The sequence below is a fragment of the Elaeis guineensis genome, chromosome 11 (assembly GCF_000442705.2).
Source record: "Elaeis guineensis isolate ETL-2024a chromosome 11, EG11, whole genome shotgun sequence".
NCBI classification, from domain to species: Eukaryota; Viridiplantae; Streptophyta; class Magnoliopsida; order Arecales; family Arecaceae; genus Elaeis; species Elaeis guineensis.
This window is the reverse complement of record NC_026003.2, coordinates 110,407,083-110,551,261: the sequence shown is the minus strand read 5'-3', so window position 1 is coordinate 110,551,261 and position 144,179 is coordinate 110,407,083. Positions and strand designations below refer to the sequence as shown.

The following is a 144,179-nucleotide window of genomic DNA, read 5'->3' as shown; positions in this document are numbered from 1 at the left end:
ATTGAAAGAAGAGTATCCTATAAGCCAATTACAAGTATGTTGCGATGAATTTTTTTTTTATAATTTTTTAACTCGTGAAATGATATTTATTATTTAAGATATTGATTCATCATATTAGCTGCATCTTATTATGTCTAAGATTATGATGAACCCCAAAGATTAGGATAAGACATAAATGGGTCATGTTAGTAAGACCTAAAATCATAAAATCCTAATCTTAAACATTCATGATCGTAGGAGTATTGAGTCGAAGATCAATATTTCGGATAGACTGACACATCCTATGTATGCTCGATGGAGAGGGTGGCAGATCTCACTAGCCACTTGTGTGGGGCACTAATACAAGGATGTGGGTGCTCATTTGAGAAATGAGTCCATTGAATTGATCCGATGAAAGAGAACATCTTATGGAAGCCTTACTTGCATATCAAAGATGATTCTCTAAGTGAAAATTATGCAAGTGATCCTTAGATCTGAGACCACCATGAAATCTTGTATACATGAACCCATATTTTGGTTCATACTCAGGCATGGTATTAAAATATGTACGGGATTTTTTGAATTTGGTGGAGTGTGTATGGAGGTTATAAGTAGGTCAACATAGAATCGATCACTCTTAGTAAGAGGAGATCGCATCCTGTGTATTCTCAATCCTAGATGACTTAAGAAAAGTCTTTTGGCCAAAAACAGGAAGGAGATTAGAAAGAATTTTTAATACTTCTTCATTGCAGTCGTCATTGGTTAATTGAGAATCGATATGAATATGTGTTTGAGTTTGACATGATTTCATACTCATGAACATGTTCAGGATGCATGGATGATCGAAGGATTGAATTGTATGGTAACTTACCACTAAAGGGTATATTTGATATTTTTATCAAAATTCTACATCTTCTGGGTAGTCATGATACATTGTTAGATGTCAATCTTAACTTGTAGATTTTTGATCGAATTAAAGAGTTTAATTCGATTGCCACATAGATTTTTGAGGATTTTTTTTGATTTGAGAAGGGACGCGAAAACATCCCTTCTCTGGTCGTGCACGCAAAGCAGGGTGCTGATTGACGTATGATTGATAAGAGTCCTTCTATTTCAAGAAACTCTTATCTCTGATAATCAGATCAGATAGACCTCTTGGATGAGGTGCATCCCTCTCTATTGGCGTCCCTCTAGTGGATATAAATTGGCCAGAACACTGGGTATCCGAGGTAATTCAGAAAGAGTTTCCAATTTGATCTCCGTTGCTCTCCTTTCTTTCTTACAACCTATCTTAGTTTTAGGATAAGGCTTTGAGATTTAAAACAAAGCTTTATCTGGTCTTAACAAGGGTTGTGAGGGTTCTAAAGAAGGAGGATCAGAAGTTCAGAAGAGATTCTGAGAGGATGGAGTTAGTTTCTTGGAGAAATCTGACCAGTATGAGGCTAGTCGAGTTCTAGTGGCTAGAACTCTTGAAGCAATGTAAAGAAGGAGCGCTGTTCTTGGTTCTGTTTTCATGTGGATCACCATTGAAGGGCGGACACTTGGACACCTTGTGAAAATTGGGATTAGCACTATAAATATTCTTCTTATCGTAATTTATATTTATTGTACTTTTATTATTATAATCAAAGATTTTTGGGCATTGGGGTTTCTAGTGCATCGGATATTTTGAATAAAAATTTTGAACACATAATCCTTCCGCTGCACCATTGGAACCCAATAGTAGGTCAGGTCGGGATGGGGCAGGTCAGGTCAGATCTTCATGAGGATGAAATATGATGCTGAAATTATTATAAATGTTACATATTATTTTTTAGTGTTACTGCTGAAATTAATTAATTATTTGACTAATTATTTTTTCACTAACACAATACACATTGCTGTTACTTGTTACAATTAAATTATTTTATGTACTATTTTGTATGCTACTGAAATTATAAATAAAAAAGATATTTCTATTTTAGAGGAAACTCTATTAAAATTTTTGATCAAAAAATTTCAATACGAAGTTATTCCTTTTTGATAAATTAGAAATCCATCTTCGAATGTACGTTCAAAGATGGTACTTAAATTATATTGAGCCGTAGATTTCTATTCAAGTTTCGATCTTCATCGAGATCGAAATTTGGATGTCTCATATTCGGACATTTTAGAAAAGTAAAAATATTATAAAAACTTATCTAGATGGAGCACCAAAGGATATCTGGCATGTCCAATATGCAATAGAGATGCATCCTCTTTACATTTAAAGTACGGACGGAAAATATATTTCACGAGTTATCGACGATTTTTTCCTACTAATCATTCTTAGAGGATCCGTTATAATCAATTCTTTGATGGTAAGTCCGATCGAAGTCCACCACCCAAGGAGTTAAGTAGAGCAGAAATTTTAGAACAACTTGAAGTCATTGAAAATCTTCGATTTTAAAAAACATCGGATACTCGCAAGCGGAAGCGTACTGAAGCTAAGCTGAATTAGATGAAGTGAAGCATCTTTTTCGAATTACCATTTTGGAAGCAGCTACTACTTCGTCATAATCTAGATGTAATGCATATTGAAAAGAATATTTGTGATAATATCATCGGTACTATATTGAATATTCTCGAAAAAATAAAAGATGGTGCAAAAGCTCATCTTGATTTACAGGAATGAAAATCTGATCGGAGTTGCATTTAGTTCATCGAGGTGAGAGATTTTTTATGCCATCCGCATGTTATTCGTTGTTTGGAGAGGAAAAGAAGAATTTCTGTAGATGGTTCAAAACCATAAAATTTTCTGATGCATACGCTTCAAACATCTTGCGGTGTGTTGGGAACAACGACAGTAATATCTTTGACATGAAAAGTCATGACTCCCATGTGATGATGCAACGTTTGCTTCCTGTGGTCATGCGTGGTTATTTGGGTGGTAATGTTCAAACTGTATTGATGGAGTTGTGAGTGTTCTTTCGAGAACTATATTATCAAAAATTGAAGATTAACTTATTTGAAAAATTAGAGAAGGATATTGTACTCATTTTTTATAAGTTAGAAAAAAAATTTTCACCATCATTTTTTGATGTTATGGTGCATCTGGCTGTCCATCTTCTAAAAGAAGCTCTTTTGGCCGGACTGATACATTATCGATGAATGTATCCTATTGAAAGGTAAAAAAATTATACGTATTTTGTCATATCAATTATAAGATATAAATATATTTTTAAAATTTAAATTTATTTTTGTTTGTAGATTTTTGTGCACCTTAAAAAAGTATGTGCGCAATAAAGCAAGGCCTGAAGGATTTATAGCGGAAGCATATGTAACTACCAAGTGTCTCACATTCTGCTCGATATATTTTGATGATATCGAAATAAGATTCAATCGTGCAGATCGTAATGCAGATCGTAAATGGAGTGATAATGAGTCAACGTTGTCTATATTTAAACAAACGGTTCTACCTATTGGTGAAAGAAAATATAAATTTATGGACGTAAACGAGCTATCTAAGGCACACTTTTACATTCTAAATAATTATGAAGAAATTAAAAATTTTATTGAATCAGTATCATCTTACGATACTATTTAATAATCAAAAAAAAATTTTATGTCGGTGTAAAATTAAAAATTATAACTTTTTGCAGCGAGTACAAGAGTATACTTTGTAGAGAGAATAATACAGATGTCGATGATCGACATAGGAAGAAATTTGCAAAATAATTTGGTGATCTTGTAAGTTGCATTAGTGATACATTATTTATTTACTTATAAATATTATTATTTCAACCAACATAATTTTTTATCTTATGATGCAGATGAAACATAAGTATTTCAATAAAGAAGCGACTGCAACCAATGAGCTGCACGATTTAGCATGTGGTTCCGATCGAAGGGTTAATTACTACACATCCTGTATCATTGGAGGAATAAAATTTCACACAAGAGAGCTTGAGATGCAATGATGGATCCAGAATAGTAGAATTGCTACAACAGGATATGAAGGAGAAGAAGAGATTGATTATTATGGTGTACTGGTAGATATCATAGAACTGAAGTATGGGTCCAATAATTCTGTATTTTTGTTTCAGTGTAAATGGTAGAATATTAGTAATAAAAAGATCGGGATTCATATCGATTCACAATTTATCAGTATAAATTTTACACGAACATAGTACCAAAATGAACCGTATATATTAACAACTCAAGCGAAACAAGTAATATATTTGAAGGATCAAAAGTATCGAGGTAATTGGCATGTCGTATAAAAAATAACACCTAGAGGCATATATAACATATCAACTCAATTAGAGATGGATGAAATTTTGGATTTACATGAAGAGGAAGCTTTTCAGCAAGAAGAACAAACATTAGTCGAGTTTTTGGTTGATGAAGAACTTGTAACGGTACCTTTGAATAGGATTGATCTCCCATCCAACGAAGTTGAAGCTGATTTTGTATTTAATCTGGATGAGTCGGAGGGCGACGATCAGTTCATAAATGACGATGAGATAGAAGATGATACATATATCGATTACTGTGATTCGGATGAGGATCTACACATCGAGGAAGATACGAATATTGATGAGTGGATCTTTATTCTTCGTTCAATTTTGTGTTGCAATAATGGTATGCGATATAATTGTATTCATTAGAATATTATTTGATTTCTAGTATTATTATTTAACATTATATTTATTTACATCTCAATTTCTACAGATATGGCACCAAGAGACAAACGACGACGGTCGCGTTCATAGTTACCTGCAGATAGCTCGGAGGTTAAGGCACCTTTATCGATCTCCGTTGCCTCACCGGCTCCAGTGTTAGAGGATCCTGCACTAACAGATCTCAGTGAGATGGGTCCCAGTGGTATTAATTATTATATTTTATATATAATAAAATTTGATTCTTTTGTTTGGATCATACTAACGATTTATTTATTATTGTTTCAGATTAGTCTACATCGGTGGTCAGGCGAGGACGAAGTCCATCGAAGAACCTCGCTTTAGAGCGCTGAAGACGCGAGCACCCGGGACAGCGGCTCTGAATCGAGATACCGACCGGCTACACTGGATCCATTAGAGGATGGTGTGAGCCATGGCAGACCGAGCTGGGCATCATATACCGCAGTTATGCCCTCGTGACGCTCTTCGATTGGCGTCACGTTATCCCGACTCAGAGAGAGATTTTCTACATCCACTTATAGGTAAAATAAATTATATTGTGAATATTTAATTTACATAGTATTTTTTTAATATTTGTTATTCACAGGGTGTATTTGACATCGTCGATTTTAAGGATGATCATGTGAGGCGAGCAGTCGACACTCATCTATCTTTGTGTTTCAGGGATTATCGCCATCACATGCATCAGCATTGGTATAGGATGGTGCAGGCTCATAGGCAGGAGGCAGTGCGGCTGCAGCCCTATGACAGCATCACCATCGACGATTGGACTACCATATGCCGGCGTTACGAGGATCCAGCATATGAGGTTGTACATCTAAATTTTTTTTTAGACTTTAATGACTTAATCATTTATTCTTAAATTAAATTTTTTATCTATTAATTTTACTCCTAATTTTACAGAGACGATGTGTGCAGAATGCGACAAACCGGGCGAGACAGACCATGCCGCATTGTGGGGGTTCGAGATCGTTTGCTCGCCACATGGAGCACATGGTAGGTATTTTTTTAATTTCTAATTAAAATATATTTTTCTAATTATTTAAAATTTTTTTAATTAATTCTCAAATTGCAGAGAGATGCTGAGAGTGGCAAGCTTCCTGGTAGGATCGATATCTACCAGCGAACCCACCAGTGACGGTCGGAGGAGTGGACGACGGGGAGCCAGGAGCTCTTTGTAAGTTTTTTTAATTATTTTTTTATTCATAATTTAATTTTTATTAAAAAATTAAAATAACTCTAATTTTTATTTTCAAGATCATATGACCGACATGAGATCCAACCTACTTCTGAGGGCTCGACCGTACCCACAGATGATGAGATCTATGATTGGATGCTCGGTACGAGGCCCTGTTATGTTAGGGGTCTAGGACATGGGATCACTGCTCCCTCATCCGCACGATCATCTAGGACTGAGATCCATTCTGCATGCCAGACTCGGTTGACGGAGGTGCAGAGGCAGGCTGTCGAAGATCGACAGCGACCTCAAGAGTTGGCTGCATGCATCGACGACTATCAGTGCTTTCAGATCCAGATGATGCAGATGGAGCAGACGATACAGTTGATGAGGTAGTAGCAGGCCGATCCGAGCTCCATCGTCGGTCCGAGCTCCGTCGAGCGCTCTCCATCCCCAGCTCGTTCTCTAGATGCCGATATTTGACGGCTTATTGATGTACTTTTTTTTTATTTTGAACATCTTGTAATTTTAATTTAATATAATAAAATAATAAAATTTATTTATTAATTTATTATGTAAATTTTTTATTTTAATTTTTTTAATTTATAAAAAATAGTATACATATAAATTTAAAATATATATTCATAATTTTTTTTAAAAAATAATGACTAAATTATTAGTGACAGAATTATTTCCGACGAAATATTCATCGTCAAAAATATTTTACTAACATAATTTAATTTATCAATAAATATATAATTAACAGCAAGGAATAATTTTTCATTGTAAATAATTATTAGCGACGTAAATTTTCATCAAAAATTATCTTATTTACGATGAAAATTTTCATCGCTAATATTATTCAATTTTATTTATTTTTTATTAAATTAATAACGATGAATTATTTTCGTTGTAAAAAATATTATTTACGACGTAAATTTTCATCGCTAAAATTTTTAGAAATATTAGCTGCGAAAATAATTTCGTCACTATTAATTTTTTATTTATCACTGATGATTTTTTTATCGTAAATATTTTTTTTAGATTAAATTATTTTTTTTAACGACGAAAAGTATTCGTCGTAAATATTTTTTATTAGCAATGAAATTTTTTTTCATCATAAAATATTATCAATGACGGAATTATTTACGATGAAAAATTGATGATTAAAATTTTATCGTTAATATATATTAATGATAAAAATTAATTATTAATGGTAAAAAAAAATTTATTATTAATAATTTAATTTATTGTAATGTCTATCCAATCGCGGCTATATGTGGTTATTTTCGTTGCCCGATGATAACCATGAGCGGGCTCGGGCAGGGGTGCTGCAGTGTTTGATCTAAAGATGTCAGAAAGGTAAGTGATCTCTTGATTTGAAGAAGAGGACAGTGAAACCAGTTGCTGTGGGGGAGCTTTAACGGGCCTTTCATCATGACGAGCAGTGTTTCCATTAAAAGTTCTTGTCCAGATTGAAGTATTTGGTCCAGTGTCTACCCGAACGCAGAGAAAAACGTAGTCCTCTACGTGGTCCTTTGAGTGCAGGCACCACAGGGGGGCGGGGGGGCCGGGGCGAGAGAGAGAGAGAGATGAAAACGATGCTGGGCCTTGGAAACTGGACTAGGCCAGCTCATTTTTGTCAACAATATCAGGCCAGCAAATGGTCCGGTCCGTGACCGACAAATCCTAACCTGATGAGGTCCGGTTCGACCTAGTTATCTAGACCTGCAGTCAGGGTTTTGGTCTGCAAAATGGTCCATCCGCGAAATGGATTTGGTTGTATCTTTTTGCACAAAAGAATGATGGATCTTCTTCGACGATATCAATCATGGAATTACATCTGGCATGTACTTCAAAGCATTCCAATCTTTTTCTCCCATCCACTTGCTGGGATCTTAGAATAGTCGTTGCGTGATCTAATGGTTGACATGCGAAAGAAGATTGATAATTCTTTAGTGCGAAAGATACAATAAAAAACCTCAAGAAATATGGCTGTATCCTATTCATATTTTCTTTTTAACTTGCCCCAACATGATATGTAGACTAACTGAGCCTAAAATGGATCATTATTTCACGATCCAATCTAATTCAGCTTACTCAATACCACTCAATCTCAAAATTGATGACTTCAAAATTATCAGCCTCCCCATGACCCACCATTTTCTATGCTTGATTCATAGGTTGATGATAATAAAAATAATATTATTATTAATACTATTGTTATTGCTATTGTTATAATTAATGTTATTTTATTATTATTATTATTATGGTAGAAGGCTCAAATAAGTTTGGTACTGTCCTTATAAATAATATTTGTAAACTGGGCCGATCGGTCAGTTTTTCATGTAAGGCAAAATTCTTTATGCACCGGGGGCAGTGTAAAAAATCCGATATAAAATGCACCGTCTCATCCGATTGGTCTACGTAGTCATCACTTTGCAATGCACATTTAATGTCTGCAGATCGATTTTTTCATTTGAAAATTTTGTATGATGAAAATATCCGTCTTTTGAAAAATTTATGACATTCTATATCATATTATGACATCGTGTGTCCATATTATGCACAGAATGTCATAATTTTTTTTAAAAAATATGAGCATTTTCATCATTCAAAAATTTCAAATGAAAAAATCGATCTGCAGGCATTAAATATGCATTGAAAAATGGTTGGACAAAAAATCCTTCTTATGTTATGATATCTTAGACCATATTATGATATTCTGGGCTATATTACATCACAGGATGTCATAATTTTTTTCAAAGTGCGGAGATATTTTCATCATATAAAATTTTTAAATAAAAAAATCAAACTGCAGGCATTAAATATACGTTGAAAAGTGATGACTATGTGGGTCAATCGGATAAGAAGATGCACTCCACATCCAATTTTCTATACCGCCCGCGGTGCACTAAGAATTTCTCTTCATGTAGGTAAGGCCATGCCTTACTAGATTGGAGGTTAAGTTTTAATTTGGGCTCAAGCTTGACCAATGACTCCTAGTTTTAAGAATGGGTAGGAATAAGTTAGATCAGATGTTGGAACAAGTTTACTTGATCCTCTTCCACCCATAGGTTAAGTGATGAAAATTCATAAAACCCATCATCATCCTTATTTTTATTTTTTGCATTGAACAATTTTATCAAAATGCTGAATAAGATATAATATATTTGTTTAATTTTGGAGATTCACTTTCAGGAGTAACCCACCATTTATTGTAGTTATCTTAATTACAGCCAACAGAACTTTGGATTTGTTGGATGGCATGTTATCCTTAGTTCATGTGCTGGAGAGAGATTCTATATTCAAACCATCAAAATAAAATCCGAATCATATCTCGAGATCTTTAAACAATCATTGGTGATTGCTGTCAGAATATCCTGTAGAAGAAAAAATCAACCATAGAATAGATCTTTTTCTCCATCTCCATTTTAATTATGTCTTTCTTTTCAATGGAATAAGCTTGAAGCCTAAAGATTTATGTTTGAGATATATCAATTATAATAGTTTTATAGTTTCAATTAATTTAGTTTTAAAATTATTAATAATATTTTATTTTTTTTCAATACAGGTTATTGAGGCATCTGGCTCTAATGTACCTGCTGCTGCAGAGGACATACGGGAGTAGAAGGAGGAGGACGGCAATCTCCATTGATTTTTTATTTAATTTTGATATAATGTATTTGAAATTTAAGCTGTCTTATTTGTACAATTTAATTTTGATATAATATATAATATTAATTTTTATTTATAATGATGATAATTAATTGTTAGTTGGTATAATATCCATAAATATATATTGTATGTTATTTTAATTATAATAAATTTTAATAAATATAATTATTTATTAATTAAATTATAATAGATTTTAATAAATATAATTACTAAAAATATTTTTAAAAAAATATATATATAATTATTAGTGATGGCTTGAACGACTGAAGCGTCGTCGCTAAAGATATTAGCGACAGCTTATTAGAGACAGAATGCCATCACTATTATTATTTTTTAAATTTTTTAATTTTAAATTCAAAAAATATTATAAGTGACAGAATACTGTCGCTAAATGTCGTCTCTAATGCCATTATTAGCGACGGCTACTCTGCCGTCGCTAATATGCTGCTTTAGTGTCGAGCTTTTTTACGATGGCACTGCATCGCTGATAGCATTAGAGACGGCATTCCTTTTATTAGCGACGGCAATGGGCCATCGCTAATAATAAATTTTTTTGTAGTGAACCTGCTGTCGACCATTTATCATGTATAAACCGTTTAAAATCAAAGTGAACAGTTTGTAGCAAGTTCAAATAGGTAGTGTTGGTTTGAGCTTCAATGTTAACCCAATATTGATTTTAAGTCTAATATTAGTCTATTTAAATTTATTTATTTTTTTTATTAATTTAATATAAAAAAGATCTAAATCTTATAAATTATAAATTTTAGATTTATTTTTGAATCTGTACAAAATAAAATGAAAAAAAAAAATTTACTCATCTGAAAGCAACTACATCTGAAAGCTTTCACTTTAGAATTATCTCAAATTGATATGCTTTCATCAACAATTGAACATTAATATTTTTATGAATCCAAATAGATGATGCGGTATTTTGTAGAATGAAATATTAAAATCTAAATGATACTTTCTCAGTTTGTGAAATACTATTTTGATTGGGTTCGATTTCATACAGTTTAAAGATGTAGAAATCAGATTTGATCATAAATAATTATTTTTTTATAAATTTTAATTTAATTTTATTCGATTTATGTCATCCAAGCTATCGAATCTGTTGCTCATTATATCGGATTGGATGGATTTTTTCGTATATGGGTTATTTGCTCAGCCGTATCTGTTAGAACAGAAGTGGAACACTAATTATGGTACAACCGTCTTGGGTGACAGTGATCAACGAGGAGCATTATGGATTTCTCTCCAAATTATTCTGTACGGCTGGAACCCTTCTTGCAAGGCAGTCAAAGCAACGGAGGTCCACATGTTCCAATCAACGAAAACATTTAGAGACAGCCATGACCACCTCCAGCGATGTGTGCTGAAGTCCTGTGGCCCCGCGATGCTGCTGTCTCTCTCCCTCAATTTCTATCACCATAACATGCAACATTTAATGCTTGAAGGATTCACGCGACAAGAATTTATACTGATGTGGAAGGGCACGTTGTCTGGGCAAATCTACAACCGACCATCACGTGAGCTAATGTGGACCTAAACCAAGCCCAATATCCAAACCCAGGGGTTGGGTAGTAGTTCCGGATCCAGATTCTTGACCGATACTAAAGCTGGGCCAGGCTTGGATTTAGTTGAATCGGACTGAACCCACCCGGCCTTGTTGGGCAAGATTAGACCTAAAAGTATTATTTAACTTTTCTACGTTCATAGGTTTGCTAATTCTTTGTGCACCGCCCGTGGAGCACACTACTTCATCTTATTAGACCACATAGCTACCACTTTTCAATATGCATCTAATGTCTGCAGTTCTACTATTTCGTTTGAAATTTTAAATGATGAAAATATCCTTTTAAAAAATTATGACGTCCGTTCTTAAAAATTATGATATCTCTTTACAAGAATTATGACACCCTATAAAAAATACTAAATTGAATTTTTCTTAAGGGGTGTCATAATTTTTATGAAAAGATATCATAATTTTTATGAAAATGTATCATAATCATGTGAACGGATATTTATAACACTCCTTCACAAAAACTATGATATCCTTGCAGAAAAGTTCAGTTTAGTATTTTTTGCAAGACTGTCATAATTTTTAAGAAGGAATGTCATAATTTTTAAGAAAAATATTTTCGTAATTCAAAATTTCAAATGAAAAAGTAGAACTACAGAGATTAAATGTATATTAGAAAGTAGTGACTATGTGATCCAATAGAGTGAAATAGTGCGCTCCACGTCAAATTTTTCTACATCGTGGGTGGTGCATAAATAATTTCTCTTCATAAGTTATTTAGGCCAAGCAAGTTGCAAGAACAGGCGGTCCACATGGCCCATTGTCTTGGCTTCACATGGCCTCGGCAAAAGCCCAACTTCCATAATGGGTTGACCGCATATCCAAAGAAGCCTTGGTCTGAGCTTAAGTTTGGTTTTGCTTTAAAAAGAGCTGAATATTAAAACCCATATGATGTACGAAATAATAAAAAAAAAAGAATATATAAAAAATATATATTTTTTGTTAGAGCTAAATAAAATAATAATTAAAACTAATTAATTGATCTAATATTAAAAATGATTAATAAATAATTTTTTTTAATAATTAATATAATTTTTTTATTAAATTATAACAAATAATGTTAAACACTCAAAATGTTACTTGTCAAACACTCAAAATATCACTTATCAAAAGGTCACCAACCAGATCCTTCCTATTAAATTGTAATAAATTATGCTAAACACTAAGAATGTCATTTGTCAATTACATTCAGAATATCACTTGTTAAAAAATTATTAATTTAATTTTTTTTATATCTTATATTAGATTATAATTTTTAAAGTAAAATAATATTTTTTAAAAAAATTAAATGTTTGATATATACGAGAAATGCTTAAACAAAAAAAAAAAAAATTGGAGACATCTAGCTTCTCCTTCCCCCTTTTATAAAGGAGAAGCAACATCAACTATGCTTTGGAAAAGTTTTTACGGGCGACAAATTAGGCTATGGCCTGGTCCCTCCCTACTCTTTGGACGAGGTTCCAGATTCAAACCTCATGCGGTATATAATTTGCCGCACAATCTCTTTGAAATGATTGGTGGAATGATGGGATTCCCCTATTTTTCTCAACAAATGGAGAAGGAAGCTACGATAGATTTACCATTCCAATTGTCTAGAGGCCATGCCGCTGGTGGGAGAAAATTTTTTCATATAACAATGCAGCCATGTATGCCATCAATCATAGTTACTCATTTCCAAAATGATCCATCAAGATGCATGCTTGATGAATGAAGTCCAAAGAAATGAGCAGCTAAAATTTATAGGGTGCATGGCTACATCATGCATATAGTATAGGAAATAATTTCTCGCTGAAAGGTTGGTATGTCCATTGAAAATGGTAAAATATCCTAAACTGGAATATCACTTTATTTTGACCCAGAGAGAGTGCAGAATCTATGGCCAAAACATTCTTTTAACATAATTTTAGCTCTAGGCTGAATTGGTGAAATTATTAGGTGGATCTGATCTATGGTGGATTTCAGATGAAATCATTTCATTTTTTTTCTCCTCTTTCTGCTTTACTAGAATAATAGCAATGCGATGATTTTATCATAGGTCTATAGTGGACTTGATCCACATAGTAATTTTTCGCTAAATTGACAGTGGTCCTTCAATTCGTATTTTGATGTGGAAATTTCTTTGGGGCAGGCTACCCACGCGCCAATACGAATAGTCCAATACCCTTCATCTCGATGGTATGTACCTTTATGCCAACTCTCGAAGGAATCAATTGCTCATTTATTTCTTGGATGAAAGCATGTGAGACAAATGTGGGAGGCGATGAATGGTAGATGGGAGGTAACAATTCCCATTTGCAGTTGAGTGGCATCATGGAGAACGAACGGATCACAGCTATGGTTCAGGATAAGCGAAAAGTTCTATCCATACTCATAGATTTGCAATGGCAACCATGGATTGCAGGGAAAATTCCAAGAATGACTTGGAACAATCAGTTGCGTGAAGGCGAATATGAAATTATGAATGGTTGATACCATCCCAAATCAGACCACGCAGGTGCGGACTTGTAGCTTTATTTTTTTATTTATTGATGTAGTGGGGTGTAAGCCCGTTCTTTTTTTTTTTTTGGTTTTTTGTGTAAGGTAATACTTCGTATTGCCGTACATATGTGCTGGTTTCTCTCGACGAGGGAATCGGTGTTCAAAAAATTTTCCACATTCTCTTCTTTAATGGAAAGTAAAAGAACATGGCAGCTTAAATTTGTCTTAATCTATTTAATTAGAAAAGGAATGTGATTGGATATATCTTGGAACAGGTGTGGTAGAACCGATCAATCAGAGCTTGCCACAAAATCTTTATCTCAACTAAACAACTCTCGTCGCATGACAAATTTAGAGACATGCGGAGATGTCTAAATCTTTTTTTTGTAACCACGGGATATGCGAGACTTGAGATACGGAGGAATTGTCTGTGCAATATCTTTTGGATGTACAAGCTGCCATAGCAACAACATATATCGACGCTGTTTATAAATACTTGTCGGGAAACTCCTCAATTAAGTTTTACGTCCTAAGTTCAAAGCTCTATACCTTAATTGCTCTAGAGTTTCCATCTATCTACTATTCACACAGTGCCTCTACCATTTCATTAAAAGTTATCTAACTTCAACATCGGATGATCCAATAAGAAGGCTTTGTTGATTATGATGTTTTAAGACAAAGCTCAACGTTGGAAAGAAGATCCGATCGCGATCTCCTTCTCTTAGCTATTGATCAGGTGCAATCAATCCAACTACAACCATATCCAAATCCATACAACCATTATCCGCCAACTAGAGAGATTCGCCAAGATTTCCAACCAACTTTTCCGATCTGTGCAGCACCTCATTGAGCTCTGTGGCACGTCAGTTAGCTCGACGGTTTAGTCAAAACAGCTCCCAACAGCACTAAAATTCATAAAGCTTTGAATAGAATCAGCAAAGACAGTATTTATTAAAATAGTCCTTTAGGATTTAATAACTAAGTTAGTTGGCACCTTTCATGATTTGATCACATCAGCATATCTTGAAAATCCACCCACTTCTTTGATCATATTTTTATCATTACTGTAACTATTCTACCATATACTTGTTGTAAATAGTGTTAATATAATAATAGCAGGTGAGTCCTCCCATTTTCCATCACAAAAAAAATCTACCCACTTCTTTTACTTTTCATGTCAAAACTTCGTGCCCTCGGTGGCCAAAACATGAGGCTTTGGTGGGATTGGGAGATCTTGCAACCCCGCCCCATGAAGTTTCCATGCAATGAAGTTAAATTCCATAGAGACACCACGAATTATTATAAATATTATCACATTGTGATGCTAGTCTGGATACCACCTCTGATCTTGAAATTACCACGTTACCAACACATTCCTTTGTAGCCTTGGTAATCAGAATTCCTGAACGTTATTTTAACCTCAGACCTCAGGTTATCTTACCCTCTTTCTCCTTTTCTTTTCTTTTCTTTTCTTTTTTCTAGGGTCGGGGGCGAGTCTCTGGTTTCAAACTTTCAATAGTTTATTCCCCTCATTCTTAACGATGTGATTCTAGTGCCAAATCCGCCAGTCGTATCGGTTATTCTAAGAGGTTGGTACACGTTGGAAGCGGCACGCGTCACGTTCCCTGCGAATCTTCTAGTGGAACGGTTGCGTGTTCAAATTTTTGAAAGATTTTTTTAAGTGTTTGACACGGATTGTTATTTTCAATCAACTTCGCAGAAAATTTGTTTTTATTTCGCTCCCACCATTCTTTGACAAAAAAAAAATAAATAAATAAATAGAGCAAAGCAGTATGTTGCCGCTAGAAAAGGACTCCGAATCTCTCCCTCTTTCTTCACGCGTGTTTTGTGAAGGGAAGAGAGAAGGTGGTAGATGACTGGAAATGATAGCTCCTAAATACAAAATTTATAATTTTATAAGCTAAAACTTGTCCTTTTCATCAAATATAATGCAGGTGATTCTTCCCTTCTTTTCTTTCAAATTTGGTTTCAGTCTTCTAGGCCAAATCCCTGTTTGTTCCATTAGCCATGATGCTACACATCAATAACCATGTTTGCTTCCCATTATACTATCATATATGGATTGATTAGATTCTGATGGTAAGCCATATTTAAAAACATTGTCATGGAGTGCCCGACAATTTATTATCATGGTGGTCAGAAAATGACCATAACAGCACATTTTCCTTCTAATAAATGTACATATCCACAAGATACAAGCTGCCCTTTGTAGACGTATTCACAAATTCTAATTTATAATGACCTGAGTTATTGCTTGCTACGTATATATCTAATCTAGTTAGAAGTTTAGGATCTGTTAACCTTTAAAGCACAGTGAAAGCATGATGGTCAAGGCCCATTTTGTGGCACGGTGAATGTTTTTTAGAATAGGAAAATAAGATCTCCACCAGCCATGGAAAAGGAGAGGTGCTAATAAGCTTGCGTTTGGACCTTAGAAAACTAGAGGCATCAACTGACTTCCCAAGGCAAATCTTCTTTGGACTATTTGATGAAGGCGACCTCTTCCATGTTGGAGGGCTTTGGACTTTTGTGCTTTGGGTTTCAATCATCTTGACTCACTCGACTAGAAGCTTGGCTAAAGATAATGGTGTTGTTGGGACACAGCGAAGAATGTTTCGTCACCAATGCCATCATCATCGTCACTATTATCATCATTACTTCGAGTTTATAATCTTTTCTTGTTGGATGGTTAAGTTGTTGTACATTAAAGCAAAGAACTTGTATCGCAATTCAATCGATCTGCCGACCAGAGAGTAGGGTTACACTTACGTCAGGGGCTGCAGATTATGGCCACAAAGTCTTGTTTAATATGCACTAGCACACAAACTTAGGTTAGAGGGCATTTTGTTTTGTTTAAGCTGGCTGATGGATGATTCTTCTTTCACATTGGGGTGGTATTAAGCAGTAAATGGGACTGTGCCACTACTTTGCCACTCCCTGTTCTTCCATTCCATTGTAAGCTCATATCAATTTTGAGTTATGTCTAATGCTTAGGAGTTGGTGCTTTCACTGATAGATTGACACAAACATTTTCTAAATGAGTGAGATTTCCAATTGCAAGCACTATTTGGTAGAATTTTTAAATATATATGGTGGTTATTTGGCACCAATCAAGTTCTAAGTCCACTTCCATGAAAAGATAGTTGCCGGCCAACTAAACTAACAACTTTTAACACCATTTGATCAACTTAGTGGAGTACTCACTTTATCAGAAAGTACTGAAGTATCTTTGATAATTTAGTACTTTGATAGTTTAATTTTAATAAAATGCATAGAATGGGGTGCCCTTAATCTAAACTTCGTAGGAGCAATCACTTTTCATCCTGCTTATTTAAACGTGGTAGAACTTGTTAAAATTAAAATTTTTCAAGAAGTATCATTTAGTTTTTTCATGTTGACTTTTGATTTCCAATATTTCTCTTTTTCCATATACTTTTTAATGTGTATTTTCATTTTCTATATAGCTTATTAATATTTATCTTGTTCATTGTGCAAGACTTCTTTTACCAGTCTTTTGCTATATATTTAAATTCTAAGATGCTTAATGAAGATAGTATGAATTAGCCACAAATTGTTTATTCTTCTTCTTCATCTAGTCAACCTATCAAACCTATTCAAATCTATCAATTGATGCCAGAGCTTATTTCTTAAGGGATCTGTGAAGGGTTCCAAGGCAAATCTAAAAGGTTTTAAGATATCTTCCAGTAATTTTCTTGGTACAAGTCTTTCAATATTTTCGGAGAAAAATTATCACATATGTTCCATTAAAATAAAGTCCTATCTCGAAGTTTTGAATCTATGGCAGGCTGTTGAAATAGGAGCTGATCCTGCACCTCTTGGGGCTGAACCTATTCTTGCTCAAATCAAGACTCACGGAGAGAATAAGACAAAGAAACCAAGGGCTCTGATTTGTCTCTATTCAACTGTGTTTGATGTAATTTTTATAAAGATTATGACTTGTGAGTCACCTAAGGAGGTTTAGGATAAGTTAAAGGAGGAATTTGAAGGAAGTGATGAAGTTAAGGCTGTTAAGTTATTAATTTTGAAAAGAAAGTTTGAAATGTTGAAGATGAATGAAGGGGAAAGAGTAAAAGATTATTCTTCTAAGCTTCTTGATTTAGTCAATAAAATCAAGTTGCTTGAAGAGAATTTTTCTGATGAGAAAGTGATTGAAAATATTATGATTAGTCTTTCCGTGAAGTTTGAGTCCAAGATTTCTGCAATAGAAGAGTCTTGTGATATTAAAACTATGACTATTATCGAACTCATTAGCAAGCCTCAAATTCAAGAGCAAAGATCAATCATAAGGGAAGGAAAAGTTGTAGAAGGGGCTTTGCAAGTAAGACAAAAAGGGAAGCAAGTCAAGAAGGAAAGAAGGGAGGTAATGACAATGGAAAAACTGTAGCAACGGCATTGGATTTTGATAAAAAAAAATTTTCTCCTTGCAAATTCTACAACACAACCAATCATCAAGAAAAGAATTGTTGGTTCAAAGGCAAACCTCTAATCCAATGTAGATTTGGCAAGAAACTTGAGCACATTAAGAAGAATTGCAAAATGAAACAGAATCAAGCACAAAAAAATTTTACTAAACAAGCAAATTACACAGAGAGAAAGATGAAGAGGAGTTTGCCGAAAGTTTATTCATGATAGCTCAAACCTCTATGATAGTTGAAAAGTATATATGGTATATTGACAGTAGATGTACAAGCCATATGACAAGGGATGAAGGCATATTCAGCAAACTAGACAAGTCTTGTCGAACAAAAGTGAGATTGAGAAATGGTGTACCAGTGGAAGCTCAAGGGAAGGGCACTATAGCTGTTCAAACTAAGCAAGATACAAAATTTATCCATAATATACTCTTTATTCCAAGCTTAGTACAGAACTTACTTAGCATAGCACAAATGATTATAAATGGCTATTCTTTATTTTTCAAAGATAATTATTGTTGTATCTATGATAGCAAGAATGTGTTAATAGCTGAGTTACCTATGATTGATAAATTTTTTTTATTAAAATGGAATTGTGTCACGGAGTCCTTGAATCTTGTTAAGATAGATGAATCTGAATTATGGCACAAAAGATTTGGGCATTGTAGTTATGACTCACTCTCTTTGATGCATAAAGAAAATCTAACAAGGGGTTTGCCTAATGTTAAGCAACCGAAAGGTGTATGTTCCTTTTATCAAATGGGAAAGTAATATAGAATGCCTTTTCCAAATGCATCAATATGAAGGATCAAGGAAAAGTTAGAACTTGTGCATACTGATGTTTATGGCCCTATGAACGATGAATTCTTGAGCAAAAATAGATATTTTGTATTATTTATTAATGATCTAATCAAAATGACTTGGATTTATTTCATGAGTCATTAGTTACAGGTTTTCAATTTATTCAACAAGTTCAAAATGATGGCTGAAGTTAAATCAGAATGTAAATTGAAGACTCTAAGATCGGACAATGGTTTAAAGTACAATTCTGCAGAATTCAAAAAGTTCTATGAAGATGAAGGGATGTCTCATCAACTAACTGTTGCTTACACTCCGGAACAAAATGGAGTGGCTAAGCGCAAAAATAGGAGCATTGTGGAGATGGTGAGATGCATGATAATAGAAAAAGGGCTGCCAAATCATTTTTGGATGGAGGCTGCTCACATTGTAGTTTATTTGCCAAATAGACTTCCAACTACAGTTCTTAAAGGTACAACTCCTATTAAAATATGAAGTGGAGTTAAACTTTCGATTTCACACATGAAGGTCTTTGGCTCTTGTTGTTATGTTCATATTCTAGCCATTAAAAGGAGTAAATTGGATCTAAAGTCTGAAGTTGGGATCTTTTTGGGCTATGCCTCTCAATTAAAGGGTTACAGAACTTACAACATTAAAGAGCAAAAGGTTGTTATCAATAGAAATATGGTTATTGATAAAAATTTTTTTTGGAATTGGTGCAAATAACGGTTGAAAAATATTTTGAAATTAAAGAATCTGAAACTATTGATGTTGGAGCAGTTACTAGCTCTCCTAGCTCAAGCAATCTTGAATCAGATGTTGATGATGAACCATTGAAGAAGAAGATGAAGTCTCTTTCTGAAATCTATGAGAAGTGCAATTTTACAATTGCTGAGCCCACAAGTTATGAAGAAGCAACAAAAGAGGAGGGATGGATTAATGCTATGAATGAAGACTTAAAAATGATTGAAAAGAATGAAACTTGAAAGTTAGTTCCAAGACCTAATAGAAAAAATATAATTGGCCTAAAATGGATTTATCGAGCTAAGTTAAATCCTGATAGCCCCTTAAACAAGCTAAAGACGAGATTAGTTGTAAAGGATTATGCTCAACAACCTGATTTGGATTATAGTGATACATTTGCACTAGTTGCGAGGCATGACACAATCTGATTTCTTGTGACCTTAGCAGCTCAAAGCAAATGAAGAATTTACCATCTAGATATAAAGTCTACTTTTCTGAATGGCAAATTGTATGAAGAAATCTTTGTTGAACAGCCTCCTAGCTACATAATCAAAGGTAAAGAAGGCATGGTGTACAAGCTTCACAAAGCTTTATATGGGCTGAAACAAGTTCCTAGAGCTTAGTACAGCAAAGTGAATTCATATCTAGCAGATTGTAGATTTAGGAGGAGTCAAAATAAAGCTATACTTTACACTAGAGATGGAGATGGAGGCAAAAAGCTAATTATATCTCTCTATGTTGATGATTTATTGATAACATGTGATGATGACCAACTTGAGATGACCGACTTGAAAGAAATGAAGTATTTTTTGGGTATGAAAATTCACCAAAGTTTCAAAGGCATTTTCATATCTTAGAAGAAATATGCTATAGATCTTCTTAAATTTAAAGATTCAAAATGGAAGGGTGCAAGGCCATGTCAACTCCTTTGATGGTTAATGAGAAATTATCCAAAGAAGATGAAGGTGCAAAGGTTGATTCTTCAACATATAGGAGTTTGATTGGAAACCTATTGTATTTAACCATCATAAAGCCTGACTTGATATTTTCAACAAGTCTCCTTTCAAGGTTCATACAAAATTCAGGGGAAACACACATGGCAGCAGCAAAAAAGGTTCTTCATTTCATAAAGAAAATCATTAATCATGACATATAGTTTGAAGCTGGAATTCCTGTCAAGTTGAAAGATTTTTAAGATAGTGACTCGGCTAGAAGTGTCAATGACTCTAAAAGCACTTTTAGCTATATTTTTTCTCTTGGCTCGGGTGTTTTTTCTTGGAGTTCAAAGAAGCAAGAGGTGGTGGCACAATCTTTTACTGAGGCAGAATATATAGCTACTGCAAGAGCAACAAATCAAGCTATTTGACTTCGAAAGGTAATAAAAGATTTAAAGATGAGTCAAGTTGAAGCTACAACAATATGGGTGGACAATAAGTCTGCAATTTCAATGGCAAAAAATCCAGTACTTCATGGTAGAACAAAGTACATAAAGATGAAGTATCATGCTTTAAGAGATGTTAAAGTAAATAAAGAAGTGAAGCTCAATTATTACAAATCTGAAGTACAAATTACTGATATTTTAACCAAAATTTTGTCAAAGAGAAAATTTAAAGTGCTAAAGAAACAATTAGGAGTTTTGAAGAAAAATCTTGAGGAGTGTTAAAATTAAGATTTTTCAAGAAGTATCATTTAGTTTTTAGTTTTTTCATGTTGACTTTTGATTTCTAATATTTTTTTTCTATATATTTTTTAATGTGTATTTTCATTTTCTATATAGCTCATTAATATTTGCCTTGTTCATTGTACAAGACATCCTCTACAAATCTTTTGTTATGTATTTAAATTCTAAGATGCTTAATGAAGATAGTATGAATTAGCCACAAATTATCTCTTCATCTTCTTCATCTAATCAATTTATCAAACCTATTCAAATCTATTAGAACCAATACTCAAAACAACAGAAAACTTCCACAAACAACCCCAAAGAAACAAGATTAGCGTTAATTAATCATGATTTAGGGTAGCTACATCTTTGGGTTCATCTGCAAGGGTTGTACATTATATTACCAATTTTTATGTTGTATAGAGTGGACATGGCTTTAAGCCTTCTTTGGCATGCAGCAGAGTTTAGCAAATTTCACTTATAACAAATTTTACAAGTTTGGCCGATAAAGTAGTCAAAAAGTTGGCAATGTGAGAATCATTTAAGCATCTTCTATAGTTTTTTTTTTTTTTTTCTTTTTTTTTTTGGTAAAAAGTATCTCCTATAGTTTAAGCTGCAAAAGCTTACACTAATTTGGCAGTACAACTTAAGCAATAAAAAAGAATTTTTTTAGTTAAATTATTAAGAATAAAAATCAATATTTTTTTTAATCATGATGGGTAACTAAAAAAAAGATTGACCGGGTGTCACGACATCCATCTTGGAGATGACCACTCTCTTTTATTATCATAATATATCGTATATTATATTAATAATATTTTATCATATTTTAGAAATAAATGAGGACCATACTTCTTCAAGATGAATGATATGTTGACTATCCACATAATGGTATACTATTTTATAGTGTAAAAGTTGCACCACGAAGGATCCACTCTTAATGTTAGCACTCTAAAGAGCTTTCATAGCCACCGCTAGATGCACAATTGTTTGAAGTATGATAACAAAATAATTATATTATTGGAACATCTAATAGTCCTAACCACTGCAAATTTTTCTAGCTTTTTACTTGACTGTTAAGATATTCAGCATTCGAAATAAATACTTCGACGACAAGCCATGGTAATTGTTAGCGGCACAAGTACCACGTATAGCAAAAGATATAGAGCATTAGTAGGTAAATTTGGCATCATCCTCTAGTTATCAATGCTTAACCATCCTCCATGTTGCGTTAAAATAATGATATTTTCTTCTCTAAGACAAATACAAGAAATATTTATTTATCTGCCGTGGAGTTTAAGATTCATCTAATTGGACGCACGGAAATGCTGCATGCTCTTATATATATATATATATATATATATATATATATATATATATATATATATATATATATTCTTGTCTTACATCAAGTGATGAGAATCTTGTAGGCGGCATTCATTGCCTGTATTTCTTTCTCAAGGGCCCCTCCTGTAGCACGTCAAACTATGGGCTGAAGGCTTTACACTATTATAAGAGACGTCAACTGTGATCTCGCAATCCAATGGAATGATGGGTAAAAATAATATCCTACATACCCTTTGATGCCATTGCTATCGTAATTGTGCATATAATTAACGCTCCCAGTACATTGCTTACTTCTCACAGCAAGAATACAGAACCTTAAAGACTAAACAAATCATTTTGCCGGCATGGTTGTGGAATTCTTGCAATAATTTATTATGGTCGGTCCGGAGGCTTTGACATGAAACGGCTCAAATCAATTTTCCTAACATTGAAATTGAAATGTAGTTAAAAAATTTTCCTTTTTTTTTTTGTTTGGTATTATAGCAATAAAAGATCATATCTGTTTTCGGTCCCAAAAGGCATCATTATGTTGCTCCAAAAGCTTCAAATTGCCGAAGACTTATACCGGCAGTCTTTATGCGTAAAGCAAGAGCCGGTCCAAAATGTTGTAATGAACGTTTTTTGGAAGAAATAATTGGGAGTACCAAACACATATAAACCAATCATATAGAAGCAATGCATGTAACTTTCAAACAGCATCCAAGAAGTTGATTCACACGAATATACTTTTGCTAGATTGGTTTAATAAATTTGATTTTATCAGGAAAAAAAAAAAAAAAAAAGACGTCCAAGAAGTCCATTCGCTTTAAACACTCACCATAGCCTTATATTTATTTTAATGAAAGATGTGAATCCAAAAGTGAGAATATATATCGCATAGAATTAGAAATCAAAATTTCCTAAAGCCGTTTCTTATAGACATATAATATATAGTCACAAACAAGATAGGATGTCAAAAATTTACTGGAGATATTCTACATAATTCCTAGAAATCAAAAGCTCAAAACAACTCACAAAACTTATTCATCCACCACTAAACATACCTTTTAACCGAAGATCTCGAAGCAACCCCCACCATCTGCACAGAGTCACCTATCTAATCCTACAGCCTTCACTCAGGCTGGTTGGAAGGCTTAAACTTTTTCTTCTCAACACTAATATATGACCTTCTCTGTTTCCATGCAATTACTCACGAGATTACACAAGCATTTGGATTTTCTTCTGCACTCTGGACATAGTAATGTGTGGTCAGGTGAGGATTGTAAGCTTTGTAGGCATTCACAAGATCGATGATCATCTGCTCGTGAGGGTTTATCTTCTTTTCGCCCTCTTCCTTCTTGGACTCTTCCTTCTTGGCTCCCTCTTTCTTGGACTCCTCCTTCTTGGGTTCCTCCTTCTTTGTATCGTCCTTCTTCTCCTTCTCAGGCTCCTTCGCTGGACCGACCGAGAATATCTTGGTCGGCCAGAATTTTCTTAGTTTGCTCACAACATCGACGGGGTCGACATCTCCGACCACTGTCAGTTTCTTCTCCTTCATGTCCATTGCCAAGGAATCAATTCCTGTGAAATCAAAAGTAGGTTAACATGTAGTCTAGCATTTTTTTTTTAAAAAAATTTTCTTTCTATATGTGTGTGATAGGAATTCATGATACCATTAAAGTAATTGTGAGTCAAAAGATATGAGCACCATAACAACAATTATATTAAGAGAAGAGGAGGATATGGTACTATTAAAGTAATTGTGAGTCAAAAGATATGAGCACCATAACAACAATTATATTAAGAAAAGAGGGGGATATGATACCAAGAAGGGTGGAGACAGCCTTGAGTGCCTTCTGTTTGTCCTTGTCATCATGCAAATCCAGTTTCACTACAATTTTCTGCAATGAAAACTTATAAATCAGAAGAGATTCTGGGATAGTTTTCAATAGTCAATAATCATAGCAAAACTTGATCCCCAGTGGAGGTGAGTAAAACAGAGGTCCCCTGGTTTCTACTTACTGATCAGTAAGAACAGAGATAGGATATATAGCCCAGAAAGAGAAAAAGATCTGGCAACAAACATAGCTTGGTAGTGATTAAGCTTCTGGTAAGTAATACAGTCAGGGAGAGAAGAAAAGGAAATAACAAACACGAGTAACAGCCCACAAAAAATATAATCTTGCTTTCGGAAGCATAAGGCTTTAAAAATATAAAATCATACCCAAACATGAATCATATTTAAAAAAAGAAAATCTTTGATTAAAAAAGAAGACTAAAGCATTTGAAAATTAAGAATCCTTCTTCAGACCATGGTAAAACCTTGAAAAGGCATGAAGATGAAAAGAGATTCCATAAAGAAGCCATGCCTTTAGAATAGCATCTCATGTGATAAAAAGAAGGAATCAAAGATAACAAAGACCTAACCTTCATCTCTCCAAACTCCCAGACACCACACAAACCAAAGGGCAGTAAGAGAGAAAGATAAATGGACAGAGACAGAGAGAGAGAGAACAAGGTTGGGAGAAAGGCAGATATAGAGATGAACGAAGAAGTATTGGTAGGAAAAGGAGAGGGGAGTCAGAAAGAAAGGTGGAGAAGGGTAGGAGGTTACTGAAGGGGATCTGAGTGGGCGGGTCTTCTACGGACAAAGGAGGGAGAATGTGAGGAGGGGAGAGGGAAGAGAGAGAGAGAGAGAGATGGGTGGCAGGTGGTGTACTCTTTTTAGGGGCAAAAAAAAGGGAATGGCCTCGATCTCTTCTTATGCACCAGAGGAGGTGAGGTGGTGAGGGTCGGATTCCCTTTTTTTTTTTTTTTTCGTTTGTCCCTTGTCGTTAGCTTCGTGGCCCCCTCCGTCGCGTCCGCAACCGTCCAAAGTATCGTCGCTATTTTTGCACTGCGCATTTCATGTTAACCCTTGAGGTTCTCCTGTTTTTTTTCTTATTTCTCTTCTCCTTTTATTGAGTGGAGCACCTGCAAGAAGGTTACATTTACACCATAGTATTATTATGTGATCATCCAGGTTCCATTAAATAGTAATAAAAAAAGACATGGGAAACCATTCAATCTCAAAAAAAAAAAAAAAAAAAGGGTGATCATCTAGGTCATGTTGTGATACACATAAAAATATCTCATACAGCATCATAATTTTGCTATTGGTGTTTGATCACATAGCTTATGGGGTGCTGGTTCATGGCAGGGTATGAATAATACCAATCTTGTTAAGTAATGGACCCCTTGTATTATCGTTATTACAGTTATAACAAAAATATAACAAACATTATTCCAACAAATTAATGATTCTACCAATTGATAGAGCTTTAATGTAAAGTTATTATTTTATTTTGATGAGTAGTTATACAATATATAATTCGCATACGTAATGCGACAAGATGTCTCTTGAATTAAAATCATTATAATATTATGACAGGTTAAAGTTTGACGACCAATTTGTTCAAGTCTCTTTGCTTAGGCAATAATTTTTAAGGTTGAATTGTGGAAAGCCTTCACTGTCCTGAATAGTGATATCAAAACATCATATGAGAAGGGTACCATGCACTTTCAACTATAGCGACATTGCAACTTAAATGTCCTAACTTTCCCTGATGAAGCCCATCACGCTAGCTAGCATCAAGGGCTGTCTCCAATCCAAGGGATCACAACTCACTCCAAAAGCAGCAACGACTTCTTTTATGCAAGTTTCTGTGCCACTTTAAGCATGCACAATCCCTGTTGTACCAAGAGGACCCAACCATCTGTTCCAGGTCCTAGGAATGCCTATCAGGAGCTCCTAAGCTGGTTGCTGTCAAACTTATAATGGATGAGCAATGAGGTTCTCTGGAGCGCTCTGTTCCCAGGGTTCTAACATTTGGGCCACTGCCACACAGCAGGAGCTCCAAGAATTCTCCACTCCCAATGATATCTCAGAGGAAAAGGACGACGCAAACCCACTGGCAGCTTTCCCTGTAGCGGAATCTCTTTTCATTCTCGAAAGCTTGATCTAAGGTGCCGATTATCATAAATACGCATTTCACACAAAGTTGGCAGAATCAGTCAAGGATTACAGGAGCAAATAGTTTTGTTTTGCGAGTGTGCATGGATCGTTTAAGGTCAATCATTCACTAATGTATAACGAACATGACACGATAGAGTGAGCCTAGAGTGGTACATAAAATATTAAAATATTTATTGAAAAAGAGGAAAACAAGAGAGAAAACTAAAGACATAGAAAAGAAGATTTTATTATTTTTATTTTAATTTTATTCAATGCATCTCAAAAATTATTTATATTAATGTATAAATTTTATATTAATTTTTATATTAATTTATTATTTTTATATTAATTTCATTCAATATATCTTAGAGATTATTTATTTTAGTATATAGACTCTATAAAAAAAAAAAATACCAACTAAAACATAAGCATGCTAATAAAAAAAAATGATACAGAATCATACTTAATAAAAAAAATACTATAGAATTAAATTAACAAAAAAATTATTATAAATTGATATGTAATTCTTAAAATCATACTAATAAAAGATAATATTTTATATAAAATTTGTGCAATATCAGTTATCTTATGCACAATGATTCCAATTCTTGTTTTATTTATGTATATAGTGTTCCATAAGGGTTTAATTTGGATCCTCTCTAGTTTGAGATTGAATCGGAGAGAGTATAAATTATATCGCATATATACGCACACACGCACATATGTTGTGCATGGCCAAAATTGTAGAAATATTTATCATTCCTTTCTAAAATTGGTATAAATAACATATAGTTGCTAATCTTCAATGTGTTATAATCTACTATTAGGTTTTATTTATTTTAATTTTAAATTCAAATGCTTGAATGCCACTCGAGGAGGCTCCATATCATACAATTGCTTGTGGCGATGCTAACTTAACTATTGGCATATATCTTTCCTTTTATTTTTTTATTGTGGTAACTAAATTGTAAAATTACAAAATGGTTGCTTTCACCATGAAGATTATGACCTTGAACACCATGAAACAAAAAACCAAAATATACATTAGTTTGCAATAATTGCTTCCCTCAAATTCCATTCCTTTTTTTTTAAGGAAGATTCGTATCTACCTCATTAAACTCGTAACTTGTAACTATCACTTCCTTCTAAAATTGAGAATGTATTTTTTTCAATCACATAAATAATAAAAAAAATCGCAAGATCACAGCTATTCATAGAAATTGAAAATATAGCACTTATAGGGCCATCATCAATTTTGAAGAATGAGAATACATGAATGTTTTTGAGAAAAGAAATAACAAAGCTCCGCCTACTTTATTGCGATAATAAAATGAAAATAGTATTTGAAAAAATGTTTGCCTGATGTTTTGATTCTTTCAAAAATCTATGCTCTGCTTTTGTGTGTGACATAGCTTTTTTTTTTTTTAATTGAATATAACCATCTTATATCATCTCTTTCGTGTAAATTTATCATTCTTAAGAAAATATTCTAGCTTATCAATATTTTTGAAAAAATGTTATAGTTTATTAACGTCAAAAACTTTATATCTAACAAAAAAACAAAGTTATATATCCACACTTGTAGCCTTTCGTGACATTCATGCATGCATAGCATGTGTTGGGATCTTATTTTCTTTTCCCTCTTTATGCAGAGAAAATAATATCTACTATTCCTAGAGATTATTGTGGATTATCTTTTTTCTTTTTTATAATATATATTTTTATTAGACGCATGACGTTCACTGGCCATATTATAATCATAATAATAATGCAAGTTGATTAAGATTATGTACAAAAACTCATCAAGCATTAACATCAAGTTGATAAGGTCTATGACGGAGTATTACGTAAAGAATTATTGAAGACGTAATCGACATATGAGAACCAGAAAGGTGGACAGGAGATAGTTTAGAAGCAATTCTTCATAATCAATTCTTTACACGATTATTAGCTTTAAAATGAAGTGGTTCAAGCCACGATGTCTCTCTCACACACATACAATTTCTAGCCTACTTTTGGTAACTACATGAAAGTCATTTTGGAGAAGCCCCATAAACTCTCCAATATCGTTTCACTTTTTTTTTATTAATAATAAATATTATATATATATATATATATATATATATATATATATATATATATATATATATATATATATATATATATATATATATATATATGATATAAATAGATGATCACATAATTCTGATGTGAGCGCATCCCATCAAGTTAGAAAATAAAACATCCTCATCAAATCCAATTTCTGATATTCTCAGCAACATAAGAAGCGGCTCAGTCCGTTGTATTATTCATCTTGTGAAAAATATGATGGACCGAAATCTTTCGGAGGAAAGTTCAGATATCATGGAGAAGCGGATGGAGCTCCAACTGTCTCGTATCATTTCAGATCCAGCTGATAACGATCACCAAATCCCTCTCAATATAAATCCTCTCTGTCTATTGTATCTGTCTGGCGTAGATAAGGTCCGTCCAGACAATCCAAAACTTCGCACCTAGAACAAAGGGCTTAAATAGGTGCGATCCCCCACCGCTAACATCCGCATTTGATTAGTACCACCTCTGTCATCCTTAATATTGTCATCAAAATTGATCTTGACAAATCTCAAAGACGAAGCTCCCAGAAAATAAAAATAATCCTCCCAAGAGCATTATGAGAATCTCAGGATCAGAGGGTGACAGAGAAAAAGTCAGCAGTATTAAACAGCAATATTTTTTGACCAAAGTCATAGTTTTATCCAGCATATGTGCAGACACCATCTCAACATTAAAAATTAAATTATTTTTAAAAAATTAGATTTGATAAACAACATACATCATTGATGTATCCTTTTTCTCTAACACGATGATTAATGCAGAGAGATTTTTATTTTATACTCACTCGATTACTTTTTCTTCTTACGTAATCATTCAAGATTTCGATAAATTGTTCCACCGTGGGTTATTTTTTATTTGATTTTTTTAAATTTTTTATAAATATTTCTAATTAAAAATATTAAATTTTTACAAGGACAAAATGAAACTGCCTTTGGATTGAGACCTGGACGATCAGGTATACCGTACACCAGCATCTCTTCTGTTTGCCACGAAAAAATATGGGTGGTTGAGAGAGAGACATGAAGCAACATTTTCTAGCAGCTAAGAGTGTGTCACGCTGCAGTGAGACGTGGTGCGGAGCGTGTGCCGTTGCGCCAGTGAAACATTTTGAGGAGTCTCTATCGGACTTGGAGCCTTAAATCGAGCCCCACCAACCCATTTCACCAGAGCCAGGAGAGACGTGACTCATGGAAACACATCTTGGACCAGTGGATTCTGGAGTCTTCGGAGCCCGGCAAAGCTTTCAAAAACAGGGATGAGTGGACGCCCATTGAATCCATACCGCTTAATATAAAAAATACACCAATTCTCACATTTGCGCCAGGGACTGCAACGCAGCGCCTAGCCACTCCATTTGAAAGAATAATTCTTACCAAAATAATAATAATAATTCTGAGCTATGTCACTCTAGAAAAATCCCAAAATTTTAAGACTAGAATTTATTATCATTATTATTAAAAAAAAAAAAACTTAAGGCCACCATTCATAAGGTGGCATCCTCTCCCACTTCATTCCACCATCTGCCACTGTTCGTATCTTGCGTGATGATCTGTGATGGACGAGAGCAATAGCTTGCACAGGATAGCACAGAAATGTAATAGCAGAGGCAGTAGTGTACAGAAAGACACATGATGCTTATGTATTGGTGTACAGAAGGTTAAAGAGCTGGAATTTCTCTTCTAATAACAGAAGTTTTTATTTGGGTTCATGAAATATGGTCTCAATGTGCCTCCACCACTATCATTGCATGGATTTGCGGTATCTTTACCTGATCATATACGCTGCCAGCGAGAGAAATTTTCGCCGAACTTGTTCAATCTGAATACCTCTTCAAAAATCATCTTTCAAAAATGATATAGTATTTAAAATGTTTAAAAAACTAGAAACCGGTGAGATGCATGCTATATATTACCTTAAAAGCAACGTAGCTTCTCTCATGTCGGTTCAGATTCTGGCTTTGTTCAAATAGACTTCAAGTGCAGCACGAGTACATGGAATTAAAGGCTGATTACTCCTTTGATTCCCTAAAATAAACTTATAAAAATGATGGAAATTAGAAAAAGAAACCTAAATTCTGCTTTCTCCGTCTTCCTTTTTTTCTAAAATCTTTTTGAAAGATTCAAATTGAGTCAGTTGGGAAATTTCTTCTTTCTTCCAAATTTGATCAAACACACAATCAGCAAAATCTTGATTTCTTTCGATTAAATATAAAAATCACCAAAGCTAGCCAATCCATGGATATTTAAACAAGGATACTGTTGGTGCAAAAATCTGCTTGCGCCGGAGAAGCTGGAGTTGAGGAAGCTGCGGTCGCCGTCGGGACCTGCAAAGGAAGTCTAAACCGGAGGTGGGGTTGCTCCGGCAAAACCCTCCGACGCTCAAGTCAGCTCTCTGCCTCAACAAGAATGGAGTGCTCGAGCGGAGAATTTAGCAGAGTTTTGAGATAAGAAATGAGCTTATAGAATAACGTATCTGGGTCCCCCTTTTATAGGCGGAGGAGGTAACGGATTGATGGCGACGTTTGTAACCGTCTGGTAGTGGGCCGCCCGTAGTCAGGGGGACTTTATTGCGAAGGGTAGTGGAGCGAAATCGTGGCTATCGCCGTAGCTCGCCATGTGGAATCAGTTGCGAGGAGTGGAGCAGCGTCCGTTGTCATGACTTGTCAGTGGATGGGAGAATCGCGCAGTATCCGTTGCAGGAGGTGGAGCAGGATCGTGGCCGTTTATCGTGGCTGGTCAGGTAGTAATGGAGCCGCGTGGGATCCGTCATAGGGAGTGGAGCAGTGCTGCGATCGTTACTGCGGCTTGTCAGGGAGTGGTGGAGTTGCGCGGAATCCACCGCAGGAAATGTAGCAGGATCATGGCCGTGATTGTGGCCTGGGAGTGCTGATCTGTCGGCGAAAGTTCGGCAGTGGTCGGAGTCCGGCCACCGTAGAGGTCCGGACGAAGACTGTCTGCAGCCGTTGGAATCGAGGACGGAGCCCGGCTCCCATAAGAGTCCGGGCGAAGTCTTCCTGCAATCAAGGTTAAAGGCGAAGTCCGGCTCCCGTCGGAGTCTGGACAAGGCTTACCAGCAGTTAACGTTGAGGACGGAGCCCGGCTCCCGTGGGAGTCCGGGTGGAGTCTGCTCGCTGCTGAAGTTATCGGCGGAGTCCGGCTCCCGTAGGAGTCCGTCCGGCTCCCGTAGGAGTCTGGACGCAGTCTGTCTTGCAGCCGTTGGAGTCGAAGACGAAGTTCGGCTCCCGTAGGAGTCCGGGCGAAGTTTTCCTGCAGTCAAGGTTAGAGGCGAAGTCCGGCTCCCGTAGGAGTCCAGACGGGGCTTACCAATAGTTGACGCTGAGGACGGAGCCCGGGCGGAGCTGTCCTGTAGTCGATGTCGGCGGCAGAGCCCGGCTCCCATAGGAGTCCGGGCGGAGTCTGCTCGTAGCTGTTGGAGTTGTCGGTGACGAAGCCCGGCTCCCGTAGGAGTCCGTCCGGCTCCCGTAGGAGTCCGGACGCAGTCTGTCTTGCAGCCGTTGGAGTCAAGGACGAAGTTCGGCTCCCGTAGGAGTCCGGACGAAGTTTTCCTGCAGTCAAGGTTAGAGGCGAAGTCCGGCTCCCGTAGGAGTCCGGACGGGGCTTACCAATAGTTGACACTGAGGACGGAGCCCGGCTCCCGTAGGAGCCCGGGCGGAGCTGTCCTATAGTCGATGTCGGCGGCGGAGCCCGGCTCCCCATAGGAGTCCGGGCGGAGTCTGCTCGTAGCCGTTGGAGTTGTCGGTGACGGAGCCCGGCTCCCGTAGGAGTCCGTCCGGCTCCCGTAGGAGTCCGGACGCAGTCTGTCTTGTAATCGATTCCACTGAGGACTTCGGCTGTGGGTATTTTATACCCAACACCAGTCCCCCTACTTTTGAGTTTGAATATCAAACGAAGGAAGTACAGAGAGAGAGATGGGCACAGCCGAAACCGTCCCTTCGAATCCTGCGCACTGCCGCCTCCAGATATTTTGGCATTAAATGTGCGCGTGCTGGAGTCTTTTCGAATTGGAGCGGTACGAGGGGACGCTTCGAAATTCCCGCAGGTACACTGGCCTAGGTACGGCACAATTATGATCCTGCCAACCGTCAGCCGCTTTTAGCCGTCTGTCAGGGGGAGTGGGACGCGTGTCGGATGTGGACTGGCCTGGGGGATTCGCGATCATTATGGCGCCGGATCCCAGGGTCTATTTAAACCCGTCTTCCCACCTTTAGGCGTCCTACTCCGTTCTTGAGTTCTCACTAGTGTCTGTCTTCTCTTCGAGAGTCCTGCTTCAGTGAGCGTCTTCTCGAGCCATAGGCGCCTCCCGTTTTTCGTCCCTCAGGTCCCTCAGAGTAATATAGGTTAGTGCCAACCTTCCTCTCACCGCCTAGGGGCTTCTTTTCTCGTCATTACTTTTGTGCATCCCTCTGAGTTAGCCTTCGGCCTCTCGTTCCCCTTTCGGTCCGTCTTTTTAGGGTTCTTTAGATCCCCCTTCGAAACTACTCAAAATGTCCTCTGGCTCTTCTGCTCCCAGCAGTTCCGAGAGTTCTTCTGCTTCAAACCCCCAGGTCCCTGTCTCTGTGGACGAACCCGCGTCGGGGGCTGGGCCTCGTCCGATTTTCGTGCCGGGCGTTATTCCATGTTCCTTGACTTCGAAGGAACTCCTTCTGATAAGGATTCAGTATGGAGTTCCTCCGGAGTACGACCTGGAGCTACCAGGCCTCTCTGACCGGGCCAGCACTCCCCCTCCTGGTCGTTTTTGTTTGTACTAGGAAGCGTTCCGTGCCGGACTCCGGCTTCCGCTTCCTTCCTTTGTCGCTGCCCTCTTCCGCTTCTTAGACATCTCCCTCGCTTCCGTGGCCCCGAATTCCTTTAGGTTTTTGATAGGGTTTCTCTCCCTCTGCCACGTAGTCGAGGTTCAGCCGTCTCTCTCCTTGTTTAGGCATTTTTATACCTTCAAACACCATCCTTCGGCGAAGAACTGATGGTACTTCTCCCCCCAGTTCGGTAAGAAGGGGTTGCTGAAAGGCGCCCCTTCTTCGATCCACAACTGGAAGGAGAAATACCTCTTCGTCCACTGCCCGACCCTGGAACTGGGCCTGCCCCCTTGGGGCTCTCTGAGGGATTCTGTCCGTCGAGCTCCCAGCCTGGGGGAGGACGACCTCCAGGCCGCCCAGAAGCTTCTAACTTATCCCGCTCCTTCCCTTCCTAATCTTCTGAGGGAGCAGCTTCTTTTCAACATCGGCCTGAGCCCCCAGGATCCAGCGAGTATTCATCTTATCTTCTTTTTTCTCTTGCCTTTCTCCTCTTCTTCTCTTTACCTCTTTTTCCTTCCCTTCTCTTCTTTTTCTTTCTTTTCTTTCTTCTTTTTTTTTTTTTTTGATTCTTGATTGATCGGTGTTGCTTCTTTTTCTCCCTTTTTTTTTCTTTCTTTTCTTTTTTTTTTTTTTTTTTTTTTTTAGGAATGGACGCCGAAGCAGCGCGGATGCTCGCCAGGGGCATGAGAGCACAGAAGAGAAAGGGCGCGGCGGCCTCCGGATCGACGAAGAGGGCCAGGGCGGAGGAGACGAGCTTGGCTGCGCCCGTCCAAGCGGCCCCGGCCATCGACATTCCCTCAGATGCCGAGCCAGTGGCTCCCTGGGCCTCCTCGAGGAGCCCGCCGACTGGGGCCCCCGCTCCGGGGGTTCGCTCCACGGAGGCGTCCGCCGCGGGGAGGAGGAGGAAATCGGTGGCTCGCAGGGCGAGTAGCCACCGAGCTGCTGTAGATGAGTCCGTCTGCTCCGAGGAGGAATCGGAGAATCCCTTCAACGATAGGGACTTGATCAGGCGGTTGATCGACGGCTGCATCCTGTCCGACGTCGTGGAGAGGATCGACCGCACCGATCCTGAGCAGCGGGCTTGGGACTCTTTGGGGTCCTTCCTCGAGGTAAACGGATCTTTATTTACACGGTCACTCGGTCTTTGTAGTAATTCTATCCGTCCTTGCAGATTGGGCACCAGCTCTTCGCCTATATCGAGGCGGTGAGCCGCATGAGGAGGGACATCCTCCCGGTGGAGGAACGCTGCCAAGCCGAGGTTGCCCGCCTCCAAGCGAAGTCGGCTGAAGTAGCCGCCCTCCAGGAGGCCCTGGAAAGAGAGAAGCAAGCCTGGGAGGAGGAGAGGCAGATCTTGGAGGAGTCGGCGAGGAAGGCGGAGGCCGAGGTCGCCCATTTGGTCGAGCAAACTCCGGTCCTGGTCTCGAAGGTCAGGGCCCTTGCGGTGGAGAAATTCAAGGCCTCCACGGAGATGAGGGACCTGAATGTCCGGTTCGGCCAGGAGGCGTTCACCAAGGGGTTCGAGCTCTGCCAAGAGAAGGTGGCCAGCAAATTCTCCGAGCTCGACCTCGGCTTCCTTGAGGAGTCCGAAGACGAGGCCGGGCCCTCGTCTGCCGCCACAGCGGTCGCACCCCCCGCGCCGAGTTCTCCACTTCCCGCCCCTGAGGTCTGAGACCTCTGATCTTGTGCCCTTATTTTGTTGCAATATTTCCTTTCTGTTTGTCTTCAAAATTATTCAATCAATAAAGTCGAATTTCTTGTTGTGGATGGCTTCTCCTTCCCCCTCCTCCTTCTTTCTGCCTTTCTCCTTGCAATGAGTCGTTCCCTGATTCTTTTGCCTTCCGATGTCAGTGCCCTGCAGAAGCACTCCCCTTGCCCCTGGGGGTCCCGCTGAAATCGACAATCCAGCGGTTGAAAAAGGAGGTCCTTCACCTGACGAAGAAGATGGAAGGCGAGCTCCGCAAATCGAGAGAAGGCCATTCTGAAGCCGCCGCTGAGGCCGCCCACTTTCGGAGTCTCCACGTGAAGGCGATCATGGATTACAGCCAGAGGAAGGCGAACTTCGCAAAGGAACTCGAGGAATGCAAGAAAAGCACCAGCGACAGAATTTGGGCTCAAGAAGCCAGGATCAGCGCCCTTAAGGTGGAACTGTCAGCGGCGAAGAGGAAGATCGGCCAACTGGAAGGAAATTCATCCCGACTCTTGGCCCGGGTCGATGATGAACAGAAATGGTCGCAGAAGGTCTCCGACCTTCAGAAGCAGCTTCAAGACGTCGAGATGAGCCACGACGTGCAGCGGGCTAGCTGTCGCAGGCAGGTGGAAGAGTATAAAGGGAGATTCCGGACGGCGACCGACGAAGTCGTTCGTCTCCAGAGGCAGCTGGCTAACAGGGCGCAGCTTACTTCCGCCCAAGATTCTGAAGAGCTCCAAGCCCTGAGAGGCACTGTTGAAGGAATTTCTGTCTCCCTCGGGGAGAAGACAGTCGAGCTGCAACAAGTGAAGATCCAACTGGCACTCGAGCGGCGGGCCGTCGCAGACGCGGAGGCGGAGTCTAAAGTTTTGAGGAAGAGGCGTCGAGAAGCGGAGGCTGAGAGCCAGCAACTTCGTCGGGCGCTCCAGGATGCGTTGCGGAGGAAGGAAGAGCTAGAAGGAGAAATAGAGAATCTGAGGCAGTCCTGGTTGAGGGACGGAATAGATAACTCTAGGTCGGAGGGAGCAGGGCCTCCTTAGAGCTCTTTTTGTCTTTCTGTCTTATCATGTAGTTACTTCCTTTTTGTCGTTTTGCCCTTCTTTCCTTGGCCTTCCTGGCTTTGTAGTGTGTATATCAGAAATGAAATAAAAAAGAGCATTTTGCGTTACCTCGTCCGCACGCTGCACCAATATCGCTGTCTGCCGAGCCTTTCTTGCCATCTGACTTGCCTGATGTTGACATCGTTGGGAGGGGGCTTTTTCCTTTCATCTGATCTTGTTAGCCGGCCAGGTTTCGCCACCATTAACCCTTGCTGCAGAAGTCGTGGATAGAGCTCGACTTTCGTAAGAGTCCGGCTGAAGTCTTCCTTGTAGGCGGAACCCGGCTCCCGTAGGAGTCCGGGCGAAGTCTTCCTTGCGGGCGGAACCCGGCTCCCGTAGGAGTCTGGGTGAAGTCTTCCTTGTAGGCAGAACCCGGCTCCCGTAGGAGTCCGGGCGAAGTCTTCCTTGCGGGCGGAACCTGGCTCCCGTAGGAGTCTGGGTGAAGTCTTCCTTGTAGGCGGAACCCGGCTCCCGTAGGAGTCCGGGCGAAGTCTTCCTTGCGGGTGGAACCCGGCTCCCGTAGGAGTCCGGGTGAAGTCTTCCTTGTAGGCGGAACCCGGCTCCCGTAGGAGTCCGGGCGAAGTCTTCCTTGTAGGCGGAACCCGGCTCCCGTAGGAGTCCGGACGAAGTCTTCCTTGCGGGCGGAACCCGGCTCCCGTAGGAGTCCGGGCGAAGTCTTCCTTGTAGGCGGAACCCGGCTCCCGTAGGAGTCCGGGCGAAGTCTTCCTTGTAGGCAGAACCCGGCTCCCGTAGGAGTCCGGACGAAGTCTTCCTTGCGGGCGGAACCCGGCTCCCGTAGGAGTCTGGGTGAAGTCTTCCTCGCGGGCAGAACCCGGCTCCCGTAGGAGTCCGGGCGAAGTCTTCCTTGTAGGCGGAACCCGGCTCCCGTAGGAGTCCGGGTGAAGTCTTCCTTGCGGGCGGAACCCGGCTCCCGTAGGAGTCCGAGTGAAGTCTTCCTTGTAGGCGGAACCCAGCTCCCGTAGGAGTCTGAGCGAAGTCTTCCTTGTAGGCGGAACCCGGCTCCCGTAGGAGTCCGGACGAAGTCTTCCTTGTAGGCGGAACCCGACTCCTGTAGGAGTCTGGGCGAAGTCTTCCTTGCGGGCGGAACCCAGCTCCCGTAGGAGTCCGGGCGAAGTCTTCCTTGGAGGCGGAACCCGGCTCCCGTAGGAGTCCGGGCGAAGTCTTCCTTATAGGCGGAATCCGGCTCCCGTAGGAGTCCGGGCGAAGTCTTCCTTGCGGGCGGAACCCGGCTCCCGTAGGAGTCTGGGCGAAGTCTTCCTTGCGGGCGGAACCTGGCTCCCGTAGGAGTCCGGGCGAAGTCTTCCTTGTAGGCGGAACCCGGCTCCCGTAGGAGTCCGGGTGAAGTCTTCCTTTGCGTTGTGAACGGAACCCGGCTCCCGTAGGAGTCCGGGCCTTCCATTTTGCTCGAGCCGGTGTGAGGTTCTCCCCTCGTTACCAGCCTGGCTGTGGGGGCGCGTTAGGGCACTGTAAGGCCTCTCCCCCCATCCGGTCTAAAAGAACCGGGCCTTCGACTTTGCTCATGTCAGGACGAGGTTCTCCTCCTGTTCCTGACATGGCTGTGGGGGCACGTTAGGGCGTTGTAAGGCCTCTCCCCCCATCCGGTCTAAAAGAACCGGGCCTTTGACTTTGCTCATGTCAGGACGAGGTTCTCCTCCTGTTCCTGACATGGCTGTGGGAACACGTTAGGACGTTGTAAGGCCTCTCCCTCCATCCGGTCTAAAAGAACCGGGCCTTTGACTTTGCTCATGTCAGGACGAGGTTCTCCTCCTGTTCCTGACATGGCTGTGGGGGCACATTAGGACGTTGTAAGGCCTCTCCCCCCATCCGGTCTAAAAGAATCGAGCCTTTGACTTTGCTCATGTCAGGACGAGGTTCTCCTCCTGTTCCTGACACGGCTGTGTTTTTGGAGGGATCATATCCAGTCATAATAAATCCACGCCAGGTGGGAAGGGCACGTTAGGTAGAAAGGAAAGTAGATTCAAGGCGAAATCGTAAGTGATACATTTACAGTTTTTCCGCTCCTCCTTGAGGCCCTCCAGTGATGGAGTCGATGGTCCCGATGGGAGGCCGGTCCCCGGGTTGCTCCTCCCTTCTCTGCGGTTCAGGCTGTGGAAGGGCTCTTGGCCGGTCTCCTCTACCCTCAGGCCTGCGGCGGATGAATCTGTCGAGTCAACCTCGCCGAATGAGCTCCTCGATCTCGTCCTGGAGCTGGATGCATTCCTCTGTGTCGTGGCCGTGGTCGCGGTGGTAGAGGCAGAACTTATTGGGGTTGCGCTTCCCGGGGTGTGTGCGCATCCTCTCCGATCTGGGGAGCTGCTCCCTGACCTCCATTAATACCTGGGCCTTCGAGGCGTTGAGGGGGGCGTAGTTGCGAAATCTTCCTGGTGGGGAGCCCCGCCGAACCCCGCGGTCCGGGCTTCTCTGCCTGCGTGCCCGGGGTGGAGTATGGGCGCGCTTATATCCAGGAGGGGATCGAAAATGCGGTCGGGCTTCCTTTGGCCTTTTCTCAGCTGCGGGCTTACTCGAATCTCCTGCTTGCCGCTCCCTTGCTGTCTCTTCGTCCTTCATTTTGAAGGCTTCTTCCGCTCGAGCGTATCCTTCAGCCCGAGCCAGTAAATCGGCAAAATCTCTGGGGTACTTCTTCTCCAGGGAGAACAAAAGATCGTTCTTCTGAAGGCCACCTTTCAGGGTGGCCATGGCAACTGATTGGTCCAAGTTCCGGACCTCCAACGCCGCGATGTTAAAGCGGTTGACGTAGGCCCGTATGGACTCCCCTTCCCTCTGCTTGATGTTGATGAGGGACTCCGAACCCTTCTGGGGGCGCCGGCTGCTGACAAAATGGGCCACAAATTGGTGGCTCATTTGGTCGAAGGAAAAGATGGTACCCGACTTCAAGGCCGAGTACCAGTTCCTCGCTGCTCCCTTCAAAGTAGACGGGAAAGCCCGGCATAAGATGACGTCAGGAGCACCGTGAAGCAGCATCATCGTCCGAAAGGCCTCCAGATGATCAACCGGGTCCGAAGTCCCGTCGTAGCTTTCGAACTGGGGAAGCTTAAAGTTTGGCGGGATCGGTTCCTGCAGAATCATTTGAGAGAAGGGAGGGTCAGTACAAATATCCTCACCATAAGCGGGGGGCGCGTGGCGGAGTTCTTCAATCCGCCGGTTCATCTCCTGGAGCCTCCGATCCAGGAAATCCTCTCGACTTCGAGTCTCGAGGGTCCTCTGACAGAGCGGGGGCAGGGATCTTCCAGGGGTGGAGTCGTGGTCCGATTAAGGGCTCTCTACCCTCGGATTTGTTTTCCCGAGAAGGACGGGGCGGCTGGCCCAGGTGGCCCGCCCCGCCGCCGGGTTCTGACATTCTGGAGATGTCCTTTCCGGATGCACCGACGCCTGCGGTTGCTGCTGCTGCATTGCTTGCACAGTTTCGATGAGGCCTCTGACCTGCTGTGCCAGCAAGTCAAATTGCTCCGCACCGACCGCTGCCGTTGGAGGAGGGGGAGGCTGAGAAACAGGAGGGGAGGCCGGAGCCTGAGATCTGGCTGCGGAGGCCGTGGACCGTCGTGTGGATGCCTTGCGTGGAGGCATCGAGCGTGGATCTCACGGGAGAAAATTAGGAGTGGGTGTCGGAGAGACGATCGGAGGCGTCTCCGTTGAACACTCCTTTAAGAACAAGGGTACTATGGAGGTTCGCGCCCTTCCTCTAGCGCCAATCCTGTTGGTGCAAAAATCTACTTGCGCCGGAGAAGCTGGAGTTGAGGAAGCCGCGGTCGCCGCCGGGACCTGCAAAGGAAGTCTAAACCGGAGGTGGGGTTGCTCCGGCAAGACCCTCCGACGCACAAGTCAGCTCTCTGCCTCAACAAGAATGGAGTGCTCGAGCGAAGAATTTAGCAGAGTTTTGAGATAAGAAATGAGCTTATAGAATAACGTATCTGGGTCCCCCTTTTATAGGCGGAGGAGGTAACGGATTGATGGCGACGTTTGTAACCATCTGGTAGTGGGCCGCCCGTAGTCAGGGGGACTTTATTGCGAAGGGTAGTGGAGCGAAATCGTGGCTATCGCCGTAGCTCGCCACGTGGAATCAGTTGCGAGAAGTGGAGCAGCGTCCGTTGTCGTGACTTACCAGTGGATGGGAGAATCGCGCAGTATCCATTGCAGGAGGTGGAGCAGGATCGTGGTCGTTTATCGTGGCTGGTCAGGTAGTAATGGAGCCGCGAGGGATCCGTCATAGGGAGTGGAGCAGTGCTGCGATCGTTACTGCGGCCTGTCAGGGAGTGGTGGAGTTGCGCGGAATCCACCGCAGGAAATGTAGCAGGATCGTGGCCGTGATTGTGGCCTGGGAGTGCTGATCTGTCGGCAGAAGTTCGGCAGTGGTCGGAGTCCGGCCACCATAGAGGTCCGGACGAAGACTGTCTGCAGCTGTTGGAATCGAGGACGGAGCCCGGCTCCCACAGGAGTCCGGGCGAAGTCTTCCTGCAATCAAGGTTAAAGGCGACGTCCGGCTCCCGTCAGAGTCTGGACAAGGCTTACCAGCAGTTAACGTTGAGGACGTAGCCCGGCTCCCATGGGAGTCCGGGCGGAGTCTGCTCGCTGCTGAAGTTATCGGCGGAGTCCGGCTCCCGTAGGAGTCCGTCCGGCTCCCGTAGGAGTCCGTCCGGCTCCCGTAGGAGTCCAGACGCAGTCTGTCTTGCAGCCGTTGGAGTCGAGGACGAAGTTCGGCTCCCGTAGGAGTCCGGGCGAAGTTTTCCTGCAGTCAAGGTTAGAGGCGAAGTCCGGCTCTCGTAGGAGTCCAGACGGGGCTTTCCAATAGTTGACGCTGAGGACGGAGCCCGGCTCCCGTAGGAGCCCGGGCGGAGCTGTCCTGTAGTCGATGTCGGCGGTGGAGCCCGGCTCCCATAGGAGTCCGGGCGGAGTCTGCTCGTAGCTGTTGGAGTTGTCGGTGACGGAGCCCGGCTCCCGTAGGAGTCCGTCCGGCTCCCGTAGGAGTCCGGACGCAGTCTGTCTTGCAGCCGTTGGAGTCAAGGAGGAAGTTCGGCTCCCGTAGGAGTCCGGGCGAAGTTTTCCTGCAGTCAAGGTTAGAGGTGAAGTCCGGCTCCCGTAGGAGTCCGGACGGGGCTTACCAATAGTTGACGCTGAGGACGGAGCCCGGCTCCCGTAGGAGCCCGGACGGAGCTGTCCTGTAGTCGATGTCGGCGGCGGAGCCCGGCTCCCATAGGAGTCCGGGCGGAGTCTGCTCGTAGCTGTTGGAGTTGTCGGTGACGGAGCCCGACTCCCGTAGGAGTCCGTCCGGCTCCCATAGGAGTCCGGACGCAGTCTGTCTTGTAGTCGATTCCGCTGAGGACTTCGGCTGTGGGTATTTTATACCCAACAGATACTATTGCGGCCAATCCTCCCATCATCCGATCGTCGGGGTCGTACACCTACAAAAAAAATCCTCACTGACCGGAGATGCCTCCGGCAGAACCCTCCGACGGTCAAGTCAGAGAGGAGACTAAACAACAGTGAAAAATGAGGGGCTCAGCTGAGGAGAGAGAGAGAGAGAGCTAGAGAGCTCAAGAGCTTAAAGGCACTTCAGAGTGCTTGAGAAAGCTTACCCATGTCTGTTGCCTTACCCCATTTTATAGTAGAATGCGGTATGGTCCCGTCATTAATGGTGCAGACAACTGGGGAGTTGTCAAATCACCGGGGGTTGTCAAATCGGCGTGGGTTGTCAGGTCATTAACTCATGTCCTTAGCAGGGCAATGCCCCACGACGGTCGTACGACATGTCCTTGGCAGGAGAACAGCCTATAGCGGTTGTACGGCATTTGGACGGTCTGGCAGACTGTATGTCGGTATTCGGCTGCCGGATCATCGGGTGGTGACTCGGAGACACCATCGGCTGATCTGGTGCCTTGTGAAAGTCGGACGTCGGCTGCCACCCCTGACAGTAAGTTGGTGGTAGGGGTTCGGCCGCTCGGCCGGTCGGAAACAGTATGGGTCTGTTCGACCGGCATACCTTCGGCCAGATATTGTCGGCAGCCATTGTCGACAGTCATTGGCAGAGTCGTCCGTCATTTCGGTGGGTAGAGTCGGGCATCGATCGGACCGGTCCGAGGGTAAGTCGGCGTACAGGGGTCAATCGGTATATCCCAACAGTTGCCCCCCCCACTCTTGAGTCCGATGTCGTGTTGACTTGCATGAACACATGGGCGATGATCTCGGGCGAAAGGAGTAGTTTTCCATCACGTCATGCCCCGACTCTGGCAACCATACCAATGGACGGTCCGATGTCAGACGTCTCATTGGGAATACAAACCACTGTCTCATTGGGAATGCGAACCACCGTCGGTTAATTAACTCCGAGATGCAGTTTTTCCGCCACGTGTCAGGGGGCTATTGGGTCGGAACCGCTCATGCGGATGGAGGCGACGTGGCTCAATCTGGGGCAGGTGCGTCGAACTGTCAGGTCGAGAAAGGATCCAGGTGCTGCCACGTGTTGACATCTGGAAAACCCTCGTTCGGCGTGCTTTCATCTCGACCATCGAAGGGCCTTATATATATGCTGCCACTTACATCCAAAACTTCACTTTTTGCTGCAAATCTGTTCCTGGCGCTGAGGCCCTGTCGAGTTGTCCCCCAGTTCCAGGTAGTTGTTCCCGTCCTCTTCCTTCGAAAGCTCTTCTCAAAGTTTTTCCCATTCTTGTCTCCTTGCATCCTTTCTCCTTTGGCATTTTTTTTGTTCTCCTTTTTGGGGCTAGCGTCATGGCTAGAACCTCTCCTCGAGGAAGTCAGTCGGGGAACCCGACCGACGATTCTCGGTCGACCCTGGAGGTGGAGGCTTCTTCGCTTTCGGGGCCGAATGTCGAACGGCTTAGGGAGCAGTACGGTATCCCGGAGCAGTTCGGACTTTTCGCCCCTGGGGCTGAGGGTCGGGTTAACAACCCGCCTCCAGACCAGGTGGCCTTTTATGTCGAGGACCTTCAAACAGGTCTTCGCTTTCCAATTTCGGAGTTCATCCAGAACGTCTTGGATTATTACGGACTTTGTCCGGCGCAACTAGCATCGAACTCAGTCTGTTTAATAATCAGCTTTGCTTTGTTGTGTCGGCTTTTACCGACCTTTCCCTGCATTTCTCTCTTCCGGGCATTCTTTATCCTCCGACCCCATCCAAAAGCCCGAGGGTGGTGGTTCTTCAATTCTCGGAAGGGTCTTTCGTTCATCACCGATCTTCCATCATCGATCCACAGGTGGAAGAACCAATTTTTTTTGCTTCTTCTCCGCTACCTTGGGGATTCTCTTCTCGCTGGGGTGACCCTCGGACTCAGTCGAACGAAAATAGTCGAGTGGAGGCTGGAGATCGAGAGGACTTTCATCGACTGAAGGATGTATCGGTGCCGAAGCAGAGAGAGCTCGTCATTGAGCAAGCTCTGTACGATGTCGGCCTAAGTTCGGTTCTCCGCTTAGGTACTGTTCGATCTGTCGATCGTCTTTTGGTTTTTTGATCCATCTTCGGACTTGTGCTGATCTTTTGTTGAAATTACAGGCATGCCACCAAGAGTGAGACTGACAGATGCCGACATTCGGCAGCATGCGGCGAGGAAGAAATCGACGTCCGGGGTCGGACCTTTGCGGCCCCCCAAAAGGCCTCAGACATCATCTCCGACCGACATTGCGACGGCGACGGTGCAGCCCGACCCCGAATGGGCATCGAGCTTTGAACCGATCATCGTCCTGTCGATGCCGGCGGTGCCACCCGAGGCATCATCCGAGGAAGGGGCGGTAGAGGGGGCTGCCGAAGGAGCGTCAGTGCCCCCGACTATGGAAGAGGTTCGGACTGAAGCACGTGAGCCCGAATGACCTGCGGTGGCTCCCGTCGCACCCTCGGGAGGAACTCAGTCGAGCTCGAGCTTTCCATCCCTCTCTGATCTTCGGGCCTAGGCGACCGATCGGGGGAAGGCTCTGATGGCACCGGCGGACGACACAAGGTCGAAGGACCGCATCGCGTCGTCCGACGTTCGGGTTTTCGAAGGAGCGTCGGCCCTAGCCAACTACAATTTGGCTAGGAGGTTGTGTCTGGCAACCATTCTTCCGACCGATCGGGAGCTCTTGAAGGGTCGGCTGGTGTCCGACATGCTTTCTTCCTTTTATCAGACCATGATCCAGGTGAGTTCTTCTTCTTCTTTCTTCATTATTATTTTCGTCATTTCATTTTTCTGATGACCGGCCTTCTACTTGCAGCTCATCTACAACATGTCCGAGCTGGAGGCCGGGTACCGGAGGTTCGGCGACGTCCGGGCGACCTGGAAGAATAGGGCCGAAACTGTCGAAGCTGAGAAGGCGACACTGGTGGACCAGCTGAAGTTGTCGGTCGACCGTGAGGCTAGGCTCGAGGAGGAGATCTCGCAACTCACCAATGGCCTAGCCGCCTCGGAGGCCGAACTTCAGTCGGCTCGCGAGCAGGTCCGGTGCAGGACCCGCTCCGTTCACCGACTGCGTCAGGGAGCTCGAGGCCGAGCGCGAACAGCTTCGGGTTAGCCTGGAGAACCTGGCTAAGGCCGAGGAGAACTTGTCCTCCGCCCAAGCCGACGCTGACATAACGAAGGCGGAGGCGGAGTCGGCCAAGGAGGCATTGAGCCGGGTGGTAGAAGACTTCCGTGGCTCGGACAAATATCGGGAGGAGCTTCTTGAGAGCGGCTTCGCCTCCTATCGGGTGGGGTACGAGGATGCCCAGGATGCGATTCAGAGTCTGCACCCAGAGCTCGACCTGAGCAGCGTCGTCCCTCCAGGGTCGGAAGATCGATCCGCAGAGGAGGAGGCCGACCCACAGCCAACGGGACGAGTTGCCGAAGGTGAAGCGGCTCCAACCTCTGGTCCCTCCCCGACCCGAATGAGCACGTCGGTTGCTCCCGAACTCTCCTCGGTGCAAGAAGTCGGCTCCGACGAATAGTCGGAATATCTGCTCCGTTATCTTTTATTCCTTTGTTTATGTTTTGTCTTTGATATTTGTAATCAGGCTTCATCCCAATTTTGTAACCGAACTTCGGCCCAATTTTGTAAGTCACTTCAACTCAACAAAATCAAAGACTTTTCAAATTTTTTCCCGTGTGCGGTTCAAAGTGTTCGATTTGCCGAGCCATCCCCGAGAGTATAGGTCGTAACTCTGACATACCTCGTTAGGACGTTTGGTAGGATCTAGCATAGCCGATTAAAGTAGTCAGTAGCGTGCGCCATGCTAAGGACAGCGCAAGCCCCGACCGCAGGCCGGCATCCCGACTGTCATACAGATAGCGTAGGATCCGATGGTCGAGAGCCATACCGATTGTAGGTCGAGTGTCCGCCGCCCGAATCTTGGTCGGGCATGTACGTTAGGCCGAGTGTCGGCCAATTACCGAATGTAGCTCGTTGACACGATTATTCCGTAGAGTCTGATAGTCGAGTAGTGTCCGATGTATTCGGATAGGATAACGATGATAAGTCGAATATCCGTTGTCCGGCTCTTGGTCGGGCATGCATGTCGGGACATATGATAAACGCTGGCAAGCCGAATATCCTTCGATCGATCGTGACCAGGTCGGTATGTCGCGAGTGCGACCTGCGGTCGTCTTGGTATTTTGCCCTTCTTAGTCAAAGCTAAGTCGGCAAGTTAGCCAGCCGCATTGGTCGAAGCCCTTTGCCTTCAGAGGCAGAGGCCGTCGTAGATATTCCATCCCTTCGATCTCCATCGTGGATCTGATAGTCGAGTCGTGTCCGACGTATTCGGATAGGATAACGATGATAAGTCGAATATTCGTTGTCCGATCCTTGGTCGGGCGTGCATGTCGGGACGTATGATAAACGGTGGTAAGCTGAATATCCTTCGATCGGTCGTGACCAAGTCGGTATGTCGCGAGTGCGACCGCGGTCATCTTGGCATTTTGCCCTTCTTGGTCGAAGCTAAGTCGGCAAGTTAGCCAGCCGCGTTGGTCAAGGCCCTTTGCCTTCAGAGGTGGAGGTCGTCATAGATTCGGCGATGGAGTCATAGATTCGATGTAGATTCGACGATCGAGTTGTAGATTCGACGTAGATTTGGCAATCGAGCCGTAGATTCGACGTAGATTCGACGATCGAGCTATTGGTTCGACGATCGACGATCAAGACGTAGATTCAACGATCGAGCCATAGATTCGACGTAGACTCGACGATCGAGCTGTTAGTTCGACGATCGACGATCGAGACGTAGATTCGGCATAGATTCGACGATCAAGTCATAGATTTGACGTAGATTCGGTGATCGAGCTGTTGGTTCGATGATCAACGATCGAGACGTAGATTCGGTGTAGATTCGGCGATCGAGCTGTTGGTTCGGCGATTGACGATCGAGATGTAGATTCGGCGATCGAGCCGTAGATTTGACGTAGACTCGGCGATCGGGCCACGTTGATTGAGGCCCTTTGCCTTCAGAGGCTGAGGCCGTCGTAGATATTCCGCTCCTCCGATCTCCATCAGGATCTGCACACGAGGAGCGGAGAGAGGGGTGTAGGAGTCATACCTGCGATGCATCGGACTCAAACTCCATCGTCAGGATGAGACCCGTCTATCGGTGGGGGGCCCCGCTGGGTTCAGCAGGAGCCTGATTTTTCTTTTGCTTCTCTTTCTGGCCCGTGCCCTCGGTCAAGCACCAATTGGAAGCTCCTTTGTCTGCACGCATGTATTTATCGCGCGCTCCAATAATTCGGCATACATCTGGGGGAGAGTCTTGTCCAAAGAATATGTGAATCGGGACCCCCTTAGCCCCCTCTTCATGGCCGAGATAGCCATGTCTTCGTTGAGGTCTCAGACCTCAAATGTGGCCACGTTGAATTGGGCCACAAAGTGTCAGAGTGTCTCATTTTCTCCCTGCTTAAGGGAGAAAAGACAGTCCAAGGTTCGTGGTGGCTTCCGGCTGATGCTGAAACGGGCCACGAAAGAATGCTCAAGCTGTCCGAAGGAGTGGATACCTCCTGAGCAGAGGTCGGAGTACCAGGTCCTGGCAGCTTTATGAAGCGTGGCGGAAAAGCCGATGCAGAGGAGGGCATCAGTAGTCCCTTGAATTATTATGAGAGCCTTGTAGCTCTCCAGATGGTCAATTGGGTCGGTGGAGCCATCGTAAGGCTCCAGATGAGACATCTTGAACCGACTAGGGATCGATTCATCGAGAATAAATCAGGAGAGAGGTTGGGTAGTCCGAAAGTCGACGTCGTTCGAAGACTTCTGACCATCCACCTGGAGCTGGGCAAGCTGATGGTCGATTTCTTTGAACTTACGTTCGTAGTCGTCTAACCGTCAGTGTTAAGAAATCCTGGGGGTCGAACCTCCCGATAAATTTGAAAGTGAGGCGGACAGTGTCCGCTGCCGCTTCTCCTTCCTCACTTGCTCCAGCTGGAAAGGAGAGGGACGTCGAGATTGGTGGGTGTCGCGCAGTGACCGCCTTCCCCTTTCTCGATGGGAGTGCTGAGACGGCTGCTCTTGAGAAGGAGACGGAAGTTGACGTAGGCGTCGGTGGCTGCTTCTGAATGGCATAGGGTGCGCCGCCGATTGTTCCGCCGGTAGTTGGGGCAACTGAGCCGGTTGTTGCTGGAGGTTTTTGACCGCATCAGTAAGAACGGTCATTTACCGTACGATTGCTGCGATTTGTGCCTCCGTGGTCACCACCGGATGCGGAGAGCTAGGTTCCGCCATGGAGGATAAAGGAGGGGCCTCTTCCTGGCAGAAAGAGTGCCTCGCCGATCCGATAGCTCTCGATCGCTGAGCCCTGATTTTCATCGTCTTGAGAGATTTTTCAAGCTCTATGGAGCTCGCTGTCTTCCCTCCATCGAATACCCCTACCTGGCGCACCAAATCTATTGTGGCCAATCCCCCCGTCGTCCGATCATCGGAATCGCGCACCTACAAGAAAAGTTCTCACTGACCAGAGATGCCTTCGGCAGGGATCCTTCGACGGTCAAGTCAGAGAGGAGACTAGGCAACAGTGAAAAATCAGGAGCTCAGCGGGGGAGAGAGAGAGCTAGAGAGCTCAAGAGCTTAAAGGTATTTTAGAGAGCTTGAGAAAGCTTACCCATGCCTGTTGCCTTACCCCATTTTATAGTAGAATGCGGTATGGTCCCGCCATTAATGGTGCAGACAACTGGAGAGTTGTCAAATCATCGGGGGCTGTCAAATCGACGTGGATTGTCAGGTCATTAATCCATGTCCTTAGCAGGACAACGCCCCACGACAGTCGTACGGCATGTCCTTGGCAGGAGAGCAGCCCATAGCGATTGTACGGCATTTGGACGGTCTGACCGATTGTATGTCGGTATTCGACTGTCGGGTCGTCAGGTAGTGACTCGGAGACACCGTCCGCTGATCTGGTGCCTTGTGAAAGTCGGACGTCGGCTGCCACCCTCGAGAGTGAGTCGGTGATAGGGGTTCGGCCGCTCGATCGGTCAGGAACAGTATGGGTCTGTTTGGCCGGCATACCTTCGGTCGGATATTGTCGGCAGCCATTGTCAGCAGTCATTGTCGGAGTTGTCCGTCGGTTCGGTGGGTAGAGTCGGACGTCGGTCGGATCGATCCGAGGATAAGTCGGCGTACAAGAGTCAGTCGATATATCTCAATAATAATATTTAAAATATTTTAAAAATTAGAAATCGATAAGAATAACGGATAAGTGTAGATCGGAGACATGCTACATATATTATCTTAAAAGCAATATAGCTTCTCTCATGTAGTTGATCCACGAGGATGCTCTCGATATACAGCAGACTGCTATGGCTTTCTTCAAAGTCTTCGAGTGCAACACGAGTATGTGGAATTAAAGGCTGATTACTCCTTCGAGTGCTTAAAATAAATTTATAAAAATGATGAAAATAAGAAAAGAAAACCTAAATCCTATTTTCTCCATCATTCTATTTTTTTAAATCTTTTTGAAAGATTCAAATTCAACAAGTCGGGAAATTTCTTCCTCCTTCCAGATTAGATCAAATACACAATCAACAAAAATCTTGATTTCTTTTGATTAAATTTAAAAGTAACCAAAGCCAGCCAATCCACAAAAAGATACCAGAATAACTTGCCAAATGGATAGCTTTATAGTCAACTTTTCCAGGCCAGACCAAGCGTCTCAGAGTCTTACGTTTCCGGTAACATTTCTCACTATACGACAGACAGCATCGTTTTCCAGAGGATCATGTCATCGATCCATTTCCAGGAGGCAAAGAGAAGAAAACCTTCGTCGATAGACGTTTGTCGACGGTATCCTCGCAACGATAAGGATGAGAAATACTACGGCGGCAGCGCTTAAAAGCCAATGTTTTTGGTTCTGTGTTCAGCACCAAGCTTCCATCGACATCAGATGGGGTTCGGCAATTCAACTTGTGGATACGTGCTCATCCCTCCGTTTGAAAGGTTGGAGATAAAGAGCGCCGTTGGAGATCGACACTGGGAAATGACAACCAAGAATGGAATGGACAATGTGGCAGATTCCCTTTTATCAACATGACACCAATATATGCCCCATGATGGAAATATATGAAACATTATAATGTCTAGCACATGATAGGTCTGAGAAGATTAGTTCATGTACATGGCCCAACCATTCGCCTTTCCTAAATTCAAACTTAATCATGAGAAAATGAATAAGCCATTATTTTCGATGGTTTGTTGTTTAGATCATGCCACAATATTATGACATCTAGTTTTGCTAAATGTTAGATTAGAAAATATAACTAGAAAGATGTTATGACCATGTTTGGTACTGTTTTTTTCTTTTCCTTCAAAAAAAATAAATGAATAGCAACACAAAATCCAGTGCAAAAAATATATTTCGCTAATATGTATTTATTTCTATTTTAAAAAAAAAATCATTATTTTTGTAAAAAATAATTTAAAAAAATTTTCACTTGAAATTTTTTAACAGTAGATTTTCATCTTTCTATTTTCTGTCCCTCTTCTTTTACACAATCTCATTTTTGATCCCGTCGTTTGTATCTAACCACACCTACTTCTTGGACATCTTCTGCTACCTTTCCATCTAATACCAAATTATCTCTTGTTTCTAATTGCATCTCTGTTCTCATCTTCATTTTTTTTTCCTTTGCTGCTCTCTTGACTGTATTTTTGCTCGATGTCAAACTCTTCTTTATTCTTGGCCATATCGCTGGCTCCATCCCCTCTCCTCATTGCTAGCTCTCACTGTATGTATATATATATATATATATATATATATATATATATATATATATATATAAACAAAAAAAACAAACCAAACATGCTTTCTGTTGTCAGAAATATAAATAAAAAAATTTATTTTTTTAATTTTTTGAAAAAAATAATAATGATACCAAACATATCTTAAATTTATGATTTCAATTAAGCATAAATTTTATCTTACCTATTATTCTTGAAAAACCTTTTATCTTGCCCAAAAGTTAGTTTAGGTACCTACAAGGTGTACGGTTATGCACGGGGAGAGACACTTTCTACCATGTGAAAACTTATGTTTACATTAGTTGCTTTCAATGGACGGTATAGAAGAAAAAAAAAATCCATCAAAGCGCCCATAATTTTTAAAAAAAAATTAAAAAGATGATAACAAGTTGCGAGTTATATAATGTGGGGAAAAAACCATGTTAAGTTGTTTACGTGCAAGTGGTATGGATCCATAATACGTAGGTGGGCTTCTGCCTTCCTATCTTCTTTTTTTCAAAAGAAGTTAGTAAAAAAAAAAAATAGTACATCATTTTATGAAAATATAACAAACAAGTTTCGTTCAAATCCATTTCACACGGTATGTGACAGTCGCCGACGGTCCCAAACAAGCAAAACAAGATTGAGTGGGGCGTGATGGGGAAGTGGCACCCAATTCATGGCGTCACGGGGCACTCCATTTTTCTTTTATTTTTGGAGGGATGCGAGGTATAGGTTTTTTTTTTTTTTTTTTTTTTCTGTTTAAATAAAATATGTGAGTAGCCAATCATAGAGATAAATGCAAGCAGGGCCAAGGTTGCTTGCTTGGTTCTTAAGTCTCTCCTCCATTTTTCTTTTATTTTTGGAGGGATGCGAGGTATAGGTTTTTTTTTTTTTTTTCTGTTTAAATAAAATATGTGAGTAGGGAATCATAGAGATAAATGCAAGCAGGGCCAAGGTTGCTTGCTTGGTTCTTAAGTCTCTCCGTCTCACTGGACAAGGGGCTGGTATGTGGTATCCCACCATCCAATCCTTTCCCCAGTTAGATGTAAACATTGTTCCAGGGGTTCGGTAACCTGGGATGGGAACAATTATGCCATAGAAAATGGCCCCACAAGAGAATATAATTTTGAGGTTGTTGGTGCTGTGAGATCGACTCAAGTTAATGGCCGATGGTGTGTTCATGCCTTGATAACTAAACGTTAGTTGTTCCAAGGATCGTGCGACTTGTGGAGCAGCAGATCGGACTATCCATTAGGATTCTGCTCGGAAAAATCCAGAAGAGTTGGCCTAAATTTTCCACAGAATCATTGATCACACAGCCTATTCAAATATGGCCCATATCAACCAATCTCTCTCTAGCCCAAATCCGGTGAGAGGAAAAAGATCTCCATAATATATATATATATTTTTTTTTAAATTCTACAATCCAATAGATCCATAGATCAGATTTAGGTTGAAATTAGAATAGGTTTTTAGAAGAAAATAGACAACGTAGACTAACAGGCATGACTCCTACAAATAAAATTCCAGCCCAACTCTGCTGGATTTTTCTTCAAAGCATAATGAGAGTATCGAAGAGAAGGTGCCTGCTTTATCAAGTTTAGACTCTTTAATTGTTATAATAATTATTCTAGCATTAAATTCCATTTTTGTAGGAATTTGGTAAAAAGTTAGGGATATTATATTATAAGGAAGGGTTCAAATGGTCCATCATCTTTTGGACATTTTCTATATAAAAAAAATATATCTTTTAGAAAAATATTCGATTTTTTAATGTTTTTGTTGCAGTGTTAGTGATCATGAAGTATAGAAGATTTATTTTTAATTTAGTGAAACTGTAAATTTGGCTTGGATTTGACGAGCTCTAAGGTCTAATTTTGCGGAGTGGAGCATGGCAGGTAATATTATTTTTGTATTCACAATCTGCATCCATGCAAATGGGGACATTTAAGCAGTTCTCAACTAATAATTATTATTTAGTAAAATATGACACACGTGATGTATATGAATGCTAAGATATAATTTAGAAGAGTAAGCATAATGGATTAGATTATGTAATAGTCAAATAAAATTTAATTGATCATGTATTTCATGTGCATCTGTTTCTTCTAAATAAATGGCCAAATTCAAGTACAGATATTCTAACACTAGTATAAAAATAAGTAACAAAAGGAAATAATGTTATTCTATAAAAAATTAATAAAGAGATGCTAACTATATGGACCAAGGGAGAAAAAAAAAAAAAATATATATATATATATATATAGATCTCAGAATTTGTCATAGCGTCCCTCTTCATTTGTCAGTTAATTAGTCTTCGCATTGGTTGGCTTCCTTAAATTTATTATAAGAAAAATTCAAAGTTGGCCATAGACGCAAACATCAGGGATAGAAAACAATCACTTGATTACTATTTTCTCATCACTCCCTTTCCAGCAACAAGTAAGACGTCTCATCATAGAGTACAAAGTTAGGTGCAACATCTCAAGATATCACACACGGATTTCTGAAACTAGACATCACTGTCTATATGACTTCTGATTTCGGGCCAACTACCCGCCGCCGCCAACCTTCTCCCCCCCCCCCCCCCCCGCTGCTGCTTTTCTTCTTCTTTTCTCTTTTTTTTTTTTTTCTTTTTAATACAAACGGATGCTTATATTGATCTAACATGGATACATCTTAAAAATTTTAAAAATAAAATATCCTACAGTAGATGAAAGCAAATCTGATCTTAATGCTGGACTCAATTACCGATATGCTCAGCAACATAAAAAGTAACTCAGTCAACGACGCTGTTTGCCTCATGAAAAATATGCTAAACAAAGACGGCAGTGAATTCACGAAGACAGATCTAAATACTTTGAATAAGCGGGTGACCTTCGATTGTGTTATGTAGCTCTGAATCTAATCTATCACAGTAGTAAAGTTTCTCTTGATAATGATTCTCTCCGTCCATAGCTCTTGTCGGACATGGATAATGCCAGCCAAAACAGCGCAAAGCTCTGTACCAGGGATGGACGATTTAAAGAGGTATGATCCCCTCGTTGCTAGCAATCTAGCGTCGGATCTACGGATGATAAAACCAACACCAGCTCTGTCATCTCTCAAACTGCTGTCAAAATTTATCTTGATATGTCCCCAAAGAGGAAGTCTCTAAGAAATAAAAATTATCCGTTGGATCGCTGCTGCAAGAGCAGTACAAAAGCTGCATCGGAAGCATCAAAGCATAGACTAATAGCATCAAAACGATAATACTCGTTGGCCAAGTAAAAGACCCTCTTTAACACGCGGTGAGCATCAAAGCGGTAACTACTCTTCATTTTTGTCAACAGCTGTGAGTATCGAAGTCTTTTATTCACGGCGAAGTGCAGAAAATATCTCAAGTGGGCAAATCAAGTTCAGAGAAGCCATGCCAGGTAGCCTGCAGCTGCAAAAGCTAATAAATTAGTCGCTAAACCTGAAAAGATTCAAATAGATATGCAAACTATGAGCCGGCGTCTGTTTGGACATTTGTAAATGTTGGAAAAAGAAAAGGAAAAAGAAAAAAGAAAATATTTTTTTATAGAAAAAGTAAGAGCCTAATTTTGTGATAGTTTTCTCTAGCTTAGCTAAGAATATAGGTCAGTATGTCATTGAATTTCCTTCCACTTAAATAACTGAATATATTTCATGCGTTCTTCATAGAACCAAGTGCAAAAATTGAAACAAGCTTCTTGTTTCCAATGGAAAAGGAAATTAGCAAGTTAGGTTATAATGTAATAGTCTCCTCTCTCCTTTTTATTGGGAGATGGTTACAGGTTCAAATCTTGGACGATATGTTTGTAAATATTTGACCTAACTCTTTATATAATATTTTTCGAAGCATGTCATCATAGTTTTCACCTATTTTCAGCGAATTAATAGAAGATGCTGAAGATGCTCCATTTTTTCTTATCGAAAAAAAAAAAAAAAAAAAGAGAAGATGCTCCCTTTTGTTGACCTATCTTTAAAAAGTGGATACAAAATTAAGGTCAGTGTACTCCTAATTTGATCGCCGGATGGTCTATAAAAGATTCCTTATGATATAAAGTCACAACACAATCCGCATTTCTAATTAAAGTTGCTATTTAAGATTATTATCATCATAATCAGCTAAAACTTATATCAGATTGCAAACAATCAACAGCCATAACATATGATTATTACCAATCATAAAGCCTTTAGGTAAGGCCTGTGACACACTACCAAGAAAAGCAAGAGGGGTAATATGGATTGGTCCAAGTTGGGCTACATTCATCTCAGGACTGGTCCAGTTGGTCCTTCGGTTATTGCTATAACCTGGATTTGAGGTTTTGGACAAAGTGGATCCTGCCACAAAATTATTTGCATGTATCATGGGATCCATGGATGAGGCATGGTAGGTATGGTGGAAGGCGCAGGCCTGTCACTTGGTGGAAAGGGTTAATTATAAAGGTCAAACCGTTTAGAACTTTTTATATTTATTGGAGTTTATAAATAAATCCTGCATTTATATTGGATTCATTCACCTTTTCCATACTCCACCTGGATTAATCTTGGGCCTTAAACCTTGATCCATTTCACATCACAACACAATATATGCTTCGCCAAAAATCCCTTGCTTCTTTCTTCTTCTTCTTTTGGTCTCCCAATTAATTATGAGATTTTTGCTTTATTATTCCTTTTTTTTTCCTATTATCACATAAACTTCAGCTGATCAATGTATTTTTTTTTCAATATTTTTATGATATGAGGATGATAAAATGATGAAATATGCCAGAATATATAACCTGTTTACCAGTTCTCTCTTTGCCTTACGTAAACTGCAGCAGGTACTCCTTATGGATTTTTTTTAAAAAATATTTGTATTATAGCCAAAAAAAAGAATCAAAATTGAAATATTCTAAAATTTTCCTTCACCAACATGATGGGCTCTAAGGCTTCAATATTACTTTTGGAAATTTGAGAACACCACCGTCCACTAAAAACCAACAGGTGTGGAACACGGTCAAGAGAGGAGAAAAGCAGGGGTTAGGAGGTTGAAGAATAGAGACAGGACCCAATAAAGATTGGGTTGCAACGTTGTTCATCTAGCCCAAAACAAAATGGGCCACTGCACAAAGATCAACATGCAATGGCCTAGAAGCATGGCCCCAAGGACACAAACCCAACCCGATATAAATAGGTCTAGATTTGGTATAAGATTATGTCATAAGCGAACTAACTCAACTAACATGTTAAATAATTAATCATATCAAACAGATTTGAGAATCCACAAATTTGAGATAAGTAGGTCTAGATAGAGTAGGGTATGAAATATTGGGAAGATGTGACAATCCACAAATTTTAAATAGTCAAGTGACTCATTCAAACAAGATTTATAATTAATCATGGGCCCTAATCTATTAGACTTATTTATTAAGTAGATTATGCATTTTAGATTATATTTTCTGTTTGATGAATCAATCGGGTTACATTTTGAATCTTCGAATTATCCAATAAATTAAGCCATATTTTAATTTGCTTTTTCTAGGTGCTTATGTCTACAGCCTACCCTAATCTGATCCCGACTTGATCTGATCCTATTCATTGCAACCCTCTGCTAGGCTAATAAAAATTGCTAATGCTAAAAAAGTCACTAATAACTCTTCCACTACCATCAAAGTTCTCTTGTTGCTTATATTCTAGGATGGTGGAAGATCATAGAAGACAAGTTCCACTGTCCCCATATCTCAACATTAGATATCATCATACTCTACGAGGACGATATACAAAATGATGAACCCATATTCTAAAATCTTACCAGGGAGGAAAGGAGAAGTTTTTTTTTTTTTTAATTAACTCAAATTATTAGTTATACTAGTGTGATAAGGTGGAGGGTGAGCGATAGGAAACCGGAAACCAATCGTCCATCACCCCTCCTATTGTATGCCGACCTCACCCAGGAGATTCCTGATACCATCAGTTGGCAAATTACCGACCAAATTACCTTGGTTAAAAGCATCAGGTTTAATGATTCAGCTATGGTTATGGTAGATTCTTGTCTTCTCGACTTTGCTTTTGGATTGAATTGCATATCTTTTGTGTAACACAATTGAGATAAGAGTATCTCTTACATGCTCTTCCTTAAATGGATACAAATTCTTATTTCACATATATTTATGTACCATGATGAACATGATTGGTTACATAACTTTTCTTGAACACAAATATATTGATGAATGGTCATGAAATTGGATTTGTTATGGTAAATGAAATCTCTCAACTCAAAATTTATATTTTATAAATTATGAATTAAATATTGTAATGCATGAAAATTACACGTGTACTATTTCTAATAATAATCAGAAAAATTGGTGGTTTTCAATTTATTTTGTATGGAAATTGCATATCAGATGAATGCATGGTTTAATGTAAGATTTGAACTAGTTATGTTAATATCTGTGGCTTGTCGTTAGTTAGAAATATACCCTATCCTAGACTAGAAGTATAATACTATAGTTGCCCCATCACGGATCAGAAATATAGCACTATCAATACCTCGTTACGAGCTAGAACTATGACACCATCTGTCATGGCCCGGCCCGGCCCATGTAACAAACCCAACCCACAAAGCCTAAATGAAAAAAAAAAAAGAAGAAAAATAGGGGAGAAGACTCCCGAAAGGAGTCTTCTTCCTCCTCTCGTCGGCTTCCAATCGGAGTCGGAAAGAGCCCCCCTCTGGCTCTATTTAAGGAGGAGAACCCTCCTCTCTCCCTCTCACCGAAGATCCTGAGCCCAGTCGACGGCAATCGCTGAAAAATCACCGTAGAGATCCGACCTGTGCCCATCCAATTTCTCGTCGAAAAGCCTCACCTGTGTCGAAGGTGAGCCTCCTCCTCCTTCCTCTCTTCTCCCCTTTCTTTTCCATACCGGTGTGCACGCTCGCCAGCGATCGGAGTCGCCGGATTTTATTGCGGAAGAAACATCTATTTTACCCATTTTTCTTCGATTTTCTGATGCCGGTGGTCACCGCCGACCATCAGTTTGGATACCTCCGAGCCGCCCGTCGTCGCCTTTTTATCGTCGGCCAGCCTCGTGCCGATCGATCGCCGGCTGGCCGACTAAATCGAGGGGATCGTGATGTCCCCTGTTTCGGCCCAAAGGAAGCCGTGGGAAGAAGAAGGAAAAAGAAAAAGAAAAGAAAAAAAGAAGAAGGAAAAAAAAAGAAAAGAAAAAGAAGAAGAAAAAAGAAAAAAAAAGAGAGAAAAAAAGAAGAAAAAAAATAATATAATAATAATAAATAGGATGTTCTCTCCTCTCTCTTCCGTGAAGAAAAAGAAAAAAAAAAGAGAAAAGAAAAAAAATATTAAATTAATTAATAAATAATGATATAAATAATAAAATATGAGAAAGAGAGTTTCTCTCTCTTTCCTCTCTTCCTTCAGCTTGAACTAGTATTTTCTCTCTCTAGAATTGGACTCTCTCTCTACTTCCTCTCTTTAGGTTATTTCTCTCTCCTAAGATTTTCTAGAATCTTGAGAAGAATGATGATGAATTTAAATGATCCTAGTGATGGATTTTTGATCTGTGATCATCGGATGGTAAACCGACATCTATTTTGATCAGATTAGATATTTTTAAGATTCTATTTTTCATGATTTTATTGAATTATCTATATGATAATTTCAGCATGATTTGATCTGATCGATCAGATTTGTTGAATCATATTGTCTGAAGAATCCAAGATGAGTTTTCTCTCTCTAAAATTTTCTCTCTCTTGATTGATTCTCTCTCTAAAAAGGTTAGTGAATAAAGAAATTTCTTTTAATAGTCCTGATCTGATTCTAATGAAGAACCCTGATCCATGGTTGTCGGGCAGTGTACTGATACTTATCTTAATCAGATCCGATATTTATCAATTTACTTATCCATGATCCCGATTTAATCATAATTTGATCATGTTGATTTCACCACTCGAGATATTGGACCAATCATAATGTTGGATTATGTCACCTGATCAATTCGAATTGTACCTCATGAATTCTCTCTCCTCTGATTTTCTCTCTCCACTTGATTTTATGAAATCGATGAAGAAACCTCGGTCCTATCACTTCTTATCCGATTTGATCTGATAGTCAAACTTTGGATCGTTTAGGTCCTAATTAGATTTTGATTAGATGAAATTAGATGATCGGACTCAATCTAAACCGTTGAAATATGATATTCGTATTCTTTCTAATTATTGAAATTGATTCTGTATAGGATTGTGGATGTTTGATCATGGGATATCGCAATATGATCTACGAATAGAATTTTTAGAAGAAAATTTATAGAATTATGTGGATTTATTGGAATGCGTTCGAGGTAAGTAATGTTTCATTTTTTCTAGATTTATCGATAAATTATAATGTATTTTTCTGACATGATTTGTGAAACGATGTATAAATTGGATGAATGATATTTTATTATGAAAATATCTTATTTGAAATGTTATGACGAAGCATGATTGAATATATTGATTTCATGATGCATTATATTGATTGATTTCGATACTACATGATTATATATTTTATTATCGAAATTAGAATATGAAATATGATTTATGAAGAATTCTGATATAAGAACAATATGAATTGACAATCTGACTATGTAAAAGATCCTGCCAATGGGGGCATATATGTTGGTAATTGAATTATCCTAAGGGTTTATGTCGCCAGAGAGACCAGCGATTCCAAAAGACTTTGCTGCCAGATGATTCGCAGCTCACCGCAAAAAGATACGCGATGTTATGACCCTGCCACAGGAAAAATATAGTCATAGCTCATGGTTGACGAAAAGAATTGAAGAACGAAAGAAATAGAAATCGTGAAAGAAACTTGAATTTTCGAACAAGAAATGAATTTGGCATGAATTATATTGCATAATTGAAAATTAATTTAGAATTAATGAACTCTATATGCTTATTTTCTATAAATGATTATTTACTTAAATGCCTGATGAAATCTGTTAAGAAGTGATCATTGCTTACTGGGCTGTCTAGCTCATTACCTCTTATTTTACTGTTTTTACAGATGTTGAGGAATTAAGATGATACAAGATATGAATGGAAGAGTGATCAGAAGCAGAATCTCTATACTTTTATTTTCGGTTGAAAGTCTTATTAAATTTGATGTAAGGACTATAAATCATTGTTGAATTTATTGAGATATTAAAGAAAAAATTTAGGTCGTTATATTTTGGATTTAAATTATTGACTAATTATTCTGCTGTTGTTTTAAGATAGTATGATAAGATACCTTGCATGTTTATGGGAAGAGTTTTCTATGAGTATGCGGCGGTTGCCATGACCCTCAATTCACAATCTCGGATCGGGGGCGTGACACCATCATTGTCCATTATAAATTGAAAAGATGATACCCATCAATACTCTATTATGAGCTAGAAGTATGGTTATGGTTAGTCCAGCAATGAAATTTGTTTCTTTGCCTTTTGGTGCATAATCCTTATATTAAATAACTAATTTAGAAGCCTAAAGAACTTATAGAGTAACGTTGAATTATCTTATTTAAAATAGATATTGGATTGGGTTTGAGATTTAGCTGGATAATGTATGATGATTTGTTATAATCATACTGAATTGTTGATACAAGTATTTGATTAATGATGGAATTAGCATGCTCAACTTCATGGTATTGATATTTTACTGTATTTTGATTTTATTTTTGTGCTTGTCCAGTGGTATATTTTCATTCGGTATTCTATTCAAAATATTTTGCAGCTGTGCGTGGAGGGATTCTTACTAAACTATCAAGCTCGTGACCTTTCTTATAGCGTATTTGGAGGAGGAGAATGCTTAAAGCTATCAATGTTGATGGTTGATTGTGAGATGAAGTAGGTATTCTATCTGAGTTTAGAAGAATTTTAGATTGTACTAGCTGTTTAGAGACTTGGAAACTTAGTGATTCATCTGAAAATTTTGTTTACTTGGTTTGATAATGATTTTGATTTTGGAGGTTATACTCTGAGACAGTGATCGATATGTTTAAATTTATGACTGAGAATTTTGCTGTTTTGTGGTATAGCCACAATACAATTTATTGAAATAGCTATCATGTTTCAGTATTATAAGGTAATATATTGGTTGAAGCGTTGTGTATTTAAATGCTTCATAGGCACATGGACCGGTTTGCCTGGGCTAAAGTTTGCAGCGAACTCTATTGGCATTTTAGTTGCATTTACTTTGTAGAGAAATTCTTTGTGCACCACAAGCGATGATGTAGAAAATTCAATGCGGAGCTCACCACTTTATATGATTGATCTATATAGTTATTATTTTTTAATATATATTTAATATCTTCAATTTTATTTTTTTATTTAAAATTTTTATACGACAGAAATATTTCTATCTTTTGAAAAAAAATTATAATATTCTGTGATATATTATGATTTTCTATATGCGGAATATCATAACATGGTCCAAAAAATTATGACATCATGTGTATATTATGACATCCTATATTAAATTATGACTTCTTGCATGCAGAATATCATAATATGATCTAAAATATTATAATATATCATAAGATATATATCATAACATGGAAGGAGCATTTTTGTCCAACTATTTTTCAACATGTATTTAATACTTGCAGCTTTTTTTATTTGAAAAATTTGAATGACGAAAACACTCTAGTTCTTTGAAAAAAAAATTATGACATTCTGCATTATATTATGATACCTTGTGAACAAAAATTATAATTTTTTGGATACAGGATATCATAATACGGACATAGAATATAATAATTTTTTAAAAAAATAATGATATTTTAATTATTTAAAATTTTAAATCAAAAAATAAAATTATAAATATTAAATATATATTAAAAAATAATAATTATAAAAATTAATCGAAAAAAATAATATATTTAATATTAAATTTTTTATACTATCCACGATGCACAGAAAATTTTCCTTGCTCTGTACAAGTTAATCATTTGACGAGCCAAGTTGGCCTGAAGGGTGAAGACCACCAAGTAACGAATCAAAGCCACCAGTGGGCCTCCGCCCTCCTGGATGTGTGGCAGGCGTTGAGTGTAGCAGAGGGGACACTGCCCTTTCGAAGTTTAAATATACTGATTCTTTTTTGTAAAAAAAAAAAAAACCAAAATATGGTTTAGTAATTTTTGTTTTGAGAGATATAAAGTACAAAATTTCTCAGAAAAAGGCATATTTTCTTAAATTGGATACATGACGTGTTTGGACACTTTGGGCTAAATCAAGATCATTCCGCAGTAAAAGTATTTGTATTTGAAAGCAAAGAAAACATAAAACTCGTAGAACAGTTGTAACCAATTTTTACCTTTCGAAGATGATTTTTTCAATCCTCCACGACACTTAATTTACCATGCATATTGATAAGCATCATTCCGTTCCATAATCATCCGGTCCAAGTTTTCCATTCCGGCATCAAGTTAATCTTGTTGCGGCCAATCCCCCCATCGTCCGATTGTCGGGGTCGCGCATCTGCAAGAAAAGTCCTCACTGACCAGAGATGCCTCCGACGGGAACCTTCCAACGGTCAAATCAGAGAAGAGACTAGGCAACAGTAAAAAATCAAGGGCTCAGCGAGAGAGAGAGAGAGCTAGAGAGCTCAAGAGCTTAAAGGCGCTTCAGAGAGCTTGAGAAAGCTTACCCATGCTGTTGCCTTATGCTGTTTTATAGTAGGATGTGGTATGGTCCCACCATTAATGGTGCAGACAACTGGAGAGTTGTCAAATCGCCGGGGGTTGTCAAATCAGCATGGATTGTCAGGTCATTAACCCATGTCTTTAGCAGGAGGGACAGCACCCCATGGTGGTCGTACAGCATGTCCTCGGCAGGAGAACAGCCCATAGTGGTTGTACGGCATTTGGACAGGCTGGCCGACTGTATGTCGGTATTCGACTGTCGGGTCATCGGGTGGTGACTCGGAGACACCGTTGGTTGATCTGGTGCCTTGTGGAAGTCGGACATCGGCTGCCACCCCCAACAGTGAGTCGGTGATATGGGTTCGGCCGCTCGGTCGGTCGGAAACAGTATATGGTCTGTTCGACCGGCATACCTTCGGTCGGATATTGTCGGCAGCCATTGTCGGCAGTCATTGTTGGAGTCGTTGTTGGAGTCGTCCGTCAGTCCGGTGGGTAGAGTCGGGCATCGGTCGGACCGGTCCGAAGGTAAGTCGGCGTATGGGGGTCAGTCGGTATATCCCAACAGTTGCCCCCCCACTCCTGATCCGATGTCGTGTTGGCCCGTGTGAACACGTGAGCGATGGCCTCGGACGAAAGGAGTGGTTTTCCATTACGTCATGCCCCGACTCTGATGACCGTACCAATGGACGATCCGATGTCAAACGTCTCATTGGGAACGCAAACCGCCGTCTCATTGGGAATGCAAACCGCCTTCTCATTGGGAATGCAAATCGCTGTCGGTTAATTAATTTCGAGATGCAGTTTTTTCGCCACATGTCAGGGGGCTATTGGGTCGGAACTGCTCACGCGGATGGAGGTGACATGGCTCGATCTGGGGCAAGTGCGTCGAACCGTTGGACTGAGGAAGGGCCCAGGTGCTGCCATATGTCGACATCCGAAAAATCCTCGTTCGTCGCACCTTCATCTCGACCGTCGAAGGGCCTTATATATATGCGGCCACTTACATCCAAAACTTCACTTTTTGCTGCCCTGTTTCTGACGCTGAGGCTCTGTCGAGTTGCCTCCTAGTTTCAGGTAGTCATTTTCATCCTTCTTCAAAAGCTCTTCTTGAAGTTTTTTCATTCTTGTCTTCTTGCATCGTTTCTCCTTTGGCATTTTTCTTTTTGTCCTCCTTTTTGGGGCTAGCATTATGGCTAGAACCTCTCCTCGAGGAAGTCAATCGGACAACCCGATCGATGATTCCCGATCGACCCCGGAGGTGGAGGCTTCTTCACTTTCGGGGCCGAACATCGAACGGCTCAGGGAGCAGTACGGTATCCCGGAGCAGTTCGAACTCTTCGCCCCTAGGGCTGAGGGTCGGGTTAACAACCCACCTCCGGGCCAGGTGGCCTTTTATGTCAAGGACCTTCGGGCAAGTCTTTGCTTCTCGATCCTGGAGTTTGTCCGGAACGTCTTGGATTATTACGGGCTTTGCCCGGTGCAACTGGCCCCGAACTCGGTCCGGTTGATAATCAGTTTTGCTTTGTTGTGTCGGCTTTTGCCGACCTTCCTCCACATCTCTCTCTTCCGGGCGTTCTTCATTCTCCGACCCCATCCGAAAGTCCGAGGGTGGTGGTTCTTCAATCTCCGAAAAGGTTTCTCGTTCATTATCGGTCTTCCATCGTTGATCCACGGGTTGCTCAATGACGAGCTCTCTCCACTACCTTGGGGTTCCCTTCTCGCTGGGGTGACCCTCGGACTCAGCCGAACGAAAATAGTCGGATGGAGGCTGGAGACCGAGAGGACTTTCACCGACTGAAGGATGTGTCGGTGCGAAGCAGAGAGAGCTCGTCATCGAGCAAGCTCTGTATGACACCGGCCTGAGTTCGGTTCCCCGCTTAGGTATTGTTCGGTCTGTCAGTCGTCTTTTGGTTTTGTTCATCCATCTTCGGACTTGTGCTGATCATTTGTTGAAATTACAGGTATGCCGCCGAGAGCGAGACGGACAGATACCGACATTCGACAACATGCAGCGAGGAAGAGACCGGTGCCTGGGGCCGGACCTTCGCGGCCCCCCAAGAGGCCTCAGACATCATCCCCGACCGACATTACGACGGTGGCGGCGCAGCCCAACCCCAAACAGGCGTCGGGCTTTGAATCGGTCATCGCCCTATCGGCACCGACGGTGCCACCCGAGGTGCCGTCCGAGGAAGGGGCGGCAGAGGGGGCTGCCGAAGGAGCGTCAGTGCCCCCGACTATAGAAGAGGTTTGGGCCAAAGCACGTGAGCCCGAACGACCTGCGGCGGCTCCCGTCGCACCATCGGGAGGGACTCAGTCGAGTTCAAGTTTCCCGTCCCTCTTCGATCTTCACACCATCGAGAAGGCTTCGATGGTGCCGGCGGATGACACAAGGTCGACGGACCACGTCGCATCGTCTGACATTCGGGTTTTCGAAGGAGCGTCGGCCCTGGCCAACCACAATTTGGCTAGGAGGTTGTGTCAGGCAACCATTCTCTCGACTGACCGGGAGCTCTTGAAGGGTCGGCCGGTGTCCGACATGCTCTCTTCCGTTTACCCGACCATGATCCAGGTGAGCTCTTCTTCTTCTTCTTTCCTCTTCATTGTTGTTTTTATCATTTCATTTTTCTGACGATCGGCCTTCTACTTGTAGCTGATCTATAATATATCCGAGCTGGAGGCCGGGTACCGGAGGTGCGGCGACGTCCGGGTGGCCTAGAAGAGTAGGACCGAAACTGTCAAAGCTGAGAAGATGATGCTGGTAGACCAGCTGAAGTTGTCGGTCGACCGCGAGGCTAGGCTCGAGGAGGAGATCTTCCGACTCACCAACGGCCTAGCCGCCTCGGAGGTCGAGCTTCAGTCGGCCCGCGAGTAGGTCCAGTGCAAGACCCGTTCTGTTCACCGACTGCGGCATGAGCGAGACGGCTGCATCAGAGAGCTCGAGGCCGAGCGTGAGCAACTTCGGGTTAGCCTGGAGAATCTGGCTAAGGCCGAGGAGAACCTGTCCTCCGCCCAAGCCGACGCCGACATAGCGAAAGCTGAGGCGGAGTCGGCTAAAGAGGCACTGAGCCGGGCAGTGGAGGACTTCTGTGGCTCGGACGAGTACCGGGAGGAGCTTCTCGAGAGCGGCTTTGCCTCCTATCGGGTGGGGTATGAGGATTCCCGGGATGCGATTCAGAGTCTGCACTCGGAGCTCGACTTGAGCAGCGTCGTCCCTCCGGGGTCGGAGGATCAGGCCGTAGAGGAGGAGGCTGACCCAATACCAGAGGATCTGATGGCTGCAGAGGAGGCCGACCCTGGGCTGGTGGAACGAGCGGTCGAAGGTGAGATGGCTCCAACCTTCGATCCCACTCCGACCCGAGCGGGTACACCGGTTGCTCCCGAACTATCCCCGATGCAGGAAGTCGACTCCGATGAATAGTCAGAGTGTCCGCTCCGTTATCTTTGTATTCTTTTGTTTTTGTTTTGTCTTTGATATTTGTAATCGGACTTCGGCCCAATTTTGTAAGTCACTTCAATGAAAACAAAGACTTTTCAAACTTTTTTCTGCAAGCGATTCAAAGTGTATGCCTCGCCGAGCCATCCCCAAGAGTATAGGTCGTAGCTCTGACATACCTCGTTAGGATGTTCTGTAGGATCTAGCGTGGCCGATCAAAGCAGTCAATGGCATGCGCCCTGCTAAGGATAGAACAAGCCCCGATTGAAGGCCGGCATCCCGACCGTCATACAGATAGCGTAGGATCCGATGGTCGAGAGTCGTACCAATTGTAGGTTGAGCATCCATCGCCCGGACCTTGGTCGGGCGTGCACGTCGGGTCGGGTGTCGGCCAATCCCGAACGTAGCATGTCGACACGATCATTCTGTAGAGTCTGATAGTCGAGTAGTGTCCGACGTATTCGGATAGGATAACGATGATAAGTCGAATATTCATTGTCCGGCCCTTGATCGGGCATAGCACGTCGACACAATCATTCCGTAGAATCTGATAGACGAGTAGTGTCCGTTGCCTGGACCTTGGTCGGGCGTGCATGTCGGGACGTATGATAAACAGTGGCAAGTCGAATATCCTTCAACCAATTGTGACCAAGTCGGTATGTCACGAGTGCGACTGCGGTCGTCTTGGCGTTTTGCCTTTCTTAGTCTAAGCTAAGTCGGCAAGTTAGCCAGCTGCGTTGGTCGAGGCCCTTTGCCTTCAGAGGCGAAGGCCATCGTAGATATTCTGCCCCTTCGATCTCCGTCGTAGAATCTGATAGTCGAGTCGTGTCTAACGTATTCAGATAGGATAACGATGACAAGTCAAATATCCGTTATCCGATCTTTGATCGGGCGTGCACGTCGGGACGTATGATAAACGGTGGCAAGCCGAATATCCTTCGATCGGTCATGACCAAATCGGTATGTTGCGAGTGCGACCGCGGTCGTCTTGGCATTTTGCCCTTCTTAGTTGAAGCTAAGTCGGCAAGTTAGCCAGCCACGTTGGTCGAGGCCCTTTGCCTTCAGAGGCGGAGGCCATCATAGATTCGACGATGGGGCCGTAGATTCGGCGATTGACGATCGAGACGTAGATTCGGTGATCGAGCTGTCGGTTCGACAATCGACGATCGAGATGTAGATTCGGTGATCGATGATCGAGCCATAGATTCGACGTTCGAACCATCCGTTCGATGATCGACGATTGAGATGTAGATTCGACGATCGACGATCGAGCCATAGATTCAACGTTCGAGCCGTCGGTTCGACGATCGGTGATCGAGACGTAGATTCCACGATCGACGATCGAGACGTAGATTCGACGATCGAGCCATAAATTTGGTGATCGACGATCGAGATGTAGATTCGACAATCAGCGATCGAGCCATAGATTCGGCATTCGAGCCGTCGGTTCGGCGATCGACGATCGAGACATAGATTCGGTGATCGACGATCGAGCCATAGATTCAATGTTCGAGCCATCGATTCGGTGATTGGTGATCGAGATGTAGATTCGACGATCGATGATCGAGCTGTAGATTCGATGTTCGAGCCATCGGTTCGACGATCGATGATCGAGACATAGATTCAACGATCGACGATCGAGACGTAGATTCGACGATCGAGCTGTAAATTCGGTGATCGACGATCGAGATGTAGATTCGACGATCGGCGATCGAGATGTAGATTCGACGATCGAGACGTAGATTCGACGATCGACGATCGAGATGTAGATTCGACGATCGACGATCGAGTCGTCGGTTTGGTGTTCGGCGATCGAGATGTAGATTCGACGATCGAGCCGTAGATTCGACGTTCGAGCCGTCAATTCAGCGATCGACGATCGAGACATAGATTTGACGATCGAGCCCTAAATTCGACGATCGGGCCGTGTTGGTCGAGGCCCTTTGCCTTCAGAGGTGGAGGTCGTCGTAGATATTTCGCTCCTTCGATCTCCATCGGGATCTGTGCACGAGGAGCGGAGAGAGGGGTGTAGGAGTCATACCTGTGATGTGTCGGTCTCAAATTTCGTCGTTGGGGCGAGACCCATCTATCGGTGGGGGGGCCTGCTGGGTTCAGCAGGAGCTCGATTTTTCTTTCGCTTCTCTTTCTGGTCCGTGACCTCGGTTAGGCGCCGATCGGAGGCTCCTTCGTTCGCGCGCATGTATTTATACGCGTGCTCCAGTAATTCGGCATACGTCGAGGGAGGGTCTTGTCCAAGGAATATGTGAATCGGGACCCCCTTAGCCCCCTCTTCATGGTCGAGATAGACATGTCTTCGTTGAGGTCCCGAACCTCAAGTGTGACCGCATTGAATCGGGCCACAAAGTGTCGGAGTGTCTCATTTTTTCTCTGCTTGAGGGAGAAAAGACTGTCCGAGATTCGCGGTGGCTTCCGGCTGGTGCTAAAATGGGCCACGAAAGAATGCTCAAGCTGCGCAAAGGAGTGGATACCTCCTGAGTGGAGACCGGAGTACCAGACCCTGGCAGCTTTACGAAGCGTGGCGGGGAAGCCAATGCAGAGGAGGGCATCGATTGCCCCTTGAATTGTCATGAGAGCCTTGTAGCTCTCCAGATGGTCAACTGGATCGGTGGAGCCACCGTAAGGCTCCAGATGAGGCATCTTGAACCGACTAGGGATCGGTTCGTCGAGGATAAATCGAGAGAGAGGTTGGGTAGTCCGGAAGCCGACGTCGTTCGAAGACTTTTGACTATCCGTCTGGAGCTAGGCAAGCCGACGGTTGTTTCTTCAAACTTACGCTCGTAGTCGTCTAACCGTCGGTGTTGAGAAACCCCAGGGGTCGAACCTCCCGACGAATGTGAAAGTGAGGCGGATGGTGTCCGCGGCCGCTTCTCCTTCCTCGCTTGCTCTAGCTGGGAAGGAGATGGACGTCGAGATCTGTGAGTGTCGCACCGTAGCCGCCTTCTCCTTTCTCGATGGGAGTGCTGAGACGGCTGCTCTTGAGGAGGAGACGGAAGTTGACGTGGGCGTCAGCGGCTGCTTTTGGACGGCATAAGGTGTGCTGTCAGTTGTTCCACCGACGGTCGCGGCAACTAAGCCAGTTGCCGTTGGAGATTTTTTACCGCGTCCGTCAGAACGGTCATTTGCCGCACGATCGCCGCGATCTGTGCCTCCGTGGTCACCACCGAGTGCGGAGAGTCGGGTTCCGCTATGGAGGGTAAAGGAGGGGCCTCTTCCTGACGGGAAGAGTATCTCGCCGACTCGGTAGCTCTCGATCGCTGAGTCCTGATTTTCATTTTCTCGAGAGGTTTTTCAAGCTCTATGGAGCTCGCTGTCTTACCTCCGTCGAATACCCCTTCCTGACGCGCCAAATCTGTTGCGGCCAATCCCCCCGTCGCCCAATCGCCGGGGTCGCGTACCTGCAAGAAAAGTCCTCACTGACCAGAGATGCCTCTAGCGGGGACCCTTCGACGGTCAAGTCAGAGAGGAGACTAGGCAACAGTAAAAAATCAGGGGCTCAGCGGGAGAGAGAGAGCTAGAGAGCTCAAGAGATTAAAGGCGCTTCAGAGAGCTTGAAAAAGCTTACCCATGCTGTTGCCTTATCCCGTTTTATAGTAGGATGCGGTATGGTCCCGCCATTAATGGTGCAGACAACTGGGGAGTTGTCAAATCGTCGGAGGCTGTCAAATCGGCGTGGGTTGTCAGGTCATTAACCCATGTCCTTAGCGGATAATACCCCACGACGGTCGTACAGCATGTCCTCGGTAGGAGAATAGCCCATAGCAGTTGTACGGTATTTGGACGGGCTGGCCGACTGTATGTAGGTATTCGGCTGTCGGATCGTCGGGTGGTGACTCAGAGACACCGTCGGCTGATCTGGTGCCTTGTGGAAGTCGGACGTCGGCTGCCACCCCCGACAGTGAGTCGATGATATGGGTTCGGCCGTTCGGTCGGTCGGAAACAGTATGGGTCTGTTCGGCCGGCATATCTTCGGTCGGATATTGTCGGTAGCCATTATCGGCAGTCATTGTCGGAGTCGTTGTCGGATTCATTCGTCGGTCCGATGGATAGAGTCGGACGTCGGTCAGATCAATCCGAAGATAAGTCGGTATATGGGGGTCAATTGATATATCCCAACAAATCTTGTATCTCTAAATTAGGTGCCATAGGAAATTAAATAAATGGAATCTCCCAGCCTCTATCAAAATTTTCTCACCACGTAGTCCTTATCCATTATCTTCCCAATTTTTCTATCTTAGGAAACACACAGTAAGGGATTAGGATATTACTTAGCAGGTTTGGGTTGTATCTTTGGTGCAAAAGAATGATTTATCTTCTTTATGGCAATTGTTGGATTGTGTATTTTATTATATTTATTTGGAGATCCGTAAAGATGGACGTAAAAAAAAATACTGAGTGCTTTGATAGGTTGACGTCATGCAGGGAGGTCCATCATTCCTTTACGCTAAACAGACAACGCGAATGCTTAGCTGTCATGAAGACTCAGACACCTCCACAGTATTTTCATGATCTTGATCTCCTATCACAAACTATCCTCCATGCATAAACTATGAAGCCTTCGATGCAGACCGTAACTACTAAACAAAAAGTTAACAGTTAATAATAATATGTGCTCACATGTACCCCAAACAAAAAGTGCTCGCGACCCACATCACCGTCCGTTCATCCATGATTTAATCCTCGGGAAATAAAAGAAAAATTGGTAACCAAACAAAATAAATATCACAACTGGAACGGAAACGGTCATGACCCTGACCTCCCCCTTCTCCTCTCGGTCACCCAACCCTCCTCTCCTCCAAGCTCTGCATAAATTTAACACGGCCGTCCCAGAAGAGCAAGGGGAGATAGAGAGAGAATGTCTTCTGGTATGACGAGGAGGAGAAGCAACTCTCTGTTCGTCCTCGGCTGCGGCTGCAAGGACTCGGTCTCGGTGTCGCCGTCCGACACCACCTCCAACAAATCCACCGTGACCCCTCGCAGGGCCAGGGATCCGTCCTCCGCGGACACCCTCACCCTGACCTCCTCCTCCTCCTCTTGCTGGGATGAGGAGGAGGAGGAGGAGGAGGAAGAAGAAGCCCGATAGCTCGCGGAGCACGCCCAGCTTCTCCGGGCTTCTGCGCGAGCTCGACGAGCTGGAGCGGAATGTCATGGCCTGGGGGAGGAGTCCTCCCCTCGTCATCGGAGGAGCGGCAGCGAAGGAGGACGGAGAATAGAAGAGAGCGTGGCGGTGGTGAAGGAATCCAACGACCCGTTGGGGGATTTTAGAAGGTCGATGCTGCAAATGATCGTGGAGGAGGAGATCGTCGACGGGGAGGAGCTGAGGGAGCTCCTCCGCCGTTTCCTTTCCCTCAATTCTCCCTGCCACCACCACCTCATCCTCCGCGCTTTTGCCGAGATCTGGGAGGAGGTCTTCTCCGCCTACGAGGACACCCCCGATTTCCTCCGCCGCACCTACTCCGGCTTCTCCCGACCTCCGCGCTTCCAGCAGCGCTAGTATAGCTTTTCCCGACCGCCGCATTTTTATTAATTAGTCGTACATTAATATCCACCACACTGATATCTGTTATTCTTCTTTTATCAATATTATATCTCTGGCTTTTATTTTTTTTTCTTTTATTTTCGTATGTATTCTGAAGCCCAAATTCTAATGAATATGGATGGAGAGTATTTGGGAACGTTGTAGTGTTGATAGGGGGCGAAATATTAATGAGGGGAAAGATGTTGTAGTAATTTTGATGCTAAATGTAAGAATTTTGAAGCCTTAGTCGTGAGACGAAGTGTGGTGTTCGTGGGGTTGGAGGGACAAAAAGGACTCGGGCAATTTGCAAATTGGGGCATCATTGCAGCCGCTGGGTCTGTGTGACAGAATTAAATGCTCCGTGTTCGTACTCATTAGCTGTTGTTGTTTGTTTCCATTCCATGGACTCCGTGTTCTGACGCCTGGAATGATCTGGGACGTTTCGTCCATACCGCTATCGAACCATGTGGCATCAGTCCCTAGGAAACACTAGACTGGATTTAGCTGCGGCTTAGATCCATTGGATCTTATTCTCTGATTTGAAGAATAAAAAATTTTTAACTTTAACAATGATCAAATCTGCATATTTTATTAATTACATATTTGCATGCATGTTTTTCTGACATGTTTAATCCATAAATCATCCATCTAAGGTGTATTATTCTCCTATGAATATGTCATTGAGGGATAATTCATGAGTGCCAGGCGAGTCCAGAGAAGATTCCTGAGTATGGTTACGCGCTTAAGACTTGTTTAACTTGTAAAGGCAAGTAAGGATGGCTCTGTTCAACTAAACCATATGATAAACCAACCATCTGATGTTTATTTGAGAAATAACTTCTCCGATTGCGTGCAATGGCTCTTTTCTTCGCTAGGAAGGTTAACAGTAGGGATTTTAGAAACTTTTGGGTCAGTGATTGGTGTATATTGTTATTAGACTTTTTCCATTATTTTATGGCATAAAAAAAAGGTTAAAAGTAATGCTGTAACGTGCCTGTCACATCCTTGCCAAGTTTGACATGCCGACATGAATGGATTGGTGCATTCACGAGTTGGTGGCCGAACCTGTGGCAAGCCTTAAATGTCAACATAGAAAACAACGTTACCATAACAAAACGATGGCATCAAAGCAAACTCTTTAAACGTTAAATAGCATGAGCCAGCAAGACTTCTGTTCAATTCTTGGCATTCTTATCAAGAGGGTTTGCTCGTGGGGTTTCAATCAATAAAATATATTTTTTTAAAGTTAACTACTTGACTATTCCTGCTCGGTTGCTTTTTCTTATGTCAATTATGTCGGAAAAGGGTGATTGGCACGAGAAAAGAAGTGGGGATTGTGGATTAGAACTTACATGACTGTAGTTTATCATCAACATTTTTCTTTACTTTTTCTTTTAAAATTGGAACAAACTTTTGATTGGAGGATTCAGTAAACAAACCATCACTAAATTGTTGCTGGTGCTTAAGGATGTAAGTCATTGCTTCCTGCTTTTCAGGTGCTAAATAATTACCAACAAGCCTAAATGTAACGAAAATAGAGTTTAGAATCCCTCACAAAGCTCGTTTGGTAAAGCCTGAAAAGAATTCCCAACAAAAAAGGCTCATCTTGTTGTTGGTTTTCTTTCGAACTTTCCTTGTAAGTTTCAAATATAGTTCAGTTAAAGTACTCTGGCAAGGTTGACTTAATTCATGGCGACAATTGAGATCAGAGCATCTAGATATACTTCTGCTTGCTGGAATTGAAAGGTTTCTCATAGGATGCATCAGAACTATTCAGCTACAATGATCATATGATGCAATCTTAAGAGAACGGGAGGAACCTTTAATTTTCTTATTACAACTAACTAAGATCATGCTCCTTGTTAAGCAGCCTGGTATTAGTTAGTGAGTTGCACCAACAAATCATCCAATTCAAATGTCACACCAGTACGGTCAACTACTTGATAATGCTTATACTACATTGCTGTTGGTTTTGCGATGGTGGATGTCATGGTAGACGATGTTTAGAATAAATATGATTTGATCATTTAAAAATTAAAGTGGTAAAACAAATTTAAAAAGTGCTAGTATTTTTGAAAAAGCTCCATCTTATGTTCCAGTCCAAATGTAGGGTGGCAATGATTTGGGTTCTAGGGTGGGCCAAGTTAGGAATTTAATATATACACCCATAACCCAATCCTAGATGAACAGGATGCGGTATTTAAAAAGTACCTCAAGGATGTTGGCATATATTGGGACATCCAAAAAAAAAGACGATGATGTGATATTTATCTAAACTGTTTAAATATCTTTGAATTTATCCATTTTTTTTTTTTATATTTTAACGCATGCATGGCCACTCATCTTTTAATGAACGTTTCTGAAGCATACACAGCATCCTACGGTACTTTTTAAGTACCACAGAGGATCCGTTCCTATCTTAGAATAGTATTACATCGGATTAAGATCCTTGGATCCATATGAACCCAATGAGTTTTCCTTGATGGCTTAATTTGATCCATAAGCTAGCCTAATTTATAACTTTGAATGATTGAAATCGTGCACTCTAACCTATCTAATTTGATTTTTACAACTCTTGATAATTCATTTCTAAGATAAATGAACATTTTGAATTAAAAAAAATCAGTTACTCATATCTCGATCTAAACAGAACACTCTCAGCCTATCTAAAGTATGGTTAAAACAATTAATCCATACTTGATCCAAATTAAAAAACCCCTAGTGCATATTTGATGGAGGTGAGATTGGATCAAATCAGTTTTTTGAGTTGGAGTGGATTAGACAAATATATATTTGAACGGATATAAAAGAATAAATTACAAAAATCTTCTTAAAATTTATGTTTATTACACATACCTTTGATTTGAAAATCTATATTTTCACCAATTAAATTAACAGCATCGGTGAAACTATTTACCTCATATAAAATGTCAAAATTGCTCCTGGGTGGAAAAGAGCGCATACATTTTCTTATATCTTTGGATGTATGTTGCGTCATTTGAGGTTATTTTGTTTGAATTTATGTTATATCACTTAAGATTATTTTATTCATTTTTTAAATTTTTCAGACATGATATTTAAATGTCATGTAAGGTAAATAATTTGACTAATGTTCCAGTAAGTTATAAATTGAAGTACTGGAATAAAAATAAATTTCAATGGAATAAGTAAAAGTTTTTCAAATTATTTGGTATAAATATAATTTACCTCTAATCTTAAGGGGCTTTTTGTAATTCACTCAATATAATATACATCTTTATTCCTTTTTATTTTAAATTTGATATAGAGGGCATCTTTACGAAAAGGCTTAACCATAAAAAAAATCCTAAACTATTTAAAAATTTTTAATTTCATTCTGAACTTCAATTAGATACAATCAAATCATCAAACTATCAAAAAAGTTCAATTCAAACTCTGATATGGATTCCATTTAGCTTCCATTATAGAATGGCCATGTGAGATCACGTGACTGAGTTATGTGGCAGAAGGGGCCGACATGGATAAAGTAGTTCAGGATGAAATTAAAAATTCTTAGCTTTTTCTAATATTTTCTCTCCTCCCCCTTCTCCTCCTCTCCCTCCTCTCTTCCTCAAATTACCACCATCCTCCTTCTCTCCCAAACCCTTCATCGTTATAGCCGCCACCCTCCGCTACTAGCACCGAAAGAACCCCCACCACCATCCCCTCCCTCTTTTCCTCCCCTCCAAACTCTTGACTGTCTCCCCGCTCTCCTCTGCCATCTTCTCTGCCACTACCCCCCTCCCCTCTTTCCTTTGCTTCTCCACTCCCGCTTCGCCACCCACCTCTTTTGCTCCTCCCACTCCCGCTTTGCCATCCACCTCCTCTACTCCTCTGGAAAGAATAGTACTCATTTATATGAATTCTATCAAGTAGAGAATGGGGATGCACAGCACCAATTTCAGTTCTATGTTTCCTTTTTTTCTGCTTGAAATTTTTTTCAAAGCTATGATCATTAATTAAAAGATAATTTGGAGGATTGATAGCACTTAAAATCTAGTAGCTCTTTGATAAATCAAAAGAACCCACCATCTCAGGAAAGCTCTCATTGCCAAAAGAAAAAGTTATCAGCAGTAGAACAATTCGTTTCCTATTTAGTGGTATCTAACATTATAACAAGAGATATGAGATGATTCATTAAACTCCATATTTTGATCCATCGGAACAAAAGAGTTCCAATCAGTAACTAGGTATTGTTCAGTAACATTTACAAAAGAGCAGGGAGTTGTCATTGAAGATGTTCTCATTGCCTGATCAGATTGCTGAGTTGAATACATTTGCAAAGATTGCCTGATTACCCCCACATCTCCCTCTCCCTCTCTCTCTCTCCCCCACATTTCTTTTACTAGAAATATGTGGAATTTTATCATCTTTTTAATCTTTTTGTCCTTCACAACTCCAAGCTATAAGAGTTTGCTTGTAAAGCAGTGAACCCATGGATTTGATTGCATTTCAGCATCTGTCAAAGATTGAGATCTCATGTTGGAGTTCCATGGATGACTAAGATTTGGATGATAGAGGAGCAGAGGAGATGGATGGCGGAGCCACTATAACAAAACAGGATATTAGCGATGAAAAAAAATCATCGCTAATAACGGATTTTCATTGCTAATAGTTATTAGCGATGAAATTATCGTCGCTATATTTAATCGTAAATAATGACATTGTTGATAATTTTTTATGATGAAAAATTTTTTATCATAAATAATCAATATTACCGACAAAAAATCTCTTTCTGAGCTGGTGCAACATGACGCCAATCAAAAAGCATCACAGGGGCATAGCTGTGGCATATGATGCCCAGCTTAGTCTGCCACGGCTCGCATCATCTCCTAATGGGCTTAGTGTAGCCGGGTGGTATCTCGATACGGAGACGCTGTCCAAGTACTCGCGTCTCCAACGCTCTAGAGTGAGGTTCTTCGATGGACCTCGCCCTCGCCTCACTACTGATGGAGACTGGCTTGAAACAATAATATATAAATCTTTAGTATGATAGCTATCCAAATAAAAAAATTAAATTTTATTATATAAAAAATATAATAATATCATTCGGACCCGTCTCACTGGATTTGTCAGTGCAGGACCCTCTGACGATGGAGCTGGTGCGACAGTAGAAATCGATGAAGGCGCCTCTGGGGTAGACTGTGAACGCGAACATCGTCATCTGCTCCTGGTACCATACCTATAATTCTTGATATATAAATGAATATAATATTAATAATAATAATAAAAAATAAATTACTTTCTAATAAATAGAATTATATCATATACCATTATTGTAAGAGAAGATTGAACAAAGAATATAAATCTACTCATCATTATTCGTATCATCCTTGATATGTAGATCGTCCTCCGAATCACAATAATCGAATATGTGTCATCTTCTATCTTATCATCATTTATAAACTAATCGTCACCCTCTTACTCATCAAGATTAAATATAAAATCAGCTTCAACTTCGTTGGATGGCAGATCAGCCCTATTTAAAGGAGTTATTACAAGTTCTTCATCAATAAGAAGCTCGGCTAATATTTTTCTTCCTCTTGAAAAGCTTCCTCTTTATGTAAATCAAATTTTATTTATTTCTAATTAGGTTGGTATGTCATATACGTCTCTAGATATTATTTTTTTGTACGATATGTCAATTATCTCGATACTTTAGATCCTTCAAATATATTATTTATTTCGCTTGAGTTGCTAATATATACGGCTCATTCTGGTACCATTTCATACAAAATTTATATTGATAAAATATGTATCGATATGAATATCGATTTTTTTATTACTAATATCCCATCATTCATACTGAAATAAGAATACAAATTACTGGACCCATACTTAGTTTTATGATATCTATCAGTACGCCATAATATTCAATCTCTTCTTCTCCTTCATATCCTATCATAGCAGTTTCATTATTCTGAGTCCACCGTTGCATCTTAAGCTCTCTTATGTGAAATCTCATTCCTCTAATGATACAGGATGCGTATTGGTTAATCTTTCGATTGGGACTATATGCTAAATCATACAACTCATCGATCGCACCCTCTTCTTTATTGAAATATTTATATTTCATCTACACTATAACATAAAAAATTATGTTGGTTCAAATAATTATTTTTATAATTATTAAAAATAATGATTTACTAGTGCAACTTACAAGATCATCAAATTATGTTGTAAATTTTTTACTATGTCGATCATCAGCATCCGTATTATTCTCTCTGCATAGTATACTCTTGTGCTCATTGCAATAAATCATGATTTTTAATTTTACATCGATATGAAAAAATTATTTAGAATATTAAATAGTATGCTAAGATGGTACTTACTCAATAAAATTTTTAATTTCTTCATAATTATTTAGAACGTAAAAATATACCTTGGATAGCTCATCACGTCCATAAATTCATATCTCCTTCTATCAATAGGTCAAACCATTTGTTTAAATATAGACAGCGTCGTTCAATATCATCCATTCATGGTCTGCATTATGATCTGTCGATTGAATCTTGTTTCAAATCGTCAAGATACATCAAGCAGAATGTGACACACTCAGTAGCTACATATATTCCGCTATAGACCCTTCATATCATGCTTTATTGTATACATACACAAGAATCTGTAAATAAAAATAAATTTAAATTTTAAAAATATATTTACATCTTATAACTGATATGAAAAGTGTGTACAATTTTTTTACTTTTCAATAGGATATATCCACCGATAATATGTCGGTCTGGTCAAAAGAGCTTTCTTTGAAAGATGAATAGTCAAATACACCATAACATCAAAAATAATGGTGAAAATTTTTTTCTAACTTACAAAAAATGAGTACGATATCCTTCTCAAACTTCTCAAATAAGTTAATTTTAATTTTGACAACACAGTTCTCGAAAAAATACTCCAACTCAATCAATGCAGTTTGAACATCACCACCCAAATAGCCACGCAGACCACAGGAAGCAGGCATTGCATCATCACATGGAAGTGACTTTTCATGCCAAAAATATTACCGTTGTTGTTCCAACACACTGCGATACGTTTGAAGGTACGCATCAGAAAATTTACAGTTTTGAATCATCCATAGAAACTCTTCTTTTCTCGCCAAACAGCTAATAACATGCAGGTGGCATAAAAAATATATCACTTCGACGAACTAAATGCAACTTTAGTCGGATTCTCATTTTCTGTAAATCAAGACGAGCTTTTGTACTATCTTTTATTTTTTCTTGATGTTCAATACAGTACCGATGATATTATTACAAATATTCTTCTCAATATAGATTACATCCAGATTATTATGAAGTAGTAGCTGCTTCCAGTATGGTAGTTCGAAAAAAATACTTCGCTTCGTCCAATTCAGCTCAGCTTCAGTACCTTCCACTTACGAGTATCCATATTTTTTCAAATTGGATGTTTTCAATGACTTCAAGTTTTCTAAAACTTCGATTCACTTAACTCCTTAGGTAGCGGACGTCGGTCGAACTTACCATCAAAGTATTAGTTGTAAAGGATCCTCCAAGAATGATTACTAGGTAGAAACCGTCGATGACTCATGAAGTATATTTTCTATCCATACTTTAAATGTAAGGAGAATGCATCTTGTTGTATATTGGACATGCCAGATATCCTTTGGTGTTCTATCCATATAAGTTTTCATATGCAGAAAAATCATTTATGATCCATAAAATTAAGCATACAACTTAAAATTTCTTCGACTCATAGAATTATATTTTGTCTTCGTTTTTCCATAACTCCTTCAGATCATCAATTAACGTCATAGATATACATCAATTTTATTACCTGATGCTTTTAGATCCAGAATCAATAGTGACATAAAAATAAATGGTTCTTTCATGCACTTTCAAGGTGACACATTATATACAACTAGCATCACAGGCCACATGCTATAGGAAGTACTTAAATTGCCAAAGAGATTAAATCATTTATCGCTAGACCAAGCCGATATTGCGTGGGTCACTCGTAAATTATAGATGCTTTGTATCGAAGTCTTTCCACACTATGGAATCGATCGGATGGCTAAGTATGTTCTCCTTCGGAGCTCACTGCTCATGATGCCATCTCATTTTTTCTGCTATCTTTGTGGATATATATAGCCTTTGAAGTCTTAGAATCAATGGAAATACCTCAAAATTTTTTGAGATATCTTTTTTCCTTTCTGTTATCGATTTTATACCTAGGCTCACTACATTTCGGACATTCAGTTGCCTGTTAATTATCTTTATAAAATAATATACAGTCATTTTTGCAGGCATGTATAGGAATATAGCCAAGTCTCAATTTCGCATATATATTTTTGCTTCAAAATACGATTTCGAAAATCTCTCTCCATCAGAAGAGCTGCTTTAATCAATGTCAAATTTTGATCAAATAACTTCTGACTCCATTGGTTCACAATTTTAATATGAAATAATTTTGTCAAAAATTCTAATTGAAGAACTTTGCACAATTTGGATAGAGTGGCTCTCGTGCATTTCTTACAAGCTTTGCAAACTGTTTAGAAGTCTCTTCTACCTTAAGCTAGATATTGTGTTCATGATCAGAATTGCCTTCAGATGTACTAGTACTCATGTGTACATTTGAACAAACATCATGATGTAAATCATCTAATAGTCCTCCTATACCACATGTTCGACAGGTTCAACAGCATCACTATCATCTTCAGTATCATCGCGCACAACTTCATTCGGATGCCCTCCCCATGCCATATTCAGCAAGTATACTTTTTATCCACACCATAACATAGCAGATGCTCCTCAACAAGTGTTATATGATGATATACTATATGACACATCTCTTGTATAGACACTTTATCTGACTAGCACTATCAGTCTTATGCGTGCAAAGTCAAAAAAATCTTGAACATTTTTTCAATATTCAGGCAAAAAAATATCTCTAGCATTCATTCAATTTTTGTTGATATCCATCTAACAACAAATAAGAAAATTATTAACAACAAAATTTTTTTAATGGTATTCATCTGAACCGGATCCTGATCTGAATTTGGATCGAATTCCGACCTGGATTTCGGATAAATCCCGATCTGGATCCAAACACGGATCATTTTATATAAAACAACACGCGTTAAAGAATACAGACTGAATAGTAACATAAAAATTTCCTTTCATCAATTTAATGAAGTAAAAATATGATTCTATCCATTTCAAATCATTACTAACAGGTGTGGCCCTATCCCTTTAAAAAAGTAATAATCTTATTATTGCTATTAGTCGATATTTTATTTCATTATTGTAAAAATTTCGATAGCATCTTCCATAATTTTTCAAGTATACGATTGAATATGGTGCCTACGCACCCTATCCACCATATACCCGGAGAACAGTGGACAGATAACTACTGAGTACTACTAATAAAATAAAATATCAACTATTAATAATAATAAGATTATTATTTTTTCAAAAAATTGAATACAGGAATCCAAGAGTCGATCTCGATCAAGATCGACTCTTGAACGAAAATTTATGGCTCAATACAATTTAACTACCATCTTTGAATGTACATTCAAAGATAAATTTATAAATTATCAAAAAAGAGTAACTCTGCATTAAAATTTTTTCATCAAAAATTTTAGTAGAGTTTTCTTAAAATAAAAATATTTTTTATATTTAATTATAATAAGTAAAAGATAGAAAATAGTATATAAAATAATTAAATTGTAATAAGTAAAAGCAATGTGCATTATGCTAGTGGAACAAAAAAATATTTATAAATTTCAACAGTAACACTAAAAAATTTATGTAATAAATATAAAATAAACTATAAGTACTTGAGCATGCAAAATAATATTAACACAAAATAATAACATGAAACCTAATCCCAGGGCCCGATGATTTTTTATTTTTTTCTAAAATATTTTTTATCCAAAAATAATAAATAATTTTTTTAAAATATTTTTTATCTAAAAATATTTTTTAAAAATATTTTTTTCCTAAACGAGCTTCGGACTCGGCCGTCTATGGCCCCCGCTCCCACAGTGCCAGCGCTGTCACCCACCCCCGCCGCCCGAACCCGACCCCCGCGACCCCTCTTTCGTGGCACCACCGCCATCACCTACCCTCGTGACCCAACCCCCGCAGCACCGCCACCCTCTCCAACCCCCTGCAATTCGGATCCCAACTTGGATTCTGATCAGATCCTGATCTGGATCCCAATCCAAATCGAGATCTCGATCCGGATCACGATTCGATCCCGATCCCGATCTCGATCCAATTAGATCGTGATCTAGATTTTATTTTTATTAATCAAATAATAAAATATTTAATTAATATTTTATTTTTTTATTTTTTTTTCTCCCTCGTTTCTTTCTTCCCTTCCTCCCTCCCCGCCTCACCCACCCCTCCACGGCTGACCCCCTTCGCCGGCCGACCCCCTCCTCGGCCCCGTGGCATCGCTGTGTCGCCCCCGGCCACCACCCCCATCCTGCAACCCCTCGCCGGCCGACCCCCTTTCCGACCCCTGGTGCTGTCGGCCGCCCAAGCCCCCCCTCCACCCCCCGACCCATCCTCACCCCTATCTCGTCCTCGGCGCCCACCCCCACCCTGCAACCCACTCCGCCGGCCGACCCCCTCCTGGCCCTGTGGTGCGCGGCGCCCAGGCCCTCCCCCCCGCAACCCCCTCCACCCCCGACCCCATCTCCACCCCGTCTCGCCCTCGACCGACCATCTCACCCTGGAACCCCCTTCGCGGACCCCTCCCGGCCCCATCGCACTGTCAGCCGCCCACGGCCCACCTCCCCCCCCGCAACCCCCTCCCCTCCTGGCAGGCCGATCAATCCAAAAAAGATTGGAAGAATCCTTACCTCTAGCGGACTGTAGACGGCAACAGCGATGTAGCAACGGTGCGGACAGTGGACGACGTTGGTGACAGTGGAGATGGGCTCACCGACGGAAGAGAGGGGGGAGAGCTCGGAGAGGGAGAGAGGAAAGGGAGAGCTCGGAGAAGAGAGGAAAGGAGAGGGGGAAAGGAAGAAGATTTTGTGCGAAGGGACATCGAGTTGACATGCATTGAATGCAGAACTATTAGCGACGTAAATTTTCATCGCTAATATATTATTAGCGATGAAAAATTATTTTATCTCAATAATTTCCATCAAAAAAATTTCTCCACTAAAAAAAATTTTCTATTAAAAATATTATTGACAACGAAAAAAATTTCATCGTTAATAACCTTATTAGCAATGAAAATTTAATTTTCATCACCAATAATTTTTGTCAAAAAAAAAATTTTACTAAAAAAATTATATGAAAAAAAATTATTGGACGAAAAAAATTTCATCATTAATAATCTTATTAGCAACGAAAATTTGATTTTCACCATCAATAATTTTTGCCAAAAAAATTTTTTTGCTAAAAAATTTTTTTCTAAAAAAATTTTACCCAAAAATAAATTATTGATAATGAAAAAAAATTTTATCATTAATAAAATTATTAGCAATAAAAATTTATTTTATTATTAATAAATACTATCAAATTTTTTTTTTCTCTAACAATTTTTCCTTCAAAAAAATTAAAAAAATATTTTTAAAATAGTTTTTCTGATGAAAATATTTTAACACTAATAAAAATTTTATTTCATTTAACAAATTTTTTGTTCACAAAAATTGATTAAAATAATATTTTTAAAATATGATTATCGATGAAAAATATATTTGCGTTGTAAATATATTTTTTAAAAAATTTGATAATTTTTTTTTTGGATTTTTTTCACTAAGAAAATTTTTCATCCAAAAAATTTAACAAAAAAAATGACATTTGTGATGAAAAATAAAAATAATTTTTTTAATCTAAAAAATTTTTGGTCTAAATAATTTCATTAAAAAAATTAATTTTTTATTAATAAAAAAATATATAAATAGTTAATTTATAATTTTTTCTTCAAAAAAATTTTTCTCTAAAAAAATACATATATAAAAAATATAATTTATGATGAAAAATTTAATTTACATCGCTAATAATTATTATAAGAATAGCTCTTCGACTTCCTAATGGAATAGTACTATGGGAGATCGATAGCTTTGAGGTCTTCGATCTTCAAGGAGCTTGTCTTATTTTTGGAATCCTCATTTCGAAAGTCAGAGTATGAGAATATCACGCGATTGTGAGATTACGAGAAAAATCTATCAAGATTGAGATTTGGAGGATAGAGTAGGGACATGAATTAGAGGTCCAGAAGCTCATATTGCATACATATAAGGATCGAGCTTAAAAAATTTGTCAGGAATTATGTAAGCATCAAAAATCTAGTAATTAACTAGAATCAAAGCAGACCTACGGGTAGTGCAAGTTGTGTTATAAAGTACTAGCTCATATTTATGCTTTGCATTGTTAGGAAGATAAGTGCTCGTATTGTTTGTCTTCTCATGATTAAAATTTTTACAGAAATATATTTGAGCGTCGATCGATACGGAAAGTGTGATACCTTTGAGATCATGGAAGCTATGCTAGAATGCGTTGCTTAACTATATGGTTTCTGGATGAAAGAGACTCTTTCGTGCAGTTTAAGGCAGATACTCCATCAGAAAGATTCATTGATATCACTATAACAGTGACAGCGATGAACAGATAAATTTTACGTGCAAATAAACATATAGCTCATTTCATTTAAAAAGATCTATTCATTTTAATTCACAAATAATAATCAAATTTTAATTTTTTTAATTTTTTTAACTATTGATGATAAAATTTTTCATTGAAAATAATCAAGTATTTATGATAAATTTTTATTTTTATCATAAATACTTTATTATTTATAATAAATTTTTATCATAAATAATAACCAACTTTTGATTTTTTTAAATTTTAATTTTATTTAATTATCAGCGATGAAAATATTTTTATCATAAATAATAAAATATTTACGATGAAAATAAAAGTTTTATCATAAATAATAGTTATTTATGATTAAAAAATTTCATCATAAATAATAAGTAACTTTTGATTTTTTTTAAAATTATTGATCTTTTTTAAATATTGACGATCAAACTATTTCATCATAAATAACATATTATTTATGATAAAATTTTTTATCATAAAAAGAGATTATTTATGATAAAAATTTTTCATCGCAAATAGTGTGTAATTTTTGATTTTTTTTAATTTTTAATTTTTTTAAAAATATTGATGATGAAAATATTTTCATCATAAATAATTTAAGTATTTATGATGAAAATTAGTTTTCATCATAAATACCCAATTATTTGTGACTAACAATTTTTATCGCAAATAATTTATAATTTTTATATTTTTTAAAATATTGATGATGAAAATATTTTTATCGTAAATAATGAATATTTATGATGAAAATTATTTTTCATGTAAATATTAAATTATTTATGATGTAATATTTTTATCACTAATAATCTATAATTTTTAAATTTTTATTTTTTTCAAAATATTGATGATAAAATATTTTTGATCGTAAATAATTTAGTATTTATGACGGAAAGAGCTATTCGTTGTAAATACTCGATTATTTATGATGTAATATTTTCATCATAAATTATCTGTAATTTTTAAATTTTTTATTTTTTTTCAAATATTGATGACGAAATATTTTCATTGGAAATGAGTTATTACCGATGAAAAATATTTTTTCATCATAAATATTTAAATTATTTACAATAAAAATATTTTCATATGAATATTTAAAAATTTAAAATTAAAATAAATATTATTATTTATGACGAAAATATTCATCACAAATAATGAGTATTTACGGCAAAAAATTTTTCATCGCTGATAGTGAACTATTTGAATGAAAAATATTTTCATCGTAAATATTTTATTATTTACAATAATTTAATTTTTTATCGTAAATACTTTTATTGGCGATGAATATTATCTTCATCGTAAATAATTTCTTCACAAAACACTTTTTCTTGTAGTGAACTAGAGCGGGAGCGGAAGGAGAAGCAAAGGAGGTGGGCGGCATGGTAGATGAAAAAGGGGAGGGGGTGGTGGCACAGGAGATGATGGAGGATAGCGGAGAGAGAGTAGAGAGTTTGGAGAGGAGGAAAGGAAAGAGAGGGTGGTGCGGGGGGTTCTTTCGGTGCCGATAGTAGAGGGCGGCAATTTTGGAGATGAAGGGATTAGGAGAGAAAGATGATGGTGGTAATGTTAAGAAGAAGAGAGGAGGAAGAGGAGGAGGAGAGAAATATCCATATCATCCGGAACAAATTTAGGCACGTCATCCCTTCTGTAATAGAAGCAGATGGAATCTATAACTAGAATCTGAATTAAATTTTTTTTATACTTTGATGATCTGATTACATCAAATTCAAGTTCAGGATGAAATTAAAAATTCTTAAATAGTTCAAAATTTTATCTTATGATTAAGTCCTATTAAAAAGAAAGAGGTGCAAATATGAAAGGATAAATTCATGATAGAAGTCAAATAGGTGGTAGAGTTGAAGATAAAATAGAGGATGGAGATGTAATAACTCTTACCATATACATTACATATAAAGAGATATTGTTGTTCATCCAAAAAAAATATATAAAGATATATATATATATATTTATTTATTGTTATCAATGCTTCATGAAAATATAATAATGAATGACATATGACGATCATTTGTTGCTATAAAATTTTGTCCTTTCATTTTCTCTCATCAAAATTAGTATTTGGATACCAGCCATACTTAATATGTGACTACAAATTTCTCAGCAAGGAAACGATACCTGCAAACAAGTTGGCCAATTTTGCTGCTATCATTGACAACGCCCAGGCGTGGAAAGATGATATTTATGCTGGTGTTTGCATATGATTATTTATGATATTTTTATCACTTAACACAAATTTGCATGTGATTATTATTATTTATTTCTTCACACGTGTCTTTGAATTTTTTTCAGATTTTTTGTATTTTTTAGAAGCCAAATATTTCCACAGGTAAAGTGTTACTAATGCACAACAGGTGGTATTAAAATTTCTATAGCAATGTAAATCATCATGTCGATGTCGTGACAATTAGAATAATCAATAAAATATCTATATAAGCAAGCATTGTGAATTAGTGCTGTGCTTTAAATTTGCATGTCAGGAGAGTGAACGAAGGACCCTACAAAGTTATTCAGCAGTCATACCCCCTTGCTCGTGAGTTTTGAATAAGTAGCACATCCTTAATACTTTGACCCAAGTAATGCTTGCATAGTGGGGATTTTTTCCTGACGAAAATTATAAGGTCTGGACTCTTGCACCAGAGCAGATACCTAATTTACACGTGGGACTCCCTCCTAAATTCATAAAACAAAGAGAAAAAAAAAGAAAAAAAGAAAGACCCTGAGAACGAATTTAACATTTCTATCCTATCAGAACTGACCGGACGCACCGCCCGTGATGGTTCCCAAATGGGGCCGATGAAAAATATTTTATTATTTCGCACATCACACTGGCTCTGTATATGAATCAATCATTGTGGATGTCCGCGTGGTTCTGCACTGCCCACGGTGCGAAGATAATGTCTCCCTATCCTACATCACAAGGAGAGGTGTATCCTAGTTCCTAAGTCCAAACGAAAATTTATTGGGCCTGAATCTTGTCGGCCAGGAGGGTCGGCCCACAACACTTAATTGCGTGGTCCGTGGACACGGGCTGATGTAATTGAAAACCCAAGCCCATATCTTGTTCCACCCTACTACGCTCTCCCGACCGGTGACCCCATCGTTCCCCCGCCCATCGGTCCTCTCCCCTTTCCCCATCACGGGAATCAAGAAAGCGAACGCGCGCGCGCGCGAGAGAGAGATAAACGACCTGCCAATAAAGCCGGTCGATGAAAAATTTGAGACGACAAAACCTAAAGGAGGGATTTTAGGAGAAGGCTGGGGTACAAAGCAGTCGGTAAGAGAGAGAGAGATCTCGAGAGAGGGAGTAGAACAGAAATGCAGCGCCACCACAACAGCGCGGGCCGCTCGCCGTCGGATCCGAATCGGATGGCCGCGGACCTCCCCCTGGTGGTCTCCCTCAACTGCCTCGAGGACCCGTCCCTCGAGCAGGAGGGCCTCGAGGGCGTCGCCGCCGTCGAGCACGTTGGCCTCTCCCACCTTGCCGACGGCCGGATCGAGTCCGCCGCCGCCGTACTCGTCCACTCCCTCGCCTTCCTCCCCCGCGCCGCCCAGCGCCGCATCCGCCCCTGGCAGCTCCTTCTCTGCCTCGGTTCCACAGACCGCGCCGTCGACTCCGCCCTCGCCGCCGACCTCGGCCTCCGCCTCGTTCATGTCGACGCCGGCCGCGCTGAGGAGGTCGCCGACACTGTCATGGCCCTCTTCCTCAGCCTCCTCCGCCGGACCCATCTCCTCTCCCGCCAGTCCTCCTCCTCCGCCTCCGGCTGGCTCGGCTCCATCCAGCCCCTCTGCCGTGGGATGCGCCGCTGCCGCGGCCTCGTGCTCGGGATCATTGGGAGGTCCGCTTCAGCCCGCTGTCTCGCCACCAGGAGCCTGCCTTCAAGATGAGCGTCCTCTACTTCGATCTCCATCACGAGGTATTGCGCCAATTTTCCTTTCAAAATTTTTCTTGATCGAATATTCATAGCCCTACGTAATGTGCTTACCTTGGATACCCATGCTATATCCAAATTTGATGGGAAAAAAAAAAACAGTTCCTTGTACTAAAGGAAAAGTGGTATTCCAGCACAAAAACTACGGAAGTTGGGATCGAGTTGTGATATTTCTTGCACATGAGTGGTTGTAGCTAGGGACCATGGGGCAGCCTTTGGAGTAGTTAATCCTGCTGCTTGCTTAAAAAAATTCCGAAGGGGACTGCGTATGAATATATTTTGTAAGTTTAGGATGAGCATAAAATGGGGAATCTTGCATAAGATCCTCATTAGCGAATAAAGGGTAGATGAATGGCTTCATTAGGAAAAAAATGGCCAGTAAAATACAAAAGAAATCATGCAGAAAACAAATTGCCTATACAACACTAGAAGGGGATAGCAAAATCAGCTAGAACCAGCAACCTTTAAGTGAAACTTTGGAAAAACATGCCCATTGCATGTCTCCTCCCACCGTTAGTTTGCCAAAGGAAATGTTTAATTTAATAATCTGTTAAAGCTCACTGAATTATTGAAAGAGTGATTAAAATAAAAAAATAAAATATGTTTAAAAACTAGATTCAGAGAAACATAATAATTTTGCAAAACTAATTTTCAGACCCATAATCTCATCTACGTCTCCACCCATCTTTGATGTAACCCACCCTTCAATCACATAGCATCTCACTTCCCCTCCCACCCATCCCCCAATGGCAAAACCCAAAGCCAACTGCCTCCACCACATCATCTCTCCTTGTTAAACTCCAACCAGTAGTTAATTCCCCATTCTATAGGGCCAAGTTCATCGTTTCACTCCCATCATCTCTTGTATTCCCATGAAGCTCATAACTGAAGCCCGGGTTATCCAATTTGGGTTAAGAGATAGCAAAGGAAGATGGGAATGGCAATATAGACAGAGAGGGAAAGGGGTAGGAAGTGGCAGTTGGGTCTTCTTCTGAAAGGGCAGAGGGGCTTTGCTGAGAAGGGCATCAACACAAATGCTGGCACTAGAGAAAGAGAAGGTAGAGAGGGATGTTGGTCATCTAGAAGAAAGAGGGGGGGGGGGGTGTGTGCAGCGGGGGGAATAATGATCGGTATAGAAGCTCTAAACATCCCTCTCTCTTCTTGATTTGATTTACCCACCCCACTCAAACTTGACCCACTCAATGGTTACTTTGGGTTTCAGTTGACCCAGTATGTAATGGGGCATTAGAAACTTCACTAAAACATTTATGTGGCCAGACGTGGGCTGATTGACAGATTTGAATCAGGTCTTCCTTGTTAACCATGAACCATGGTATGTCTTGTAGCTAAGGATGCTTGCCTTGACATTAGGTTTTCAGCACCTCTGGATTGCTAATCTATCATTTTTAATCTTTTAAATCATTGCAAGTTAGGAAGGGGGTGATCTTTCTTGTGTTCCATGGATTTAACTAAAAATTTATGAACTAATATATCATTCTTCATAAGTTTTTTATTTTCATTTTGAATACTTGAGCCTCATTGTTCCATAGACCATGGCTTTACTTGCATTTGACTCCATGTTACCCTCAAAAGTTTTTCGAGGGACTTTAAGTTTTGAGGCCTTAGTTTGTATTGTGTGCCGGAAAAAGTTAATATTTGTATTGTGGTTGCTACCAATTAGTGAAGGAAAACTAACACAGAAAATCCTATTTTTCCCGACAAATATGGTGTTCATGCCACCATCATGGTTCATACTTTGATCCTCTCTGAACTGGAGAGGGATGGAAACAATTGAGGGAACACTGGTTGGCCAAAATCAAATAAGCTTGTGGTGGTAATATTTACCTCCGTAAATTAGGACTTACATGACTATTTCTAGAACATGCACATGTTAACTAGAATGGCTAAAGGTGAGGCTTATGATCCCAGTTGCTTGCAAAATTTTCATGAATTTGTGCATCTGAGAAATGCATGCCTTGTGATTTTGAAGTAAATTGGTAGTGTGGCACCAATGTGTTTAATCTCCCATCCTGTGTTCTAACTTTGCCTTAATACAATTTTTTGTAGCGCAAAGGAAAATCTGGAAGATCTTCTTCTGCATTTCCTCCTTCCGCTCGGAGAATGGACACACTTAATGATTTATTGGCAGCAAGTGATCTTGTTTCACTTCATTGTTCACTGTCTAATGATACCATACATATTCTTAATGCAGAATGCCTGCAGAATATAAAGCCTGGTAAATTTAGTTGCATTTTATGGGGTTATGATTCCTTCTTCTTTTTTTTTTTTTTTCATTTAGTTGTTTTCTTCTGAATACTCAGCATGCCTCTTTCTTTATATTTATAATAGTAATGGTTTGGTTGCTATTGTACCAATTATCCATCAATTTTTGACTTACCATGAACTGGTTTTTTCACAGGGGCATTTATAGTTAATACAGGTAGCAGTCAACTCATAGATGATTGTGCACTAAAACAGCTTTTGATTGATGGGACTGTAGCTGGTTGTGCATTGGATGGTGCTGAGGGGCCACAATGGATGGAAGCATGGGTATGAGCATTAGTCTTGGGTATGATTTATTTTCTTATTATATGTGGTCATTTAGGTCTGAGTAATAATATGAATAAGTTACAATTTACAAATGCATATATATCTTAATGAAAAACACTTTTTATTCTTACATATCAGTTGTAAATTTTCATGCGTGCTCGATAAATTTTGTGTCCCAGTAAAATGGTTCTCTACCTTATGATAAGTGTAGTAATTGGGTGTCCTAGCTACCATCTAGTGGAAACTTTAAACTAGTCTTCTATGACAATCTTGAGTGTTAGAACATTTTTGGAAAAATATTGGATGTCCTTGCTTTAGTTCTTTTAGGATCTGTGCTAACTACAAAAGGGTTCTATTACTTTCGTAATCTTGTAGTTGTGGGCTTGATGAACCTTCCTCAGTGAGTTTAACTAATCTGTAACATTACAATCTCTGTTTCACCTTCTAAGGCTTGGACACATTTCACAAGTATGGAGCTTAAGTTCTTCTCTATAAATTGTAGTGTTTTACTTCTATTCCTTGGTAGTTATGCTCTTTAATTATTTTTTTTGGTAAGCCAGATAGTTTATACCGATCTAGTATGAATACATCTAAGAAGATCAGAAAAAAGGATGTTTTTGAAGGTCGACGGAAGGTCTGTAGTCTTGGTCCACACTGTCTCTCCAATATGCTCAGCCACATAAACGGCCATCCAGTCAGCAGCATTGTTGGTCTCCCGATACACATAGCGTAGCTCCATGGATAGGTAACTCCCTTCCACATAGTGGCTGTCTTAAATAAGATGGTGCACTATGTTGACGGCGGCTGCCCACGTAACTAGGCAACCACCATGGCAGAGTCCCCCTCGAGCATAAGTCTCTCAGCACGAAGCCTCAGTGTAGTGTAGGTAATGTCAGTCCATATTGCCTGCAACTCAACTGCCGAAACCGTGCTCTCGATGAGGTGATGACTGCCGGCAACCAGAAACCTAAAATTCAGGCCATGAATCACAAATCCTGCACCTCCTTATTGCTTCTGATGCTGCCATCGAAGTTGATCTTGACATACCTAGGGATTGGGAGCTCCTAAGTGATAAATATCTATCGGGGTGTTGATAGAAAACAGGATAGGCAGCATGTGTAGATTTTAAAATTTTGAAAATATACAGCGAAAAATAAATCGGGTTAAACCCTTTAACCCCACATGCAAGATACCAGATTTAAACCTACCCAAGTCCAGAAGAAAAATATGAGATCATATCTCATTACCTTTGCGTGGGTAGAAATTCACCGCTTCAGATGATCTCGGATTCGTAAAAGATAGAGCCGCACACGTGTCCGGCCTTTACGGGTATCTATCGGGATCAATCTCAAACTTTACTTCTCGTAGAAGATTCTTCTTCTCAAGAAGAATCTTGGCCTTGAGGACTCTGATCAACTTTTTTGATCTTAACTGAGAGATCAATCCCTTGATCTGCAGTTTTCTTCTTCTTCTCCTCGATTCTTGATCTCTAAATCATCAGAATTCCTTCTAGGCGTGTGGAAGAGAGAACACTCAACCTTTGGGCATGGAAAGGAAGAATATGAGAGAGAGGAGGCATGGAGATGGAGAGAAGGAAGGTTTTTTTGATGAAAAATCAATACTAAGAAACCCTAGAGACCTCTCTTTAAATAGACATAAGCCCTGACACATATTAAGAACCCTGTCATCTTAAAAAGGTAGATCCTTATCTTATAAGAATTCTCTACCTTTTAAATATGATTTATGCCAAATAAAATCAGATATAAAAAGTAATTAATCAGTCATTTTAAGCATGTACAATAACCATCCATGCAATACATGTCAGGTGGTTGAGACGCCAACTCTTGGCGCCCTACAAAGGGATCTCCAACCATAAGAGATGGGGCATGGACCCCACCCTCTCTCCTTCACGTCATGACACATAAGAGAGGGTGGGCCCCTCTAGGATATGGAGCTCAATAATTTTCAAAAAAGAAAAAATACGCCACCCATTCTTCTATCTATTCCACATGCATACTTAGAGATAATTAGGAGATATGGAAGAGATAATGTTAGGATAATTATGCCAACTAATTGATTTAATTAAATCCTCTTGGACTTATAATTAAGAGTCCAATTAAATCTAAATGAATTTAGGTTAGGTTCAAGGCTATGGACTTGATCAAATCAAAGTCTCGAGAAGAATTAGGTTTAACCACGTGCTAGCATGATTCTCATAAACCTAATAGAGTTTCAAATAAATCTTAACCCAATTGAAACTTCATAAGTCTAATTGACAAATTCGAGATTAAATCCCTTAATGTGTGATCCCATATGTTCCATTTTATCTGGTAGTGAGATATATTATGATCCACAATATCATCGAAACTCTTTTCGATAGATTGGAACATTTTCAATTTTACCTTTCGAGGGTCATCGATTATTAAAATGACGTCTGATGAGTCTCACAATCCACCAGTGACACCTAGCAGTATGTAGTGGTGATCAAGTAGAATGAAAATACGAACCTCTAGGTGTAGTTATCGTATGATTTAGTCATTCTATCGTGAGTCTCGAATTGACGGAGGTCATGGAGAACTCGTCAAACCTCATCGTCAGTCTTATGTAAGATTGACTCGACTCGAGTTTATTTGTGAAATCCATGAAAATTCTTTTTCAGTATTCATACTTGCTTTGACTAAAGATTTTCTGAACTCAATCTCGCAAATCACATAGGATTTCTCCTTTTCTATCAAGATCGATAAATTTAATCTAAGTGCATCCTATTCCAAACAGCGAACTTGAACCTACTGGAGCCAACATACACAGCAAGGACTCGAATGGCTAGGGACCAAGGGAATGTGCAGTCAAATTCAGTAGCCTCGTTGTGAATAGCCAATATCACTGCTGGTCAAAGGACCATTCATACCACTGCAGCATCGAGAAGACCACTGACGAGTGAGTAAACATCCATGTGGTTCTCATGTTGGTCACGCTTAGTGCAAGTTGTTCTTTAACAACCACCTGCACCTTTATCCCAGTGTCTCTATACTGCAGATCCAAGACTCATCTGTCTATAAGGGAGGTGAACCGTGTACCGATCTCAAATGGATTAATTACTGTCCTCCGTGATGATCCCTTGATCAGGAGCATTTAGAAATTAACCACTAATTAATGTATGTCTCAAATTCTTAACTCTTTAAGAATATACAAAAATCATTTTTATTAATTTTTAGGATAAATCATGGACACATAAGCATGATTGGAAAGAAAAAATCCTTTATTTATAATGAAAGTATTACAAGTACAAATTTAGGCCCTGAAAATACATAATGTGTCAGCCAAAATTGGCTTCTGGGGCACAAATCCAACAAACTTCCACTTGACCTAAATTCAATTGGCCATATACTTTAGACCTATCTTCTCAAGGTGAGCTTTGGTCTTCTGTTGGCTGAGAGGCTTGGTTAGCGGGTCCACTACATTTAGTGCGGAGTCAACTCTCTACATCTCGACGAATTTTTTCTCGAGGTATTCGCGTATGATGTGAAATCGCCGCTCTGTTCGGATTTCTTGTGAGATTTGGGCTCCTTAGCATGGGCTATGGTGCCGTTGTTGTCACAGTGCAATGCAATGGCATCTGATGGCATCACACCCAGCTCTGCAACGAACTTCTTGAACCAAAAAACTTCCTTAGTAGCTTCAGAGGCGACGATGTATTCGGCTTCTATGGTCGAATTTGCAATGATTGGCTGCTTGGAACTCTTCCAGCTAACCGCACCACCATTACACAAGAAGATATACTCCGATGTAGACTTTCTATCATCGACATCAGTCATAAAGTCTGAATCGGTGTATCCCTCAACTTTCTGCTCCGATCCTCTACCAAAGACCAACATTAAATCCTTAGTCCTTCTCAAGTACTTAAGGATGTTTTTAACAATAATTCAGTGTTCTTCACCTGGATTTGCCTGATATCTGCTCGTGACACTCACGGCAAGTGCTATATCAGGACGTGTACATAACATGGCATACATGAGGCTCTCTATTATCGAAGCATAAGAGATCTTGCTCATGCGTTGGATCTTTTCAGGTGTGTCTGGACACATCTTCTTGAAGAGATGAATGCCATGTTTATGAGGCAAAAGATCTCTCTTGGAGTTTTTCATGCTGAATCTCTTCAGCACCTCCTCTATGTACATATGCTGTGAGAATCCTATCATTCTCTTAGATCTATCTCTATAGACTTTTATACCAAAAATATGGAAAGCTTCTCCTAGATCTTTCATGACGAACTCTTTCGACAACCATACTTTGATCGATGTCAGCATGGGATTATCATTCCCAATCAGGAGGATGTCATCCACGTACAATACGAGGAATGTGACAGCGCTTCCATTGATCTTTTTATACACGTATGGTTCTTCCTCGTTTTTGATGAAATCAAACGTTTTGATCACATCATTGAAGCGAGTGTTCCAACTCCAAGATGCTTGCTTGAGTCCATATATGGACCTTTGCAGCTTGCAGACCTTGTGATCACTATCACTGGACATGAAACTCAGAGGCTGTTCCATATAGATATCTTTCTCAAGATATCCATTTAGAAAAGCAGTTTTCACATCCATCTGTCAAATTTTATAATCATGAAATGCTGCTATAGTAAGCAGAGTACGGATGGATTTCAGCATGGCTACGGGAGAAAAGGTTTCATGATAGTCGATGCTTTCGTGTTGACTATAACCTTTCACAACTAGTCTTGCCTTATAGGTCTCTATCTTACCATCCAACCCAATCATTCTTTTGTAAATCTATTTACACCCAATAGATACAATACCTTCAGGTGGATCTACTAAAGACCAAATCTGGTTGGAATGCATGGAGTCAATTTCTGACTTCATTGCTTCCATCCATTTCTCGGAGTCTACATCTAATATTGCCTCATTGTCGGTTTTGGGATCATTCCTAATGTCCCTATCTCCCACAAAGAATGCTTCCTTTAAATTCTCTGTAAGAATACCTAAGTATCTTTTAGTAGGATGGGAGATCCTACTTAATCTATGAGGTGGAGGAGGTATCACATCTACTGGCTCGTTACTGGGTTCAGATTTTCGGACTCGATGCTCTTCAGAGACTTTCTCTTCGAGCTCAATTTTCCTCCCACTACCTCCATCTTGGATAAACTCTTTTTTCAGAAATACGGCATGACGGCTCACAATCACATTGTGATCCTCAGGAATATAAAAGTAGTATCCCATGGTTTCCTTAGGATACCCTATAAAACAAGCCCTAAAGGATCCAGCCTCTAACTTGTCCGTTTGTTGTCTTTTGACATGGGCCGGATATTCTCAAATCTTGAGGTACCTAAGAGTTGGTTTCTTATCATACCATAACTCATATGGTGTGGTAGGAACGGATTTAGAGGGAACCTGATTCAAGAGATGAATCACAGACAGCAAAGCATGTCCCCAAAGAAAGTCAGAAAGATCTGTGAAGCTTATTATGGATCGAATCATATCCAATAAGGTTCGATTCTTCCTCTCGGATACCCCATTGAGTTGAGGTATCCCTGGAGGTGTTCATTGAGAGACTGTCATTTTTCTTGAGATAGGTCCAAAATTTTTCACTAAGGTATTCCCCTCCTCAATCTGATTGAAGAACCTTTATGGGTTTCTTGATCTGTTTTTCTACTTCATGTCTAAATTCTATTAACTTTTCCAAGGCTTCAGACTTTCGGTGCATCAGATACACAATCATACCATGAATAAGCATCAGTAAAGGTTATGAAGTAGATATAGCCACCCCTGGCTTCTACATCAAATGGATCACACACGTCAGTGTGTATCAGGACTAATATCTCAGTAGTCCTTTCTCCTTGTCCCACAAAAGGCAGTTTGGCCATTTTTCCTTAAAAACATGATTCACAGACTGGATAAGATTGGGAAGTCAATAGTCCAAGAAGATCATCTTTCTTCAGTTTGTTGAGTCTGTCCTCTCCAATATGGTCTAGCCTAAGGTGCCACAGATACTTTTGACTGATCCTATCTCTAGATCTCTTAGACCTTATGGCATTCATAATTTGCTCGTTAATGTTTACACTTGTATCGGTATGCAAATGGTAAAGACCGTCAATCAAGAAAGCACGTGCCACAAGTTTATTTCCAAAATAAATAGAACACATGTCTTTATTGAAATGAAAATTATAATTATCCTGTGCCAGCACAAAGATAGAAATTAAATTTCTACTGGCTACAGGTACAAAGTAACAGTCTTTCAAAAATAAATTAAATCCTAACGGTAGTCGCAGAGGGTAGGTTCCAACGGCCACAGCAGCAATCCTTGCTCCATTGCCGACTCGGAGAGTGATCTCGCCTTCCCTCAGCTCTCTAACTTCTTCAAGATCCTGCATTGAAGTGCACAAATGAGCACTTGAACCAGAATCAAGAACCCAACTAGAAGAAAAGGAAACCGTTAGGTTAGTTTCTATAACAAGTAACTCAGACGTACCTTCAAAAAGCCCATCCTTCTTCCTGTTCTTGACAGTTGCCAGATAGGCTGGACAGTTCCTTCTCCAGTGGCCTTCGACATTGTAATGGAAACATTTTCCTTTATTGTCGGCCTTCTTCGGAACCTGTTTCTTGGGCTTGGCCTCGTTCTTTTGCTTCTTTGTGGATTTTTTTTTCTTCTTGAAAGAAGACTTCCTTTTGGAGGAATCTCGCTCCACAGCTAGAACTGTACCCTTTGAACTTTTTAAGGTGTCTTCTGCGGTCACCAGCATATTCAATAACTCTGGCAAAGTAGCATCAATCATATTCATATGGTAGTTCATAATGAACTATCCATATGAGTCAAGAAGAGACTGGAGGATCAGATCGATCTGTAGTTCCTTGTCCATGTTCATACTGAGCTTCTGAAGCTCCTCTATGTCCTTGCTCATTGTTAAACAATGATCACTGACGGCCTGCCCATCACGCATCTTTGCTCTGAAAAGTCTCCGGGAGACTTCAAAATGAGCTTTGCGACTCTGTTCACCATACAACTCTTGCAGGTGAACTAACATTTTTTTAGCAGTCCTCATGTCTTCGTGCTGTTGCTGAAGATCATTGGACATGGATGCTAAGATGTAGCACTTTGCTTTGTTATCTTCGTCCATCCACTTCTCAAGTGTAGCTCATTGATCAGCAGATGGGCGAGCATGTAACTTAGGCGCTTCCTGATCGAGGACATGGGTGAGCTTTTCGGAATTGAGAACGATTCTCAAATTTCGGAGTCAGTCTTTGTAATTGGTGCCGGTCAATCCATTTGTATCGAAGATTCGGGCTAAAGGGTTTGAACTCGACATGGTTATCTGCAGAGAGAACAGTTTTTAATTAGATTTTGTACTCATAATATTGTTTGTTTTAGGGACTTTAAAAACAAACAAAAAACTCTCACTATTTTCTCGAATCTCCCACACTCCTTAAGTGGAGAAACGAAAATCTATACGCGATCGGTTTCAAGTGGGTACTGCTGTCTCATTAATCTATACACACCTCACTTAACAGTTATTGGTGAGTACAGACCGATGAGTAGACAGAACTTTATCCATTGCTTCACTAAGCAAGATGCAGCGGGTTAGGTCTCTAAGTCCTGTGGCCTCATCTAATAATTATTAGCACATTCCTTAGTTAAGTCAAACCCATCGTTCACCAGTGGGTGTAAAGCCGTCATTGGGACCCTCACCTAATAGTTATTGGGCCCAACCCCATCTTTATCCCGAGACATCACATGTCAATAGAGTGGTTGTACCTTCCCGATGCAACCGAACCACTGTAACTAGTCGAGAACGATCAACGTCAGGAAGGCACCCGCATCTCTACAACGATGGAAGACCTCTAGACTTAATATTTAATGAAGAGATTTGAGTTTAGATCTCTTTTAAATCAGCAGATCTGACATCCGACTGATTAAATTAGATTAGCACATCAATATGTCTAACCAGCCTAGCTGGCATGGGTGAACTCGAGTTAATAAGTAACCTAATACGAAACTAAATCTCTCAATATGGCCAGGTAAGTTAAGATGCGTGGGGGTCCCCTTGTTGCTTTCTTTAGACACCAATCAAAATTGGTCAGGTCAGACAACGGAACCAATTAAATAACCACCATCTAAATACTTGCCTTAGACATCAAATTGGTCGATTAGATTAATCTATTGAAACGGGCCCGAGCCACTGAGCCAAATTTTGGTCTTGAGTCAATCAACTCACATCAAAATATGAATCGATGCGACCAACTACAACAAAAGTCGACTTTGAACCCCTTTGATCTAATCCCAATCATCCATCGATTAGGTTCAATCAACTGCTCAAAATCGAAAAATAGATTTTAGCCTGATCTAATCAATTAGACCCTAATTATAGTTTGATCACTTAGACCTAATTTGTTCAACCCCTATCCACATGCAACAATTTAATTTTAAATCTAAAAATGATTTTAGATTATATTTCATTGCATGCTATTTATGGTTTATGATCTTGAAACTGTTTCAGATCTAAACCTAGTTTTATATATCGAATATATGTAGTTTCAGATCTAAATTAAATATGCATCATAAATATATTAATTTCAGATCTAAAACTAAATTTATACATATCAAATATGTATAAAATCAGATCTAAAATAATGATTAAAATATTTTGAAAGCATCTTTTCAAAAATTGATTCACATCAAACTAGGACAACCTTTACAATATAAGGGATAAACCCTATATCAGGACAACCTTAAACCAGTTTGATGTGAACTTTTAATCATTCTAATTTCAGATCTAAATAAAAAATAAACATATCATATATGTTAATTTTCAGATCTAAAAGCTTTGATTTAATTATTTCGAAAACAGTTTTCAAAATCAATCAATCTCGTGCTAGGATAACTTTTGTAGTATAGGGGGTAAACCCTATACCGGGACAACCTTATATCAGCATAAATTTGATTTTAAATCATTAAAACTTTCAGATCTAACCTAAAAACCAGATCATATGTGTTTTCAAAAAATCTGGCTCTGATACCACTGATAGAAAATAGGATAGGTAGCATGTGTAGATTTTAAAATTTTGAAACTATGCAGCGAAAAATAAATCGGATTAAATCCTTTAACCCCACATGCAAGATACTAGATCTAAACCTATCCAAGCTCCGAAGAAAGCATATATAATTAATCTGAAATTTAAGAAAAATATGAGATCATATCTCATTACCTTTGCACGGATAGAAATTTACTACTTCAAATGATCTTGGATTCGTAGAAGATGGAGCCGCATATGTGTCCGATCTTTACGGATATCCATCGGGATCAATCTCGAACTTTTCTTCTCGTAGAAAATTTTTCTTCTCAAAAAGAACCTTGACCTTGAGGACTGATCAACTCTTTTGATCTTAACTGAGAGATCAACTCCTTGATCTGCAGCCTTCTTTTTTTCCTCGATCTTTGATCTCTAAGTCACCAGAACTCCTTCTAGGTGTGTGGAAGAGAAAACACCCAACCTTTGGACATGGAAAAGAAGAATATGAGAGAGAGGAGGCGTGGAGATGGAGAGAGAGAAGGTTTTCTTGATGAAAAATCAATACTAAGAAATCCTAAAGACCTCCCTTTAAATAGACACAAGCCTTGACACATATTAGGAATCCTGTCATCTTAAAAAGGTAGATCCTTATCTCATAAGAATCCTCTACCTTTTAAATATGATTTATGCCAAATAAAATCAGATATAAAAGGTAATTAATCAGTCCTTTTAAGCATGTACAATAGCCATCCATGGAATACATGTCAGGTGGTTGGGACGCCAACTATTGGCGCCCCACAAAGGGATCTCCAGCCATAAGAGATGGGGCATGGACCCCACCCTCTCTCCTTCACGTCATGACATATAAGAGAGGGTGGGCCCCTCTAGGATATGGCACTCAATAATTTTCAAAAAAGAAAAAATACGCCACTCATTCTTCCATCTATTCCACATGCATACTTAGAGATAATTAGGAGATATGGAAGAGATAATGTTAGGATAATTATGCCAACTAATTGACTTAATTAAATCTTTTTGGACTTATAATTAAGAGCCCAATTAAATCCAAATGAATTTAGATTAGGTTCAAGGCTATGGGCTTGATCAAATCAAAGTTTCGAGAAGAATTAGGTTTAACCATGTGCTAGCATGATTCTCATAAACCTAATAGAGTTTCAAATAAACCTTAACCCAATTAGAATTTCATATGTCTAATTGGCAAATTCGAGATTAAATTTCTTAATGTGTGGCCCCATAGGTTCCATTCTATCTGGTAGTGAGATATATTGTTATCTCGAAACTCTTTTCGATGGATTGAAACTTTTCAATTCTATCCTTTGAGAGCCATCGATCATAAAGATGACGTCCGATGAGTTTCACAATCCACCAGTGACACTAAGCAGTATGTAGTGGCGATCCAGTAGAATGAAAATATGAACCCCTAGGTGCAGTTATCGTATGATTTAGTCCTTCTATCGTGAGTCTCAACTTGACGGAGATTATGGAGAACTCGTCAAACCTCATCGTCAGTCTTATGTAAGATTGGCTTGACTCAAGTTCATTTGTGAATCTTATGAAAATTCTTTTTCAGTATTCATACTTGCTTTGGCCAAAGATTTTCTGAACTCAATCTCGCAAATCACATAGGACTTCTCCTTTTCTATCAAGGTCGATAAATTTCATCTAGGTGCATCCTACTCCAAACAGCGAATCTGAACCTACTGAAGCCAACATACACAGCAAGGACCCGAATGACTAGAGACAAGAGAACGTGCAATCAAACTCAGTAGCCTCGTTGCGAATAGCCAATATCATCGCAGGTTAAAGGACCACTCATACCACTGTAGCATCGAGAAGACCACTAACGAGTGAGTAGACATCCATGTGGTTCTCGTGTTGGTCACGCTCAGTGCAAGTTGTTCTCTAACAATCATCTGCACCTTCATCCCAGTGTCTCTACACTATAGATCCAAGACTCATCTGCCCACAAGGGAGATGAACCGTGCACCGATCTCAAATGAATTGATCACTGTCCTCCGTGATGATCCCTTGATCGGGAGCATTTAGAAATTAACCACTAATTAATGTATATCTCAAATTCTTAACTCTTTAAGAATATACAAAAATCATCTTTGTTAATTTCTAAGACAAATCATGGACACATAAGCATGATTGGAAAGAAAAAGTCCTTTATTTATAATGAAAGTATTACAAGTACAAATTTAGGCTCTGGAAATATATAATGTATCAGCCAACAATTAATTTCTAGGATACAAATCCAACAGGTGCTACCATAGCAGTCGGAGAGTCCCAGGCCTCCCCGATATCCAAGGTCGAGCCAATCGAAGTACAATGCACAATCTTTGTAGCTTGTAGTAAGGTCCTCTTAAGAGTGAGCTGCGCAGACTGTCAAACATCCTCGAATAAGCCCCTATTCCTAGCCAGCCAGATGTTTTAGGTAATATAGGCCGCTCGAGTACCGACAACCCTAGACGCATAACTCTCCATGCTCCTCCGAAGGGTCTCTAAAAGGGTCTGAGTAGGCTCCATGGGGATAATGGTCATAGCATCAAGATCGGGCATCCGCCACATCAGGTGAGCACAATGGCACAGGAATAGGACATAATCAATAGTCTTCTTGTCCAAACCGCAGAACAGACAAACCGTTGGAAGTTCCATGCCTCTAGCACGCAGGGCCACCTTAGTCTGGAGCCGGCGCGAAGTCACTTTCCAAATGAATAAGCTGACTCTCGGGTGGACGTGCAGCCTCTATATCCAGGTCCCATCTAGCCTCCTGGTCGAGAACCCCCTGTAAGCCTCATACAACTCCTTAGGCACCACTTGTGTAATGCAGGTTGGTCCCCACACTCACATTTGGGCTGGTGTGAATAGGCAGTATAATAGAGAGTACCCTCTCCGCCAGCTTGGCACCACACAAGTGGGTAACAACGCCAATATTCCACCCATGCCCCCTCCCTCGACTGAAAGAGGTCACAAATATGACTCACCTCTGTGGTCTCCATGCTTACAAAAGTAGGTCATTTGCTCAGTGAAAGCTTAGCAATCCATGGGTCTCGCTAGATATCAATCGTCTGACCATCACCCACTAATCATCTGACTCGATCTAGGACCGTTTGAGCCTGAGCATAGATCTCTCGCCACACAAGAGCTACACTGGTCTGGTTGGATAGCCTCATAAAGGTACCAAGATCTATATCAGGCTCTCATGATCACACTCCAAAGGCAAATCAGTTGTAAAAGAAATCTGGCAGTATGTCTGGCAATCAATACATCACATCTCACCGTAAGGGACTGGATACCAAGATCTCAATCTCTGGTGGGTTGACAGATCACATCCCAAGCCAAAAGATGGATGCCACCCGTACCTCGATGAGACCCCCATAAGAAGCTCCTAAAGTACTATTGCTCACATCTCATCACCATCATCTTCGGCAAAATGGTGTGGGACATAAGTAGATAGGAACTGAGCTGAGCATAGATTTGACAAGTGTGACCCTGCCCATCATGGAAAGGCATCTGGCCTGCCAACCCTGGATCGCCTCCTCAATCCCCGTACACTCTGTTCTCTGAAGTCTGTGCCCAGTGACTGGCACCCCGAGATAATAACAAGGCCCAATGTGCTCCAAGATCGCCAGCCTCTCACGGATAACCTATCTCAGCTTGCCCTTGGTCTTCGGATTGAAATATAAGGCCGACTTCATTAGATTGACCTTCTGCACTGAGGCCGCACGATACTCTAGAATACATCAAAAACATGCTGCATTTCGAGTAGTCGCCCAACCAACTAAGAGACAGTCAACTGCAAAAAGGAGGTGCGAAATCGACCCAACTTCTTGTGCAGGCTCATAGGGGTCAAGATCCTGCACCATAGCAGCCGCCCGCAGCGCTCCGGACAACGCATCAGCATAAAAAATAAAGAGGCAGGGGGACAAGGGACAATCTTGGCAAAGGCCGACTGTAGACTGGAAGTAGTTAGTCGGCGTGCCGTTGACCAAAAAGGCAAAGGTGACTGAATGCTTTCTAATTATTCACAAACATCTTTATCATAAATAGTGGGTACTTTGGATGTTGGACAAATTATGCTATTTATTGTTTTCTTGAATGTGTTACTTTCTTGAAGGATAAATAGATGAGTACTTGTCCATTTGATGTTTATATTGTTCGTTGGAAGACTAGCTTTAAGTAAAGTTTCATGACTGATTGTGTCTTTCCCCTTTTTCATCTCCCTCAGCCCCCTTTTTTTCCCTATGGTTAAGCATCTATGATTGTTGAAATGAACCCTGATTGCTGGGAAGAACCTACCTGGGAAGCAAAAGTGAACTAGCTAGAAGGTGTGTTTTACTTTGTACCAAGATAAAAATAATTGAACTTTTTCATACATCTTTGTGAATGGAATTCATGTTGATAAGCTTAATTTTCATATGGTAGGCTATGATGGGCTGAGAAAGGTGCATCTAAATTAGTTTGGCTTGCAAGTTGCAACAGCACAGGGAACCTCATGGGTGTTCTTGTTGTTATGAATGTGTCTTGCTGTCCCTCTCGGGGGCAACTAATATTGAATGCTACAAATGGATATGCTATAACAGGTTAGATTTGTCACCACAAAAATAGTTTGACCATGCAGTGTGCAGTAGATTTGTTGAGTTGCAAGAGGAAGTCAAACAGATGGAAGATAGCTTAGCAGTTAAAGAGTGAGCATAACTAAAAAGGTGCAGTCCAGGTGTTGAGCCTGCAAAATTGGGTGGGTTGATTCTTGAGTATGTCATACACTGAATGACTTAATGTTATAATGAAGTAAAATCGAGATTTTGGTTAAAATTGTTTGAATAGTAAAATCCAGTTGAATATAAAAAAAGGTGGTAGATAGGTAATGCTTCTAATAGATTAATAGATTGCAAATCATTTGGATAAAAATATTTTGAGTAGGTTGGAATGTTTTGGGGTATTATATATTACTACATATGAAGGAAAGTTCTTGTAACATGTTCTTTGTCTGCCATGAGATGCCTTCTCACCTGTTGTTACATGAGAAGAAACTGGCTGGCAAAGAAGAGAAAATAACAAGCAAGAATTACACTGAACTTTCTGGGAAACTGAACTCTCAACTCCATACTCACAAATCTCCAAAAATATAGGCATGCAACTGACCCTGTTTCCTTAATAAATCCTGACATCAAAAGTAGAAAAAACAATCTTTAATGGGATAAATGGCTCAGAACTGTCCATGCTTCCTCTCATGTGCATGACATGTGCCAAGGTCTAATCCATGATGGCTTAGTGCAGGTAAACAAGTACCTTGTTATATCTCAATGTCCCAGAAAGTTCTCTATAAAATATATATCACTTGGGTAATAATGCTTTGATTTGGCTAATATTTCTATTGGGGGGTGGGGGATTTATCTTATTTTTACATGCCTCTGCAATCACCTTACTTTTGATTTCTCAAAAGCTTCTTGGAATTAATTTACTTTTAATTTCTAATTAAGTGTTGATTGGATCTAGTTTTTTTATTGCATTAGGAGGTTGAACCATTTTATCTGTTTCACATTACTTTATGATATCCTTTCTAGTTGCAAATTCAGTGATTTTATTTTTGTGATTAACTTTTTTTTTTTTGGATCTAATATTTATATTTTGGTGACTTCAGGTAAGAGAGATGCCAAATGTGTTAATCCTTCCTCGGAGTGCAGATTACAGTGAGGAAGTATGGATGGAAATAAGGGAGAAAGCAATCACTATATTGCAGTCATTTTTCTTTGATAGAGTCGTTCCAGAAAATGCTGTTTCTGATGAAGATGAAGAAAAAAGTGAAACTGGGTATGAAGAAGACCAGTCGGAGAAACAAGTTAAAGAAAGGGTTTCTGATGGTGAGCAGAAGACAGATGAGAGCCATTTAAGCTCAGATTATTATAAGAAACATAGTATGCATCAATCGAAGGAGTCTCAAGCTTCAGGTCTATCTCAAAACATTGGCTCTAGATCTGAAGGAAGGCGCAGTAGGTCCGGTAGGAAGGGTAAAAAGAGACCTGCTCACCGTAGATCCCAGCAGAAATCGGATGATTTTTCAGCAGTAGAAAGTGATAGTAATTACACCTCACGCCGGGATGATGATACTGCTATAAGTTCTCGGTTTGCTTCACCCGAGGATTCTAGAAATAAACAAATATGTCTTGTGGATTCAGCAATGGAATCAACTCCCGAAAAACAAGTAAAAATAAGTACAGGGCTTAGTAGAAAATCTGGTGAGCTGCTGAAGGATGGTCTTGTTATAGCATTGCATGCAAGAGACCGTCCAGGGTTCCATGTATCCAGACAAAGAGTTCCTGGTGGTGGGTGGTTCCTTGATACGATGTCTAATGTAACAAAAAGAGATCCTGCTGTGCAATTCCTTGTTGCTTTTAGAAGCAAGGTATTGTTTTGAAACTTTCTTATGCTTCATTTTTGGCGTTTATCTACTTTCTCCCTACTCAAGGATGCACTATAGTTGGAATTACTATCCTTCTTAGTGGCCTATGATGCTATTTTACTTCATTTTTCTTCAGGATACATTAGGATTGCGATCTTTTGCTGCTGGTGGGAAACTCTTGCAGGTCAGAATATATTGCCTCCTCTTTTGGAGAAATAATTTGCAGTGGTGGTTCAATATGTAACAGATAATATTGTTGGGTGATCAGATTGAATACTGAAAAGTTGGTATTGCAAAAAAAAATGATGAAGGATTAATAAAGCCACCCACTGTTTGATAAGGCTTGTATGGTTATGGTTTAGGCTTTAAAAACATTACTTTGATTTCTGGATAAGAGCAGAATGAAGGTCTTTGTAATACTTTAATTTTCAGCTACTTCTTATGGTGAGGTTATGCTTTATTAACTTGAACAAGGGCATCTGATCATAGATTATTGAACTCTTTACCTTTTCTATAAGTTGAGCTTCACTTCCTGGCACTGGTAATAAGTATCTTGCGATTCACTTGACTATGAGCCATGTCTTTATAGTTTATACTGTGAAACTTGGGGAGCAAGTTTTGGAGTGGAACAATTATTTTTTCAGGGGTGATCGCCAATATATTCAAATATTATTTAAATGCATAGTAGCAATATCTTTAGTTTCTGTTTTAGACATCTGCAAACCTGAGAGAAACATGAGATACATAAATAATGTTATATTCATAATTATCTTTTGTTGGTAAGTTTAATATATATAATGGTTATATATTTCATTGTATTTTTTTTTTATGGATAACTTATCTGCTATCTTTACTTCTTTTGATGCTTCCATATAGAGAACCTTTGAGACTTTCTAAAATTTCCACTCAACCTGAAAAAAGAATTAAATCATCTGAAACATCTCTCAGAATTATCTTTGCCGATCCAAACTTGAGTGAGACATTTTCTACAATTTTTAAACTTGCATTAAAATAAATGGATCACATGCTCATTGGAGAATGGTGTGTCATGTACCATCAGTTAAATCTTTGGTGCTTGAAAACTTAAAAGTACAATTGATTTTGAATACAATTGAAGGATACTCAAATGTTATATCTTTTAAGATGGGCAGTATTGCATGAACCTGGACAGGAGGACTGGACATGAATACAAGAAGATGTGAGCTTGGCAAAAGGAAAAAAAGGTGATACAAGAAGATATAGGAAAAATGATTTTAACTAAATTGCACATACTCAATGAATTCTGAACATTTTATGGAATGAAATCATTGAAAGCTACTCTTTTTTGAAGTATTCCAATATGCATATGCGTCATCCAAACTCCAAAAGATAGCTTTCATATAAAAGGAAAAATCACATTTTACATAGTTATTTTAGCTCCTATGTCCTTATCTAGCTCTTCCTTGAAAACAATCAGATCCTACTTTCAACTTCCCTGTGCGTGTGGAAGTCTTTGCTTGAAAGGCCAATTTTCCATCGATATCTAAAGGTGCACAAGAGGAATTTGATTAGTATCTAAGACTGTTACATTTTGACCTGGAAATTTATATCCAGCGTGGATTCCTTTGATGTAGACACAAATGTCCATGTAAAAAAACAAATTTTTAACCCTGAAAGGGCAAAAGAATAATTAATAAAATACTCTACTAGCCTCCTTGTACAACTACAGTCACTACAAGAAAATCACCCATTAGCTTTATTTTTGTTTGTTTGTGCAGACATGCAGTTTTAGATTACTTGAAAAGTTTCATCGGAATCCATAGGCTCTATCTCAATCTTTTATTCGTTAGCAACATTCATTTTAGCATTCAATGTCTTGTCTTCATTCTTTGGGTGGTTCACATGATTTAAAGTGACAGTATTGCATCCTTGTTGTAGTTAATAATTGCTTTATTTCTGAAAATAAAATCAACTTCATTTTGAACTGGTGCTTGGAAGCAGAGCTCCTAAAAAATTAGGATAGGAAGCACTTAGTGCAGCACTAAGTTGTACGCACCTTAGAAGCTTTTTAAATAAATTACAATAGCCACTTGGAAAAAAATGCAATAGTCACTTTTTGGCATGGATGTTGGTCTGATTTTCACATCCTTGACGAAAGTTTAGATGTAACATAAACTTGGCCATTTACTTCTTAAAGGAAACCTAAATTTAGTTGAATATTCATGTGCAGAAGGTTATTTGTTAAAAATTTTCTGGCATCCTTTTGGTTCATTTGTTCATAAAACTGCTCTATCAATATTTTTACTGGAAAAAATATGATGATGTGATGAAATCTGTTGTAAAGTAATTCTATACGATGATATATTACCACAAATGTAATCGTGATCCTTTTACTGAAAATAGATCTAATTTACTTATCTTCTCTTTACCAGATTAATAGAAGAATGGAATTTGTATTTGCAAGTCATAGTTTTGATGTGTGGGAGAGTTGGATGCTAGAAGGTTCTGTGCTGGAGGAATGTAGACTTGTGAATTGCAGAAATCCATTGGTATGTTCATATCTTTATCATTTTTCCAAACAATAAAGTTTAAACCATTTACTTATAGATACGATTTTAGCTGTGGAATGTTACTTACTCATAACATGTACTATTTTGGTGATCATTTTTAAAGTTTCATTTTATATCATGTTGTATAATATGGTATATTATGTGCTGTGGAGTCAGCAAAATATGCCATGTTTAAGAGATATGAATTGATGTGGTATTTAGCAGTTTCTGCGCATCTTATAGAATATTGACCGGTACATTCAAGGCAAACCAATATTTGTGAATGGTGATACCTGTCAAAATTGTTTTTCCTTTGTGAAAGATTTTACATTGATGTTAATCTATTGATTTAAGATCAAAATGGTGCTACATGTGCTTCCTTCTTGTCTTAACACTGCTGCATACATAAGACACTTCAGTTTGTTTGATTTTTTTTGTATGAATCAAAGTTTGTATTTCGTATTGTGACTATTTGTCATTAGGCTGAATTCTGCATTAGAGTGTGCATTTTCTGGGTTGCTTATCTTCTCATTACCGCGCATGCCAAGAGCAAAATAGTATGACGGAAAATGTGTGTTATGTTCATCGCTGATCCTTACAGGCAAAATATGCGACAGTTAGAATCTTTTGGCTTCTAATTTATGGCAAACTTGTTGGCCATCTTGCTTGCTTGTAATGCTTAACCTCTCTATGCATCAAAATGTTGCAACTTATAAAAGCAGAGTACAACAAATTAGGATCTATAGGGGTTAATTCATTTGCACTGTAATTACTTTCTTTAAAAGATATCAAGTTTGTTTCTTTATGAAACACCAGGAGATCAATGATAACCAACAGATTATATGCTCTTCATATGCTAAAATTTTGAACTGATTTATAAGGTCTGTTCAAACATGGGGGAGAGTCATGAAGATGAAAAGAAGACCATAAGAAACATGATTCTGTGAAAAAATATAATTAACTATTTCTTTTTCAAATTTCTCATGATAGTTGATGGATGATAAGCAAACATCTAGATTTTGAAGTGCTTTTACGTTTTTAGTTTGCGATGATGAAGATATAAAGGTGTTGTTGTAGATTTGAAAAACATTTGAACAACTTAGGTCGATATATAGGATGATAAAACTATGGTCCCACACAAATAATAGATTGCAACATCTGCCATAGAAAAGGAAAAAAAAAAAAAAAGACAATGTTGGTGCCATTTTAAACAGTACATTGGCTAGTACTGTGTCATGGGCAAAAGTGTCAGCTACATCTTCAGAGCTGGTTAATCAGGTTTTATTTCTATCAAGATGGATAGGAAACTAGTATGGGAATGTTATTGAATTTGTAAGTTTTGAAGGAATCAAGAGTGTTCCTGTGCATCATCAACTATGATATCTTACCATAAAAGACAGCACATTTTCCATTAAAAAAAAGAGGGAGAGATAATGTTGATGGCAACAGAAAGAACAGAATATATCCAGGGTTTGTAACGTTAAAAGAATGTTGGAACCAAAAGGTTACTTTTGCAGCTATTGTTCCCTCACCACTAAAAAACAATATTACTTACAGAAAGGAAATGTATTTCCAGCAGTTGTAGTACGTAGTTTCTGAATGTTGTAGCATGGTTGTTATCTACTTCTTTGCTAGAAAATGGTATAATTAGTCTCGTCATTGAATTTAATATCTGATTAAATTGCTTCTCTTTTCTAAGAAAAGTGATGTAGAAAATTTGAGTTTATTACTATGACAATTCTGGAAACCATCATGTAAATCAAGAAGTTTGATTTTGGACTCAGTTTCTTTTAAAGCTTCTCGCCATGTTTTTATGTTTCAATTGCATCTTTTTATTCGAAAACTGATAGAAAATCAGCTTTTTTCTCAGAACTTGATCAGTTAACACCCAATGTTGACATAAATTAACACTGCATTCATTTTGATGTATATATGGGTTGGTTATTTAGGAATTAAATTATTTAATTGTTTTTGAGTTGATGGTGATGAAACTGTCCTTTGGGAAGCATTGTTTCTAGAATAAGCTCAGATTTGTGCTGCTGCATTTGGTTGGATGCTAAGTCAATTAGGGAAAACTGGTATTTTGAACCACTTCTCTGTATCAATAATTAAATTTTTAAGAACTAACTAGGTCCGTAAAGTTTTTGCCCGTGTTCCATGGAATCCCCTAGCCAATTCATGTTCTAAGAAGTAGGATACAATGTCCAACCTAGATACTGAGGATCAACTTCTTGATTCATGTTTCCTCAGAGGTTTTGTATACGGTGGACGATATGAGTGCAACGTCAGTGCAATAACAGCTCTGAGAAACTTCAAATCATTCAAAGGAGTTTTGGTTATCTATCTGAGCTGTTGATTGCATAGTTTTGAGAAGAGGGATACCATAAGGAAAGGGAGCCCTTGCCAATCTGGTAGGATGGGACCAATTTTAAGATGCTCTAATCATCTTTGGGTGCTTCTGGTGGTATGTTTTGCCATTTGACCTTTCTAAGGTCAACTTTGGTTTGATATGAACAAATTTGCCTTTTAAGACTTACAGATGAGCATGTGATCTCCATGGAACAGGATGTGACAAATCTTTGTTCTAGTGGAAGAGGCTTGATACCCATAAAAGCTCAATAATTGGTGGATTTATGTAGATAAGCAAATAGGATTTCTTGGCGTAAGTTGATAGTTAGATGTGCAAGGTGTCTCCCGCAATGCTGTTAAGATGATACAATGGTAGAACTTGTCATTGCCCTGCTCATCCCAATGTAGTCGGAGTTAAGTTTGGTCTAGGCCTTTCTTGGGAATTGTCATTCTAGATCTTAAACCATCCCGGTCCTGGCTTTCTTGATGACCACCTTACTGGAGTGATGCCTGTTTATGGAATGCATGAATTCCTGTGCTGGAGACGTTGACCATGAAGGTCCCTTGCTTCTCATAGATCAGCTTGTTGAAAAATATTGCCTAGATGTTCAACTAAGAATGTCTGCATGAGATATACCATGGTCAGATAGGCCCTTTGGCTAGAAGTAGACCAAGGGCAAATTGCACTTGGTCTTGGAGCAATTTCTTTGGTGTTTAAGAGGAAATTAAATGCCCATTCTCGATAAAATGATGCAGAGACATGAAATTTGACAAAATAGAATGCTCCTAAACTTCAAGGAAATAAAAAGGGTCGCAGAAGAGCTGGAGAAGCCAGGGCCAGGAGCGCTGTCATCTCTGATGCTGGCCACCTCATGTGTTTCCATCAAGATGGCGGAGAAGGAATGCTGGTGTTATTGACTACGCATGGCTTATATATGTTCTTAATGCCTTGATGGAGCTTATTCTTGCTTTGTGTGTGATTCACTTCGTTTCTTGTTTAACTCTGTACCCAATTTGTCGAAGTGCAGGCTGTCTTGGATGTACGCATTGAGATTCTTGCAGCTGTGAGTGAAGATGATGGAGTTGCTCGATGGCTCGATTGAGTTATATGTGACCCATGCGAAATGCTTTAGGCGATCCAACTGCTCTTAATCTTTTGGTTTGTTTTCTTATCAACGACATGTAAACCATTTAATTTTGAGTATGTTTGTGGGAATCCAGGTCCTTGCACGCAGAATTTATATAATTTCCCAGCTCTGTATCAACTTCTATTTGAATTTTCTTAAAATTTGGCTTCCATTCTGTGCCCCTCAATGGTGATAGCGCATAATATCTTCACTCCTTTTGCTTGGCCTGCCTCACTTAAACATTGAATTAGTACTGCACCTATTTTCTCATACTGGTCAGATTAGTGTATTGCAATCTTGGGACGCATATTTCATATCTTAGATCATCGTCAGTTATTTCCTATTGATTTTACGATCAAAAATATTTCTTGGTGAGTGCATAACAGAGGCTCACCAATGCACGTTAGCCTGTCTTGGTTCTTTATAGTGCATTGCCCTCCATCATCACCCCTATTATAGGGGATTTGCAGGATTCTTTTTGTGGTACAAATGCTATTAGTTAGTGGCACTAGGTTCATAGATATGTAATGATTGAACCTAGAGTAGCCTGTGTGCAGGTTTTGACGGTCATCATTTTGCTGTCCGGTACACTATTCCTCTCTCCAATCAGTTGTTGCAGCCAGGTCAACCTCCGTGCCAGCTTAGAAACCATAGCTTAAATTCTTAGTCGTATATCATCTGCATAATAAATTTTATTATCGTTCTTTACAATTATATAATTGATATTAATTTTTATTATTATATTGTGCTAAAAATTTGTTTTAGGTTGGAATAATTTCCTATTTATATTTGTATTAGGTTAGAAAATATGAGTATAAATAATATCTAACCTATATCCATATCCATTTAGAAGAAATATGGGTATGCTTAATATTTTATTTATATTCGCATCCACAGTCATTGAAAATATGAATATAGATGTGGATGTACCAATAATCAGTATCTAATTTATTTTCAGCTCTATTTGACCCTTCGCAAATCTGCAATAGGCTCGTGCGCTGGGCCATCCTTGTTTGCATGCTGAATTAAAATCCCAAATCTGAGAATAATGGAAATCCATGTAAAGCTAGCGTTTCTATGGTTCTTTTATCATTTTTATATATTTTGCATATATTTTTTTCAAACCAGGTTCACCTTTCTCCGATTAGATTATCTTAAACAATCATTTCTTCTCACATTTACATTGTTCCCCACGATGGCGCCACCAAGATACTTTCTCAGATCGCACCCATTTCTAATCGTTGCATTAAAATGCAATTTTTGAGGAGGTTTGGATATATGATCATTGTCAGCATTTTAAAAATGATATTTAGTAAAAACAACTCTGTTTAACGAAATGCATCTGTCATGGTTTAGCTCTCTCTCCCTCAAAAATTATTAGTAAGATAAAATGATAAAAAAATAGGAGTGTGACAACCAGTATCGACATTTATTAGTAAGATAAAAGTTTTTTTTTAAAAAAAAAAAAATTGAGCTATGATTATGACCATTCACATCTTCCTTTGCAGATGCATCTAACGTGCCACTTTCATCCAAATTGTCACTCTTCTCATCTTCTAGTTGAGAAAAAGAAACAAGAGGCTTACCACTCTATTGGGGAAGTTTTTTGGTAGATCAGCAGGGAATGTTGATGCAACTTGTTATTAGAGATCTTCTCATAACATGCATAAGTTTCCAATTTTATAAGCTAAAAAAGGATAGATCAAGTGAAAGGCTACTTGTCATATCAAATAAATAATATAAATATATATATATAAGATCAGATAGGGATCCCAGCCATCTATGATAACTCTCATGTAAATCTCAAGTGCTGAACAGCCGTATATATATAAACATAACAAAGAAGACATTAGAAAGCAATTCTCGGTTAGGCCATACTAATTGTGTTAGAAATCATAATTTACAGATGGACAAACATAGATGGCCATGAAAGGTCAAGTCTTTGCCTAGTTAATTTCCAACCCAACCAAAGCCGCCATGTGATCGAACACAGCTCAGTTAAACAGAGCTCCGAGGGCAAAGCATGAAGGACCCCAATGACATTTCCTCTCATCTTCTTTCCAACACCTCTCGCCTGGACTTCCCTCCCCTTCTCTCCCAAAAAGCTGGCCAACATCCGAACATGGCGGGTTCTCTGTCCCTGAAGGAGCCAACAAACATCGCTTCATCTGGTTATTCACATGGTGATTAAGTAGTAAAGAGGCAAGTTGATCATAAAAATAGCACAAGAAAATGGTTTCTTTTACCAACCGTCACAGTTTCAAATTGCTAGCAGTTTTTGGTCGGTGATACCCATATGTCGCAGTTCACAAGGCTTGCTTAGCGATATTAATTAACAAGTCCATACTAGTTTTATTACAAAACTTGTATTGGTAGATGCTGTCTTACCAGCTAAATGTATGTTTTAACGTGCATATAATAGTACTCAAATAGATGTCATCTTGGTTGAGGAAAGATTTGACAACAGAGAGAAGGGTTTCATATTGCAAGTGTTTCTCAATTGTTTGACGAGGATATCGTACTCGGATGGTATCATCTATTGCCACTTGGATAAGGAGGAAGCGGTTCGGTCCAATTAGGATCGACTCTTGAGAGTTAGGATAAGTATAGAGTAGCAAGTAAGGATGACACTTTCCTAATCTCAGAAAGAATTGTTTTAGATGGATGTCCTGCCATTATTGGTATGAAATAGATCATTAGCAGCTATAGCAGCATCAGTTAGGTCAAATGGTTGGTAGCTAATTTGTCATTGAAGAAGCACCTAGTTCCTGAGTGGTAGCAAATAAGTTGGGTATTGCTTGAAATATATATATATATATATATACTTTAAAAAAATCATAATTTTTATATGATTACCAATCTTTTTTATTTCTCCACTATTTTTTATAGGAAACTTTTAGTAATGGGTTTGGTGCCCAAACAACAACCAACCTTTTCTAAACTGGGAGAATTTTACGTCGTTAGACTGAGACCACATGAGGATGTAAAGGATGACCATCCACTCTTCCACTCACTCTATCCATGGTTGGAGATCTGATGCTCCGATTCACTATTAATCCCTACAATTAGACCTGACTTATGAAACGAACGACCATAACCACAGGCCATCACTCTCATCCAGCAGATTCAAAACACCTAAAAAATTAAGATCATTAATAGAAAAAAAAAAATCATTTTAATTCCCCAGGTCCTTGCTAATTATGAAAACAAGCAAAACTAATCAATCTCACGAAACAATCCGAAGATCACTAATCATTAGCATCAAAAATTAAGAAAAGGTGACCATGTCATCACTCTATTGCTACTAAACATCATTGAACATTACCTCTTGTTGCAGTCTGTCACGTCCCTATGAGCCACCCCCCGGCTGGCCCTGCTTGACCGTGGTGCAGTCAGGCTCCGGGTCAGAGAACTCGGCACATAAAAATTCAAGAGCACTCCATCACTGCTGCTGCCACAACTCCCCCTGCGTTCCTTCTCTTCTTTCTCTCCTTAGCAGCTGATGGTGTTCTCTTAGTTTCTCCTTCCGAAGAAGTCTTCTTCTCTTCCACAGCTGAATTACCGGCAACCGATCCTTTCTCGACGAGGTCGGTGAGGGAGAGCTCATACTCCGACTCCGGGAGATCTCGCAGGAGCCTGAGGAGCTCTTCTCGACTCTTGGCTATCTCTCGCGCCCTCGCCGATAGCGGAGCCGCTCCAAAGCCTTCCATCTTTCTCCCTGGGAACCAGAGAGTTGCTGGGCTTGCAACTGTGTTCTCTACGTTGGCCTTAAGCATCTCTTAGAAGAGAAGGAGAGGTGGAACAAAAGGAGGCTGGTTTTCTCTTGGAAGTTTGTTGGCTTCCTCTCTTATATAATGAAGTCATGGTTCAACACGGAGAGGCCCTTGGTGTGAGTCAAACACAGGGTAGAAAGTTGTGGTATGATGGTCAGGTCGGTGGAGAACAATTGATGGCTGACGCACAACACGGATTTAGGGAATTGACTGGTTCTGAATGGGACCAGATCTAGAAGCAGCTTTAATCTTTTCAAGTGGGATCCAGTGGGTTTGCAAAAGATAAATTGGAGCATCATTACAAACTATAACAACTAATTGACACCATGCATACTTTGCTCCAGGGAAACTATTTAATGCCATCGAGGGATCCGCCACCACTTAGTAGTTGAGATGGTTGGTGGAATTCAGTGCTCTGATGGTGACGAATTGGTCGTCCGGTGGTCTTTATTCAGAACCATACAAAAACGTCCTACGGTCCATAAAACAACGTCTTCCTTCTGTTTGAATTGACCGTTTAAAATGCTTCATGAACAGAGAACTAGCATATACATTGAAATTTTTATAAAAAATCTATGAATTGAAACTTAGTAGTGAATTATATTGATAGAAGATCTGCACTTTTGATTGTGGTCTATATCATTAATAATACTGAGAAGAACAAAATTATATGATCTTCTGGTTTCGTACTTATGAAGGGTATTAATTGTGTGAACATGCTCAGGGGCATGTTAATTTACTAGTAATCACAATTGAGATACTTATATTTTTGTATCAGAAGAAATCTTTGTGTAGCTAGGATTAAATTAAGATTCTCGCTTCATCATAGAAGTTTATTTCTTAATTTAAGAGCAACTGGGATATAGTAGAGAGGGTAGCAACATCTAGCTATGCTACCTAGGTTTGCAGGTTATTGGTTTCTATTTAATAAAACCTGCAAGTTATAACTCATATTTTATGTTTTATTTTCCTGATTTTCTATAAATATTCGATGCTTTGGGAAATACCTATTTAAACAATCAATTTAGTCAGATGGTCCAAAGACTTTTGAAGGTTGAAGCAATGAAATGTCCGTGGTCATTTTTTTTTTTATTTTTTTGTTTGCAATTAAAATTATTAGTGATAGAGACCCTGCTATATATCAATATTTCAGAGCATCTTATCATACTGCTAAAATTATTTACTTTTAAACCCACTATCCCCTTGATGTAGTGCTGGTGAAATAGATCCAAAATAAATAATTTTTTGTTTGATGCATTTTTAGAATATAGTACTCATTTAAAATAATATATTATACCGACAATTTCATTTTAGCATGGAAATGAAATAATTCGAAGGCTTGGTTTTTCAAAACTTTTCCTACTACAATGGCACATAATGTTCTTACATTCCAATTTTACAAGATTAATTTGGTGAAAACTACATAGAGTAAGAGATGTAATTCATACTTTCTCTCGTGAAGGCCCTTCATTCGTATGATAATCCTATGCTAATTGCCACATATGTCACCATTGATCATATAAAACTTGTATGCTAGAACCTAATAATTCATATATTTTTCCATGTCACAAAAAAAATTCAATATACAATGCATGAACATGAAGCGAAAGGATTCACATCTCCATGAGGATTTTAATTAGTCAGTTGGGGAGAGATTCTGAATTTGATCTAGAAGGTGGCAGTTCCACTGTTCTTCTCAAAAGCCTGACAAGTCTACTATTCATGTTGCCCTACAATTTTTTCCACTAAGTTTCAACATTTCCGGCTTTTATTTTTTCAATTAAGCATTTAAAAGGATGAAACCATGATGCATCACATATCATTCAAATCATCTAGAAACATGTTTGAAACTTGAGCATGATGACATGTATACACGAGAGCCCTGGATCCTCTAACGCTTATCGAGCCAGGAGCTGTGTATGGTCGAGTCCTTGGTCAATGCCACCCGTGTCCCACCACCTTGTAGCTGACCAGAAAGAGCCAAAAGCAGGGAAAACGCATTCATTTCGCCATATCTTCCTCCCTGTAGTTCCGGTACCCGTGATCTAAAACTAGCTTCCTTCCGGACTTTTCCTGTCCGTTGCTTAACATTGAAGGGTCCCTTTAGACCCCCTGTTGCCTCTCCTTCGGTCATTTGTCCTACGCTGGAGAGCCAAGTCTCTTTCTTAGATTTTGATCAAGTACTTTATACGTGGTGTTTCCTTGTTTTATCGGTTTTGTTTTTGGGCTTTTGACTGCGACGGAGGGAGGTGGAGAAAGAGAGGGAGTTCGCCGGCGGGCCCGCACTGGCTTCGGGAAGGTTGGACCGGAAAGGGTCCCACCGCGCGGCGGAAGCATGTGGAGCCGTACATATGGTGGCTCTCACTCGCTGCTTTGAAGCTGGCCGGCTTGGCTTCCGAAACCTTGCAGGAATATGGAGACGTGCTTGGCACGCGACGCCACCTTTTTGAAAGCTTGGTTGCCAGAGGAGCAAAAACAGTAAGGAATCCTTCGAGAACGAGACCACGATATGGACTGGGTCTGCTCGGGTTTGGATCCAGTTTTTGACAAGTTTTAGAAACAAAAAAAGTATATGAGAATCAAATTTTGAGCCTGAACTTTTTTTCTGTTCTACATTCTCATACAAATTATAGCGTTGGATACTCTCTCATTGTATATTATATGGAACAGTGATGAAATAATAATAGCCAGGATGGATGAAATAATAATGGTTGTTTAAATATAATCAATTCAGACTTTTGTAATCCAAAATGCATTCTGTCACATCAAACATTAGATATGCTTTAATCATAAGCACTGTTTATTTGTGGAAAGAATTTCTCACTGCAAGATCTACAAGAGACATTGAGGTTTTAACATCATTAAAGGAAAAGATATATTTGACCTATATGTAACATGAAGCATATTTTTCTTATTTTTTAATTCTAAACCTCTCGTCTAGATGTAAGCTTACATTAAAGAACAATTTAGTGGCAGCAACATAAGGAAAACTTTAAGACTCCACACATCAAACTTACATCGGCAAAGGTCCATGCTCCGGGACTTCCAAGTGGAGGCAGTTTTGCTACAATAAGGTTGCATTAGAAGCGTCAAATCCATTTGCTACACTTGTAAAAAAAAAAATACATCTTCATCAACTTGTAATATACTCCTTTCAAATAAAAATTTAATACATTTTCCTGAGGACAAGCCATGTATTTTAATGAAATGAAAAAGCCTGCATGGACGGATGCAATTCATAAGCTGATGCTTGTGATGGCTGGCCAAGGTTCATTGTGAGCAAGTTGCATGAAGAACTAGTTGTCCATTTTGCATCTTGGAAACATTCGACTTCATAGAGACTATACCCTGGCAATGATTTTTTATTTCTTTTTCCTTTTTTTTTTTTCCTGCCAAGTTGAGAGTGATGATCTAAATCAGCTAGTACCACACTGCAATCAACTTGCATCACATCCCAACAAACTGCTTCCATATTACATTAAACTATGTAAACAACGCTAACCGATGCCTCCATGACTGGCCAACAACTGTTAGTGCAGTTGGTTGGCATATATCATCCTTAAAGATTGCTTCTTTGGTGGTCAAGGATTCAAGTCCTGTATATTAATTACTCAAAAAACTTATATGTCTTCAAGAATTCTTGCTCTCTGATGGACTGAATCACCATATAAAGTTTTTATTGTATTGTGAAACCAGACCAAACCACATGCCCACACACTAAAATTTCCACCATTTAGAATAAGTGCCCTCCCCACAAGAAAGAGGAATGCCATTTGGTGGGCTATTGTTCTAATGGCTGTTGCCGTGATTGACATAAAAATTAAAAAAATAAAAAGATGTGTCCGGCAGAAAATACAAAGTCCTATCCATAATTACTCATTAGAAAGACTAAAATTTCTATTGCTTGAATATTAGAAGATGGCACTAGTGCATGTAGCACAGTATTAGAACTTTAAACAATTACCCGGGAGGTAAATGGATGAAAGAAACTAGCAAGAGGGGCATGGTGTGAAAGAAAAGTTAAATGGAGAACATTTCAGAGATGCTTGTGTAACAACTACCGAGTCCAAGGGGTTTCTAGAAAGCCTTTTTATTTTTCTCCCAGCAAATTGAGAATCTCAGGAGTTCCTTTTAAAGTCCATTTAGTTGCAGTGCTTTGATCATGAGCAGACTTTAATGGAACACAAGGTCCTGCCCAAAGAAAAGTTCAGAAACTCTGATTGGCCTAGCTTCTTGTCATCCCAACTGTTTTAAAGAGCAACATCACATGGAATGCTTAAAAAAGATGGGCTACGGTAACGTAGGCCAATCAACTGTTGCACCTGAAAGAATGCCGTAAACAGTGCTATCAGGGTATGGAAGCCAAACATGAATATTGCCAGTAGAGTGTCAGGTGTTTAGTTACATACTAAATGTTAAATTTTTAGCAAAGATTTTAACCGATGTATCTTGTTAAATTTAGAATCCAAAATAAATATATTGAATATATCTGGATACAGACAATAGTAGCTGAGCCTTTTGGGATTCAAGTAAAATACACGTATCCATGCAGATAAAATGCACAATCTGAAATTAAGTTCATGAAAATCAAAGCACCAAAAGATTTCTAAATATCCCTATCTTGTTGGATCTGGCTATTACTCTTTGATCGACATTTTTGCGACAATAGGTAATGGCCCCTATCTAGATAGTGTATTTATGTGATGACTTAGTGTTTCGCATTTCTTAACCACAGATATTGATCTAGGAGGATCACCAAAGTCCCAGACCCTTGTAGACCACTCTAGCCTCTCTTTTTTTTTTTTTTTTTTTTTTTGAGGTTCACTCTAGCCACTCTAGCCCTTCCAAGCTGTATCAAATGTAGTTATAATTGACATCCAAATGTACTTTTTGTCCACTTGATATGATTCCTTTTTGAAGGGGAGAATAAGAATGAATACCATTTGCTTCACTTCATTGTCATGATATGTCATTCTTATTTATATCCAACCAATATTCATATTCACTTTACCAATAATTATATTGAAATTTAGATTTCAGTTATATCCTGTGGCATGACAACATTTTATCTGATCCTGATCATATGTACAATTGGGTAACTTCAACAATAAGACCAATTAAGGTGCGGTTACTTCAAAAAGTTGGAATAAGGTTTGCAAGGCAATCACACTAATGTTTATGATATTTGCAGTGTTGATGAATCTTAAATGACAATGATGATGATAATGGTAATTGTGATATTCCTAAGCAACAGTCTTTGCTTATGCTTTGTTACCACAAATTCCCAAGAGTATAACAAAATCATTCATTAAAAACTTGGAATATAAACAGAATCATGATGCGAAGTGCAAGGTGATTATACAATTGTCATAATTGCAAATATGATTGAGACATCCTGAAACATGATTTAAAATCCACACTTTCGTTGTCCCCATTTTCAATGAAGTACAATTAAATTGTCATGAGAACATAACAAAATGGTAAAGACATTAAAATGGACTGATATTTCAACAGATACACTATGTACAGAGGCAATAAATCAATAGCTATATTACATAGTGTGATAAGATGAATATTTGAGAGGGATTACAAAATATCGCCAATGATACCCTTCATATGATCATCATTTGGTTATCTGCCATAACGAAAGAATGTTTCGATGCTTCTGGGCCTAAAAGTATGTGACCTCAGACCATCATGACCAGCACCAGCACCCTGACAACCTTGCCAATCTCCAGTTCTGACTTCTAAAGAGTTAGGCAAGCTTTATGCATATGGAAGAGCGAGCATAATAGTTAGAACCAAGACACTCTACTCTAAAATACTGATGCAAACGAATGGAGATCCATCCACCCTTTGCGAACCTCAGATGCGAAAAATTATTGGTTAGACCAGGTTCACCGCAGACCACTAATAATTTATTTGTTGGGAGGAGGGGAAAAGGATAAAATACATCGAAGCCCATGCATAGAATTTCTTTTTCTACATTTCATGTATAGCAACAATATGTGATGCATTTAATCATTTTCCTCTCCTTCCAACTAATAAAATATTTGTGGTCCACGGTGAACCTGGTCCAACCAATAATTTCCCTGAAATAGAGCCTCTGTTATCTACTCTTTCACAGAAGAGACACAGGATCATCATATGACTAAAGCCACACAGGTGACCCTTGCAAAAGAATCCAAGGTAGTACACACCATTAAGTCATGAATGGACAAAAACTAAAGCAAGCAAACTAGAAAGTGGTAGGAGTATTAACTCAAATATGTTCTATTCTTTTCGAGTGAATTTACAGTAATGTTCATGATAATTAGCTTGACATTTTTTAGCAAACATGAACTAATCATATAGTAGAAAGATTTCTCAAAGAAATTTCACAAATGCTGGAATAGAGCCCTGTTATCTACCCTTGGGCAGAAGAGACACAGGATGATCACATGACTAGAGCCACATGGGTTGCCCTTGCTGAAAGAATCCAATAAAGCGCACACCATTAAACATGAATGGAAAAAACTTTAAAAAGCAAACTAGATAGTGATTCCTATTTTTACTAAAATATCACCAAATACCTATCAGTGATCTTTCGACTTCGCCAGTGATACACATCAAACAGTTCAATCCAACAAAAGGTTTCAGTAAAGTTAGCAGCAGCATCTATCAATACTCTCAGACATTCAGGAAGAATGGCATACTACAAGGCAGAGCTACACTGTACTCATCTTACTAAATTTGAAGCTGCTGAATTGCGGTTTAGACTTGCCTGACAGCTGGTGAACTTGGTGAGTTTTCAGGAGAATTTGAAATGGTTGATGTTGGAGCAGCAGCTTGAAATTTGGAGAAAGAACTGAGCATAATATGGAAGTATGATGATAGGGAGAAAAGGTGGAGGTGTTGGAGTTCGTTGTGCAAAATGAGAGACATATGTAGCTGCAGGAGATCTTGGTGATGATCTTCTTGGTGGTAACATATCCATTTTGATCTCATAGAGGAATCTATAAGTCCTTTGAAGGCAATAAGAAAATTTTGCAGCAAAACAAGGAATTGGCATGGTTTTCACTTGTTGTTGGCATCAACATACTCTCTCTGTCTCACCCAATATTTCCTCCCTTACTGATAATTTTGAAGTGTTAGCTTCAGGGTGCTAAAATTGAACTAAATGCGGTATATATGAATTTTAATAAGCACAAATCAGAAGCTCTCATGCTACTCATAAAATAGCATAAATGAGAAACTGTCGTGCTAATCATTGTTTCTTTTTTTGATAGGGAAGCAACGGAGAACTACCAGCCAGCTTTCATTAGAAGAAAGGATTACAAGAATGTACAAGGTGAATGAAGGATCTAAAGAACATAAACAAAGAAATACAGCAAAAAGCAGAGCACGTAAGAAGATAAGGTACCTAGCCCTCAGTTATAGATTTACCAACATTCCAACTTTAGTCCAGATAGAGCACTTGTTAGAAAACTCGTACAATAGAAGGCCACTCCAATATCCACTTTCAGCATACATTTTGTGTTCGTAGAGGACATCTTCATAGCGCCGAGTTACCCATTGGAGGAAAAGCATATCAGAGAAGAGAGTTTAGTGAGAATTAGAGCATGAGTGTTGATCATTTTTCTTTTGCAAATGATCTCCCAACTAATAAATATATGTAGAATTCTTTGCAAAACAGAATAGACAATGCTATTTTTTTTTGAGAAATATCCTATTGTTCCACTATCTCCAGATTTTTCAGTACAAGGCAGCCATCAATTGATCCGTCATCTTTCTTTCTAAGGCTAGGAATTTAGCTCTTCTCCAGATATCTTTTTTTTGAGAACTGTCATGCTAATCATAGAATAAAAGAAGACTCAATGAACTCATGCTATCTAAATCAATATGTTAGGTTACTCCTTTACAAAGATATGAAACAATACTAAAATTTTGTTCAGAACAAAATTGACATTCAAACTCCGAGTGTTTGACAGAGCAAACCGCAACAAGAAGGCCCGAAGGCTTTTGTCAGCCTCCTGTACCCGTGTTGCCAGTTCCAACCAGGGGCTATCATTAACATGCCTGAAGTACATGCATCTTAAGGTGTCATGGTCTTAAAACGTGCCACAGTACCAGAAGGGTGGGTCCACCTTCTTTTGACCAACTTTTTGACCCAAGACGTTCTGGAATTTGGAAAGGATGTTCGACAGGGGAAAACTGGCTCCTGGAACGTTAGAGATGTCACGGTAAATAATCACAAAAGAGAATATACCAAAGACGGTACCTTATTTTCCTTAGCAACAATAAAGATTAAGGGGGGAAAAAAAAACAGTGCACTTGGTGAAGAATTCATCAGTGATCCTCGTTGGATATTTCTTCTATATATATATATATATATATATATATATATATATATATATATATATATATATATATATATATATATATATATATATTTAGTTGGAGACTAGAATGTTATATTTAAATATAGATCAATGGTGCATAAAAAAATACGATATCTACAAAATATAGTTGACAATATTCATGAAAGATTGATGTCTGATAAAATACTGACATTTATAGGCATTGATGTCTGATAAAATGTTGACATTTATAATAGCAAAGGCATTGACATCTAATAAAACACTGAAACATCCTTCACAATGGCAACACGATGTGTGCCAAGTTACAGAGCAAAGTGAAGAGTGCAAGGCAGCTGAAGATTTTCGTCAACGTTTTCCTGGTTTTAGTGTAGCCCTTGGGCTACCGCCCAACGCTGGACCGGCAGAAACCAGGTAACGTCCTGGTAAAGAGGCCGGCATACGGTCACACCGGTAAAACTGTTAAAAATCTGCCGAAGACCGTCCAAGCCGATGCCGAGTCCGAGCCCGAGGAAAGCTAACAGAGAGACCTACATAGTTTCACACAATTTAGGACACGCAAAATAACATCCATTCACTAACATGACATGAATGAAGAGGCCCGCGTAGCAAATGGGTGCGCACGGATCCACGTCCCTCTAAATCCCAATTAAAATGCGACTTTTTTTTTTTGAGGAAAAAAAAAAGAGAGAGAGATATTGGCAAATCGATCACTAGTAAAAGTGTAATCCTCGCATGCGGGGTGTCCCTTGGCTTCATCTAGTCCCTTCTTTCTCTCACTGCTCTTCCTCTCCCTCCACAGAGTTCCCACATCTTCGATATAAAAGAGTGTTTAGAGAGTGTGTGCCTTTCTCCCCTGTGGGCAAGAGACAAGGAGGAAAACGAGAGAGAGAGAGAGAGAAAGAGAGAGCACCTTGTTTCTCTTTTTTATAGCTATCCCCATCTATAAATACTGGATAAGCCTTGTATCGTTGGAGCGAAGTGTTGCCGTAAAAAGCCAGTAAATGGGGTCTTTGCTCGGGGACTGGCCCTCCTACGATCCTCACAACTTCAGCCAACTCCGACCCGCCGATCCGTCCGCTCAGCCTTCCGTAAGTTCCTTCTCTCTATCCGATCCGATTGTTTCCCTCCGCCACTCTTCTATTCTAGTCTTGATCGAACCATTTCTTGGATTCTTTTTCTTTTTTGGGGGAACCTTTTTGGCAAATCTTGTGTGGTTCCGCTATGAACCCTTTTAGCCGGCGGCGAAGGTTGGTCTTGGTATCAGAAATCCTCTGAGATGGCCGAGATCTTGGCAATCAAAACCTCGCTAACTTGTCGGTTTCACAAAATTTAAATTAACTTTGAAGCTTTTTCTGAACATTGTGTTGATTAGTCGCACATATCACAGAACTTGAAAATCGCTAAGTTTTCAAGTAGCTTGGACTTCAATCGACCTAACACATCTTGGTGACGGCAAATTATTCGGTGGCACTTAGGAAATTATGTCAAAATGTTCTCGATCTATCTTATAATGAAAGTCTTGTAAATAAGATAATAATTAAAGGGTGAAGTGAGTAATGTGATATACATAGTATAAATAATATGAATCAAATGGAAATTCTCATATATTTAACAGGTTGAAATCAAGAAAACTCAGCCTCCAGAGGGGGCGAAAAAGAAAATCCCCATCATTTGTGAGGTTCAGCATCAGGCATTCATGACTGATATATTGACCGAACGGAAAAGAGGAGAAGACATCCAACCTTGGTCCGGAGTCTGTTGTAAACAAACTTGGATGAAGTTTCAACCGAATGATTGACCGACTGAGTGAACTCAAATGGTAAATAGCAATATAATGTAAGCCAGTATTATCATGGCATTAATATTTTGAGATAGAAATTAAGCATTTGAGGCAATTCTTTAAGTGCCTTCTTTTCACTTTGACTCTTGATCCACTGTCTATTTCTTTGTCGATTGTTATCTTGCCTCTGTTTATATGTTCTTCTAATCAGTTAGTAAAGCCAGTCTAGGGCAATTCTATCTCAGCTATGCTAGTTAGATGGAAGATGACTTCATCTTCTTCTCTGCCATTCAACCACATTTGTAACGGACATCAGTAGGAGTTTATTCAGAATGCGTAATTCACTTTTGATGACTAAACTCCTGGTTTCATGGATCAGGTACAGCATTAATTAAATACAAGAAAAATGCTTCCATTATGCAGGGGAGGAGAAAATCTAACAAAAAATAATAATTGTGATGACAACAACAAAAATAAAAATTGAAACAAAAGTTAGAGAACAAATAAACAAAAAATCTTGTCATATGTTGAAGCATTAAGCATAAAAAAAATAATAATAGTAAAACCATTGACCACTACAGTAAATAAAAATGAAGTTGAAAAGAGTAAACTTTGTCGACATTGATAATATACATAAAGAGTATATATATATATATATATATATATATATATATATAATATATATATATATATATATATATATATATATATTTAAAAAAATATGTATATAATTTTTATAAAAAATCCAATTGAATTTGAAAGAACTTTAAAAAACTTCAGTAAAAGATTGGAATTTTATTATCACAGTTTAAATCAGATTAAACAGTATTTTTATATAATAATTTATTAAATGGTATTACATTGCACCTCCAGCTTTTTTTATCATAATAGGAAAAAGTAATAATATCAGAGTTCAAAATTAGAATGGCAGTGCTGATCATGGGAAAAAAGAGGGGGGGGTGGGTGGGCACGGTCCACATTATTTTTTTTCCTTTTATTTTATATATTAGAAGGAAGAAAGGAAGTTACTAAAGGAGTGAGTATGGATGTATTAAGGAAGTGGATAATATTTTTAGGAAACTTTAATTTTTTAAAGAGAGAAGAGGGGAGGTCACCAGTTGGACAAAAGAAAGAGAGAATTAAGGAGGAGATGGGGGAGAGAAATGAGGGGTGCTTCTATTAACTGAATCTATTAGAATGCTAGATTCAATAGGAAGAAAGGTGAGAAATGATCAAGAGAAGGAAGCTGACATGACATGTGGTTTTCTTATGATTTTTAATCATGTTTTATGGTTTTTGGATAGAGGAGAGCTTTCCCTCCCCTACCTGTTCAATATATGTAAAATAGAGACCGATTGTTTAGGACATCTTGGTTACACCACTATTAACTATAATCTGGACTGAAGTAGAGAGAGAGAGAGGAATGGGCTTTCTTAGGGCCTTACCGTTCATATTCTCTGATATCCAGTGCTATGTTCACCAATGGAAGCAATGTTCTGGTCACAATGTTTCCAAGTGTAGTTCCACACAGTGGACATTCTCACTTTTAAATTGTCATTCTACATAGGTATATTAGCAATTTGTTTGATTGCATCCAGGGTGTACTAAAGAGGCTATTAGTCATTCTTGTACACATAATTTATATACCGGGTTGTTGATCTGTAACCTTTGTTGCTAGACTTAAATACTTTGAGACTGTTTAAAGAATTTACTTTTTGTGTTTTTTTTCCTGAAACAATTTCATGTATCTTTTCAGAAACTCACTCCCGTCACATATCATCCGACTCATAACAGGACTCTTCCACCACCTGATCAAGGTAATTTCACTGATTTCTTAGCGAAATATTTCTTGATGGCTCTTGTTCTGAGGCATTGCTGCAAAGAGTGATTGCAGATTTATCTACATAGAAAAATCATTCAATTGCATATATATGTCCACCACCACAACGTGTAAAACATTTGATTGCACTTAGTCTTTGATTCCAAAAGAAAGGACACATGTTTTGATTAAAGTGCCTATTATTTGGAGGCGGGTGGGAGCAATGGAGTTAGGTCTAGCATGGGTACATGCTAACCAGAGTTTCTTTGGATTGCAGTGTCGTTTCTGTTTTAAATTATGTGGATAATCTACAGAATGAGTCCAACGTAGTTTATGTTCAAGATGATCCATGCTTCAAGCATGAGATGCAAACCTATCTCAAAGTTCCCACTTCCCAAATAGAACTGATAAAGGGAAACATATATGTATGTATGTATATATATGAAGGCTCGATTGAGTTGTCTTCAGCATCCCTCCACAGCTCTTTAGCAGCTTCTCTACCCCAATTATCAAGCTAGCCTGCTGGATTGTTTCCTTTTTTGCAATTGTGTTATCTCATCTGTAAAAACTGAGAACAAAATATCTGAATCAATCACTAACAACCTGTATGATATTGGTCTTAGTAATTTGCATCAGAAAAAGAGACCAAATGCAGGGAAGCAGACCTTACCCAGATGTCCTCCTTTCTCTGCAAAGATAGATGAGGACCTCCTTAATAGCCCTTGTCTTTGCCGCCTGAATTCTCACCCTTTTAGCTGCAGTTCTAGAGCTTCATTTTAATGATTTTTTTCTGAAAGCAATACCAAATGCTCTATGATTTTCCTCATGAATCCATAACACATCAGTCTTCACATTAGGCCATTCTTTCATTTGGCACACAGCTTCCATTTCTCAATCTAGATGCCTTTAGCATGTTAGTATTCTTCCGAACTTTTTACTTCAGATAGAGCATACCATGTTATTTGTTTGCATTTCCTTCCCTTGGCACAGCTTTAAATTTTTTTCCCTCCCACAGTACACAGGATTATCTGATCATATACTTTCAACTGAGGTTGCAAGTGCATAAAGACCAAGGTTTAATTTTCCAGAGGTAGGAAGATGGACATTCTAACCCATGCAAGCTTCTAGAGGAAATTCTGTTTCCTATTAGTTTGATGATAATATTAGTTTGGTGATAAAGGAAGGATGGTTGCATGATAATTTATTTATTCATGCACAAATCATGTGCACCACTCAAGCCCTAAACTAGTGTTCAAATAATTTGTGCTGACTTTCTCCTATATCAGTGCTTTACCAAGCTCTATGTGGGAATACCCTTCTGACCACATTTTCCAATAGATGTTATCCACCATTCCTGTTAGATTACTCTCCTACTATATTTGACCAGGCAGTAAATTTGTGACATTGTGGAGCAGTGAACCTGCAAAAATGTGGAGATTAGACCTTTGTGCGCATGTAGATATTTCTATCAGGTGTTTGGATAGAATAAACATGCTAGAATGTGTGTCCACGTGTGACCTCCAACATAACTCTGAGATTGCGTTTGATGCATCGTCAGGCAATCTTGAAAGGTAATCTGGATTGCCTTCAAGATAGATTGCCACTATCAAATTGCCAATAATGTTGATTACCATGTTTGGTACATGCAAGTAATGTTGCAGTAAAATTACTGAGAATCTTGATTGATATGGTTGGTATGATAATCAGATTATTAGTAATATAAAATTAAAATTTTAAAATATCCGTAAATAAATCTATTAAAAATCTATATCCTATGACCTACGCTCAACATCATTCTAGTGTCGTGGTTGCCAGATGGCAACATGTCTGGCCGCCAGCTGCCGCCCCCACCGTTGCCACAGACCGCCGCCTCCCGTCGCCACTACCGCTGGTGGATGACCATAATTTTTTATTATTTTTTAATTAAAATATATTCATCAGAAAATATCAATTAATTTAACTTTATATATTATAAAATATATTTTTCGAGAGGACAATAGGATGCTCGATTTAATTGCTTCTCTTCTTCATGAAAGGATGAAAATACCTCGACTTTTATCTTGTTTGCACCTCTCGCACCTTTTATCTCGTCTTCTTCGTCACACCACAAGCCCACCACTATTTTTATATATTTTATTATTTTTTAAAAAATAATATTTTATTGTTATATATTTTTCTTTCTTTCTTCTTTCTCCCTGTCTATGGCTTCTCCGTGCCTACCACCCCCCTCGGGCAGCGCCATCCGTGGCTCCTCCACACCCCAACCCCCCGGGCCCCTCCTCCATCTCCCTCCGCACACCCCCTCCCGATCACCTGTGGCTCCTCCACACCACACCCCCCCCACACCCCACGGGCACCGCTGGCAGCCCGCGGCTTCTCCATGGTGACATGGAGGATGGAGACATTGTTGCTGGTGCTAGAGGAGGTGGGCGACGCGGTGGGCCTGGACGGCGGGAGAAGGAGCAGGTGTGGTCATGGTGGCAAGGAGGTTGGGGATGGCGGTGGTGCGGACGGAGGGTTGGGTGGAGAGGGAGCTAAGGAGCGGCTTCACAGGAAGAAAAAGAGGAGTTTTGTTTGATTTTTGATAAGGATAATTTCGTCCAAAAATTTTATTGCAAGATTATCAAAAATATGATAATCTGGATAGCTACTTCTCCCCAAGGCAATCTGGATTGCCTCATGGGAGGCAATCTGGATTGCTATCCAAAAGACATACTAAACACGGTAATTTAGTGGGCCCAATTTAAATTGCTAGCAATCTGGATAGATTGCCAGCTACCAAATGCAACCTAAAAGATCTAGCTACCGAACTGCATATTCCTTATGTTAGCAATGAGAGAATAACCATTAATCCAAATTGTAGCATTTTGTCAGTCTAGGAGTTGGTTACTGCTCCTATTTCCAATACCTAACCATCTTCACAGCATTGTTTCTGATTTAGGACAGAAGGGGAGGAATATGCTTTATAGCTTTCGGGCATTAACAGATGCAGTTCCTACACAGATCAGGATCGGTCCTGGCTTTTCAGGGACATTGATCGTCATCCAAGCCTGTGCCATTCTGCTTATTGCAGGTTCTGAACAAAGACTTGGAGTCAGAAACATTGATCAGAGGCACCTTATGTTTTCTTATCATTATCCATATTTGGTATACTCATCCTCATTTTTCTGGATGCATTGATTTGCAGATTTTCTATGGACGATTGATGGATTCACTCTGAAAATTTATGCTACATAAGAACAACATAATTATAAGGACATTCTTATTTGACGGAGGACTAAATATTGAGAACTTCCATTGCATTTTGAACTACTGTTGCCGCTGGAAACTTTTTTTTCCTAATTTCTGTTTGATAAGCTACCTGAGCAGAGCAAGCAGAATGAGTTGGGCAGACCGCCCAGTTATACTCAGCTAGCCTCATGATTGGCTGTATCTATCTTCTGTATCTTCCTTAAGTTTCGATATCATATCTGGAGTAATACATATCCAGCTATCCTGCCTCAACAATCAGATACGTTAATAGAACTCATTTTTGTTGTGTGCTTGCAAGTTTTGCAGAATTCTCTAATATTTTAATATTATTATATCAATTTTAGTGTCTTTTTATGAGAAACTAGTGTCCAATATTTCAGAATCTAAACAGCGCTTTGAATGTCATCATTATCTCTGCAATTTGAGTCATAATATTGATGTCATATTTTTATTATTCAGCAGATACATGTCATTTAACAGCCAATTGTTGCCTCTCCTTGCAGTAATATCAACCGAAGCCAGAAATATCCTCGTGCGACAATTCTATAAGAAGTCAGAAGAAAAGGTGAAGCTACATATTAGATACTCTTTAAGCACATTTCTATCTCTTCTGTGTCCTTATTTCTCATTCTTTGTCTGTGCAGTTGAGACCAAAAAGAGCTGCATCAGAGCATCTGTCTCCTGATCATGGCTACAAGCAGCCTAGAGGTGCCTTTGCAGACGGTTCCAACTAAGCTTCATCACATGGTCTAGGTTCCTTCATATGTCCAGTGTGCCTACTCCTACCTTGCTGTCTTCATCACGTAGCAGTCTTGCTCACCATGATTGGAGGTGTGTTGCTTGCTCTCTAGTGGATGCTGCATGTTTTGCAGGCATATGGTGTATGTGAATAGTTATAATTCTGAATGAATAAACAGGGAAATATATTTCCCATTTGTTATATCTTGTGCATCTCAAAGCATTCCAGTGTTTAAATTTTTTATTTTAAATTTCTAAGGTTGCATTTTAATGGGTTTCTGGTTCTATACTGCTGTTGGCATTTAATTTCTGTATGGAAAATCCCTATAGACTCCTACTACTGTGATGGCTCTTGTCTAATTTCCCATTATTTCCTCTCCCCCCAAACCTCTTCGATTGTTTGCCAAGTACATAGTTTGATTGATCATGTAAACACAAGCTGGTGTGTAAAAAAAAAAAAAGATAGAAAATTTTGATCAAATTTACTAGCGTACGATGCTGGAATGAGCCTGGCTGAGGGACTGTCAAAGTTCCATCATCAATAACAATCCAGATTGGAACTTACCAGGCATCATCAAAATGCATTGCAGGTTATGAGGCATGCTTAGATAAAAAAAAAAAAAAGAGAGAAAAAACTCAACCATGTACAAGCATAGGAACCAGAGGATAAATTTCCAGTCCGATCATGATCGAGTGTTCGTTTTAAAACAGGAAAAGGGACAAAGAAATTTAAGTAAAAAGCAAGGGATATATATATACACACATATATAACGAGAGAGAATAGCAGAAAACCTAACGTGAATGTTCTCTGCTTTAGCTGATATCACTGCATGTCTTACACGACATGTTTGGATGCCGGAAGATATTACCAGCCTTATGAGATCTTCCTAGCCGGTTTTATTTTGTAAACATGAGGAGTAGCTTTTTTGCATTTACAAAAAGGAAGTGATTGCCCCCAACCTTGACACACGAGCGTAATCAGAATTCAAACCCAGATCATTGCATACCAGAGCTCAATGATTTTACCAACTTAATGATCTGCCACCAGAATAAGGAGAATGGTTGAAAGAGAAAAAGTCGACAACTCTGCATAATTGATCTCTATTTTAGAAAACTTTGAAAAGGTGACATAAAGAGGATGTCGAAAAAAAATATTATTTAAAAATAAAATATAATAAAATTATATTATTATTATTATTATTATATTTTTATTTTCAAAAATAAATTTTTTATTTTTATTATTTTTAAAATAAAAAATTATATTTTTTAACTATCACCATTGTCGTCATCATCATTGCTACTGTCATCACTTTCATCTCCACCACATCACCATCACTGCTACTGACACCATTATCACTATTATTCCTCCACCATATCATCATGACCATCACTATTATTGTCATCATTTCTACCGACATCACCATTACCTCCACCACCACTATATCCACCACTACTGTTACATCAACCACTTTCACATCATCACTATCCCCACCATCATTATCACCATCATGATATTGTCAATGTTTCCAACACTATTGCCCTGCATAACCCCTACCACCGTTATCACTACCTTAGCCATTATTATTACTTTTATATATCCTTAATAAAATTGCTACACCATAAAATATTATATTTTTAAAAATTTATAAATACAAAAAAATAATTTTTTTATTTTTCAGCTTTTTATATCACATGGCCAAGTTTATAACACACAGCAACTGTTGACAGACTCAGATCCATCCATCATACATCCTACTCCTAAATGAACCACATGAATCATATGTACTTAATGATATTCGTTCTCACAGATCATACTCCTGCCGTATCCATTGCGAACTAGTCCAGAACTATAAATAAAATAAAGCAACCAATGGTTGCATGCTTATATCAAGTCTTTTCAATGATACACTGGCGACCGACTTCAATGATCCAGTACCACCCTTACCCCAAAAAAATGATCCAGAGCCACCAATGAAGCATCGCTTTGGTAGAAAGCATCTTACATAAGACAGTAAATCCATCAAAGTGGGGATCAGGACTTTGCACTAGCTTCAATTAGATGCAGGCTGCAGTTCGTGGCTTATGCAACCCCATAAACTACTGTTACAATGATGATACGCGTTTCCAATCACCCAAATCTAGAACAAGCAGTCCACCGAAGGGTCCATATAGGAAGAAAGGCACTTCAATTTTTTAAAGGAACCATCAGAACTCCTAAAATTATGTAAATATAATTCATAAATGCAGGTCGTTGATGGAAATAGAACCCACTCAAACATAAAATTAAAATGACCCAAATGTATGATTTTAGCAATGCACGATCACAACAATGCCTGAGATGACACCAATTAACGTTCTACCAGAGCAAATTTCTGAAACTTCCAACAGTTGTGTGAAGTCTATATCTTAAACAGCAGCTTGAAACAAACTTGACAAAATTGATGCTAATAATCGAAATGTAGTCCACATAATAGCAGCCAAGCAGATAGGCTTAGCGATATCGGCGAAGGGACAAAGTCTGGTTCCTCTTCCAGGTTGCCCTGCGTGATGGCCTGGCCTTGTGATGCAGGTGGCCTTTGCCGCGGAGGCCACGGTATTTCTTACCAGCAGAAGTGAGTCCACGAAGTTCACGATGTTTGTGAACACCCTTGCAGATCCAGTTGATCCTGGGGTCATTGCGAATTGCATTGTGAGCCGCATCAACAAGGATAACCTCAAAATATTTATAAGTCGAATCCTGCAGGGATCAAAGAGAGACAAGAGCTATATGCATGAATATAAGCCAAAATATACAACCAGTACGTAAAATAAAATGGTAATGGACATTAATCCAGTAACATTTTGTTGGGTTAAGCCATCTAACCTCATTAACCCAGTAGGAGTTAAGAACCCTCAAACCTCCCAACTTACGACCAGCTCTCTCCTCAGCAACCGACCTCTTGTTTCTTTGGAACTTCAGTTGTGTAATACCCTGGTTCTTAGGCTTCCCATAAACAATACCCTTTGGGACTGGTCTCTTTCTGCCTCCACGTCTAACGCGAATACGATAAATCACATATCCCTGCATGTTATGGAACAGAACAAATTTAAAAAAAAAATGAAGGCCTAAAATTGATCATGATGACAAACATACCTTTTCAGAAAAGAGAGATGATACAGGTTTACTTAAGCAATAATAAAAGCAAAGGGCATGAAAACAACAACCATAATCATCAGAACTATATTGACATTGTTCACAACACAAGTGTAATTAATCATTCTTGGATTCTAATGGTTTTAGCATGTAATGAAATATTAAAGGACACTGGAAAATATTGTAGAAATTCATTACCATCTTGCTGAGGCACATAGTATCACCAATATCATTATTCATTATGCTATCACTAAACCAGGCCATTATAGTATCTCCTATTAAGATTACATCAATATATTGCATCATCACAATTTACCTTGGTTATTATCGAACAAACATGTTCCATAAACATCGTTTGTTCCTGAGCACCACCTTCAGATTAAACCTCATCTCTTTTATGCTTGACATGGTCAACCCACATTACCTCGATATCAATTTTTTTATCACCGACTATATATATATATCATGGTTTTTGTTTGCCTTAAGATATCTTTGCTACTGAAATTCATTGAAAACAAGATGATTCTGGTCCAATCCATATGACTTTTTCTAACCACCAAAAAAGTTAAATGATCACATAAAGATGTCTCATAGAAACCTTTTACTTTAACTTAAAGCCATCAACATATGATACTAGCAAATATTGGCTATTTTAATTGTTTTTCATTCGACTTCCCTCTCATCACACTTACACAAGCAACGATATCTTCACCTTGAAGGGCGAAAATCACATCCAATTTAGCACCCGACCCTTACAACAATGGTTGCCAACATCGAGTATGTGCTACGAAGTTATCCCTTGACCTTAACCTAAAGTACGCAGCGTCCCATGTCCTTCAAGGCTTCAACAATTATTTCCAGGCAATACAGTTATTCACGCAAGATAATAAAATTAGTTCACAAGTTCTACGATTTGGTTCTTATCAACCATGAATACGATTCCCCGCTTAATCTTATTCCAGCGAAATTTTTTACCACCTAAAGTCGACTGTGGAATGCTGACAGAATAAAGTAAACAAATCAATCACTTTGGGAGGTGACTCGAAAACGGAAACCAAAATTATAACATGGCACAGATTAGGAAGTAAAATGGAACGATCGGGCACCTGCTTGGCCTTGTAACCGAGGCGGCGAGCCTTGTCGGGGCGGGTGGGACGGGTGACGCGGACGATGGAGGGGAGCTGGCGGTACTCCCAGCAGCGAACCCGCTGCAGGAACCGCATCACGTCCGATTGCTTCTTCCTCCATAGCTCCGACACGTACTTGTACGCCCCTGAAACCAAAACAAAGAGATAGAAAACAAGAAGCTGGAGGAGGATCTCTCAAACACTGGCTATAGATGGCCAAAAAAAAAAAAAAAAAAGCAAGATTCTGAGAGAGGAGATAATATGACGATCTCAAAGCGCTGCGACGAAATGGGATGGAATCGAAAAGGATCGATCACTCTATTGGAGAGATGAAGGGGAGATGATGGAAGGAGGAAGAGGCGGAGGCGGAGGCTCACCCATTGCGCTGCGGAAGCTCTGCGCGCGTGCTCGGGTTAGGGTTTACTCGGGCGGAGGCGGGTGTCATGGGTGGGAACTCCACCTTATATCACAATGAGACCAGGGCCGTCGGATTGCGAAGTTGGAAGCGTGTAACCAGGCCGTTCAGAGGGAGAGGTTGATCGTTCCTTATTTTTATCTGGACTTTCTCCGTGTATACCTCCTAATTATTCAAATTTACGTAAATATTTTTTAATATATATATATATATATATATATATATATATATATATATATTTTAAAAAAAATATTTATTTTTTTTTATGTATATTCATATCATCTATTAAAAATTTAATAGTTTAAAATTAAAAAAATTAAAATATCTTTATAGATAAATATGTAAAAAAATTATAAGGATACATAGGTAAATAGCAAGTTTATAAAGATATTTATATAAATTTAAATATTTGGAAGGGTATACATATAAAAAATTTAAAATAAATATATCTTTCTTGATTTGTTAATTCTTTTCTTATTTTAACAATGAAAAATTAACATTCGCAACTAAAATAATAAATATTTTAATTTATTGGCTTACATAGATAAAAGATATATCTTTTTATCAAATGATAAATCAAAATTATTTTATCTAAAAAATAGATAGATTACAACCATCCATGATTTTCCTAATGTATAATAACATGCTTCTAAGAAAAATATTTAAATCTAATATTAAATAGATGGCTTATATATTTAACAGAATGGACATAGTTGTAGGTTTAAACATTACGTAACAACGAGAATTTATAATCTTATTATATTTTATTTTAAAAATTTTATCAAAAATGCTTTTGTGAAATGCATAAGATATATCATACCGTATGAAGTATAAAATCAAATCTACTATATATATCATATCATATAAAGAATTTTTGAGAAGCTTGGGTCATGTTAGTCGAATTAAGTCGGACTTTTTAAAGTTTTTTATTGAGATTTCATGAAGTTGTTGCTAGGGATGACAGTCAGACAGCCCTTGAAGCCATCGTCAACAATGTCGAGCACCTTCCTCGACTCTCTTCTTTACTGTTGGTATCCCTCTTTCCTTCATTGGAGATCTTCTTACTGTCGAACTTAGTCCTTCTCATCACCACTCCAAGGACGATCAGTTGAACTCTTCCTCCCTTTTTTTTTGTTGAAGATCCCCTTAGTGTCAAACTCATACTTCCTCTCAAAGCCAATCCAAGGACAACTAGCTAGACTCTCTCTCTTTTTCTTTCATTGAAGATCTCCTCAACACCAGCTCATACTCCCGCTCATCACACATCTAAGGATGATCAGTCGGATCCTCCTTCCATCAAACAATGTCGAGTACATCATCAGACTTTTGCATGCCGAGCCAACACTTTGCTCGAGTTTTCCACATCAGGTGCTTCATTAGAGTTTTTCACGTCGAGTAATTGCTGGATTTTGTCTTGTCGAGTGCTTTGCTAGAGTTTGCTTTGCTGAATGAAAGAAGACTAGGCAAGCCTTCTTCCTTGGCTTTCAGCCTTTCTTGAATTTTTAACTTTAATATTCTATAAGTAGAGTAAAGGTAACTAGTGTTGAAAGAGAGTAATAAAATAAGTGGGTTATGACAATAAATTCCTTGCTATGGAACGTTTGGAAGACACGAGAAACACTCATGCCATCATTTTTTGAAACCAAGAAGGGTTGTTGGAAGATGCGATTAAGGTTTGATGGTGGTATGTGTGAAGCTGGCTCCTTTTAAAAATATGAAAAGTTTCATAAGAAAAAACTGTGTTGACTATTAATTTCTATTAACCATTTTGCTGTTAATATTTTAGTTTTGGTTTACAATAGTTTTTATGCTTCTTTTTCCTGTTTATTTCCTTTCCCTCTTTCTTTTGTCAGAGAAATCTTTTGTACTTATTTATCGTATGAATGAAGTTTTAATGAGTTGTCCCATCTTGCTAAAAATAAAAAATATATATTATTTTAATATATAAAATATTATATAATATCATCATCATATTGTTATGTTATTTAATATTTTACTATATTATAGAGTAAGAGAGCCTAAATCTATTTAGATGAAATAGATAAAAATAAAATTAGATTTTTTTTGCGTGTATACCATCCTAAACATTCAAATTTACATGAATATCCTTGTAAAATTATTATTTGTATGTGTACTCTTATAAATTTTTTTTTTGCTCATCTACCCATAAGGGTATTTTAATCATTTGAATTTTAAACTGTTAATTTTTTTAATGGCATTACATTATATGGATATATATGCAAAATAATAGAAAACTAAGGATATATATGTAAAATAAATATTTTCTGAGGATATACATATAAATATTAATTTTGAAAAGATATTCATATAAATTTGAATGTTTAGAAGAATATATACATAATTTTTTTTTATTTTTAATTTTTTTGACTTCGCCTACAACTTCTTAAATAAATAATAACTTGCATGAAAGCAATACCTCCAACACCACCAAAATAAAATAAAATAAAATAAAAAATTGTAGATTGATATCTTCCTTATCTCTGCCTCCATCTCAATCTTTGTATACCTAATCATTTATCGAAAAAGTTTTGTGGTCATATTCCTATATTTTGAATATTTAATATATGAAGTAAAAAAAAAATGAAACTATATCCATCCCACATACCTCCCACCCTTCACATCTCTCCTTTGCTTTAGTAAGAGAAAAATTCCTTCTTTCTTCCCAAGAAATCATATCCATTCATATCATTAGTCATGCATTGCACATGCTAAATACTATAAGAAGCATGTTACAAATTGCAGCGGTTGCACAAATGTAGCCTTCAATAATTTGGTGATAGGAGATATCAGTGTTTTATTTGTCTAAACAAAATACTAAATTTTAAGTTTGATAAAATCATGAATCAAGTTTATTTCAAACTAGATAATGGTTTGGCTTAATTTAAAAAAATCAAGTCAACTGAAAGAAGAAAGCAGAAGTATTGAACAGGACAATAATGGAAATACTAGATTGTATTGATTACATTATATAAACTTTTAAATTATACAAATCTTTCTGTCACAAGATGGATGATATTAAAAAAAAAAGTGGGGTCCATATTACTGTATTATACATCTTCATGCTAAAAATTGAATAGTCTTCGCCATAATTATTGATGAAAGGTAACAAAAGAATTGTAATTTGTTGTGGATCTATACCTTGATCTCGACTGTGACATCCTCGGCTTCTATCAAATTATAAGAGATGGACGCCTGATATGAACGCCGATGTGATAGAGGCTGACGGACACCCCGCCAGCAGTAGTTCTTAACTCTTTGGTCTCGGACGATCTATTCTAGATCGTCCTCAATCGACCTATTTCAGATCACTTGAAGGACAAACATCTCTCCACACTCCAGTACCTCGACTCCAAATGATCTATTATAGCTCGATCGTAGCTGATCTAATATCCTCACTAGTTTCGTCCCTCCTTCAAATTGAAAAGTCTAGATAGAGTAGAACTCCTCCACGATCGAGTCTCCCATAAAAGGCAAATATCTTCTCCGAATCAATCTGTGCTACAAATCCAAAAACCATTAGGACTCCGAAACGAATACGACTCAAACTTCTTTCCTATAAATTAAGGCTCTGAAATCCTCCAAGGTACGTAATCGACTCTTGCTCTCTCCTTTTATTATTCTCCATCTCCTGACTTGAGCGTCGGAGGGTTTTTACTGGAGAATATCACCCCCGGTGAGGACTTATTTTGCAGGTGTTTGAGCGAAATGGCGATTTCATCTTGGCCACATCCACCTCGATGATCGATCTTAGGCAGGAGATTGGCAGCAATACTTTTGGAGCTTATAATGACGATGAGGTGGGCTGTTATGTCGGCTTTGACGACTAGCCCTCGCCCTTGGGCTACAGGGAAACCGATCAGTCAATCTTCCTTTGACTGGCTGTGTATTTTCTATGGTGGGGTATGGCTCCATGTTTTGTTGCATCCCTCTCACTACAGCTAAAAGCACCTACACCTACTGAACAAGGCTGTTATATTGGTCATGGGAGATTGCTGGTGCCGTCGGTGGAGGATTCTCCGATGCCGATGGTGGTGGTGCATTGGTCGGCTCGATGTTATTGGCCTGACGGTCGTTAGAGCATTGCGATGCATTTGATGCACCCCGTTGCATCCTCATGGCAGCAGATAGTAAACCTTCTCTTCTCAAAATAGAATCCCAAGACTAATCTCGAAATAAGACCTCGAAACTAGCCAAAGAGGGCCCTTTCTCTAGCGTCAAGTGTTGCTAGCAATCTCCTCACCTGAGATCGGTCATCGAGGTGGATGTGGCCAAGGTGAAACCGTCACTGGAGCTTCGCCTGAACACTGGTTTGCAAAATAAGTCTTTACTGGGGGTGGTGTTCTTCGGTGAAGATCCTCTGATACTCAAGTCAGGAGATGAAAAATAATAAGAGGAGAGAGCGAGAAGTTGATTGCATACCTTGAGGGTCTCGGAGCCTTAATTTATAGGGGAGAAGTTTGAGTCATATCTATCTCAAAGTCCTGATAATTTTTTGGATTTATAGCACAAATTATTTGGAGAAGATATTTGCCTTTTACGAAAAACTCGATCGTGGAGTTCTACTCTATCTGGACTTTCTCAATTTGAAAGAGAGACGAAACTGGTGAGGATATTAGGTCGGCCACGATCGAGCTATAATAGGTCATCCAAGATCGAGGTACTGAAGTGTGGAGCAGATGCTTGTCCTTCAAGTGATCTGGAATAGGTCAGTTGAGGACAATCTAGAATAGATCATCTAAGGCTGAAGAGTTGAGAACTACTGCTAATAGGGTATCCGTCAGCTCTATCACATCGATGTTCCTGTCAGACGTCCATCTCTTATAGCTTGACAGGAGCCAAGAATGTTACAGTGAGGTCGAGATACATATCCATAACAGATGGACTCCACTCTCGAGGTCAAGCTATCCATAGATCCATCAAGAAAGTACCAATCTGAGGTCGAGGCTGATCTCATCGAGCTATCTTATGTTGGCATATGTCGAAGATCGGCAACCTGAGATGAACCATCTTTGAATCTGGATCGTTCATTCTTCAGATTTGTGGGAGTCACACTCTAACCAACCAAAACCTATCATTTGTCGAACATCGATCGAGGAAGATAAATTATCAGTAGATCGGAGGCTGAGGCCCCAGACATCAGGAAGGCCATCGATGACTATAGGCTCACCCGATCTCTGCTCATGTCAGCTTTACTTTCGATCGATGTAACACCCAACTCATGAAGGCCATAGCTGAGAACCATGCATGGAGAGTAGCATGGAGATGCATATCAATCTTCGATCACAGTTGAGGAGTGCATGCGGAGAGCAGCATGGAGATGCATACTGATCCTCGACTGCTCGATGCACAGAGGGCAGTATGGAGATGTGTACTGATCTTCGATCGTAGCCGAGGAGCACACGTGGAAGGCAGCATGGAGATGCATATCGATCTTCCGTATGCAGCATGGAAATACATACTGATCCTCTGTAGTTGAGGAGCACGTGGGAGGGTAGCATGGAGATGCGCATACCGATCAGCGACCACAGTCGAGGCATGCACGCAAAGTACAGTATGGAGATGCATACAGATCCTCGCCATAGCCAAGGAGCGCACGTAGAGAGCAGCATGGAGATGCGTACCAATTCTCGATCGTAACCAAGGAGTGTGCATGGAGCACAGCATGGAGATGCATACCGATCCTCGATCGCAGCCAAGGAGCATGTGCGAAGAGCAGCATGGAGATACATACCGATCCTCGACCATAGTCAAGGAGCGTGCATGGAGAGCAAAGGTAAAGAACAAAGGTGAATAAGAATGTGTGTATCCAAGGAGCGTGTGTTGGGAGATCTGTATGGCGAACATGGAGAACACGTTCCGCACCTCACCGTGGGCCAGGTGCGTATGTTGAAAAAAATACAATTCGATAAAAAAATATTTTATTATTTAATTTAATAAAACTTATAATTCACTTATGATAAATACGTAATTTGTCGGTGTTCCATGTTCTGTGGATTAGAGTTTCGTCTAGTTGGTAGAGTCGATAAGCTCCTGGTCGAACTATCTCAGCAATACGATATGGATCTTTTCCGTTCGGTGCAAGCTTCGATCATTCTATTGGATGAAAAATTTTAGCTCGATAGAGAGCTAATTGTCTAGCCATAATGAATTTTTTTTGACTCGGGAGTTGTAGTACCGAGCTACTCTTTATTGATAGTTGGCCATTCGAATTCGTGCTCACTCCTAGATATCCTCCAACAAATCTAGATTTGCTCTTAGCCCAATAGAATTATTATATGCCTCGAACTCCTCCACTCGCATTGTGGGCACACCAATCTCAAAGGGTATGATGACTTCAATTTTGAAAGTTCACTTGAAGGGAGTCTCTTCTGTAGGAATCTGTTGGATCGTTCAATATGCCCAAAGCACATGATATAGCTCTTCAACCCATAATCCTTTAGCCTAGCCCTTTAATCCTTGCAGCAAGGTTCTATTCGTGACCTTGGCTTCATCGTTGCTATGAGGATGAGCTATCGAGATCAGTCTGTGAGAGATGCCCTATCCATTATAAAATTCTGTAAACTTCGGATTATCGAACTGATGCCTATTATTGGTGATAATGGTCTGCGTAAGTCAAAATGGCAAATGATGACTTCCATATAAAATTATGAATTTTAGCCTCGGTGATAGTCGCTAACATTTCTGCCTCCACCTATTTGGTGTAGTCGATCCTGACGAGCAAAAATTTCTTCTACGCTGCCGTGATGAGGAAAGATCTGAGGATATCTATTCCCTATTAAGTGAAGGGCTAAGACATGGTGATCGAAGCTAGAGGGTTGAAGGTCGGCATTAGATATTTGAAGTTCTTTGGCACTAATCGTATTTGCTCATCAGATCAACAGCATCTTTCTGCATGATCGATCAAAAGTACCCTAACACAGGACTTTAAGAGCAAGGGCTTTGCCCCCCAAGTAGTTGCCGTAGATCCCCTCAAGAACTTTCTATAGTGTGCATTCAGCTTCTGAAGGACGAAGGCACTGGAGCAAGGATAAGTGAAAGACCTTTTGTACAGCCTCCCGTCATATACGACATATTAAGGTGCGAGGTGTCTTTTCTTCTTGGCTTCATCTCGATCGACAGGTAACACCCTATCCTGCAAATAATGTAAAATAGGATTTATCCAGCTCAGCTCGGGATCTGTTTGCATCATGACAGGCTCTTCAATGCTTGGCTTCTCAAGAGTTTCAAGATAGAAGCTTCTTTTTAGGTCGACCGCACTTATTATTGCGAGCTTTGAGAGAAGGTTGGCCCACACATTCTCCACCCTCAAAATTTATTGAATGCTCATGGTGGCGAAGTTAGAAGTAAGATCTTTGATCTTTTGTCGATACTTTATCATGTTCGACTCCCGAGCTTCATACTCTCCTGAAACTTGGCCAACGATGAGCTGTGAATCACTGTGAATCCTGAGGTGCTGAACTTGTAGGTCCTTCGCCATTCTTAGCCCGGTTACCAGCACTTCATATTTGGCTTCATTATTGGAGGTGGAAACTCAAAGTACAAGATGTATTTTGTGACCACTCCATTTAGGCTGATCAAAATCAATCCAGCTCTCGAGCCTGTGGCGTTTGAGGAACCATCTACATGGTGAACCTAGCATTCATTGGTCATTGGAGTTGCTTCCTCGATGTTCTGTTCCTCATCTAGGATGGTGCACTCCAGGATGAAGTCAGTCAGTGCTTGAGCTTTAATGGATAGCTAAGGTAGATATTTGATGTCAAATTCTCCTAGCTTGACAGCCCACTTGACTAATCATCCTAAGATATCAGGCCGATAAAATATTGTTCTGATGGGCTTGTCGGTAAGGACGGTGATGGTGTGCATTTGAAAATATGAGCGCAGCTTCTTTGAAGATATCACGAGAGCATAAGCTACATTCTCAAGCTTGATATATCTGATCTCAGCATCATGAGTATCCTGCTAACATAATAAATGGCCTCTTCACCTTGGCCTCCTGTCGAAGACTGAGCTAATTGCTGAGGGTGAGATGGTAAGGTACAAATACAACACTTCTCCAAGTTCAAGCTTGCTGAGGAGAGGAGGTGAGCCGAGGTATCTTATTAGGTTATCGAATGCAGGTTGACATTCATCTGAC

The 144,179-nt window shown here is 39.6% G+C and overlaps 4 protein-coding genes, 1 non-coding gene and 1 pseudogene across 10 annotated transcripts; 3 read left to right on the top strand and 3 right to left on the bottom strand.

Moving 5' to 3' along the window:
• Positions 1-23,453: 23,453 nt before the first annotated feature.
• On the bottom strand, positions 23,454-25,276 carry LOC105054198 (heavy metal-associated isoprenylated plant protein 39). Of its 4 annotated transcripts, none has more exons than XM_010935651.3 (3): positions 24,965-25,276; positions 24,363-24,438; positions 23,454-24,118 (listed from the first exon to the last, which is right to left on the bottom strand). In XM_010935651.3, the coding sequence occupies exons 1-3, from the start codon at positions 24,968-24,970 to the stop codon at positions 23,748-23,750; spliced, it is 453 nt and encodes a 150-aa protein (XP_010933953.1). In that variant the 5' UTR covers positions 24,971-25,276; the 3' UTR covers positions 23,454-23,747. The 4 variants fall into 4 exon arrangements, with proteins under 4 accessions (XP_010933953.1, XP_029123052.1, XP_073102056.1 ...); XM_029267219.2 differs by lacking the exon at positions 24,965-25,276 and adding an exon at positions 24,860-24,919; XM_073245955.1 differs by lacking the exon at positions 24,965-25,276 and adding an exon at positions 24,849-24,908.
• A 45,005-nt stretch (positions 25,277-70,281) lies between these two features.
• LOC105054199 (uncharacterized) lies at positions 70,282-71,314 on the top strand (annotated as a pseudogene).
• Positions 71,315-86,785: 15,471 nt separating this feature from the next.
• Positions 86,786-111,814, top strand: LOC105054200 (C-terminal binding protein AN). Its single transcript, XM_010935653.4, is given in 8 exon segments — positions 86,786-87,565; positions 87,568-87,611; positions 89,694-89,862; positions 90,046-90,176; positions 104,865-105,626; positions 105,760-105,807; positions 108,035-108,151; positions 111,529-111,814. Coding segments are annotated over 8 exon segments (1,899 nt in total). The 5' UTR covers positions 86,786-87,012; the 3' UTR covers positions 111,604-111,814.
• Positions 111,815-113,356: 1,542 nt separating this feature from the next.
• Positions 113,357-115,442, bottom strand: LOC105054201 (uncharacterized). Its single transcript, XR_012135566.1, has 2 exons — positions 114,953-115,442; positions 113,357-113,767 (listed from the first exon to the last, which is right to left on the bottom strand). It is a non-coding gene; the product is annotated as an uncharacterized protein (transcript).
• A 9,049-nt stretch (positions 115,443-124,491) lies between these two features.
• LOC105054202 (DET1- and DDB1-associated protein 1) lies at positions 124,492-131,551 on the top strand. 3 transcript variants are annotated; one of them, XR_012135511.1, is made up of 5 exons: positions 124,492-124,848; positions 127,297-127,357; positions 130,301-130,506; positions 131,115-131,176; positions 131,256-131,331. XR_012135511.1 is itself a non-coding variant. In XM_019853609.3 (4 exons), exons 1-4 carry the CDS (start codon positions 124,762-124,764, stop codon positions 130,594-130,596), a joined length of 330 nt encoding a protein of 109 aa, XP_019709168.1. In that variant the 5' UTR covers positions 124,492-124,761; the 3' UTR covers positions 130,597-131,107. The 3 variants fall into 3 exon arrangements, 2 of the variants coding, with proteins under 2 accessions (XP_019709168.1, XP_010933962.1); XM_019853609.3 differs by lacking the exons at positions 131,115-131,176; positions 131,256-131,331 and adding an exon at positions 130,547-131,107 and having other exon boundaries at positions 130,301-130,432; XM_010935660.4 differs by lacking the exon at positions 130,301-130,506 and having other exon boundaries at positions 124,512-124,848; positions 131,256-131,551.
• Positions 131,552-133,569: 2,018 nt separating this feature from the next.
• LOC105054203 (large ribosomal subunit protein eL15) lies at positions 133,570-136,126 on the bottom strand. Its single transcript, XM_010935661.4, has 4 exons — positions 135,987-136,126; positions 135,589-135,755; positions 134,213-134,410; positions 133,570-134,086 (listed from the first exon to the last, which is right to left on the bottom strand). Exons 1-4 carry the CDS (start codon positions 135,988-135,990, stop codon positions 133,841-133,843), a joined length of 615 nt encoding a protein of 204 aa, XP_010933963.1. The 5' UTR covers positions 135,991-136,126; the 3' UTR covers positions 133,570-133,840.
• Positions 136,127-144,179: the final 8,053 nt, after the last annotated feature.

Coding starts and splice junctions, on each gene's coding strand:
- LOC105054198 (XM_029267219.2), bottom strand. CDS start 24,904: ATGGCTTCTTTATGGAATCTCTTTTCATCTTCATGCCTTTTCAAG. Junction 24,439..24,859: donor CATCTTCATGCCTTTTCAAG/GTTTTACCATGG, acceptor TTTTCATTGCAG/AAAATTGTAGTGAAACTGGA. Junction 24,119..24,362: donor GGCTGTCTCCACCCTTCTTG/GTATCATATCCC, acceptor TTGATTTCACAG/GAATTGATTCCTTGGCAATG.
- LOC105054202 (XM_019853609.3), top strand. CDS start 124,762: ATGGGGTCTTTGCTCGGGGACTGGCCCTCCTACGATCCTCACAACTTC. Junction 124,849..127,296: donor ATCCGTCCGCTCAGCCTTCC/GTAAGTTCCTTC, acceptor GTATCTTTTCAG/AAACTCACTCCCGTCACATA. Junction 127,358..130,300: donor TCTTCCACCACCTGATCAAG/GTAATTTCACTG, acceptor TTTCTGATTTAG/GACAGAAGGGGAGGAATATG.
- LOC105054203 (XM_010935661.4), bottom strand. Junction 134,411..135,588: donor TCGGTTACAAGGCCAAGCAG/GTGCCCGATCGT, acceptor CATAACATGCAG/GGATATGTGATTTATCGTAT. Junction 134,087..134,212: donor ACTCCTACTGGGTTAATGAG/GTTAGATGGCTT, acceptor TGATCCCTGCAG/GATTCGACTTATAAATATTT.